The 143,513-nt window shown below is 47.1% G+C and overlaps 1 protein-coding gene and 3 long non-coding RNA genes across 27 annotated transcripts; 2 read left to right on the forward strand and 2 right to left on the reverse strand.

The window, feature by feature from the left end:
• Positions 1-8,722: 8,722 nt before the first annotated feature.
• Positions 8,723-17,743, reverse strand: LOC129489878 (uncharacterized). Of its 10 annotated transcripts, none has more exons than XR_010113525.1 (7): positions 17,581-17,743; positions 16,313-16,393; positions 14,848-14,969; positions 14,054-14,223; positions 13,855-13,962; positions 12,068-12,298; positions 9,726-9,836 (listed from the first exon to the last, which is right to left on the reverse strand). It is a non-coding gene; the product is annotated as an uncharacterized lncRNA (long non-coding RNA). The 10 variants fall into 10 exon arrangements; XR_010113526.1 differs by having other exon boundaries at positions 14,050-14,223; XR_010113531.1 differs by lacking the exons at positions 9,726-9,836; positions 13,855-13,962 and adding an exon at positions 8,723-8,870 and having other exon boundaries at positions 12,175-12,298.
• A 6,365-nt stretch (positions 17,744-24,108) lies between these two features.
• LOC129489884 (uncharacterized) lies at positions 24,109-34,723 on the forward strand. Of its 2 annotated transcripts, none has more exons than XR_010113538.1 (3): positions 24,109-24,301; positions 28,679-28,826; positions 34,520-34,723. It is a non-coding gene; the product is annotated as an uncharacterized lncRNA (long non-coding RNA). The 2 variants fall into 2 exon arrangements; XR_008660111.2 differs by lacking the exon at positions 34,520-34,723 and adding an exon at positions 29,535-29,816.
• A 2,157-nt stretch (positions 34,724-36,880) lies between these two features.
• On the reverse strand, positions 36,881-84,657 carry ZNF736 (zinc finger protein 736). Of its 9 annotated transcripts, none has more exons than XM_055293046.2 (7): positions 84,087-84,657; positions 83,330-83,494; positions 77,812-78,092; positions 75,874-75,956; positions 55,246-55,372; positions 54,648-54,743; positions 36,881-43,611 (listed from the first exon to the last, which is right to left on the reverse strand). In XM_055293046.2, the coding sequence occupies exons 4-7, from the start codon at positions 75,910-75,912 to the stop codon at positions 42,581-42,583; spliced, it is 1,293 nt and encodes a 430-aa protein (XP_055149021.1). In that variant the 5' UTR covers positions 75,913-75,956; positions 77,812-78,092; positions 83,330-83,494; positions 84,087-84,657; the 3' UTR covers positions 36,881-42,580. The 9 variants fall into 9 exon arrangements, with proteins under 9 accessions (XP_055149021.1, XP_055149019.1, XP_063464984.1 ...); XM_055293044.2 differs by having other exon boundaries at positions 36,881-43,635; positions 84,273-84,655; XM_063608914.1 differs by having other exon boundaries at positions 36,881-43,635; positions 77,812-77,967; positions 84,087-84,655.
• LOC129489882 (uncharacterized) lies at positions 84,236-97,375 on the forward strand. Of its 6 annotated transcripts, XR_010113534.1 has the most exons (5): positions 91,999-92,122; positions 92,226-92,341; positions 94,932-95,024; positions 96,216-96,291; positions 97,166-97,375. It is a non-coding gene; the product is annotated as an uncharacterized lncRNA (long non-coding RNA). The 6 variants fall into 6 exon arrangements; XR_008660109.1 differs by lacking the exons at positions 91,999-92,122; positions 92,226-92,341 and adding an exon at positions 84,236-84,301; XR_008660107.2 differs by lacking the exons at positions 91,999-92,122; positions 92,226-92,341 and adding an exon at positions 91,101-91,194 and having other exon boundaries at positions 97,166-97,374.
• Positions 97,376-143,513: the final 46,138 nt, after the last annotated feature.

The following is a 143,513-nucleotide window of genomic DNA, read 5'->3' on the forward strand; positions in this document are numbered from 1 at the left end:
CCTGGCAAAAGAGTACCATCACCTGTGAGCATGGCATAGCAATACGTCACTATCCAGGTGAGCAGGACACAAGTAGGAGACCTGCACCACCTAGGTAATAGGCCCAGAGATATGTCACAATGCCCTCCTTTGGGCATGGCCCTGGAAAGAGAGTACCATCACCTGTGTGCCTGGCCTAGCAATATGTCACTATCACCACCCATATGCAGGGCCCATTCCAGAGAGGAGAGTCATGTCAATTAAGTGGTGGACACAGTGACATATCACAGTAATTTCTGTGGTCATGGTGCATGCAAGAATGTAACATCACCGGGGTGCTTGATCCAGATATACGTCACAATCCTTACTGAGAGCAGGCTCCAGGCAGAGTAGTCACATCACAAGAGGTTAGCCCAGATAGATATCACAGTTCCATATATGGGCTGGAAACAATCTGGAGAGTCAAATCACACAGGTGCTTGGCAAAGATATATATCACAATCACACTGGCAGAGAATTCCAGGGATGAGATTTACAATGCCACATATGTCTTGTTTTCATGTGTGAGAGTTGGCTTCATGTATGTGAGACAGTGACAGTTCTTACGTCAGCTGGGTGTGCATACAAGACTCAGAATTTCACTTGTGTGCTGGGCCATGTTATGACACTCTCTGTACAACACAGGTCTTTATATAACATGTGTGAGTATTGTAATCTTCTGTGACCTTTATACTAGAAGGAGATCGAGGACATTACTAATGTCCCTAAACCTAGTCATGAGAGTAAAAATTTCTCTTATTGGCTGGGTCCACATATGAGAGTCACTATCATGCCTGTGAGCTGTACCTAGGTATATGTCACAATCCCTTCTGTGGTTTTGACAGGCAGCACAGCCACATCACCTAAATGCTTTTCCAGAAATATTCCAATAGTCTCCTTGTAGGCAGTGTCCTGAGAGAAAAGTCACCAAACTTGGGGACTAGGCCCAGCTCTATGGCACAATGCCCCTTTTGGGCACTGTCCAGGCAGAAGAGTAGAGTCATATCACACAAATGATGGGCCTAGAGATATTTCACAATGTCTCCTGTAAACACCACCCAGGCAAAAGGGTCGTATTGTTTGGTTGCAGTGCTGAGAAATGCTACAATGCTGACTGAAGGCAGGGTCCAGGCAAAAGGCAGGGACATGTAACCTAGATAATGGGTCCAGAGATGTGTCACAATCCCTTCTGAGGACATTGCTAAGACAGGAGAGTCAAACTATCAAAGTGCTTGGCCCAGGTATATGTCAAAATCTGTCAAATTTATGCTTTGATTCAGCAAATTCGAAACACTTTTTTTTGTAGAAATTATGAAGTTATGTATTGTGAAAACACTTTGTGATGTCCTGTTTTATATCACAGAATTGAACTTCATTTTAATGAAACATGTTCCAAATGCTCTTTCTGTAGAAACTGTGATGTGACCTTTCTGGACTTACTGAGCTTTTATAGGAATATACCAATATCTAGCCCTTAATAATAGAAACAAACTATCTGTGAAAACGCTTTGTAATGTGTGGTTTTATATCACAAAAGGGAAACTCTGTTTTGATTCAACAAGTTCTAAACACACTTTTCCTGGAATCTAGAAAGTAAAGTTTCTAAAGCTATTGAGCCTTTATTAGAAAATATAAATATTCAGCCCTAAAAACTAAAAAAAAAAAAAAACTATCTGTAAAAATGCTTTCTGATATGTGGTTTTCTATCACAGAATTTAAACTGTGTTTTGATGAAAAAGGTTCCAAACACTTTTTTTGTAGAATCTAAAAAGGGGCATTCCAAACTTTGAGTCCCTATAAGAAAACATGAATATCCAGTCCTAAAACTTAGAAACAAGCTATCTGTAAAAATGTTTTGTGATGTGCTGTTTTATTTCACATGATTAAACCCACATTTTGATGAAACAAGTGCAAAACAATCTTTTTGTGGAATCTTAGTAGTGACATTTCCAAACTTATTTAGCCTTTATGAGAAAATTCAAATATTCAGCCCTAAAAACTATGAACAATGTTATCTGTGAAAATGCTTAGGGATTTGCTGTTGTATATCACAGAACTGATCCTGCATTTTGATAAAACAGTGTTCAAAACACTCTTTTTGTAGAGTCTAAAAAGTTACATTTCTGAGCCTACTGGGCCCTTATAAGAATATGCAAATATTCAGTCCCAAGAACTACAAAAAACCATCTGTGAAAATGCTTTGTCGTGTGCTGTTTTCTATCACAGAATAGCACATGCGTTCTCATTCAACAAGTTACAAACACTCTTCTTGTAAAATCTGAGAAGTGACATTTCTTACCCCATTGAGCCCTTATGGGAAAATATTAATATCTAGCCATAAAAACTAGAAATAAGCAATCTGTGAAAATGCTTTGTGATGTGCTGTTTTATATCACAGAATACAACCTGTGTTTTGATTCAACAAGTTCAAAACACTCTTTTGTAGACGCTAAGAAGTGTTATTTCTGAAGCCTTTGAGCCCCTATAAGAAAATACAAAAATCATGCCTTAAAAACTAGAAACAGGCCGGGTGCAGTGGCTCACGTCTGTAATCCCAGCACTTTGGGAGGCTGAGGCAGGTGGATCACGAGGTCAGGAGATCGAGACCGTACTGGCTAACATGGTGAAACTCCATCTCTACTAAAAATACAAAAAATTAGCTGGACATGGTGGCAGGCGCCTGTAATCCCAGCTGCTTGGGAGGCTGAGGCAAGAGAATGTTATGAACCCAGGAGGTGGAGCTTGCAGTGAGCTGAGATCATGCCACTGCACTCCAGCCTGGGCGACAGAATGAGACTCCATCTCAAAAAAAAAAAAAAAAAAAAAAACTAGAAACAAACTATCTGTGAGAATGATTTGTGATATGCTGTTTTATATCATTGAATTGAATCAGCGTTTCTACGAATAGGTTTCAAATGCTCTTTTTTTTAAAATGTAAGAAGTGACATTACTGAACTATTGAACTCTTATAGGAGCATAAGAATATCCAGTCCTAAAAACTAAAACTAGAAACAAGCTTCTGTAAAAACGCTTTGTGATGAGCTGTTTTATATCACAGAATGGAAGCTTTGTTTTGATTCAACAAGTTCAAAACACTCTATGTGGAATCTAAGTAGTGCTATTTGTGAATTAAGACCTAACAAGAAAGTAAAAATATCCACCCAAAATACTAGAAACAAGTTATTTGTGAAAATGTTTTGTGTTGTGCCTTTTTATATTACAGCATTGAAACTGTGTTTTGATTCAGCAAGTTTCAGTCTATTTGTAGGATCTAAAAAGTTGTGTTTCTGAACCTATTGAGCATTATGAAAAAATACAAATATCCAGTCCTAAAAAATAGAAACAAGCTGCACATAAAAATGCCTTGTAATGTGCTGTTTTACATCACAGAAAATAACCTGTGTTTTTATTCAACGAGTTCAAAATACTCTTTTGTAGAATCTAAGAGGTGACATCTCAGAACCTATTGAACCCCTATAAGAAAATTAGAATATCAAGCCCTAAAACCTAGGAACAAGCTATTTGTAAAAATGCTTTTGATGTACTGTTTTATGTCCCCAAGTTGAATCAGTGTTTTAATGAAATAGGTTCCAAACACTCTTTTTTTTAGAATTGAAAGAGTGACATTACTGAGCCTACTTAGCTCTTATAGGAACATAAGAAGATCCAGTCCTAAAAAATGGGAACAAGATATCTGTAAAAACGCTTTGTGATGTGCTGTTTTATATGACAGAATGGAGCCTGTATTTTGGTTCAACAAGCTTGAAACATTCTTTTTGTAGAATCTAAGTGGTACCATTTCCAAACTTAATAAGACCTTATTAAAAAGTACAAATATACACATGAAAAACTAGAAACAAGCTATCTGTGAAAACATTTTGTGATCTGCTGTTCTATCTCACAGATTGACATGCATTTTGATGAAACACATTTGAAACACTCTTTTTGGGGATTCTAGGAATTGACATGTCTGAGTCTATTGAGCACTTATAGGAACATAAAAATACCCAACCCTGAAAACTAGAAACAAGCTATCTGTGAAAACGCTTTATAATGTGCTGTTCTATATCACAAAATGAAACCTGTGTTTTTATTCAACAAGGATGAAACACCCTTTTTATGGAATCTAAAAGAGACGTTTCCAAACTATTGAGTCCTTATAAGAAAATATGAATTTCCAGTCCTAAAAACTAGAAACAATCTATCCGTAAAAATACTTTGTAACATGCTGTTCTGCATCACAGAATTGAACCTGCATTTTCGTGAAACAGGTTACAAAACACTCTTTGTGTAGATGCCAACAAGTGACATTTCCAAGCCTATTGAGCCCTTATAGAAACATATGAATACCCAGCCCTAAAAACTTGAAACAACCTACTTGTGAAAATACTTTGTGATGTGCTGTTTTATATCACGAAATTGAAGCTGCATCTTGATTAAATAGGTTGCAAACACTCTTTTTGTAGAATCCAAGCAGTGACATTTCCAAGACTAATGAGCACTTCTAGGACCATACAAATATCCAGTTTTATAAACTAGAAACAAGATATCTGTGAAAATGCTTTGTGATGTGCTATTTTATATCCAAGAATTCAACCCGCATTTTGATGAAACAGGTTCCAAATAATCTTTTTGTAGAATCTAAGAAGTGACATTTCCCTGCCTAGTGAGCCCTTATAAAAACGTACAAATAGCGTCTTAAAAATTAGAAACAAGCTATCTGTGAAAACGCTTTGTGATGTGCTGTTTTATATCACAGAATTGAACCTGTGTTTTAATGAAACAGGTTCCAAGCAAAAATTACATAGAATCTAAAAGTGACATTTCCTTGCCTATTGAGTTTTTATGAGAACATACTAATATCCAGCTCTACAAACTAGAAAAAAGCATTTTGTGATGTGCTCTTTTTTAACACAGAATTGAACGTGCATTTTGATGAAACAGTTTCCAAACACTCTTTTTGTAGATGCTAAAAAGTGACATTTCCAAGCCCAATGAGCCTTATAGGAACATATGAATATTCAGTCCTAAAATCTAGAAACAACCTATTTGTGAAAACCTTTTGTGATTTGCTGTTTTATATCACCAAATGGATCCTCCATTTTGATAAAACATGTTCCAAACACTCTCTTTGCACGATCAAAGAAGTGACATTTCCAAGCCTATTAAGCCCTTATAGGAACAAGTGAATATTCAGTCCTAAAAACTAGAAAAAAAGCTATTTGTGAAAATGCCTTGTGATGTGCTGTTTTATATTTCAGAAGTGAACCTGCATTTTGATGAAACAAGTTCCAAACACTCTTTTGGTAGAAATTAAAAATGGCATTGCTGAGCCTATTGAGCCCTTATAGGAACATACAAATATCCAGTCCTAAAAACTAGAAACAATCTATCTGTGAAAACGCTTTCTGATGTGCTATTTTATAGCACAGCATCAAATTTGTGTTTTGACAAAATAGGTTCCAGTCTTTCTGTAGAATCTTAGAAGTGACATTACTGAGCCTATTGAGCCCCTGTAGTAATATATTAATATCCAGTTCTATAAACTAGAAACAAGCTATATGTAAAAATGCTTTGTGATGTGGTATTTTTTATCACAGAATGGAACCTGTGTTTTGATTCAACAAGTTCAAAACACTCTTTTTGTGAAATCTAAGAAGTGACGGCTCCAAACCTATTTCTTCCTATTGGAAGAAAATAGGTATATCCAGCTTTAAAAACTAGAAACAAGCTATCTGTGAGAACACTGTGTGATGTGCTGCATTATGTCACAGATTGGAACCTGTGTTTTGATTCAACAAGTTTGAAAGTCTTTTTGTAGAATCTAATATGTGATGTTACTAAATCTATTGAGCCTTTATAAGAAAATACAAATATCCAGCCCTAAAAAGCAGAAACAAGCTATCTGTGAAAACGCTTGTGTTCTGCTGTTTTGTTTCAAAGAATGTAACCTTGTTTTTATTCAATAAGTTTGAAACACTTTTTTGTAGAATCTATGAAGTGATGATTAGGAACCTATTGAGCTCACATAATAAAATACAAATATCCAGCCCTAAAAACTAGAATCAAGCTATCCGTGAATATGCTTTGTGATGTGCTGTTTTATATCACAGAATTCAATCCACATTCTGATAAAACAGATTTTAAACGCTTTTTTGTAGAATCTAAAAAGTGACAGTTCTGAGCCTATTGAGCTTTTATAAGAAAATATGAGTATCTAGCAATATAAACCAGAAACAATCTATCTGTGAAATCTTTCTGTGATGTGCTATTTTTTTTTCACAGAATGGAACCCGTGTTTTGATACAAGTTAGAAACACTATATTTGTAGAACCTAAAAAGTAATTTTCTGAGCCTATTCAGGTTTTATAAGAAAGTAGGAATATCCAGCACTAAATACTAGAGACAAGCTATCTGTAAAAAAGTTTTGTTATTTGCTATTTTACACCACAGAATTGAACTTGCATTTTGATGAAACAGGTTCCAAACATTCTTTTTGTAGAATTCAAAATAACAATTTTGAGCCTATTGAGCCTTTATAGGAACATATGAATATCCAATCCTAAAAGCTAGAAACATGCTATCTGTGAAGACACTTTGTGATGTGCTGTTTTATATCACAGAATGGAATCTATGTTTCGATTCAACAAGTTTAGAACTCTCTTTTTGTAGAATCTAAAAAATGACATTTCTGAACCTGTTGAACCCTTATAAGAAAATACAAATATCTAGCAGTAAAAACTAGAAACAAGCTATCTGTGAAAATACTTTGGGATGTGCTGTTTTTTATTACTAAATTGAACGTGTATTTTGATGAAACATGTTCCAAACATTCTTTTTGTAGAAACTGAGAAGTGACCCTTTTAAAGCTAATTTAGCCCTTATAGTAACATATGAATATCCTGCCCTTAAAATTAGAAACAAGCTCTATATGAAAACACATTGTGATATGCTGTTTTGTACTACAGAATGGAACCTGTGATTTGATTCCACAAGTTCAAAACACTCTTTTTGTAGAATCTAAGAAGAGACATAGATGAGCTTATTGAGCTTTTATACAAAGATACAAATATCCAGTCCAAAAAACTAGAAACAAGCTGTGAGAATGCTTTGTGATGTGCTGTTTTATATCACAGAATGGAAACTATGTTTTGATTAAATAAGTTTGAAACACTTTTTTGTAGAATCTAGGATGTGACATTTCTGAATCTATTGAGCCCTTACAAGAAAATACAAATATCCAGCCCTAAAAACTAGAAAATAGCTATCTGTGAAGATGCTTTGTGTTTTGCTGTTTTTTCTTTTTTATCACAGAATGGAACCTGTGTTTTGATTCAACAAGATTGAAACACTCTTTTTGTAGAATCTAAAAAGTGACATTTCTAAACCTATTGAGCCCTTATAAGAAAATACAAATACACAGTCCTAAAAACTAGAAACAAGCTCTCTGTGAAAACTCTTTGTGATGTGCTGTTTTATATGACAGAATTGAACCTGAATTTTGATAAAACAGGTCCCAGACACTCTTCTTGTAGAATCTAAGAAGGAACATTTCCTAGCCTATTAATTTGGTACAGGAACTTATGAATATCCAGTCCTAAAAACTAGAAAGAAGCTATCTGTGAAAATGTTTTGTAATGTGCTATTTTATATCACAGAATAGAACCTGTGTTTTGATTCAATAAGGTCAAAATATGATTTTTGTAGAATCTAAGAAGTGACATTTCTGACCTATTGAGCCCTGATAAGAAAATATGAACATCCAGGCCTAAAAACTAGTAACAAGCCATCTGTGAAAGTGCTTTGTGATATGCTGTATTAAGCCACAGGATTGAACCTGCATTTTGATAAAACAGGTTCCAAATGCTTTCTTTGTAGAATCTAAAAAGTGACATATTTAAGTGTATTGAGTCCTTATAGCAACATACAAAAATCCAGCCCTGAAAACTAGAAACAAGCTATGTGTGAAAACACTTTGTTATTTCCTATTTTATATAACACAATTGTACCTGTTTTGATTCAACAAGTTCGAAACACTCTTTTTATAGATTCTAAAAAGTTATGTTTCTGAACCTATTGAGCCCTTATAAAAAATATGAATATCTAGCCCTAAAACCCAAACATTCTATCTATAAAAATGTTTTGTGATGTGCTGTTTTATATCACAGAATTAAACCTGCATTTTGATGAAAGAGGTTTCAAACACTTCTTTTGTAGAATCTAAGTGACATTTCAAAGCCTATTGAACCTTTACAGAGACGTATGAATATCCAGCTCTAAGAGTGAGTAATAATCTATTTGTGAAAATGCTTTGGGATATGCTATTTTATATTACAGAATGGAACCTGTTTTGATTCAACAAGTTTGTAACAGGCTTATTGTAGAATCTAAGAATTGATGTTTCTGAACCTATTGAACTTTTGCATGAAAATAGAAATAACCAGCCCTAAAAACTAGAGATAAGCTATTTGTAAAAACACTTTGTGATGTATTGTTTATATCACAGAATTGAACGTGCGTTTTGATGAAACAAGTTCCAAACACTCTTTTTGTAGAATTTAAGAAGTGGCATATCTGAGCCCATTGAGCTTTCATGGGTACATACAAATATCCAGTCCTAAAAGCTAGAAACAAATATCTGAGTAAATGCTTTGTGATGTGCGACCTTATATCAAAGAAAACACTCGTGTTTTGATTCAACAAGTTCAAAACACTTTTTTATAGTATTTAACAAGTTCACAACTAACTCAGTCAAAATGGAGCATCTGGGAGGCAGGGGATCGCTCTTGTCTGACTCTTCTTGATCCTTGTCTGACTCCTCCCATGGGAGACAGGGTTCTTCGAGAGCCTTTCTTGCAGAAGGCTTGATATGAAAAAGCCAACACATGAAAAATTATATGTTGAGAGAGTCCAAGTGTCATGGAATCATCTGCATCAGCACTGAAAGATTCCGTAATGTGGGGAGGAAGGCTTCTTAACTCACATCTATAGTAGTCCTCTACCTGCTGCCACAGCTCTTGCATGTCTTAAATCATTTTCCTATGATTTTGAATCACTTTCATCAGATAATGCGCCATTTTCAGTGTGATTTTAAATAATCTGTAATGTTCCTGTTATCCCCATAACTGTACCCTATGTAAATCTATACATAGAAAACATTTTTCACGTGGTTATATAAGTACAGTATGATCAAAAGTGTTGCTATAATGATTCCTCCTGCTTTACTTAATGGTTTCTGAGTTGACAATTTTCTTACCTATTCTCAGTATGTACCTAATTCATCCTTCACTTGTCATCTTTTATCATAAAGCTCTATTCTCCTTGTATTAATATCTTTGCCATATTTCACAGGGCAGAAAAAGCTGGGCTTCTCAACAGGCACAGTCAGTTTGAAGAATGTGGCTGATCCTACAGCAACGTGCTTTTCTAAGGATGACAAAAACTCACACAATCCCTAGAAAGGCTGGTATGAACCTAGATTCCACACAGTCTGACCTGCAATGGGGTCAAGAGATGCTTCACTACTTCACACGTTTTGGTCACTGGTAAATCTTAAGGTACGTTGTTCTCTCTTGTGTGAATTCTCTCTTTAGATATGTCTTCTGACCATTTGTTTCTATTCCTGTGTTAACTGGGTCTAAACATTGTACAAAGGTTGAAAAAAAACACTCCAATGGAAGTTTCCCAAGAGGCTGGTGTTCAATTTCTGAACTCACATGTAGATGTGTATTTTTTCCATAATCAATTTTACATTTTCCCCTGCCTCTGACAGCTGTCTCTTCTTTTCTGCTCACTCACGTTCTTTCATTCTCAGCTTCCTGAGTTGAGAAGGGAAATACATGCACATGATTCACTAGCCCATGTGGGATTCTCTCTTCCCTTCTGACGTCTGAAGGTCATGATTCAAAGGTCATTTGCCAACCTTCCCATAAGTGAAGCAACTGATCCTCACAACTGGAGGAAGAATTGACACCTCCCATTGAGGGACAAAGAAAAATCACACTCTGGCCTGCTAGGAAGTCACCTGTTATTACCAGCTCATCTTAATAGGTCTATAGTCCTATTCTTTAGTAAGTAAGGGCTATTACAAGCTTCTATGAGATGCACTATGTCTGCTTCTGGGGTCAGCCTTGTGCTTGACACAGCAAAAGCTCATTTTAGTTTAGTGTGGAAAACCAGACCTCACCAACTCATCAAAACTAACTCCATCAGGATGGAGTAGGGATTGCTACTCATCTTTTTATTTTTTTTATTTTTTTTTATTATTATACTTTAGGTTTTAGGGTACATGTGCACAATGTGCAGGTTTGTTACATATGTATCCACGTGCCATGTTGTTTTGCTGCACCCATTAACTCGTCATTTAGCATTAGGTATATCTCCTAATGCTGTCCCTCCCCCCTCCCCCCACCCCACAACAGTCCCTGGAGTGTGATGTTCCCCTTCCCGTGTCCATGAGTTCTCATTGTTCCTACTCATCTTACTCCTCCTGTGGCAGACCTGATTCTCCATCAGAGGCTAATGCCAGAATCCTGACAGTCTTAGAGTGATCCTTCCGGAACATGGTGTCATTAACACTGCAGTTCACTACTGTACATTTCCATAATTGAGGGATGGAACTCTTATCATTGACTTTAAAGATCCTTATTGACAGATAAGGCTAATTTGAGTGCTGGACATATATACTGAATTAGAAATCATCTAAATGGCTCCTTAGTCAGAGTGTTATGTCCTGAAAATTGGTGACAACTGCATATCATCCACCCTGGTGTTGATGATATGGTTCAGTTCATATGACTTTAACAAGGTTCAGTTCATAGAGAGTGAGGGCAGAAAAAGAAAATGGCCTAAAAAGGTAGGTTTGCTGTGTTGCCTTCACACTACTTGATTCATGGATCTGACTCTAAGGATCTCACTTGGTACTTGATTTCATGTGAAGGACATGTAAAATTCCAATAACTCTAGGAAACAGAAACAAGAACACTTCAAAGAGAAAGCTAATACACTTGTTTCTGATCACCTAGGCCATCCTTCAACACATGTTGCCTGGAGTGACCTCAAGCAAGGAGTGTGTTGTGAGGTGCTAAAGCTGAAATGGGAGCAGGGCCCTGTCCTCACCCTAAATGAGGTCATAGTTTAGTGCAAGTGAAAAGCTAGTGGGGACATCACTACTCCTGCTGTGCCCTTGGAAACTAGAAACACAAAACCTGAGTCTGGAAGGAATCTAAGGAAGGATTCTGCTCTTGAGTAGACACGAGTGCATCTGAAGTTTCTGATCTCCTGTGAGAACAATGGGAAACACCAGACAGTATACAAAGCCCATAATTTAATTCATCAAATTGCTAACAGAGAAGTAAATGGACATGAGGCTGAGATGAAGAAGAAGAAAACTCAGGAAGAAGGTCAGTCTCACATTTGGAGCCCATTTCCCTGAGTTTCATCATTGGATTCTGAAAGGGACTACTGAGATGCAAAGAAGCAGAGCAGCTTTTGCACACATGCATGGGATTAGATGAAAAAGAAGTGGATTGAGGGTCTGCCAATGAATGTGACCCCTACTGAAGTCCTCTGGCTTTGGCTGGAACCCAGGAGTCACACACCAGCAATAGAGGTGGACAGGAAATACTTTGGCCTTTGTAGGGGCTGAGCCTGCACTGATGACCTCAATTGCTGAGTATATAGAGGGCTGACTATATAAAGGGCATCCAGGTGTGCTAGGAACCCTGACCATACCCCAGAAGTAGACTCCCATCTTTTGTGCAGCAAGATAAAATGCTAGTAGGCTTCAATTCATTGCTAAAGATTATTAGTCAGCATCCTACAATTAATTTAAATAGACTATTCACATGGCAGGAAAATACAATGTAATATGACAAAAGCTAAGACTGTGATAATGAATCCAAAGGTGACCCAAGCATTAAATTGAACAATGCCAGTACCAGTACCTCTTCTTCCCCCTGAAAAATTACAAACGAGAATGTAGGAAGGAAAAGAAAATATGAGGATTGAACTAATAAAGCATGAAGAAAAAACTCAATTTTATACTCACTGAATTTGCCACAAATATTGCAGAAAATATTCTCAAGGACATTGCAGTTGTCTACTTTCATTGGGACATGGTTCATACAACAGTATTTGTGTCAATGAATATCTTACTCTTTCTTGGCAGTCTTTCTTTTTCTGTAGATTTTGTAATTGCCGAGCTTCATCGCCACCTTTTGGACTTCAGCTTTTATAGATCTCCATGAAGTAAAGACGGCTTTCAGGTCAATTTTCATTCCTGGAAAAGATAACCCCTTTTCTTTGTATGCATGCAAGTGGACCTGAATCCTTGGTTCAGGTAGGAAGAGAAGAAGGTGAGAAATCTGAGGGCAAAATCTGTTTTTTCCCTTTCCAGGGCAAACTCATTTTCATGCTATGGGGACTCTGACAGATAGCATATCTTCCTGGCTAAGGCTATTGGACCTCCAGGCTTTCCACTGTTAATCCATGGATTCATCATTTACATTTCATGACTTTAAGAAAGACTTGAGAGAAGATATTTAGCAAATAATAATTGAGCAATGACATGAATATACTTCAAATAACTGAACTGTAGACTTCAACATGGTTAGATGGTAATTATCATGTTATGAATATTTTACCACAGGTTAAAATGTTTCACAATTTGAAAAAGAAGTAATTACCTTCAGTTTTCTGAGTTCTACAATTTGTAACATTTCACCCTCTGCTTTTTCCTGATCTGCAGCAGAGCATCTTTCTTCTGTTTCTGCTCTGTTCAAAGTCCACTTTCCCTTCCCTGACACCAGCTTCACTGAGGCTGGTTTTAACCTAACAAAACATTCTCACCAACTAATGAATTCTCACAAGGAATTCCGTATAGATACTCTATGATCTTAATCTCTTAAGACATGAAATATTTGTTTTCATCATAGCCAAGATGCAATGCAAATCCTGTCACAGATGTGGTTTATATACCTCTGAAATTCCTGAGGTATTTATTGAAATAGCATCTTTCAAGTTCTTTGTAGAAATTTTTTTTCTGATTTTTGCACCTAGAATAGAAACAAAAACTGTACTAGGATTTTGATAGAAACAACAGGTGATCTAAAAAGATGAAAGAGCAACCACATCTATCCCACAGCCACTGCTTGGTTTCATGGGAAAAGTAGCTGGCCCAGTTCAGAGCTAGGAGAAATGTCAAACACATGAAGAAATCAGAGGTGATGAAACATTGTGAGTCACCCACAACCTCCCTGCTTAGGAGATGATGCAGAAGTGTGCATCATGAGATGCATGAGAAGGTGCAAAGATGTCCAAGTCAAACAACTCAACTGAACTTTTCTTAATGGAATATTTAAAAAGTGGTTCAATAAAAAACTTTCTCCAATTTACATTGAAAATTCTCTGTTCAAGACTAAGCAGGGTAGGCACTGTTTAATGTGCCTAGATACCTTCCAAACTTATATATTTTCTGTTTTCTACATATCTTGAAGGGCAGTGCTGAATGATGTGTAATTATCTGGGTTGTAAAACTAAAACATACTTCCTATTTCTTTGAATATAAGAAATTATTGTGGTATTAGCATTTTTTATAGATCATTGCTCAGAAGAAGGTTCAGCCCCCAGACACCCAGACACTTTTACTACAATGAATAGCAAGTGAAAATGTAGAGCTCAGTTTACCCAATAAATAAAAGGCTCAAAAGCTAAATTATGGCACAACTTAGCAGCCAAATTCTTATCAAGTACAGACTTTTGACATACTGATCTCTCTCCAGTTGCAACCGACAACATGCACTTTGAATGATGTCATTTGAAATGACCACTTATTACCCTGTCCAGACACACTTATTTGTTATTTGGAGGGTTTTCTCTTCCTCGTGAGATGCAGTGCAGTTCTTTTTTTCACCTTCCTGCAGTTTGTCGCCCCTTCCCTACAATCTTAGAGGAATTTTGTGTCAGGACAATTGTTTATTCCTTGAGCTCTTTCATTTCCCCTAAAAATCATGTGGTGCTCCTCTAAATTACCTACATCTCCATCTCTCTCTCCCTTGAGAAGAGGGTGCTCTTTAATCGTCAAGAATCTGGCTCTTCTTGCAGTCTCATTTTTTGGCTGGCTCCCATGTTTATGTCTGTTAATAAGGTTGTATGTTTTTCTTCTTCTGTTAAGCTGTCTGTTGTCAGTTTATTTCTGCAGTGAACCTTTAGAGAGGAGAGCAGAAGCTTTCCTTCCACCCACACAATAGAACTATAAGGCAGAAAAGTTTAGAAATAATTTTCTATTTAAGTGGTGAAACTTCATACTTTATTTCTAATAAAGAACACAATGGTAAAAAAAAAAACTTATGGCCGGGCGTGGTGGCTCACGCTTGTAATCCCAGCACTTTGGGAGGCCGAGGAGGGCAGATCACGAGATCAGGAGATCGAGACCACGGTGAAACCCCGTCTCTACTAAAAAATACAAAAAATTAGCCGGGCGTGGTGGCGGGCGCCTGCGGTCCCAGCTACTCAGAGAGGCTGAGGCAGGAGAATGGCGTGAACCCGGGAGGCGGAGCTTGCAGTGAGCCGAGATCGCGCCACCGCACTCCAGCCTGGGCGACAGAGCGAGACTCCGTCTCAAAAAATAAACAAAAAACAAACAAACAAACAAAAACTTATTTTTGACTGAAAGCTCTGTTGACATTCTATCAAATGAACATCAAACTATTTAATTTTCATAATGTTAATGGCAGAGTTTTTATAATTCTTATGCTAATAAATCTTTTCCCTTTTTATTTTGTAAAACACAATATCCATAATGATAATGGCTTCTGATAAGATTCTTACATAGATTCCTCAGGATTTAGCTGTATGTTCTTGAAAACATCTTAATTTTAAATATTTTTTTCAAGATGGTGAATTAAACAGAGACAGCCATTCAACAGGTAGGACCATGCATATGCTGAGTCCTAAATGGAAAGAGTTGAATTAGAAATCCACGCAACAATGGGAATAATTTCAGAAACATTGTGTTGAGCAGAATAAGGCAGACACAAAAGAGTACCTATGGCATGGCCTGCATCTATATACGTGAAATTCTAGATTAAGTAAAATTAACCTATGATGAGAAAGGGATTGGCTGGTAAGAGGGAGAGTTTACTTTCTGGGGTGACATAATACTGTAGATCTTGAAAGGGGGTGGGAGTGTGCTGGTTTCAAAGTTAGTAAACTCACACTTAAGATTTGTATATTTTCTTCTATGTCACTCTTCCGTAGAAGAAAATTTTATTAAAAAATACTGAATTCAGTTAATGTTAGTCTTGCTAAACCATTCAGTGTGAAGTATGTTGATATCTCCAATTTAGTTGGAAATACATCTAAAATAAGATGAGGTGATGAGTGGATGGAGGAATGGAAAGATGTGTAGATATGCATTAAGTCATGTTCATTAAAATGTTAACAAATCAATGCTGTATGTATGAACATTTTTATAATAAAATGTTGACGGTAATTGCAGAAATCACTTGTCTCATGTCAGTGATTTTTCCTTTCAACAAGAGTTCCAAAATAATTATTATTTATGTTCTATATGTTTGAACAATTTTAAACACAATATCAATTGGATGTTTTCCCTGTCAATTGATCATGGAATTGCAAAATGCAAGGATACACAGAGAAATCTTGCAAAGGTGCTGCTGTCTAGGTTTTGGTTTTCAGGACAAAGACCAAATGGAAAAATTAAGCCTCATGTCTCTTTCTAAGGTAGAGGATAGACACAGTGTCACATGACTATACAAAGGAATTTTACTTAGTAATGAAAAAGAACAAACCATTAATATTTAAAATGTTATGGATCAATGTGAAAATGATTCTTCTGACTTTACAGAATCCAGAACAACAAAAATACCTGTCCTGCATGATTCCATTACATGAAGTGGCAGCTCAGGGGAAGAATAATAGAATGGAGGGAGAAGGACAGATGAATTAGAAAGGGGGAGGAGAAAACTTTGGAGGGGGAGGAGAAAACTTTGGAGAGGGAGGAATGTGTTTATTATCTTGAATCTGGAATGTGGTGATGCTTTCATTGCTGTATCCTTGTGTAAAAGTCAGCAAATTGTATTCTTTAAAAAGATGCTATTTACTATACAGGACATTACAAAACTTAAACTGTAGGAAGGAAATCTGATATCCAAACTATTAGTTTTTATTTATCTGACAAAAACATTGCAAATATTTTTAAAAAAATAATTACAGAACTTTACACAGAAATTTATAATTCAATTTAAAATGGAGATAAAAAATACAAACTTACAATGGTCAGGAAGCCAAGGTCTTTTAAATATTTAGAATTTTGTCATACATTTTGTGTAATATATCCAAAAATAGGCCAGCACTGTTTGGAAAAATAAGAAAAATATAAGAAAAAATCTTAAAGTTATAGATAAAATTATTACATAAAGATATGTTTATATATACACAAAACTGACAGTGGACAGCTGCTGTAATAATACCTGGGCTATATTCCAACAACAATAATCAGATTGTTGTTTAGCAGAAGTTTCTAAAAACACTAACCTATAAAAATTAATGTTTACTTGCTGCTGAAACAGGGGACTTTATGTCAGATTTTCAAAGTCCATAAATATTATCATAAAATAGTCTTCTTGGAATTATGATTAATACTGTGAGAATTGAAGTTAGTCAAAAACACAATACCAGGTCACCAATCAGAAAAGTTCACCTTCATATGTTAGAGCATTGCACCCAAAGCAATCAGTAGCAACTTGAAAATCCATATGGAAAGCAATACAAACTTTCTGGAATGAATGGCCAGCACCAAAAAAGGCACAGATATTATTTTACAAACACCAGATTTACAAGTATTGGGAGAGAAAATAAATTCAAAATGTAATTTAGACCAATCCACACACCAAGACTCAGTTTTGTGCATATAAAACCTCTCTATAAAGCAGCCTCTGAGTTCTGTAGCACTTTTGTCTTTAGCCTCACAGAGGAGGTGAGTAAAGCCTGGGCTCCTGGGAGAAATGCACTTTCTGTACCCTCTGTCTGAAAGGAAGCAGGAGCTCTGAACACAATTGTTAAAGATGTGAATCAGATGCACATGAAAAACAAGCGCCATCATGAGGTGGTGAAAGTCACAATCTTAACCTTTGGCTGGGCCCTGTTATGAAACTCTCTGTACCACCCAAAAAGTTCATACAATACACATTCATGTTTTAAACTATGTGAGCTTTGTACAAATATGCAACTCAGAACCTTACTTATTGCCCTAAGCCTAGCTATGAGAGGCAAATATCTCTTATTGTTTGAATCTCAGTATAAGCTTAATTGTCAAGCCTGAGAACTGAAGCGCAGTATATGTCATAATCCCATTTGTGGGCAAAAACTAGGCAGGGGGGTAATATCCTTTAGGTGCTGTGCCAACGAACATGTTACAATGCCCTCTCTAGGCAGGCCTTAGGAAGAAGGGTAACATTAACTTGGGGCTGGACCTAGCAATAGGACACAATTCCACATGTGGAAAAAACCCAGCCAAGAGATAAAAGACAAAACACCTACAGAATGGGCCCAAGATACGTCAAAATACCATCTGTGGCTCCAGCACATGCAGGAGAGTCACATCATCAGGGTGCTGGGACCAGCAATATGTCGTAATTCCCTTTTTATGCAGGACCCAGGCAGAAGAGTGACATCATCTGCATGCTGGGCCCAGCAGTATGTTAAAATTCCCTTTTTGTGGGCATGGTTCAGGAAAGAGGAGAGTCAGATTACTTAAGTGCTGGACTCAGCAATATGCCACAATCCCCCCATTGTAAAGGCCCAGGCAGAAGAAAGTCACATCACTTAGGTCATGGGCTCAGAGATATGTCCCAATGTCCCTAATAGGCAGGGCTCAGGCAGAAAAGGAAAATCATATCACCTAGGTGCTTCTCAAGGTGTATATCACAATGTAACATGTGGGCAGAAACCAGGCAGAAGAGCCACATCACCTGGGTGCTGGGTCTTCAATATGTCACAAGCTACCTTAGGACAAGAACCAGGCAAAAGAGTTACATCACCTAAGTGCAGGTTCCACCCTTATGTCACAATGCTCCATGTGGACAGGGCCCAAGCAGGGTGTCACATCACCTAGGTAACATGCTCAGAGATATGTCACAATACCTTCCTTGGGGAATGGCCCAGGCAAAAGAGTACCATCACCTCTCTGCCTGACCTACACATATGTCATTATTCTCCCTGTGTGCAGGGCTTATTCAAGAGAGGAGAGTTACATCACCTAAGTGGTGGACACAGTGATATGTCACAGTGATTTCTGTCATCATGGTGCAGGCAAAAATATAACATCACCTGGGTGCTGGATCCAATGATATGTCACAATATTTACTGAGAGAAGGGGCCAGCAAGAAAAGTTACATCACGTAGAGTTCGGCCCAGGTAAATATCACAATCCCATATGTGGGCTGGAACTAGTCTGGAGACTCAAATTACACAAGCACTTGGCAAAAACTTATATGACAATCACACTGGCAGAAAATTTCAGGAGTGAGATTTACTATACCATACATGTCCTGTTTTTATGTATGACAGTTGGCTTCATTTATGTGACAGAGTGACAGTCTTTACTGTCAGCTGGGTGTGCACATGAGACTCAAAATTTCGCCTGTGTGCTGGGCTTTGTTATGACGCTCTCTATATAATCCAAAAGCTTTGTAAAATATGTGTGGGTGTTGTAGGCTTCTGTGAAATTTTTAGCAGAAAAAGATCCAGGACATCACTCCTGTCCCTAAACTTAGTTATGAGAGTCAAAATTTTCCTACTGGCTGGGTCCACATATGAGAGTCGTTATCATGCCTGTGAGCTGTGCCTAGGTATATGTCACAATCCACTCCGTGGTTTTGAGACAGAGAGAACAGCCACATCACCTAAATGCTGGGCCAGAAAAATTCCACTATTACCCTTGTAGGCAACGCCTTGGCAGAAAATTCACATAACTTGAGTGCTAGGCCCAGCTCTGTGGCACAATGCCTCTTGTGGGCAGTGTCTAGGCAGGGGAGGGGATTCATATCACCTAAATGATGGCCCCAGAGGTATGTCACAATGCTTTGTGTGGACAGGGTTCAGACAAGAGTCATATAATTTGGAAGCCGTGCTTGAAAATGCTACAATCTCCACAGGAAGCAGGGTTCAGGCAGGAGAGGAGAATCGTGTAACCTAGATGCTGGGTATAAAGGTATGCTACAATCCCCCCTGAGGACACTGTTAAGACAGGAGAGTCAAATCACTAAGGACCCTGACCCTGGTATATATCAAAATCTCATGTGTGAGCTAGACCTAGGAAGGGTTATTAAATCACTCAGGAGCTGGGCAAAGGTATATGTCACAAAAACACCAGTGGAAAGGTCCAGAGAGTCACCATTCTGCACATGTCCTGGCTTCAGGTATAAGAGGACTGGTCTCAGGTATATGGCACATTATCACCTGTGGGCAGGGAGAAGGTAGAAAAACCACATTGCCTGGGTGGGTGTGGGTCCAGTGAGATGTCACAATCCTCTTTATCCAGGAACCTGTCCCGATAGTCACGTAGGTTCTTTTCTATTTTCCCTAAGCATCAGCTGGTTTGAGAAATAAAGGGACAGAGTACAAAAGAGAGAAATTTTAAAGCTGGGTGTCCGGGGGAGACATCACATGTTGGTAGGTTCCATGATGCCCCACAAGCCGCAAAACCAGCAAGTTTTTATTAGGGACTTTCAAAAGAGGAAGGAGTATATGAATAGGGTGTGGGTCACAGACATCAAGTACTTCACAAGGTAATAGAATATCACAAGGCAAATGGAGGCAGGGCAAGATCACAGGACCACAGGACCGGGGCAAAAGTAAAATTGCTAATGAAGTTTCGGGCACCATTGTCATTGATAACATCTTATCAGGAGACAGGGTTTTGAGAGCAAGTGGTCTGACCAAAATTTATTAGGCAGGAATTTCTTCTTCCTAATAAGCCTGGGAGTGCTATGGGAGACTGGGGTCTATTTCACCCCTACAGTCTACAGACCATAAAAGACGGCCATGCCCTGGGGGCCATCTATAGACCTACCCCCAGGCGTGTATTCTCTTTCCCAGGGATGTTCCTTGCTGAGAAAAAGAATTCAGCGATATTTCTCCCATTTGCTTTTGTAAGAAGATAAATATGGCTCTGTTCCACCTGGCTCACCAGCGGTCAGAGTTTAAGGTTGTCTCTCTTATTCCCTGAACAATTGCTGTTATCCTGTCCTTTTTTTAAGGTGCCCAGATTTCATATTGTTCAAACACACATGCTCTACAATTTGTGCAGTTAATGCAATTATCACAGGGTCTTGAGGTGACATACATCCTCCTCAGCTGACAGGATTAAGAGATTAAAGTAAAGACAGGCATAGGAAATCACAAGGGTATTGATTGGGAAGTGATAAGCATCCATGAAATCTTCACAATTTAGAGATTGCAGTAAAGACAGGCATAAGAAATTACAAAAGTATTAATTTGGGGAATTAATAAATGTCCATGAAATCTTTACAATCCATGTTCTTCTGCCATGGCTTCAGCTGGTCCCTCTGTTTGGGGTCCCTGACTTCCCACAACATCTCTTTATGGGCAGGAACCTGCCCATAGTTTTAAATTGCTTAGGTGCTTGTTCCATGTATCACACAATTTCGTCTGTGGTCTGAGTTTAGGAAGGAGAGTCAAATCACTCAGGGGCTGGGCAAAGTTATATGTCCCAGTCACACAGTCGGAAAGGTTAAGAAATAAGTTCCTGCCCATGAAGAGTCACATCACCTGGATACTGGTTTCAGTGATATATCTAAGTCCCCCGTTTGCACAGGGCTTAGGCAAGAGAGAGGACTCACTTCACCTAGGCAATTGGCCTAGATATATGTCACAATGGCTCTTATGTGCAGTACCAAGGCAGAAGAGTGACCTCTCATTGGTGCTGGGCTGAGCAATATGTCAAAATCTCCCCTATGGTCAAGGCCCAGGCAACAGAGGAGAAACATCACCCAGGTGCTGAGCCAAGTGATATGCTACAAAGCTTCCTGTTGGCAGAGCTCAAAAAGGAGAGTCATGTCACCTGGGTGCAGTACCCAGTTATGGGTCATAATGCACCACAAGTGCAGGGACAAGGCAGTAGAAGGGAGTCACATCACTTATGTGATGGATCTAGATATAAGCCACAATGCTCTTTGAAGGCAGGGTTCAGGCACAAAATTCACATCACCTGGGTGCTGGTCCCAGTGATATGTAAAATTTCTCTTTGTAAGTAGAACCTAAGAAGGAGTTTTATATTGCTTAGGTGCTTGTTCCACGTATCACACAATTTCACCTGTGGTCTGGGTTTAGGAAGGAGAGTCAAATCACTCAGGTACTGGGCAAGGTTATATGTCGCAGTCACACGCTTGGAAAGGTTAAGAAATAAGTTACACAGTCCCACACAGGTCTTGGCTTCGGGTATGAGAGTCAACACCTCCTATGAGTTTGGTAGAAGTACAGCAGTCACAGTCTCAACAATGGGAAAGATCCGTGTGTAAGAGCCTCAATCCTAGTTGAAGATTGTGTTCCAGTAGAAGAGTCACAGCCTCACAGGTGTGCTGAATCATAGTTCAAATGTCACAAAACCTACTGTGGATCAGACCTATGTATGAAAGTAACAATTTCAACCTTCAACTGCTTTTTATGTGTGAGATTTAGTACCTCACTTATAGGCTCTGTTTATGTGTGAGAATGACAATCGTGTCAGCTGGATGTGCATCCAAGAGTCACAATCTCACCTGGTTGCTGTTCCCTGTTATGACACTCTTTGTACCACTCAGGCTTTATATAATATGCCTGTGTCATAATCCTCTGTGAACTTTATACAAGTGGAAGAACCAGGATTTTACCCTTGGCCATAAGATTGGCTATGAGAGTCAAAATATCTCTACTGGCTGGGTCCAGGTATAAGAGTTATTATTGTGCATGTGAGCTGAACCCAGGTATATGGCACAATTTCTCCTGTGGACAGGGACAAGGCAGAAGAGTCACATCACCTGGGTAAAGTCTCAAGTAGTATGTCACCAATCCTATTATAGAAAGGGTTTAAGAAAAAGAGAGGAGTCACACTACCTAGTTGCTGGTCTCATAAATATGTAATAATCCCCTCTCTTGGCAGAGTCCAGAATAGAAAGGAGACACATACAACCCCGGGCACAAGCTGGAGAGACACATCATCTAGCTGATAGGCTCAGAGATATATGATAATATCCCCTGTTGACAGGGCCCAGGCAGAAGAGTCACATTACTATGATTCTGACCCAGTGATATGTAACAATGCACCCATGGAAAGGAATTTGAGGAATAAAGTCTCAACACCTGGGTACTAGGCCCAGTGATATGACACAATCTCATCATCTTTGAGGGTTGACACCTTTAACTTTTAGCTGAGTGTCTATATTAGAGGCACAATCTCACGCATGTTCTGGGCCAATATATAACCCTCTCTATGACATCTGAGGGCTTTATAAAACCTGCATGAGAGTTGCAAACCTCTCTGAGGCCCACATGCTCGTATGGACTCACAATTTTACATATTGCCCTAAACCCAGGTTTGATAGTCAACATCTCTCCTTTAGGCAGGGTTAAGGGAGAAGACCCATTATTATGCCTGTGGGCTGGGTCCAGAAATGTGTCACCATCCCACCTGTGGCCAGATCCACATAGAAAAGTCACAATTCCAACTTTGTGCTGTATTCCATTGTTAGACTCAGGACCTCAAGAGTGGGCACTGTAAACGTGGGATGGTGACAACTTTTAATTTCACCTGGGTGTGTAATTGACAGTCCCAATCTGAACTTTCTGCTGGACCCTGCTAAGAAACTCTCTACCACCAAAGAGTTTATACAATATAAGTTAGTGTTGTAAGCTTCTGTGACCTTGGTACAAATATGCAACCCAGGACCTTACCTACTGCCCTAAGAGTAATGATGAGAGGCAAAATATCTTCTATTTGCTGAATCCCAATATAAGTTTGATCACCATGCCTGTGAACTGAAGTAAGGTATATGTCATAATCCCACTTGTGGGCAAAAACTAGGCAGGAGGGTAACATCACTTAGGTGCTGTGCCAAGCAACATGTCACAATGCTTTCTCTAGGCAGGGTACAGGAAATTGGACCACATTAACTGGGTGCTGGACCCAGCAATATGACACCATCTCATGTGGAAAAACCCAGCCAAGTTATAAGAGCCAAAACACCTACATAATGGGCCCAAGATATGTCAAAATACATTCGGTGGCTCCAGCACAGGCAGGAGAGTCATATCATAAGAATGCTCAGCCAAGAAATATGCAATATGCCATAATTTCCTCTTTTTGCAGAACCCAGGCAGAAGAGTAACATCATCTCGATGCTGGGCCCTGCAATAGGTCAAAATTCCTTTTTTGTGGGTGTGGTTCAGGAAAAAGAGGAGAGTAACATATTCTGAGTGCTGGGCTCAGCACTGTGTCAAAATCCTCCTATTGTGAAGGCTGAGGCAGAAAAAGAAGGTCACATCATCTAGGTCATGGGCTCAGAGATATGTCCCAATGTCCCCAGCAGGCAGGGCTCAGACAGACGAGGAGAGTTATATCGCATAGGTGCTTCCCTAGGAATATGTCACAATGTAACATGTGGACAGAGACCAGGCAGAAGAGCCACATCACTTGGGTGCTGGGTCCTGAGACAGGTCACAAGGCTCTCTTAGGACAGCACCCAGCCAAGAGAGTGACATCACCTGGGTACGGGTTCTCTGCTCATGCCACAATACTCCATGTGGGTAGGGTCCAAGGAGGGAGTCACTTCACCTAGATGATAGGCCCAGAGATATGTCACAATGTCCTCCATGAAGCATAGCCCTGGTAAAAGAGTACCATCACCTGTGTGCCTGGCCTAGAAATATGTCACTCTTCAGATTGGCAGGGCCCAAGCAAGGAGAGTCATATAACCTAGGTGATATGCCCAGACATATGTCACAATGCCCTGCTTTGGGCATGGCTCTGGCAAAAGAGTACTCTCACTTGTGTGCCTGGCCTTGCAATATGTCACTATCCTTCCTTTGTGCAGGGCCCATTCCAGAGAGGAGAGTTACATAACCTATGAGGTGGACACATACCCTAAACCCAGGTATGACAGTCAACATCTCTCCTATAGGCTGGCTTCAGGGATGAGAACATTATTATGCCTGTGAGCTGGGTCCAGAAATGAGTCACCATCCCAACTGTGACCAGAATCACGTAAGAAAGTCACAATTCCAACTTTGTGCTGTCTTCATTTGTTAGACTCAGGACCTCAACAATAGGCTTTGTAAATGTAGGATGGTAACAACTTTTACTTTCACCTGAGTGTGTAGTCAAGAGTCACCATCTTAACTTTTTGCTGGGCCCTGTTATGAAACTCTCTGTACCACCCAAAAAGTTTTTATGATATAATGTTGTAAACTTCTGTGAGCTTTGTACAAATATGCAATGAAGGACCTTACCTATTGACATAAACCTAGTGGCGGGGGCAAAATATCTCCTATTGGCTGAATCCCAGTACAAGCTTTATAATCATGCTTTTGAACTGAAGCAAGGTATATGTCATAATCCCATTTGTGGGCAAAAAAAAAAAAAAAACTAGGCAGAATGTTAACATCACTTAGGTGCTTTGCCAAGGAATATGTCACAATGCTCTCTCTAGGTAGGGCCTAGGAAAGAGGCTCACATTAACTGATGGCTGGAGCCAGCAATATGATACAACCACACGTGGAAGAAACCCAGCAAAGTGATGAGAGCCAAAACACCCACAAAATGGGCCAATGATATGCCAAAACACCTTCTGTGGCTCTGGCACAGGCAGGAGAGTCACATCATTAGGGGGCTGGGGCCAAGCAATATGCCATAATTCCCTCTTTATGCATGGCCTCTTTATGCAGAAGAGTAACATCAACTGGGTGCTGGGCTCTGAAATATGGCAAAAGTCCTGTTCATGGGCATTGTTCAGCAACAAGACAAGAGTCACAATACCGAAGTGCTGGGCTTATCAACATGTCACAATCTTCCCGTTGTAAAGGCCCAGACAGAAGAAGAGAGTCTCATCACTTAGGTTAGGGGCTCAGAGATATGGTCCAATGTCACCAGTAGGCAGGGCTCAGGCAGAAGAAGACAGTCATATCATGTAGGTGCTTCTTTAAGTATATGTCACAATTTAATATGTGGGCAGAACCCAGGCTGAAGAGCCACATCACCTGGTCCTGGATTGAGAGATATTCACAAGTCCCCTTTAGAAAAGGACCCAAGCAAGAGAGTTCCATCACCTAGGTGCAGGTTCCACGCTTATGTCACAATGCTCGATGTGGGCAGGGCCAAGAAGGAAGTCACATCGCCTAGGTGATAGGCCCAGAGATATGTCACAAAGCCTTCCTTAAAGCATGGCCCTGGCAAAAGAGTATCATCACCTTTTTGCCTAGCCTAGCAATATGTCACTATTCAAGTGGCAGGTCCCAAGAAGAAGAGCCACATCATCTACATGATAGGCCTCTGATATGTCAAAATGTTCTCTTTTGGGCATGGCCTTGGCAAAAGAGTATCATCACCTGTATGCCTGGCCTAGGAATATGTCACTATCCTGCCCTGTGTGCAGGGCCCGTTCCAGAGAGGAGAGTTACATCTTCTAAGTGATGGACACAGAGATATGTCATGATGATGTCTGGGCATGGTGCACCTGGGTGCTGGATCCAGTGATGTCACAATTCTTACTGAGAACAGGGCCCAGGCAGAAGAGTTCTTTAACACTTCAAGGTTGGCCCAGGTAGATATCAAAATCCCATATGTAGGCTGGAACCAGTCTGAAGAGTGAAATCTCACAGGTGCTTGGCAAAGATTTATATCACATGAAGTTTATATCAAATGATTATCATGATGAAATAAAATTTTAGGGATTAGGTTTACAGTAACACACACATTCTGTTTTCATGTAGGACAGTTGCCTTCATCTGTCTGTGATGGTGAAAGTCCTTACTGTCAGCTGGGTGTGCATATGAGACTCACAATTTTCTCCATGTGCTAGGCCCTGTTATGACACTCTATACAACCCAAGGGTGTTATAAAATATGCGTGTGTTATAATCTTCCGTGACCTTTTTACCAGAAGGAGACCGTTTACATCACTCATGTCCCTAAACCTAGTTATAAGAGTCAAAATTTCTCCTATTGGCTGGGTCCACATATGAGTCATTATCATGCCTGTTAGCTGCACCTAGGTATGTGTCACCATCCCCTCTGTAGTTATTAAACAGGCAGGACAACCACATCATCTAAATCCTAAGCCAGAAATATTCCAATATTCTCTTTGTAGGCAGGGCCCTAACAGAAAAGTCACAAAACTTGGGTGCTAGGCCCAGCTCTATGGCATCATGCCCCTTGTGGAGAACATCCAGGCAGGAGAGGAGAGTCATATCACCTAAATGATGGGCCCAGAGATATGTCGCAATAACTCCTGTTAAAAGGGCCCAGGTGAGAGGGTCATGTCATTTGGATGCAGTGCTTAGAAATGCTACACTCTTCGCTGGAAGCAGGGTTCAGGCAGGAGAGGAGAGTCACATAACCTAGATGATGGGTCCAGAGATACGTGACGGTCCCTTCTGAGGACACTGTTAAGATATAAGAGTCAAATCACCAAGGTTCTTGGCCCAGGTATACATCAATATGTCATCGGTGGGCTATAACTAGGCAGGATTATTAAATCACTCAGGAGTTGGGCACAGGTATATGTCACAATAACACCTGTGGAAATGTTCAGGGATGAGAGTCACCATCCTGCACAAGTCCTGGCTCTAGGTACAAGAGTCGTTATTAGGCCTTTGATCTGGTCTCTGGTATATGGCACAATGTTACCTGTGGGCAGAGAGATGAAAGGAAAGTCACATCAGCTGAGTGGGTGCTGTTCCAGTGAAATGCCACAATCCTCCTTGTGGGCAGGACTCTGGAAGAAGAGTCACATCACCTGTATGCTGGTTTCACTGATACATCTAAATCCCCCCTGTGGGCAGGGCTTAGGCAGGAGAGGAGTCAAACTTCACCTTGGCAATTGGCCTGGATAGATGTCACAATGGCCCTTACGTGCAGAACAAAGACAGGAGAGTGACCTCACCTTGGTGCTGGGTTCAGCAATATGTCATAATCTCTCTGGTGGTCAGGGCCAAGGCAAGAGAGAAGAAACTTCACCTAGGTGCTGAGCCTAGTGATATGTTACAAAGCTTCCTATTGACAGAACCCCAACCCCCCCTGCCCACCAAAAAACAGTCACATCACATGGGTGCAGTACCCAGTTATGTGTCAGTTCATTGTAGATTCTGGATATTAGCCCTTTGTCAGATGAGTAGGTTGTGAAAATTTTCTCCCATTTTGTAGGTTGCCTGTTCACTCTGATGGTAGTGCACATGTACCCTAAAACTTAAAGTATAATAATAACAATAATAAAAAGAAAAAAAAAAGAAAGTCCTATCTAAAATTTCTTGTGGAACAAGAGTTCCATCGAAACCAATGTAAAAGACCTAGGTAAAAATAATTATTCTTGCTGCACTTTATGCAAATAATCAGGCCAAGTATAAGACTAAAGTTTATTTCACAGATAACTCAGTCCTATCATGATTTGTTTTTAACAGAAAAGAGGACTGGATAAAGATTATGTTTCAAAACTTATTATACATTTGTCATTAAATTCTAAACTCATTAGTTTTGAGTTTTTGCCTACATTTTAGACCAACCCTGCTTATTCCTGGGAACCAACTAGTGATCTTCAACTGCAGCTCAGAAGAAACAAAAAGGGATGGGTAATGTAAAAATCTGGATTAATATTCTACTTCTGGGCAATTATTCTGCAAATCCTGCAGAGTGATGGGAATAAATAGGGTGCCCATCCCGATCTCAGCAAGCATAACTATAGCCACTAGTTATCTGGGTGTGTCAAAAGACATTCTTTTCCCTCCCTTGTGGAAAGAGGACTCAATTCCACAGCTTCATCTTAGCATTCAGCTCATGATAAGGAGTCTATGCAATCCCCTGAGACATATTTTTGTCCCAACCTCAATTCCAAGCTTCAAGTTGAAGTCCTAGGAAAGAATACTGGATCTGAGAAATCCACAGGCAGATGATAATGGAGGTTAAAAAGCACAGTGCAGGTGAGCATGACTAATTCCAGCTGATTAAGCCAAGCCTCCCATTTCATAGATAAAGATCATGCTAGGATCTCTGGAATGAGGTCTAGTGAACTCCAGAACCACTGACAGCAGGGGAGATAGGGTAAGAGCAAATATTTCCACCCCTCTAGGCCTCCCTGTTAACCAGGTTTAAAGCTGCTTGGACACCGATGGGTGGCACCCTGTCACAATCACTGGGACTCGGGGATACAAGGATGGAAGGCGAAAAGAGAACATTCTTTCTTCTATCTGTCAACATACCCTAGGTATTTGCTAGGACAAAAAAGGAACCAGAAACACCTGCTCCTCTCTTTCTAGATGAGTAGCCATTCATTCATCTTCAGTCTATACCCTTTTCGAATGCATCCTGAACCCTTGGGACTCCTTTAAAAACATGCTTTTTTCCTTTTATCTCCTCTGTCTTCTCTTTACAGATAGGTAATCATGTCTTCATACTATGGGATGGTCCCCTCAGATGCATCCTCCAAGCTTGGAAGAATTAATTTCCCAAACCTTAGACTGGGTGGCTTAGGATTGGACTCAAGACAAAAGAACCCAGAAGCCTGATATGCTGGCAAAAGGGTAAAAGTTTTTTTTTTTTTTTCTTTTTTTCCCCAGTCGGGCTTTTGGTCTCCCTCTCCCTATGCAAACTGGTAAAAGACCTTGGAATTTTTGAGTTGTCCTTGCCACCTTCCCCTTGTTTCGTTTTAATACATGTTTTTTAATAACCCAGTTTGATTCTTCCCACCTTCAGGCTACCAAACTTCAAACAGTCACACAACCAGAGCCTTGGACAATGGCCCCTTTCACAGGGAACGCTAAGATAGGCCTCTTAGGGAGATCTGACTGCCATTTTTCTGAAACAGTGCCCCCTGTCAGCAGGAAGCAGTTAAAAGTAATTTTTGTCCTCATCTTTATTTTGATTCTAACAGCAGTTAGATGTACTTCTTTAGAGAGGGACATAACAGTTAGAAAACAGCCAAGGGTCCTGGGTGAAACCCCGTCTTCAAGCCTAAAACAGCCTGAAGGCTAAAAAAATCAGACTGCTGGTCTCAGATGAAGCCTGCCTTTTTCTAACTGATTCTCTCAAATAATGTCCACCTGCACACTGGGGGAAGGGAGTGGAGCCATGGAAATTTTACCCCTTGTGCAGGGAGGAGCCTGGCCTCTTCAGTTTCTGTGTGATGGTCTGGTGTTCACCAGTCTAGGAGGTGGGGGCCTGTAAACAGGACTCTGACTTTTTTTTTCTTCCGGTTTTTAACCCAATCAACTGTACTTCTCATCCTTCAGAGTGTCCCTGAGCCTAATCTTTCCTAGTCATGTGACAAGAACCCATTTTTGCTGAAGGAAAGTTCTGCAACATGAGGATTTGGAACCCTCATTTAAGATAAGCTTAGTATATGCATGTGGGTCTCTTTCTGGCTTCTGTTTCAACATTTTTCTGTCTTTATGCCAACACCACAGTATTTTGATTACTGTAAATTTGCAATATATTTTTAAACAAAAAAAGAATAATGCCTCTGAGTTTATTATTTATTTCCAGGCTGTTCGGCTACTTGTGGTTTTTTTGAGTGTTTATAGAAATTATAGGGCAATATTTTGGTGGCTCACTCCTGTGATCCCAGAACTTTGGGAAGCCAAGGCAAGTGGGTTGCTTGAGCCCAGGAGTTTGAGACCAGCTTGGGCAATATGGTGAAACCCCGTCTCTACAAAAAATACAAAAACTTGCTGAGCCTGGTGGCATGCACCTGCAGTCCCAGTTACTTGTAAGGCTGAGGTGAGAAAATCAATTGAGCTTGAGAGGTCAAGGCTACACTGAGCCATGATTATGACACTGCACTGCAGCCTGGGTGACACAACTAAATATTGACTCAAACATTCTAGAATATTTTAGTACTTCTGCAAAAAGTACCATTGGTTTTTTTTGAAAGAGATCTCATTGATTTGTAGATCATTTCGAATACCATTAACGTCTGAAGAAATCTGCATGTTCTAACTCTTGAAAAATAGTATGCTAAAGAATTTGTCGAGTTTTCATATATATGCAGGCATGCTAGTTTTCTTTTGGCTTTTAACTTCCAGTTATATTTCATTGTAGTCACAAATAATACTTTTTATGATTACCATTTGTTTATGCTAAAACTTGCATTCCAGCTTAGAAGTTTGCCTATCTTAGAATACGTGCCATATGCAATTAGAAATATTATGTATTATGCTATTGTCGGGTGAAATGTTTTGTAGATTATTCCCAGGTCTTATTTTTAACTTTTTATTTCTCTCTGCATTTGCCTTTATCTTTATTTTCTCTTTTTTATTTACTTTCTTTTCTATTAATTTTATTTCTATTTTTTCTCATTACATTCTCTTAATTTCAAATTTTCTAGAATTTTTCATTTGTAATGTTTTAATTTCTTGTATCTTTTATTTCCATTCATATCCCCTCATATTACTTTTCTCCATGTTTTTCTCATTCTTAAAATTTTCTTATTTTATTGCAAATTATTCCATTTGCTCACTTCTCTTGTTTTTATTGTATTTTATCTTCATCTTCATTTTATTTTCACTGATCTTAATTACATTTGTTTTTCTTTATTTCAGTTTGTCCTTACTATTTTTCATTTAAATTTATTTTTAAATTTTATTTTCTTTCTCTTGATTTGTTTCACTTTATTTTTCTGTATTTTGCTTTGTAAAACAGAAGGGATGAGCTATTTTAGATTGACCTAGCCATAGTGGTCAAGACTCATTTGCTGAGGCTCTCTGGCAGCCACCCTACCCCAGGAGTCTCCAACCCAGGGTACAGTCAGGTCCTCCTAGCGAGATTGCTAAGATCCCTCAGCAGATCTTTCATTGCTACAGGCCCATCTAGCATTCAGTGTCATGGGCCATTTCTGCTGCTTTCTGAAGCCCCCTGTAAGCCTTAGTGTTGCTAGGCCAAGACCCTGACTGCCTCTTTGTGTCCCAGTGGATACTCCACACATAATCCAGGGCACTGACTTCTTTCCCAGGAGAGGGCCACACCCACTCCACTGCACCAGGGCATGTCTGGACCATATGTGTGTCTTTTCTTTGTTATAATTTTTTTGTTTTTTGAGATGGAGTCTTGCTCTGTCACCCAGGGTGGAGTGCAGTGATGTGATCTCAGCTCACTGCAAACTGCAATCTGTGCCTCCCAGGTTCAAGTGATTCTCCTGCCTCAGCCTCCCAAGTAGCTGGGATTACAGGTGTCTGCCACCACAACCAGCTAATTTTTTTTCTTTTTTGTATTTTTAGTAGAGACAGGGTTTCACCATGTTGGCCAGGCTAGTTTCAAACTCCTGACCTCAGGTGATCCACCTGCCTCAGCCTCCAAAAAAAGTGCTGGGATTACATGTGTCAGCCACTATGCCCAGTTGAGAAAAAAAATTTTTTTATCTTGACATATAACAGACTTATTATAAAAACGTCAGCTTTATTGGTAGATATACATGCAAATATATGCAAAAATGCTAATCATGTGAGATGAACATTTCTACATTTAATGATTTCATAGAGTTGCTATTTTACCCTTTCCTGTCTTTATATGTTTAATGGGAAAATCCTCAGTGAAGACTCCTCAGTATGACAGACAAAATGTTGTGCAATCTAATCACTGATAGATGCAGTGAAAAGTAACTTCTGGTTTTCATTTGGAGCTCTCACAGCTAGGATTAAAAACTCTTGGTTGTAAACTCACATGATGAGGAGTTATAGTATGCTGTCCTCTTCTGCACATTTGTCTGCAGTCATAATTTTTTCAACTTGCCAAGGGAGAAAGGGAAATTCTTTCCCTCAGACCTACTCATCTCCCTTTCATAGGTTTTCAGGTTGTGTACTGTCCAGATTGCTTAGAAGCTCATGATCACAGAGGTCGTTATTTGTCAAGAGAAAGCTTTGTTGCAGGATTAAGTGAAGGTGTTTACCACTCAGGGCCTATGGTTCCTCCAGAGGCAGGATGAACTTAAAAATCATTCCTGAATCCAGAAAGGAATGACAGAAGTTGGGGGCTGCCCACAGGAGAAAGAAAAATGCCCCCTTTTGCTTTCCAAGTGGTCACTGCTTATTCTGGTATTAATCATGCTTCTGACCACGATGTGTTTCTTAGTCATCTTTCTTGGTATTCCACTGATTGTGCATCTAAGGAAAAGAGGCCTGGATGAGAGTGGTAAAGAGAACAACTGCATCCTTATATAGCTGATGCCTTGGTGAGCTTTGAAGCACACTGAGCAGAGTCTGAAATCCTTCCTTACTATGGGGTAAGTTGTGTCAAATTCGACTCCCATGGAAATGGCACCAGGTTCAAGATGTCAAAGAAGAGACTCAGAACCAGTGAATGAGATATGGAGTTTTACTGGGGACTTACATAGAGAGAAGGTCCAGTGTCAGTGGGCTTAGCAGGATAACCATGCCCACTTGCAAAAAGCATGCAGTTTGTATAGCATTTTTATTTAGCACTTTTTTTCTGAATAACCTTTCACCTATCAGACTTCCTTTAGCAGAAAAGGAATGGCCTCAATCTCGTGTGGCCTGTGTTCCACGCCACAGGATGGGACAGACCAGGGGCTCAGATGTTCCTCATAGATAAAAAAATAATCTCCAGATTGGCCCCTACTAAATTTTTTAGCTTAAAACTCTGAACATTCAGAAGCATTTTTTTATACATGGTCAGTCTCCAGGTATGCCCAAGTCAAGTTAACACTGTCAGTTGCATCCATCATACAGGCTGGTTCAGGCAGTAGAGGTTCTTCTTCCTGAGACTCTAGATTCAAAAAAGTTTTTGCTTTTTCTTGAATCATTGGGTTGACAGTTTACTAAAAGGCCTGATGTGTGTGCACATTGCTGCTACAGTTGTCTAAGTTAATGAGATGTCTTCACAGTTGGTAGGGCCTGTTCCTGTTACAGGTGTGACTGGGTGTGTACAAGCTGCTGGGGTGCCTCTTCTCCACTTTCATTGGACAATGACATTCTGGGGCCCCAGTTCCACTATTTTCCAAGGTGGGACATGCTGAACCAGACCCTGGAATTGTGGTTCAAGGTGACCAGGCTGAGGCTGCTCTTTAAAAGGCAGTACTGCCAGGTCTGTGTCTTATTTTCCTTGTCATTCTAATGTATCTTTTGGCATGGTGACCAGAAAAGAGTCTGTGACAGCCCTCCTGCTAGGGTTGGTACTATTTATACATGACTCTTAAGTGTCAAGGTAGGTTGAGAGATCTCTCTTCCTGGCACAGCCTGAGTAGGCTAGAACACCGTGACCCTTAATGCTTGGTTCATACAGTCTTCAGAGGAATTTCAAAAACCATAGGATGTGGGGGGCAGAGAAAGAGCTGGTACAAATGACAAGTTGCAGGTGAAATAACTGGAGCCAGGAAGAGAATGGGACCTGCTTGGGACAGTACACACACTGCCTGGGTACAGCTGAACAGTCAAGCCAGTTCTCTGATTTGGGCCTTGTGCAGTGGGATTAACAGGCCCACTTCCGCTCTGGCCTGGATGCTGAACACTTTGGTTCTAGACCAAATGTGAATTCTGGACTCAGGAATTCCAGTTGGGTTTCACAGGCCAGTGGAGTGAGGAGGCCCAGGTGGGCCCACAAAAGTGGTTGTGGGTAGGCTTACCACACATGACTGGTTGCTTCTATGCCTATACTCACAAGAAAGAGAGATCTTCTTCCTCAAAGGCAAGCCCAGGGAGATCTGAGGCTCATGGGAGCAAATGAAGAAAACAGGTGATGCCTTAGCCCAGTGCTTTTGCCCCTCCTGGCTTGTGGCTTTGGGGGCTCAAATTGCTCATCAGAAAAAAAGGCAATGAAAGCCTCTCAGTGTCCCTTTTACCAGGACACTGCACAGTGCTCACTCTGCAGCCCTAGGTACAGCCTGTGCTTCAAAAAGCTGGGGGATCTCTGGGCTGAGTTCAGGGCCGAGAGGGTTCTCCCCCTCAGGGACTCCTCCTGTCTACCCCTCTGTGCCCACCTGACAGCTCACCATGTCTGCTGTATGCTACCCTTATTGCATGCTCTTTCCAAGCCCATGTCTCCCTGGGTTGGCTTGGGGCACATGCCCACTGAAGCCCAGGTGGCCTGACCATCCTTCCTCCAATGTACAGCCTCAGGCAGGTGCCACCCAGGTTTTCTCCTAGAATGTGATCTCAGGGGATCGCAGTAGCATATTCTGCTCTAACTTATTGACTAGTTAATCAGTAAGTCACTTAATGTGCCAAGATGGGTGTGGGCCTTGACACTCTTGATCTCCTTCCTCTAGTGGGGCTGCACTGGGGGTTGCCATCCTGATTTCTTGGTGGAAAATGCTAGCAGGCGAGGCAGGACTCAATGGCCAGGGACAGGACAGAGCACCGTGGCTGGCCTCACCCAGGGCCCTCTGAGGCTCCTGCATGCAGGAGGGCTCCACGGAGCCCCAGACCCCTTTTCTAGGATGGTGCCCACAGCCCCTTCCTGGACCTTCAAGAAGGGCCTACTCTTTCTGCAACCTGTACCTACTGGTCTCTAGAAGGTGGGCATTCATTTATCTTTGTGGACATGGCCTTCTGCTTCATTTCCATAAGAAATGCCTAGGGAATCCTGGGCCTGTGCCAGAGGTTCTCTAAGTGTCAAAGTCAGTAAGAGTCTCAAGAATATAATAGTACTTTCTGCACATTACTATCTCAGGGTTACTTTTGCCCAAAAATGTGTAAAAACAAATATTAAGATTTTTATCCTTTACATTATCTTAATTAGGTCATCATACAAACCTTTTATTCTCCTCCTAATCATTGAGTTTTTGTTTTCTTCTTTGTTCAAATCGTTATCTGCTTTAGAGGAAAAAACTTAAAAAAAAAAATGCTACACAAATACTAACAGCTAACAGCAATTTATTTAAAATGTAATTAGATTTCTTAAATAAGTAAATAATTTAAGTAAACTTAGTTTATATTACTTGTATAAATTATTTTACATCTCACTCTCAATCTTAAAAAAAAATTTAGCTAGGTATGCAATTCAAAATTGATAGATTTTTTTAAAAATAGGCAACTTAAAAACATTTTATTGGACAAGATGGGTAATATTAATTCTCAAATATTTTATCTTAGAAATCAACACACTTGACAATTGATATTCATAGTATCTATGAAAGTGACATTCTGAATGTGCTTTTATACTTGCCAAAAACTTAAGGGAAAAAAATCTATTCTGGCCTTCAGTAGTAAAACTTAAAGAAATAACATTAAATTTACTGGCCAAATTACCCACAAAAACTGAAATAGATTCATTTACTTGTTCTTTATCTTTCAGCATCTGATAATGAACAGATTTTAAGATGTTCAGAATCTACTTCAGTATAGTAATAAGGCCAAACAGCTCTTGTGAAAGAATCATTAAAATACACAGAACAAACCTATCATTTATATTACTTTAAAAAATCACCCAATTCATAGTCCAAAAGAATACCAACCTTACTGGATTTTACTACTGGCAGAAAGTGGGTTTTCTCAGGACCTGATGCAGCATAACCACTCTATATATCATCCAATTGCCCCCAGATTAATCCAGAACTGAAGGCTGATCCTGCCAGGTCCTAAGAAGACAGTCTTGACACACACATAATTTTCATTTAGGCTTGTTTCCCACTTCTACCTCCCAGTAATGTCTGTCAGAACTACACTTCTGACAGCCCAGGAAAGCAGGGCAGAAATAAAATCTCCTTGGGTTATAACATACATTTGGTTTTGTTCTTCCATCACACAGCTTTTCTATCCTCGGAGACAATAAGTTGAGGATGTGCTGTGTTAAGATCTAAAATCGAGGACAGGTGTGGTGGCTCACCCATGTATTCCCAGCACTTTGGAAGGCTGAGATGGGTGGATCATGAGGTCAGGAGATCAAGACCATCCTGGCTAACATGGTGAAACCCCATCTCTACTAAAAATACAAAAAATTAGCTGGGCCTGGTGATGGGCACCAGTAGTCTCAGCTATTTGGGAGGGTGAGGCAGGAGAATTGCTTGAACCTGGGAGGCGGAGGTTGCAGTGAGCTGAGATCACGCCACTAAACACCAGCTTGGGTGACAGAGCGAGACTCCATCTCAAAAAGAGAAAAAAAAAAAAAATCTAGAATTAAATCTACTTGAAATGGCTTGATAGTTCTAAGACAGAATATAGAGGAGGAAGACTACAACCATATTTTATATTTTGTTAATCTATATGAAAAGAGTTAGGGCATTTTAGGTTTCAATACCTGTGGTGCATACTCTTAACGTGTCAGCAATTCCAGGTTTGACTGCATAGAATTGGCCTCTACCTCCCCCAGTAGATGTTTAAATGTAGAAACATAATCTGAAAATTTTACAAGGTTTTCACTTAGTTTTGCTAAAATGTCCATCTCTTCATCTTGTTTCAATTGTAAGAGTCAATTGTGCGGCATGGATACAATTATGCTCTCTTCATATGCAGAATTAATGTCATTTTTTTTACTATAGATATTTTCCATTTTTCACCTGAGACCACAGGCTAATTTCAAAAAGAATATTTACTTCTAATTATGTAGCTTCTATTACATAGCTAGTATTGTCTTTGTTTACTTCATGTATATGCTAAAAAGACCTCATGAATTATGAAACATTCAACTGTTTACTTAAATTGGCCCAATAAATTTAATAAACTCAATTATGTCAATTTTATAAAGTAAAATGAACAATAAAAATTGGAATAGCATTCTCTAATTGAAACAAAATATAAAATATACTAAATAACATACAATACACGCACTATGAAATTACTCACATGAAAATTATTTTGTGAACACCATTAAATTTTATCAAAGTCACTTTTATAATCTCTGAGGGGATTATACAAAGAATGTTTTATGAAATTAGATGAAAATTACATATTATGTCTATGGTGAGCAACAGACAAACAGACAAACAACAAAAAAAGAGAATTTGCACAAGATGATTCTAAGCCAGGAGCAATAACATTTTAGATAAATCAATTTAATACACAGCAGAGGAAACAGATTTGCTTTCAAAATCTTTGAAGTTTCTGGTTTGCTGGTAAGTGATCAACACTTGTAAAATTATGTTTCATTCTAATATTTTTCTTTTCTTCTCAAAGTAGGTACACAACCATAAACACATAAGATTACTTTCTCTATAAATCTGTTACATCTAAAGTTTATTTTACAGTTATATATCTATACATTTAAATCCATGTAAACCAAAACTAAAGGTCTGTATGTTTAGCAGACCAGAGAAGTCATATGTTCAACAGAAAAAAAGTAGGATAAAATTTTGTAAATAGTTGTTCAGAATTCAGAAACATATAGCTCCAATTATAATCTTGGTTATAACCATCATAATAACCTGTAGTTACAAGAAAACAAAAATGTAAGTTGTAGAAACCATATTCTCTAAATTATTTTAAGTTAAAGACCACTGACAAAGGGATCACTAGAGATGTTAGTCCACCGTCACCCAATAGTATATTGTTACCTACAACCTTGGGTTAAGATGGGATAAATTAACATCAATGGCAAGATACACATTCAATGTAAAATAGCCTTAACACAATAACAACAATTTTGGTTTATTAAAACAAATTAAGTTCACACATTGCCATTAAAAAAGCATTTTGAAATTCACTGTATTTTAATTACCTTAATTTGCAAATGGTAAGGCAATTTCCTTCTAAAATTCAAATTGTTTCTCTTACTAAGCAGATTATTATCCTGATCACTTACCACACTCCTATCATCCTGTCATTTACGATACTGCTGTAAACTAACTACTAAGTGGCCTTTCCACTTAGAATTTCTTCATGTATCTTAGATTTCAGTTTATGTAATCTTCCATGGAAAAGTATATAAATCTGTCCATCTAATATAGAAGAACCTCTCATAACTCTGGTGCAGCAACCATTGACCATGTTCTTTCACATAAATTCTAGAAATGAAGACACAGCATCAAATGTAAGAGTTAAATTACATCAAAATTTGCTTTTGAAAAATACTGAATCCTTTTAATATAAAAAAGTAGGTTCCTTTTAGAGAAAAGTGACCGAGATTGCTGATTAGAAGCAGCTAGACTGTGTAGTTCTCATAGACAGTAATGCAAGGTATACATAAATACAGCACCTGCAACTGAAACATCCAGGTACTTGCATTGAGAATAATCAAAGAAACAACTTATGGAGAATGGAGTAAAGCAAGGCAGGACAATGGGCCACTGGGGAAGAACATGGAGCCAAGGGAACCTCCCCACCCAGTAAAGCAGTGAGTGCATGTGTGACCCTAGAAACCCATGATTCTCCTACAGATCTCTGCAACCTTCAGGTGAGGAGATACCCTCATGAACCCACTTCACCAAGGCCTTCAGTTTAACACACAGAACTACATGGAGTCTCAGCAGAGCAGCCACTCAGGCCTGTGCAGATTCAAGAGCCTTAGATACTGGCTTTCCAGAAAAAGTAGCTGCAACTCGAGCAAAGCAGGTTACACCCCTGAACATACCCATAGGAAAGAGGCAGAATCCAGGGGGCTGATAGTGATGGTCTGTGGGACTCACTTCAACAATGCCTCACACGGTAAGACCTACTGGCTTAGAGTCCAGCCAACCATTGGTAGCAGCACTGCACCTCCCTGGGATGGAGCTACCAGAAAGAGGAGTGGGCCACCATCTTTGCTGCTTGGGCAACTCAGCCATTCCAGCCTTCAGGCTTTGAAGAGCCCAAGCTGACCGGGGTGCAGAAAGGATCTCCTAGCACAGTACAGGTGCTCTAAAAAGACATGGACAGACTGCCTGTTAAAGCAGGTCCCCCGTTTCCTTCCTTCTCACTGGAAAGTGCTTCCCAATGAGGGTCTCCAGCTACCACCACCAGCGCTGTTTGGTTGATGGAGTTTTGAAACCCCTTTGGGATACAGTTCCTAGAGGGAGGAGTGAGCTGCCATTTTTGCTGTTTGTGTGAGTTAGCTGTTTCAGCCTTCTGGCTTTGGAGAATCCAAATAAACTGGGGGTGGAAGTGGTACCTCTGAACAGCAGAGCTGTCCTACAAAAATATGGCTAGACTGCTTTCTTAAGTGGGTCCCCAATCATGTTTTCCTCACTGGGTAAGACCTTCAACAGGGGCTTCCAGCTACCTCCTACAGGTGCTTTTGGGCTGGAAACAGGTCTATACCTACCTGGGATGGCACTCCCAGAGAAAAGGGCATGCTGCCATTGTTGCTGTTTTGCAGCATTCAGTGGTGGTAACTTCCAGTACTGGAAAATCTGAGGTGAGTAGAAACTGCAGTGGACACCCAGCATACTGCAGCAGCCCTTCAGAAGTGGTCAGACTGTTACGTGAGTGCCTGTTCTCATATATTCTCACGAGGCAGGTTCGCCAGGCCTAGGCCACTAGCCAATCATTGCCAGAGCTATTGAGCCAGTAGCAACTTAGCAACTCCCTGGACAGAGCATCCAGGGGCCTCTGCAGTACAACTGTCCTTGCTACCTACCCTCAGACTAATAAAAAATCCAAAACCCTAAGTGCCTTACTCACACCTCAAACTGCAGTTTACTCAAGGAGAGGAAGCCAGCCCATTGTCCATGGGTCCCACAAACTACCCACTGCTCCTCACCAGACAGTAAAATCCTAACTTAGCCAAAAGTAGAGATCCTCCATCCTGGGCTGGCTGCACTGAGTAATTGCTGACCTACAGCTCTCTGAGATGCAGCCCCCAGAAGACAAGAAAAGAGATGAGGCAGCAAGCCAGCTCATGTGGTGGCCAGAGGGTTTGGTGCAAGAGCATCTGCAGTAAAGTGTGGCCAGTGATGGCCATTTCTCTAGGCTCAACTTTCTCCCATAAGAGACTTTAGCCCTAGGGGAACTGTTGGGCCTAATTTCTGCAGGATGGTCTTGCAAATCAGAAGAAGCTGGTCCAACTGAGCACTCCTTGGTCTGCTGGCCTCTCCCAGGGACCCAGTCTGGCCACAGCTGCTTACGGGGCAGTCTCAGGTACCCTGGAAGCTCATACCAGAGCATCTGCACTGGAGGGACATGCCTGACTCATGAAGAGCTCCAGCAAGGCAGCCCCTATGACTGCACCAGCCCACATTTCTTCCCCGTACTGCAGCTTCCTGCGATACCATGGCAACTCCCCATATTTCTTTGCTGGCACATGTCTGCAAAGGCACGTTTGGCTTTGCTTGCCCCACGAGCAAATGGGAATGCAATATGCCCCGCCACCCCCAGCAACTGCCATTGTAGATGAAACTTTGGTGGGCAGAGAGCCAGAAAACTCCACCCCTGCCTTTGTGCTAACACTGTGCAGAGAACAGGGTATCCTCCCACACTCTGAACAATCACTCCTTCTTGGGGGGCACAGAGAAGGCATCAAAACCTTTACTGGCTAGTATCCTGCCCCAAGCCAACACCACCTTTAGTGCAACAGCACGCAGTCTCCAACAGGTATCCCCCACTCCCCTCCCAGCTGCTTTGCTCCTGCCACTGAGGTGAATACCCAAAGACAGGCAGAAACCCCAAATTTACTAGCACTCTGCTCCAGCTATAGCACCTTAGTCCCACAGAATCGCAAACTCCAAATCTCAAGGAGCCAGAGAACACAGCTGGGGCTCAAAACAAGTCCCCCAGAGTTAGAGTATGCAGACTCTGGGTTGTGAGCTGAGCACTGCCCGTCCACCACCACCACCAAACAAAACAAAACAAAAAACCTCCCAGGAACAAAGCCTGTTGGCTGCATCCATCTTATACCACAATCAAATACTCAAGACCATCAAATAGAATTAAAAAAAAAAAAAAAAGTCCATTCAAAGGTCAGCAACCTCAAAGATATACCCACAAAGATAAGACAAAATCAGTGCAAAGATAAAAACACAAAAAGCCAGAGTGGACTTCTTTCATCCGAATGACCAAATTACGTTTCCAGCAAGGCCTAAGATGACAGAAGTAGAATTCAGAATATGGGTAGAAATAAACTTCACTGAGTTACAAAAGTAAGTTGCAACCCAATGAAAGGAAGGAAAAAAAAATTGCAGGAACTGATGGAAAAAACAGCCAGTCTGGAGAAAAAATGTGGCCGACCTGATAGAACTGAAAAACACAATACAAAACCTTTATAATGTAATCACAAATATTAACAGCAGAATAGGCCAAGCAGAGGAAAGAATCTCAGAGCTTCAAGACTGGCTTTCTGAAATCAGACAGACAAGAATAGTGAAAAAAGAATAAAGAGGAATGAACAAAACCTCTAAGAAATATGGGATTATGTAAAGAAACCAAATCTATGATGCAAGAGATTGCCTGAAAGTGATGGGAAGAATGAAAACAACTTGAAATACATATTTCAGGATAACATCCATGAGAACTTCCCCAACCTAGAGAGGCCAACATTCAAATGCAGGAAATGTGGAGAACCCCAGTAAGATACCCCACGAGAAGGTCATCCTCAAGACACATAATCATGAGATTCTCCAAGGTCAAAATGAAAGAAAAAATATGTTAAAGGCAGCTAGAGAGAAAGGCCAGGTCACTTCTAAAAAGAAGCTCATGAGAAAAACAACGAATCTTTCAGCTGAAATCCTACAAGTCAAAAGAGATTAGGGGCCAATATTCAACATTCTTAAAAAAAGAATTCCAACACAGAATTTCATATCTGACCAAGGAAAGCTTCAGAAGCAAAAAATATATATGATCCTATTCAGATAAGCAAATGCTGAGAAAATCTGTTACTATAGGATCTGTCTTAAAAGAGCTTCTGAAAAAAGCATTAAATAAGAAAAAGACTTACCAGTCACTACAAAAGCACACTAAAGTATACAAACTGCGGACACTATAAAGCAACCACAGAAACAAATGTGCAAAATAGCCAGCTAAGATCCTAATAACAGAATCCAATCCACACATATGAATACTAACCTTAAATGTAAATGGGCTAAATACCCAAATTAAAACACAGATGGCAAGCTGAAAAAAGAATCAAGATCTAATGGTATGCTTTAATCGAGACACCCATCTCAAATAAGCTCAAAATAAAGGGAAAAAGAAAAGCCTACCAAGCAAATAGAAAACAAGAAGCAGGAGTTGCAATCCCAGTTTCTGACAAAACAGACTTGAAATTAACATAGATTAAAAAAAAAAAGAAGGGCATTACATAATAGCAAAGGGCTATATATGCACCCAACATATAAGCAACCAGATTATAAAGTAAGTTCTTAGAGACCCTCTAAGATGATAAATGTTCTTCCACTGTCATTACATTTATACTGCATTTGTTCAGTATTAAATTTCAGATATTGAACACAGTATGAGGACTTGGTAAAGACTTTTCCACATTTTTAACACTCGTGGAGCTTCTCTCTAGTATGAATTCTCTTATGTCTGATGAGGTGTGAGAACCAGCTCGATGCTTTGCCACATTCTTCACATTTGTAGGGTTTCTCTCCAGTGTGAATTCTCTTATGATTAGTCAGGTCTGAGAAGCACTTAAAAGTTTTGCCACATTCTTCACATTTGTAAGGTCTCTCTTCCATATGAATTCTCTTGTGGTTAAAAAGGGTTGACGAGCGGGTAAAGGCTTTGCCACATTCTTCACAGATGTAAGGTTTCTCTCCAGTATGAATTCTCTTATGTTTACTAAGGGCCGAGAACCACTTAAAAGCTTTTCCACATTCATTACATTTGTAGGGTTTGTCTCCAGTATGAATTATCTTATGTTTAGCAAGGTCTGAGAACCACCTATAGGCTTTGTTACATTCTTCACATTTGTAGGGTTTCTCTCCAGTATGAATTCTCTTATGATTAGTAAGGTCTGAGAAGCACTTAAAGGCTTTGCCACATTCTTCACATTTGTAGGGTCTGTCTCCAGTATGATTTCTCTTGTGCTTCATAAGGGTTGAGGAGCAGGTAAAAGTTTTGCCACATCCTTCACATTTGTAAGGTTTCTCTCCAGTATGAACTCTCTTATGTTCAGTAAGGTTTGAAAACTTTTTAAAGGCTTTGCCACATTCTTCACATTTGTAGCATCTCTCTGCAGTATGAATTTTCTTATGTCTAGTAAAATCTGAGAACCTACAGTCTTTGACACATTCTTCACATTTGTAGCATTTCTCTCTGCTAAAAATGTCTTTTTGTTCAGTGAAGATTGAGCACAACTGAAAAGCTCTGCCACATTTATTACATTGACAGGTTTTGCTATGGGTAGTTGACAAACATTGATGAAGGCCATTATAACTGCTTTTCTGCCCCTTGCAATTACCCACACTTTGGTTGTCTTTCTTTAAATGTAAATTATTAAGGTCACAGCTTCTATATTTTCTCAGAATCACTTTTCGAAATGCATCTTTTATGTCATGCTCCGGCAATATCTCTGCAGTAAAATGAAAAGAGCCAGCTGGAGAAAAAAAATAAAATTCTCCCTCATTAGACTCAGGTGAATATACTTCACAAATACATAATTATACAAAGCGCATTAACAAAATGACAATAAAATACCCCAGGCTCTATATTCTTATAGACATACAAACCTAACAGAAATATACTGACCAAAATGCCTTTGCAAGAAGTCTAAGATCCAGTTAAGCATTTGTGGCACACCAAGTGAGCAAAATGCCAAGAACCACATAGAAATGTAATAAAAGTATTTCATATTTACCCACCACAGCCATTCTTCATCCTATGATGACTCTAACTATAGACTCCAAACTCCTGTCTTCCCCCTCCAAAAATAAATAAAATAGTGGCACATGTGTCCATGCTTCTGGCTTATTGAGATCTTACCAAAGACTAATTTCTATATTCCATGACAGTGTTGAAAGGAAAGGTGGTATACATTGACAGTCTCGGAGAGCTGAGACCAAAGGTAAATGACTGTTAAAAGAGAAGAAAGACTTCAGTATCATAGACAGACAATGGGTATAGCAAGTGACTAAGGGATCTCAATAAGAAACATAGTGAATGGCCATGAGTGGTGGCTCACACTTGTAATCCCAGCACTTTGGGAGGATGAGGCAGGTGGACCACCTGAGGTCAGATGTTCAAGACCAGACAAGCCAACATGGTGAAACCTTGTCTCAACTAAAAATACAAAAACTAGCAGGGTGTGGTGGCAGATGCCTGTAATCCCAGCTACTTGAGAGGCTAAGGCAGAAGAAAGGAGAATCGCTTGAACTCAGGAGGTGGGGGTTGCAATGAGCCAAGCTCGTAACATTGCACTCCAGTCTGGGCAACAAGAGTAACACTCAAAAACAAAACATGAGGAATATTTTTTAACTAAAAAACACACAAGCTCAGAGAAAACATTCACAGAACAGGCTTGAGAGACTCCAAGAATCTCTAGCCTAAAAAATTGGTATCATATTTGCTCAGACAAAAGTCACTTAATACAGATTTTGACATGTGGCTTTTTATTATAAAAATTGCAACATTACAACATATACAAAACATCAAGATAATATGGCTCAAAGATAAAAATGAATATCCAGAAATCAATTAAAAAAAGAAGATGTAAAAATTACGTGAGACAATTTGAATTAAAGTCTCGATCTATTTTTTAAAAGAAAAAAATAAATTACCCTAGAAAATCAAAATTACATCTCAATGATGCTCAATTAGTAAAATGGAAGTTAAAAAAATGAAATAACAAAAATGAAACCAACAAAAAGATAAAAAGCACAGAAAGAAATAAAAATTGTGTAGTAGAACTACAAAAAAAGACTAATATGCACATCAACATTAGTAAAAAATATAAGAAAATCAAGAAGCTCAGCAAATTTCAACTAAGATTAACACAAAGAGATTTCTAATAAGACATAACATAAGCAATGTTTTAAAAGTCGCAGACAAGAAGAGAATCTGGGATTCAGGAAGAAGAAAGAGACGTGTTATTTATATGCATGCTTCTGCAAGATTACGAGTAAATTTAACAACATAAATCTTTCAGGCAAGAAGGGAGTAGGATGACATAGTTAAAGCACTGGAAAAAAAAAAAGTCTAGGCAAGAATACTATATCCAGCAAAGGTATCCTTCAAAATGAAAAAAAAATCTAACTATATCATGATATATATCAAGATCTATATCAAGATCTAACTATATCATGTCTTCAAGAGATTCACTTTAGATCCAATAAAAAAAAGACTGAAAATGGCAGGATGAAAAATAGATTTTATGCAAGTGTTAACCAAATGAGAGGAGAAGAAGCAACAATTAAGTTGAAAACTGTCATATTTCACATAATTTACTTTAAGTCAAAATTGACAAGAGACAAAGTAGGACATTCAATTATAGTAAGAGGGTTCATTCACTAAGAACCTATAAATACAAGACAGTTTTCCCAAACACATAAAATACACATTGACAGAATTGAAGCAAAAATAGACAGCAATATAATAATGGAAGGATACATTAACATCCTACTTTCACTAATAAATAAAGCAAGACAGAATATCAATGAGGGAACAAAAAACTTGAATGCACTATAAAATAATTACACCTAACAAATGTATACAGACAGCAGAATACACATTTTTTTCAATAGCTCATGAAACATTTTCCTAGATGGATGACCTGTGGCACCACAAAAGTCTTAACAATTTCTTTAATTGAAATTTTATGGACAATTATTTATGGTCCAAATGGAATGATCTGAACTAGTTAGAAATCAGTTAACAGAAGAAAAGCTGAAAAATTCAAAAAGCATAAAAATTAAACAACACACCTTCTTTTTTTAAGATGGAGTATTGCTCTGTCACCAGACTGGAGTGCAGTGGCACGATCTCGGCTCACTGCAACCTCCCCCTCCTGGGTTCATGTGATTCCCCTGCCTCAGCCTCCCCTCCCAAGTAGCTGGGACTACAGGCACGCACCACCAAGCCCAGCTAATTTTTTGTATTTTAGTAGAGACAAGGTTTCACCATGTTGGCCAGGATGGTCTCGATCTCCTTACCTTATGATGTGCCCAACTTGGCCTCCCAAAGTGCTGGGATGACAGGCATGAGCCACCGCACCCAACAAACACACTTTTGAGCATGCTCTTTTTCAAGGGTTGGAAGACATAATATTGTGAAGATGTCCATGCTGCTTAAAGTGACCCACACATTGAACACACCCACCCCTTTTTCAATTTTAAATTTTACTTTTCCTGGCCGGGCATGGTGGCTCACGCCTGTAATCCCAGCACTTTGGGAGGCCAAGGCAGACAGATCATGAGATCAGGAGATCGAGACCATCCTGGCTAACATAGTGAAACCCCGTCTCCACTAAAAAAAAAAAAAATTAGCCAGGTGCAGTGGTGAGCACCTGTAGTCCCAGCTACTCCAGAGGCTGAGGCAGAAGAATGGTGTGAACCCGGGAGGCAGAGCTTGCAGTGAGCCGAGATCATACCACTGCACTCCAGCCTGGGCGACAGAACGAGACTCCATCTCAAAAAAAATAAATATATAAAAAATAAAATAAATTTTACTTTTCCAAAAAGAAAAAAACCCCACAAAATTACGTAAGGTCTCAAGGGAACATGAAAAGCCTGACAATCTTTAAAAAGAAGAAAAATATTGGAAGCATTATGCTTAACAATTTCCAAACACAAAACAAACCTACAGCAATCAAAGCACTTTGGTACTGGTATAAAGGTAGAACACCAAAGTAATGAAACACAATGCAGCACAGATATAAACTCTTTAATATATGGTCAAGTGAGTTATTTGTACACCATATTGAAGCATTATCCACAAAAGCCAATAGGTAAAAGCAATTTAAACTTCCCTTACCAAATGAATTGATAAATATAATTTAAAATACAAAAAAGGGAATATTAATCAGCTTTTTAACAGCAGGAAATCTTCTAATATTTATTATAAAGACAAATTTTGAAGACCACATGCTAAATTAGTAAGCCAGCCACACACAAAAAAATACTGTATGAATCTACTTACATGGAATATCTAAAATAGTTACATCCTTAAAAACAGAAAATAGAATGATGTTTGTAAAGGGCCAGACAATGGGAAAAATGAGTAGTGGATTCATGTGTATAGCATATTTCTTTTACAAAAATAAAATGTTCTAAAGATATGTTGTTAAAAATGTCAATATACTTAACAAAGCTGAACTATATACCTGAAAATATTAAAGAGTATACATTTTTTATTTTTTAGACAGAGTTTTGGTCTTGAAGCCCAGGCTGGAGTGCAGTGGTGCCGTCTCGGCTCACTGCAACCTCTGCCTCCCAGGTTCAAGTGATTCTTTTGCCTCAGCATCTGCAGGAGCTGGGATTACAGGTGCACACCACCACACCTGGCTAATTTTATACTTTTACTAGAGACGGGGTTTTGCCATGTTGGCCAGGCTGGTCTTGAACTTCTGACCTCAGGTGATCTGCCCGCCTTCGCCTCCCAAAGTGAAGGGATTACAGGTGTGAGCCACCATGCTCGGCCCTTGTATTTCTTACAATTAAGAATAAAACAATCATTGCCTACTAACAACAACAACAAAAAGCAAATATACAAGTCATAAAATAGGGGTAATATTTACACAGGCAAACACAGAAATAATTATATTGGCAACATATGTATGATTGATTAATATCTGACTTTTGTCCAAATGTTTTAATGTGTACAGAGTTGAATTATTGTCATACAAAATTATGATACATAAATAAAAACTAAAAACACAATTAATTAATGTGACATAGCCTACTGTAAAACATAAGCCACTAAAATATAAAATGGTGGAACAAAATTTAACAAAAAAATTAACCAAAAAATATTGAATCAACATAGTGTACTACTAAACAATAATTATTCTAGATAGCCATGCATTTTAACTGTGACTGCACATATTTTGGTATTTTGTTTAATTTCAACTTTTCCTATAGGTTCAGAGGCCACATGTCTAGGTTTGTTACATGGGTATATTATGTATTGCTAAGGTTTGGAATAGCTGCTACTACTACTCAGGTAGGTAGCACAGTACCCCATAGGTAGCTTTTCAGGCCTTGTCTCTTTCCTCCCTTCCTCCTCTAGTGGTCCCCAGTGTCTATTGTTTTCATTTTTATATCCATGTATACCCAATATTTAGCTCTCACTTATAAGTAAGAACATGCAGTATTTGTCTTTCTGGGTTTTTTTTTCCATTAATTTACTTAAGTTAATGGCTTTCAGCTGCATCAGTGTTGCTACAAAGAACATAATTTTTTTTGGCTGTGTCGTATTTCAATGTGTATATAGGTACCACATATTCTTTATCCAGTCCACCACTGGTGGGCAACTAGATTGATTTCATGTCATTGCTGTTGAAGACAATAAAGTTTGAATCACTAGTATACAGTGAAAGCAGTAACATTTTATAGAAAATGCATTATAATCATTCATAAAAAGCTTTGATGAGAAAATATGAATAGGCACTTAAATAATACTAGACATACTTATTATGTCATTAATGTATAGCTGCTATTTTTGCAAAAAATGTAAAGGCAAGGCGACCTTTGGAAGCAAAGCATTACATACTAAATAATATAAACAACATAAATACAGTACAATATGGTATAAAATAAAATAATTAGAAATAAATTTATACAATCACATAGACAAAGTTTGAGAAAAGTTGATGAAAATGCTAGTAACTTTTTGTATGCAGTAAACTTAAACATATAAATCAAAGATTATATGGTGTGCCTATTATCTAGTTCACTTTTTATATAACATGTATTTGAGCACATTACTTCAGAACTTGTGAAATTACAGGCATAGTTGTTAAACACAAATCAGAAAGAAAAACATATATATAAGACACAGCCCTAGTAGTCTTCATAGTAAAGATAAAATTATAAAGTAATAGTTATTAAGAAATAGGTAACAATTTGGAATTTATTATGTGCTGGACAGTGTTCTAAGTAACCTATGGTATTAGTGTTTTTAGGAATTCTGTCAGGTGAGTAGATAAAATCAACTATTCCACAGTAGAGGCATTTGTCATATAGAATTTAAATTTCTAAGTTTAGTTCCTGCTAAGAAAAATATACTTTTGAAGTAAAATAGATGTTTAGATTTTCTTGTACTTAATCAGATGCTTTGTGCTCTGATAAAAGTTCTCACTTTCATTTTCTGTATGATCAACTGACTGGAAATTATAAAGCAGAAACATGTAACATCTGTCCCGGGCCTCTCTCAAATCTCTTAACCAAATCTCCCTACTCCTCTCACAGATGTCTAACATAACTATGCACAGATTTTTAAAAACCAGCTCCAAAAATTTGGACAAATTTTCCAGATCCCTCAAAGCAATAGAAGAGCAGTTAGATTATTTAGATCCTTACAGCATAAAAAGGAGTTGTCTCTCACTGTGAATGCACCAGCAGATTAAATGGATAGAAGCCTTAAAGAATTCAAAAGCTTAATAAGCATACATCAAAAAATTGTCCTCCATGACAGTAAGAGGCTTTTCAAGAATAGCCTCCCAATCCACATTTTAAACTCTTGTTTTCTCCTTCACTTTTGGACCTTTCATATGTGTTATCCGCTAAATCATTCATACCTATCTGAGTGTATGGCTATTCTTTCCACTCATTTCACATTCCAGTCCAGTAATACTTTCTATGCTGCAGAAGGTAACCAGGTCTAGCTTAAAGACTTCCAACACAACTGTTCTTTCCTTCAACAGCAATTGGTCTAAGTAAAACACAATCAACTCCCAGTACTATCCTCAGGAGAAATCTAAAACAATGGGTCTGTTTAAAGTTCTGATTAATAGAGTCTGTCTCCCTTAATATGAAAATGATGGAGTAATGAGAATTATAGTTTGTATCTGCTAGAAGGTGAATGTTGTTATAATACTAGAGGAACTGCCATGCCACAGTCATCTAAGGAAGCAAAAGATTATAGAATCTGACAAGAAAATGAGGAAAAATCTCTTTAACTTAGAAATTACACACAAAAGTCCAAAGACATAACTGAGAACATGTTTGTGAAGCACTAAAAAATCTATAGCCTGGCTCATTGCTACAGCCATTCTTTAAGCAAGTCTTTAAATATAGATTAGATGGCTGTTTTTAAGTTTTCAAATTTCATAAAAGGATCACATAACATAAAAAAAAGACAGAAAACATACCCCACTTGAAGAAATAAATTTCCAAAACTCAATCCTTAAGAAAAGATCTTTGCATTATCTGACAAAGATGTCAAAATAATGATACTAAGTATGCTCAATAACAAAAATAGAACAAAGATTTTAAAAAAAGAACCCAGTAGAAATTGTGGCAGAAAAATAATTGTTGAAAAATTTTGTAGAGTCACAACAGAATTAATGATCAGAAAACAAAAATCAGAAAACTAAAGACATATTATTTATAAACATTGAGTCATGAAAAAAATAAAACAAAAAAAGTTGAAAAACATCAACATGGAATATGTAACTTATTAGATATGATTAAGGAGACCAATGTATTCATGAAAGGAGTCTTTGAAGAAGAATGCAGGGGAAAAGTCATAGAGAGGTTATTTGAAGAAAAAAGGGACTCACTAAGAACTTCCTAAATTTCAAAGTGATGAAAAAAAATGCTACCAACCAGGGATACTTAATCTGGGAGAAATTTACTTTAAAAATAAGACAAAAATAAAGACTTTCTAATATGAACCAAAGGTAAGGGTATTCATTACCCCTAGAAGAGTCTTATAAGAACTACTACATGGAGTCCATTACGTTGACAGACATGGTGGTTCACACCTGTAATCCTAGCAACTTTGTAGGCTGAGGCAGAAGAAGAATCATTTTAGGCTGGGAGTTTGAGACCAGCCTGGGTGATATAGTGAGACTCCTTCTCAAAGAAGAGACCTTGATAATAATTTTGTTTTTCAGGGACAGGGTTTTAAAACCTGCTAGAACTAAAGATTGATTGGAGTCATTTTGAAAAGGCAGGTCCTCATATAGGTGGCAAACTTGAAAACCCTTGGTCTTTGGCTACAGGTCAAGAAATGGTTCAACTATTTTGACTTAAAATTCTGTAGTGACTCCATAACCATCTCTAGCTCCTTCCAGCCGTAGCCTAGGAGTGGTTCTGCATATCCAGAGACCCAGGGAAAGATGCCTATTTGTGGTTATAGCAGTAGGTCTGCAGACCTTGGCCTTTACTGTGCTCTCTGAAACAGTTCAGTGACTCAGTTTCAGCACTGAGAGTCACAGTCTGTGGCAAGATCTGCCAACCTAAGTATTCAAAGAGTTACTTGGGGAAATCTTGCCACATACTCAGTAAGAAACACACATCAGGCACACCATATACCAGCCGTACTGCAGAACACTGCCCTAGTGCTGGCCCTACAGATCAAAGTCCTAAAGGCAATTCAGTCTGCCAAGAAGTAAGACAGGATTAACAACTACCCAGGCTCCTGGTAACAAACCCACTAAAGGCAAACTCCACAACAGACCAAGAAGCAGTCATGCAACCCACGTATAACCCCTCTCCACTGCATACCCAAAAAGATTCTATCAGCTAATTGACCCAAGAGAAGATTTGTACCTGCTGAGAGCAGTCTATAAAATTGGAAAATTTAGATTCAATAAATGCCCTATTAAAATTTTAGTAAAATTTTTCAAAGTAATAGAAAATTCAATCTTAAAATTTATATGGAATTACAAGAAACGCTGAATATCCAAAGCAGTTTTGAGGATTAAAAACAAAGCTAGAGGCATTATACTTTCTGATTTTAAACTACATCTGAAGACTACTGTCATAAAAACAGGATGATGTGTGCATAAAAATGCACACCGACATCAGTGGAGCAGAATGGAGAGCCCAGAAACAAATCCATCCATGTAAGATCAACTCATCTTTGACACTGAGCCACTGAGAATGCATAATGCAGAAAGTACAGTCTCTTCCACACTTGGGACTGGGAAAAGGGAATACCCACAAGTAAAAGAATAAAATTAGACCACTTTTCTTATAATATTTAAAAATTAACTAAATATAAAATAAGGACTCTAATGCTAATGACATAAATTCTTAATAATCCTAAAAGAAAACATATGAAGAAACCTTGATATTGGTCTTGAAGTGAATTTTTGGATACGACAGCAAAAGTACAGCAATAAAAGCAAATATAAACAAATTAAACTTCATCAAACTAAAACACTTCTGTAGAACCAAGAAAAAATAGAATAAGAAAACCATATCTGGTAAGTGGTTAGTATCAAAAATATATAAGAAACTCATGCAAATAAAAGGCAACAACTATAATAGTAATAATAACAAAATTTAAAAATAAGCCAAGGACTAAATAAATGTTTACAAATGAAAACATACAGTTGGGCAACAGGTATATAGAAAGGTGCTCAATGTCACCAATCCAGCAGATGCAAATTAAATTCATTGTGAGATATTACTTTATACCTGTTAGGACTGCTAATATCAAGAAGAAGATGTATAACAAGCGTTGACAAGAATATATTAAAGAAAAGATGCTGTACAATTTTGGTGACGTGCAATTTTTTTAGAGACATTATGAAAGCTAGTGTGTAGGTTCCTTTGAAATTTTTTTAATAGTACTACTTACTATACAATTCAGCTATCTCATTTCTGCATATACAATAAATTTACTATCTCAAAGCAATACCTGCACCTCCATGTTCATTGAAACATTTTTCACAATTGTCAAGATATGAAAGCAATCTAAAGTGTTTGTGGAAACTGACTGTACAAAAAAAAAACATGGTATATATACAAAATAGAATATTATTCAGCCATAAAAAATAACAAAACTCTGCCATTTCTACAACATGGATGGACCTAGATGACGTTATGCCAAGTGAAACAGCACAGAAACAGAAAAATACTGTATGATCTCACTTCTATGGAGAATATAATAAGGTTGGACTCCTAGAAGAAGAGAGTATAGAGGTGAGTGCTAGGCCCTGGAGGTGGAGAAAGTAGAGTATGTTGTTCAAATGGTACAAATTTTCAGTTAAAAGGCAAACAAGTTATGGTAACCTAAGGTACAGCTTTATGACTACCGAAAGTAATACTGTTACGTATGCTGAAAATTTGCTGAGAGATCTTAATTGTTCTCACTACAAAAAAGGTAACTTGTAAGGTCATAAATGTGTTTGTTCATTAATTTGATTGTATTAATCATTTCTTTATGTATACACATATAAAATCAATACATTGTATACAATACATAGGTATTCAATTATTATTTGTGAAAAAATTCGTGTTACTGGGATTATATGTGTGTCATACACATGCATATATAGATGTGTTTATATATATACATATGAATGACACAATCACAGTAAGCTTTATACTAAATAAAATCACAAAATGATGTTATTTAAAATAAAGTTAAAATTGAGAGTTTAATATGGACTCAGCAGGCCGGGCGCAGTGGCTCATACCTGTAATCCCAGCACTTTGGGAGGCCAGGGCAGGCAGATCACCTGAGGTTGGGAGTTCGAGACCAGCCTGACCAATATGGAGAAACCCCGTCTCTACTAAAAATACAAAATTAGCCGGGTGTGGTGGCACATGCCTGTAATCCCAGCTACTAGGGAGGCTGAGGCAGAAGAATCGCTTGAACCTGGGAGGTGGAGGTTGCAGGGAGCCGAGATCGCACCATTGCACTCCAGCTTGGGCAACAAGAGAAAAACTCTGTCTCAAAAAACAAAACAAAACAAAACAAAAAATACTCGGCAATGTTTTAAGCTCCCCAATGACAGAGTATATTTAATAAACATATGAAGTAGATACACTGAACTATATTACATACAGTTGAGGAATTTGGCCATATTTCCCAACATTTGTTTATATGAAAAGAACAACATTTGAAGTAACACAATTTTAGAGTTTGTTTCATTTAGGGAGATGCTTAGTGTTTTGATATAATTACTGAGCATAAATTTCTGTAAAATCACATTTGAAGACTCCATAGAATAGAAAATTATAAAGCAGGAAGTATACATCTTTTTGTGGTGTTCCTGGGATTTCTGATCCAAATTGTAATATCACCAAAATTTATATATTTAGACATTATCCAAAAACAGAACTTAAAAAATGGTTTAATATAGTTTCTCAAAAATACAGATATTGCTGTTTCCCCAAAGCAATGGAAAAGCAGCCAAATCACACATTTTCTGTCAAGCCATGAAAGACTTTCATTATTGCTGTAAACTAAAAACAAAACAAAACAAAACACACACACACACACACACACATTACTGAAGGGGAAGTACAGTGCTTGGAAAATTCACAAGAATGGGACAAAAAATGTCCCTATGTTAAAGCAAGAGAAAGAAATGAAGGTTTCTCAGAAACCATTTCCACTGGAGCAGAGCTTCTGGAAGCATGTTTAAAGGTCTGGCTTCCTCCTTGACATTGGAAACTGCCATTTGTGTCATTTGCTTCATTCACTCCCACCTACCTGGGTGTTTGGCTACTGCCTCCTGTCTCTTCACTTTCCAGGGCTCTTTTCTTTGCTCCAGACAGGTCATCAAGTCTGGCTTAAAGATAGCAAGACCTGTTTTATTAGAAAAAAATAACATGACTCTTGCTAGGATAATCCGATTACCAATCTAGTACTGTGCTCAGTAGAGAAGAGAGAACATTATAGAAGACTCTAGAAAATTAATTTCAATATACTGTTTCCTAACAGAAACTTTAGAATATTTAGAAAGTATTTTAAATTTGTGGTTCTTAGCTCTATTACCCAGTAATACTGAATCAAAAATCAGCTGTGAAAATTGCATTTTTAGGTGTGGGTAACAATATTTTATGCTACTAAATTTCTGATATTACCACTAATTTAGACTTAAGTATACAGATGAGCTCAAAAAAGGGAAAGATTAACGTTAAGATGAAACATCTTGAAAATTATATTTTCTACCTCAACAGATACCCAATTTTTTCTTTTTGAAGCAGGATTCTGAAACTCATTTATGCAAAGCAGAACCTCCAAAAGAACCAGAAGAAAATAAAATATTTAATGTAGAATATGAGTTGTATATTGAAGTTATTCTCACCCAAGGAGACCAGGTTTCCATAGTTCTCTAACATCACATCCCTATACAAACGCTGCTGAGCAGAGTCCAGGCATTCCCACTCTTCTGGGGAGAATTCTATGGCCACATCCCTGAATGTCAACACTCCCTGGAAAACAAAACATATTTACCAAGTGACCATAGAAAGAATTCTTGATTTGACATCAGGTAAAATGACAGTAAAGAGAGCTGGTTCTGACTGATGTGAGTTACTGGAGTTATCCAATAGGATACTTTCTAGCACAGAAATATTCTCTAGTGTATTTTTAACTCTGAGAAAAGATGGCATAAGATCATGAAACCAGTGTATGTGCAATACTTTTCTTGATGATACAGTATAAAATAAAGGACATTAACACAGGCATGTACATTTCTTAATGCTGTATTTACATAATACAAGAAAAGTTGTCTATAGCTCCCATATGGAAACTTCATGGTGAGTTAAAAGCATACTTCTCAAATCTTATTGTGTACAGCAATGAACAGGAGATCTTGTTAAAACCTAGATTTTGACTCTGAAGATCTAGGGTAAAGCTGGAGTTTCCAAATTTGTAAGAAGTTTGCCAGTGGTATCGTTGCTTCTGGCCCAAGGAGAATATTTTGTCAAAAATTCAGTAAGCGGCACAGCCTAGGTTTTTTTGACCAATAAAGAAAGATGAGAGTCTTCATTTTCCATAGCAAACGATATGCAAAGAGAAGGTAGGAAGAAAGAAGAGCTGTCAGATTAAACATGGCTTAATCTTGTTTTTGCACATCACTTGATAAAACTCCCCAAGGTACCTATTAATAGAGAAAAATAATTAACTGCAGAGTGAAAAGTATCTGTCAGAGAGCATATTTACCAAGTAAATAAATTAAGATCAACTATATTAAAAGAAATTTGTATCAGGTGCTGATTAACAAAGAAGGATACAAGACTACTGTGCTATTATTAACATTAACACAAAAAAGGAACAACTTAATCTGAGTCTAGTCATGAGGAAACAATCAGTTTTAAGCAAAATGTAAGCTACAAATATCTCCCATGTTCTGTAAGCTCTAAGTTTTGGTTAAACTGTTTTTTTTTTTTTAAACTTTAAGTTCTGGGATACATGTGCAGAATGTGCAGGTTTGTTATGTAGGTATACATGTGTCATGGTGGATTGCTGCACATATCAACCCACCATCTAGGTTTTAAGCCCCACATGCATTAGGTATTTGTCCTAATGCTCTCCCTCCCATTGCTCCCATCTGCTGACAGGCCCTGGTGTGTGAGGTTTCCCTCCCTGTGTCCATGTGTTCTCACTGTTCAAATCCTACTTATGAGTGAGAACATGCGGTGTTTGGTTTTCTGTTCCTGTGTTAGTTTGTTTGCTGAGAATGATGGTTCCAGCTTCATCCACGTCCCGGCAAAGGACATGAACTCATTCCTTTTTATGGCTGCATAGTATTCCATGGTGTATATGTGCCATATTTTCTTTATCCAGTCTATCATTGATGGGCATTTGGGTTGGTTGCAAGTCTTTGCTATTGTAAATAGTGCTGTAGTAAACATACGTGTGCATGTGTCTTTATAGTAGAATGATTTATAATCCTTTGTGCATATACCCAGTAATGAGATAGCTGGGTCAAATGGTATTTCTGGTTCTAGATCCTTGAGGAATCACCACACTGTCTTCCACAATGGTTGAACTAATTTACACTCCCACCAACAGTGTAAAAGCATTCCTATTTCTCCACATCCTCGCCAGTATCTGTTTCCTGACTTTTTAATGCTCGCCATTCTAACTGGTGTGAGATAGTATCTCATTGTGGTTTTGATTTGCATTCCTCTAATGACCAGTGATGATGAACTTTTATGTTTGTTGGCTGCATAAATGTCTTCTTCTGAGAAGTGTCTGTTCACATCCCTTGGCCACTTTTTGATGGGGTTGCTTTTTTCTTGTAAATTTGTTTAAGTTCCTTGTAGATTCTGGGTATTTGCCCTTTGTCAGATGGATAGATTGCAAAAATTTTTTCCCATTCTGTAGGCTGCCTGTTCACTCTGATGACAGTTTCTTTTGCTACGCAGAAGCTCTTTGGTTTAATTAGATCCCATTTGTCAATTTTGGCTTTTGTTGCCATTGCTTTTGGTGTTTTAGTCATGAAGTCTTTGCCCACGCCTATGTCCTAAACGGTACTACCTAGGTTTTCTTCTAGGGTTTTCATGGTTTTAGGTTTTACATTTAAGTCTTTAATCCATCTTGAGTTAATTTTTGTATAAGGTGTAAGGAAGGGGGGTCCAGTTTCTGTTTTCTGCATATGGCTAGCCGGTTTTCCAAGTACCATTTATTAAATAGGGAATCCATTCCCCATTGCTTATTTTTGTCAGGTTTGTCAAAGATAAGATGGTTGTATATGTGTGATGTTATTTCTGAGGCCTCTGTTCTGTTACATTGGTCTATATATCTGTTTTGGTACCAGTACCATGCTGTTTTGGTTACTGTAGCCTTGTAGTATAGTTTGAAGTCAGGTAGTGTGATGCCTCCAGCTTTGTTCTTTTTGCTTACAACTGTGTTGACTATATGGGCTCTTTTTTGGTTCCATATGAAATTTAAAGTATTTTTTCTAATTCTGTGAAGAAAATCAATAGTAGCGTGATGGGAACAGCATCGAATCTATAAATTACTTTGGGTAGTATTGCCATTTTCATGATATGGATTCTTCCTATCCATGAGCATGGATTTTTTTTTTTCCATTTGTTTGTGTCCTCTTTTATTTCCTTGCTTTAGCATCCTAGAGAGAAGTCTCTTCTATTTTTTATTCAGAACTTTCTGAGTTATCCTGGGCAATAAAGACCATTCTCATTAAATGTGCATTTTTCTAAGCAGTTTTGTATAGATTTAATGGAAGCTAAACAGTACATGGTCTCCTTCTTCACTGATAACCAAAGACCTGATCCCATCTCAAACAGGAATCTTGGGCCTCCACACCCTTCCATGTTGGACAGCCACAAAAGAAACATTTGTAATGTTGCAGGTATAAATTCATGGTGACAATTTTTTCATGGCTTATTAAAAGCTGGGATGTAGGGAATAAGGAGAAGGCTCTGGTATATAAGGAAAATGTATTTCTCAGAGCCCCTTGACTATCATGAGAATAAAAAGTGAAAAAGGAGTTAAACTGATAAGGCAAAACATCACAAGTAGCGTGTTGCATGAAGTCAGGGACCCTGAATGGAGGGAACAACTGGAGCTGCGGCAGAGGAACATGAATTGTGAAAATTTCATGGACATTTATCAGTTCCCAAATAATACTTTTGTAATTTCTTATGCCTGTCTTTAATCTCTTAATCTGTTATCTTCGTAAGCTGAGGATGTACGTCACCTCAGGACCACTGTGATAATTGTGTTAACTGTACAAATTGATTGTAAAACATGTGTGTTTAAACAATATGAAATCCTTGCACCTTGAAGAAGAACAGAACAACAGCAATTTTTAGGGAACAAGGGAAGACAACCATAAGGTCTGAGTGCCTGCGGGGTCAGGCAAAAAAAGCCATATTTTTCTTCTTGCAGAGAGCCTATAAACGGGCATGCAAGTAGGAGAGATATCGCTAAATTCTTTTCCTAGCAAGGAATATTAATATTAATACCCTGGGAAAGGAATGCACTCCTGGGGGGAGGTCTATAAATGGCAGCTCTGGGAGTGTCTGTCTTGTGTGGTTGAGATAAGGACTGAGATACACCCTGGTTTCCTGCAGTACCCTCAGGCTTATTAGGGTGGGGAAAAACTCTGCCCCGGTAAATTTGTGGTCAGACCGGTTCTCTGCTCTTGAAACCTGTTTTCTGTTGTTTAAGATGTTTATCAAGACAATATGTGCACAGCTGAACCCAGACCCTTATCGGTTCTGTTTTGCCTTTTGTCCTGTTGCGTCAGAAGCATGTGATCTTTGTCCTGCTTTTTGCCCTTCGAAGCATGTGATCTTTGTACCTACTCCCTATTTTACACTCCCTCCCTTTTTGAAACCCTTAATAAAAACTTGCTAGTCTGAGACTCAGGTGGGTATCACAGTCCTACCGATATGTGATGTCACCCCTGGTGGCCCAGCTGTAAAATTCCTCTTTTTGTACTCTTTCTCTTTATTTCTCAGCCGGCCGACACTTACGGAAAATAGAAAGAACCTATGTTGAAATACTGGGGGCAGGTTCCCCCGATAGTAGAGAAGTAAACATTTGCAAGTTCTACACACATGATATTTCAGAAGAAAAAGTGGACAGTCTCTGACCTGAGACACATTCACCTCAGAATAAGCCATTTCTTTCTTTTTCTCCTTCTCTGTGATCCCTTTCCAGTGTGATTATCTGCACAAATTACACCTGTTTCTTGAGAATATGCCTTTGAAGTATGAGCAAAACTCCTTCCCCTGAAACCACCACACCCACAGGCAGAAGGACCTAGAATTGCAGATAAAGTCTGCCTTTGTCCTTTATCACAGGAGAGGTTCAGAACCAGGAAAGTCCTACATAAAAACCAAAATGTGAGTTTCCCCTTTCCAACACTCAGTTGCCTTTCTCTGCCACAGATGCCAGAAATTTCTACTGCAGTAATGGGAATATGGGCCACACTGACCTGCCCCTACCAAATCCAAGCAGAGCAGTCTCTATGATCTTCATTTGGAACTAAAGCTAAACTCACCTCTCGTGAATGTATCTGAAAGCACTCGTGATTGATCCTGGGCTCACCTTAGCCTTACTAGCCTCACATGTGGCACTTAATTCAAACAACATGGCTGCAGGGGAAGTGGAGCAAGATGACTAAATAGCACCCTCCAGCAATCATCCCCCAGATAAAACACCAAATAGAATGACCATCCAAATAAGAAGCATCTTCATAAGAGCAAAAAACTCTGGGGAGTGCTCACAGGACCTAGTTTTAGCATCAAATCAAAGAGGCATTGAAGAGGGTAAAAAAGAAAGCCATTAATTGCCAACAGCAGCCCTCCTCCATTCCCTGGCAGTGCAGCTCGGCAGAGAGAGAAAATCTGCACTCTCCCTTACAGAAGGGAGAGTGCGGTGATTGTGAGACTGTGCAGTAAAACTCAGTGCTGCCTGTCATAGCAGAAAGCAGCATGGGGCAGAATTCAGCCAGAGCCTACAGACGGAGCACTCGGACTAGCCCTAGTCAGAGAGGAATTGTCCATTTCAGTAATCAAAACCTGAGTTTCAGGTAGCCCCACCACCATGGGCTAAAGCACTCTGGGGTTCTAAATAAACTTGAAAGGCAGTCTAAGCCACTGGGACTGCAACTCCTGGGCAAATCCTGGTGCTTTGCTAGGCTCAGAGCCAGAAAACTTGAAGTGCATGTGACCTTGTGAGATGCCAACTGGGATGGCCAAGAAAGTGCCTGCATTACCCTTACCCTAGGCACAGGCAGTGCAGTTCACAGCTCAAGGAGAAAATCTTTCTTTCTACTTGAGGAAAGAGAGAAGAGTTAAAAAAAACTTTGTCCTGCAACTGGGACATCATCTCAGCCACAGTAGAATATGGCACCAGAAAAAGCCCTGAGGCCCCTATTCTAGGACTTAGTTCCTGAGTGACAGTTCTAGACATACCCTGGGCCAGAAGAGAACACACTGCCTTGAAGGGAAGGTATCAGTTTTGGCAGGATTCATCACCTGCTGAGTAAAGAGCCCTTGGGCCTTGAATAAACATCAGCAGTAGCCAGTAAGCAGTAACTTGCTGCAGCCCTTCGGCTGGTGAGACCCAGTGCAGTGCAATCCAAGCTGCCGCAGCCATGTGGAGAGACTCCTGCTTGAGGAAAAGAGAGGGAAGAAGAAGAGACTTTGTCTTGAAGCTTGATTACCAGCTCAGCCATAGTGGGGTAGCCGTAAGAAGATAGCTCCTGAGGTCTCTGATTTCAGGCCTTGGCTCCTGGATGACATTTCTGGAACGACCCTAGGTCAGAAAAAAACCCACTTCCCGGCCGGGCGCGGTGGCTCACGCCTGTAATCCCAGCACTTTGGGAGTCCGAGGCGGGCGGATCACAAGGTCAGGAGATGGAGACCAACCTGGCTAACATGGTGAAACCCCGTCTCCACTAAAAAATACAAAAAAATTAGCCGACGCGGTGGTGGACGCCTGTAGTCCCAGCTACTTGGGAGGCTGAGGCAGGAGAATGGCGGGTACCCGGGAGGCAGAGCTTGCAGTGAGCCAAGATTGCTCCACTGCACTCCAACCCGGGCTACAGAGCGAGACTCCGTCTCAAAAACAAAACAAAACAAAAAAACCCCACTTCCCTGAAGCAAAAGAAGCAGGCTTGGCAGAGTTCACCACAAGCTGACCGAAGACCCCTTAGGTCTTGAGTGGATATCAGCAGTAGCCTAGCAGTACTTGTTGTGGACTCTGGGTGGTGGTGGCCATGGGGAGTGGCTTCTTATGCTTGATAAAGGAGAAAAAAGAGTAGGAAGGATGTTGTCTCATGGCCTCGGTGCCAGCTAAGCCACAGCAGAATAGGGCACCAAATAAATTCCTAAGGTTTCTGACTCCATGTTCTTGCTACCAAAGGCATTTTGCTACCCCCAGCCCAGAGCTCACTGTCCTGAAGGAAAGGACATGAGCCTGGCTGGATTCACCACCTACCGAAGAGAACTTGGGTCTTGAGTGAACATCTGCAGTAGCTAGGTAGTGGTCACTGTGGGCCTTATGTGAGAGCCAGTCCTGTGCTAGCTTGGGGTCTGACTTAGTGTAGTCCTAGTGATGGTGGCCACAGGAGTGCTTGTGTTACACCCACCTCAGCTCCAGGCAGCTTAGCATGGAGAGAGAGAGAAATTCCATTCATTTGGCAGAATGTAAAAAAATAGAAAGAGTCTGCCTGGTAACCCAGAGAATCTCCTGGATCTTACCTATGACCACCAAAGTGGTACCTCTACAAGTCTGCAAGCATCACAGTGTTATTTAGGTTGGGGTGCCCCCTAATGCAGATATGACTGCAATGATCAAAGACTTAGATTACAACACTCAATTCCCTTTGAATACTTGGAAAGCCTTTCTAAGAAGGACAGGTATTAAAAAGCCCAGAATGCAAAAACTAAAATAAGTACCTAACTCATTAATGCCCAGACTTCAATGAACATCCACAAAAATTAAGACTATTCAGGAAAACACAACCTCATTAAATGAGCTAAATAAGGCACTAGTGTGCAAATCCTGAGACAGAGATATGTAACCTTTCAGACAGGAAATTCAAAAAAGCTCAGCAAAATTCAAAATAACAAAAAAAAAAAAAGAAGAAATTCAGAATCTGATCCAATAAACTTGATAAATTGATTAAAATCATTTTGAAGAATCTAGCAAAAATTCTGGTGCCGAAAATTCAAAAGACATTGAAGAATGCATTAGTCTCTCAACAGCAGAACTGATCAAACAGAAGAATTAGTGAGTTTGAACACAGGTTATTTGAAAAGATACAGTGAGATGAGACCAAAAAAAAAAAAAAAAAAAAGACTCAAGAGGGCAACTCTAAGAAATATGGCCTCAAAGAGGAGGTAGAGAAAAAGTTCTGGGTAGAAAGTTTATTCAAAGGGATAACTAGAACTTCCCATACCTAAAAAAAAAGTATTAATATTCAAGTACAAGAAGGTTATAGAATACCAAGCACAATTCACTTAAATATGACTGCCTGAAGTTTTTTTTTTTTTTTTTTTTAGACAGAGTCTTGCTCTGTCACCCAGGCTGGAGTGCAGTTGCACAATCTCGGCTCACTGCAAGCTCCACCTCCCAGGTTCACGCCATTCTCCTGCCTCAGCCTCCCAAGTAGCTGGGACTACAGGCACCCACCACCACGCTTGGCTTATTTTTTGTATTTTTTAAGTAGAGACAGGGTTTCACCGTGTTAGCCAGGATGGTCTCAATATCCTGACTTCGTGATCCACGCGCCTCAGACTCCCAAAGTGCTGGGATTACAGGCGTGAGCCATCGTGCCCGGCCGACTACCTGAAGATCTTTAATAAAACTCTCAAAGGTCAAAGATAAAGGATTCTAAAAGCAGCAAGAGAAAAGAAACAAATAACATTCAAACAAGCACCAATATGTTTGACAGTGGACTCTTCAGTGGAAATCTTACAGGCCAGGAGATGGAAATCTTACAGGCCAGAACTTTTATCCTAGAATAATACATCCAGCAAAAATATTCTTCTACCATAAAAAAAAAAAAAACTGACAAACAAGCTGAGAGATTTTATTAACACCCCCAGACCTGGCCCACAAAAAATGCTAAAGGCAGTTCTTCAATCTAAATGAATAGGACATTAATGAGCAATAAGAAAACATGTGGTACAAAACTCACTGGCAATATGAAGGACACAGACAAAGACAAAATTTCTAGTACTATAAATGTGGTGTGTAAACTATTCATATTTTGAGAAGACTAAAAGATTAGTCTATAACTACTTGTAATTATGAAAAGTAATAACTCTTTCTCTACCTCCTTAAGGCCATAACTCACATTTCTAGTTTTGAGGCAGTTATAGTTATTAAAAATACTAACCACAACAAGTTTAAGACATAGACAGTATAAGATATAAATACAAACAATAAAATGTTAAAAAGTTGGGAGATAAACTGTAGTTATTAGTTTTCTCTTTGCTTTCTTGTTTGTTCATTTTTACAATATATGTTAAGTTGCCATCAGTTTAAAATAATCGGTTATGTTACCTGCAAGCCTCATGGTAACCTCAAATAAAAAACCTGTAATAGACACACATAGATAAAATCAAAAAATTAAAACGTACCACTAGAAAAAATCGTCTTTACTAAAAGAAAGACAGGATGAATGGGAGAGCAAAAAGGAGAGAAAAGACCACAAAACAGCAAGAAAGCAGGTAACAGAATGGCAGGTGTAAGTCTTTGTTTATTAATAACAACACTGAATATAAATTAACTCCCCAATCAAAAGACACAAATTGACCAAATGAGTTAAAACAAACAAACAAATAAAAAAAACCAAGACCCGACAATTTGTTTCTTACAAGACACACACTTCACATAAGACACAGAAAGACTGAAAATAAAGGGATAGAAAAAGATATTTCACGCAAATGGAAACCAAAAAAGAGGAGGAATAGCTATGTTAAACAAAACAGACTTTAAGACAAAAACTATAAAAACAGACAACAAAAGTTATTATAATAAAGTGGCCAATTCAGCAAGAGAATACAACAACTGCAAATTTATATGCACCTAACATTGGAGAACTCAGACATATGAAGCAAATATTAGAGCTAAAGAGAGATCAACCCTAATACGACAGAGACTTTCAACAGTAGACAGATCATCCAGATAGCAAAATCAACAAATAAACATTGAACTTAATCTGCACTATGAACCAAATAGACCTAATAGAAATTTACAAAGCATTTCATCAAAAAGCTACAGAATACAAATGCTACACTTTAGCTCCTGGATTATTCTCAAGGATGGACCATAAGCTAGGTCACAAAATAACTCTTAAAATAATCTCCCCCCAAATAAGATTATATCAAGTATTTTCTCTGATGATAACAGAATAAAACTAGTTATCACTAACAGAAAAAACTTTGGAAACTATACAAAACACAGAGAAATTAAAATATGCTCCTGAATGACTAGTAGGCCAATAAGGAATTTAAGAAAAAAATTTAAAATGTTCTTGAAACAAATGAAAATGAAAACATAACAAAACTATGAATACAATGAAAGAAGTACTAAGAAGGTTTATAGCAGTAAGTGCCTACATCAAAAAAAGTTAAAAAAAATCTCCAAATAAACTATTGATGTATCATACAGAACTAGAAAAGAGCAAACCAAACCCAAAATTAGAAGGAAAAAATAAAAACTATAGCAGAAATAAATGAATATAAAAACAAAAATTCAAAAGAAACATAATGAAAAGTTAGTTTTTTGAAAAGATAAAATTTACAAAACATTAGCCCATTGGCTAAAGATTTGGGATTCAGGGTCCCATGGTGTTTGAATTACTTTCAGGTCTGAAGGTGCCAAGTGCATTGAAAGATGGGGCTGGAATGGCTGATTGCTGTGCTGTGAAGCTATTTTTCTACAAATCTGGCTGAAGTGCTCTGGAAGGGACTGTGTATTAAAAATAGGCAGATAAATATTCTGCCTGCAGATTTTGGGGCAAGCCAAAGAGAGAAAAGCCTCTCTGAACTAAAGCCTTGTGTGTACCTCCTGTGTTTATATCCTGTCTGGTAATTCTGTACAGTGTTCGGAAAACATAATTAAAAACAAAATTATCTCCAACTTCAGAGACACTCTAAAATGGTAGAAGAGAAAGAAAATTGTTTTTTTACATAATTAAACCACAATGTGATATCCATCATAGGCAATCTGCTGAGGTTACAAAAGCAGAAATAAAAATCACCATATTTAGTCTTTAAGTAGAAGACTTAACGGCATAATTTGTCATATATAGTTCATCCTAAATTAATCGGGTAATTGAGAAGCCTATATGTGTATTGGGTATATTCAATGAAAATTTAAATTGGCTATATTCAAAAGCAAAATAAGCTTTCCTTGGCTTCATAATATTTTATGAAGTTACCTACTGTAGGACAGAAAGGTAATCCATTTACATTTCAATGCAATGGTTTCCAGGTCCTAGAGAAAGACATTTCTAAGTTAAAAAGGCTGACAATGTCCTATTTAACTATTTAAATGATGTACATATATTTAATAGAGATACAAAATAAATTTACATATAAAATTTTTCTAAAATTATTTTTTAAAAGGAGAGCAAAATGTCTTTTTTATCTTCAAGTTTGGCAATTTAAGTCTGGTATGTCTAATTTTTATTTGCCCTTACAACAGCCAAGTCTCAGACCATGACCTTGAACTCATGGACATCTGATTTCCAGTAGGCATTTGAATCAGGCACCCGAGGAGTGGCATTGGGTATAATTTGTTCATATGAAAGAGGGTTTAGTCAGGAAGTAAAGGCAGAAGAAAGATGCTATGAAGGACTGTTAATCTGAAATAATCTGAATAATCAATAAAGCCTCAAAATCCAATTTTAGAGTTTATTCAAGTGAAAAGCTAGAAATAGTCATCCAGGAGACAAAAACGCTAGTGAAATAAGTTGAGTGCTTCATAGGTGAAAGTTAAGTTCTTATTTCTACAGGCAAAAAACAAATTTAACAAGACTACAACAGTTTCTATACAAGGCCAGCTTAAGATTTACAAAAAATTAATTGGTTACAGTATTTTTCCAACTTTTTTTTTTTACAACTGGTTTTTCTTTCCTTTTCAACCTAAGCGTGTATTTAACATTTCATCTTAAGACAATGCAATAGCCATAGGTAAGAGGGAGGTTAATCTATAACGAAAGTCAATAGTGAAGGGGAAAGAGGTCTTCCATAGGGCACTTTGGCCATTTACAACACCTGACAAAAGAATGCAGATGTAGAAGTAGGTGTAATCCATAAACAGAAAAACAAAGTTACAGCTGCCTTGTTACTGCTGCCTGTCATATTACCCAGATTTTGTACTTACATTCCTTTAAGGCCCAGAATAATTTAGAGTATCAAACAGCTTAAATTTTGAATTATTTAGTTTCATAGGACCTATGGGCAGGGGAAAGTCCAGAGTTAGTGGAAAGACTAATTTGTGCTACAGATAGTGGCTCAGAAAGGGTTAGGCTCTGGCTTATTTCTGTGTCTATGCAGGTAAATGAGACTATGATCAGGTGACTCAGAAGCCCAGTTGACTGGATGGAGCAGGTTGTTGCCACAGATTTAGCGTCTGAGGACAGGGATAAGTCTAAAGTCCTCTAGGCACTTGTATCTGGCTGAAAACTCTGGGAGCAAAGAAAATGTGGATGCAATTTGTAAGCATGGAGATTTGTCCCAAGAGGGTTGTGAGCACATTATTATATAGTGTGCATGTGTCCAGGGGGGCAAAATCACATACTGGTAGCTAAATGGGAGAAGGAGTCTGCCCTCATAACTCACTTCCTATGTGTCCTCAGTTCCTGTTGACCTTGGGAGAAACGTGGTATCACAGAACAATTTACAGTGACAGTCTGTGTGCAATAGAGCAGAACCTCCCTTTTCTGAGACACCTGGAGTCTCCCTTCAGCCCAGGGCCTGCCTGACACATGCTGAGTGATTCACAGGCACGGACATGTCCTTGGCTCCTCTTATGTTATTTGTTGTAGATGATTGACTCAAGTGTCAAAAACATGAGCAAAACAACTCCATTTCCTTTTGAGTAACCCAGGGCATATTGTCAGAAATTATTATAGCATGAGCATGAAGGTATTTTTATCCCAGCTTTGTTGGAAAATGAACAAATTAAAACAAATTAGCAACAATGGATATGTGGTAGGAACAGATGGAAGCCTTTGACAATTATGCCATGAATCCATATTTTATAATATCTAAGTAATAAAGCAGAATATAACTGCATTAAGAGATAAGATTATGTTTTCAAATAGTTTGTATGTGTTTACTATGAATTTTTGTGCCGCAAATATCCCCTGCTTTTAGGTATTTATTTTTTTACTTTTTTAAAAAAATCAACTTTTAAGTTCCGGGGTACATATGCAGGATGTGCAGGTTTGTTACACAGGTAAATGTGTGTCATGGTACTTTGCTGCACAGATCAACCCATCATCCAGGTATTAAGCTCAGCACCCATTAGCTGTTCTTCCTGATGCTTTCTCTCCCCGTGACAGGCCCCAGGGTGTGTTGTTCCCCCAATGTGTCCATGTATCTCATCATTCAGTTTCCACTTATTAGTATGAGAGCAAGCAGCATTTGGTTTTCTGTTCCTGTGTTAAGTTTGCTGAGAATAGCGGCTTCCAGCTCCATCAACGTCCCTGTCAAGGACATGATCTTTTTCCTTCTTATGCCTGCAGAGTATTCCATGGTATATATCTACCACATTTTCTTTATCCAGTCTACTGTTGAAAGCAATGTAGGTTAATTCCATGTCTTTGCTATTGTGAATAGTATTCTTTTTGTTTGTTTTACTTTTAAAAACAATATACTGCTTAAGGTTAATTGAAAAAATACATTTTTTGAAATATACTTTGAGAGTACGGAACCTATTGAAATATAATCACAAGTGTTTCGTGCTCAACAAGCAACTTTAGCTTAATATTTGTTATGAATATTTTTTGACTGTGTTTCAAAATTTCTTATCTGGTATTTTAAAAAAATGTTTATTATTTCAAATGAGTGCCCATAATATGGTAAAGATACAAGAGATTTCAAATAAAAAAGAACTCACAGAATTTATGTTTCGAGGAAAATGTCACAGCTGTAATTGGTTAGAATTTACATAAAGGCAGATGTCTTTATACAAACACATAAGACAGAAAAGCAGAGCAAAACTGTGGTTTGCACCAGGCAAGATAAGGAAAAAAAGAAGGAGCTAAAGAAGGGAATCCTGATAAACAGTGTAGTTAAAGACTGTTAAGTTTAGGTGGCCCTAGAAAGGCCTTACTAAGAATTAGGAGGTTTTAGTAATTAAGTAATAGAGAGTGACTAAGTAGTTTTGTAAAGAGTAAACAGAAAGACATACATTTTTTATAGAATTAAAATGTTGATGGTCCTACTAGACTATTATCTAATCTATTCCAATAATTGACATATTCTTATTACTGTTATCTCAGTTAATTACACTAATAAATATTTTAATTTTCAAGTCAGGATATTACTTCTGTCTCTTAACATACTCAACAATAAATAATCTGTTATTATTATTATTTCTGTTTCACAGACAAGAGCTGTGAGACACAAAGAGGCTGTGTAACTTATAAAAGTTGACTTTTTAATTGTGGGAATAAGTTTCAGGTCCTTTTTAAAGCGAACTTTCTTCTCTATTAGATGTCTTTTGTCACATTCTCAGCTGTAATTTTAGAAATGTCTGTATCTTTACTCCTGCTCACACTGTATTTTGATGTCACGAGTTACTATCTTAACACTTCTTAGAACAGTGCTTGGCATATTGTACATAGCATTATCAAACATGATTCCCAAAGGAAAAAAATAAAAACATAATTTCTATTTGTAGATGATATACTATACCTAGAAACTCAAGAGATTCAACAAATACCAAGATTTAGCATAGTGGCAGCATAAAAAATAAACCTGTTTATAAAATAAATATAAAAATTGATGTTCTATCATATTGAGATACCACTTGACACACATGAGAATGGCTATTATACGAAAAACAACAGCATAATCCCTAAAAGAACAAGCAGTAAAAAGAAGAGGGAGAAATTAGAATGATGTTTAACTCCTGGTGCAAATGTAAAATGGTGTAGCCACTATAAAAAACAATGTGGACATTTCTTAAAAAAAAAAAAAAAACACATAAAATGTACCTTCTTCTATGTTTAGAACATAGAATTATATGATCCAGCTATTTCATTGCTAAATTCATAGACTGTAGTTCAACAACATATAGCTTATCACTAATCAATGTTATTTCTGCAAACTAACGAGAATTCCTGACAATGGCCAACTACTTATTCTGCTTCTTACTTTATAAACCGTATTAAAAAGGCCAAAGTTCGTATCTTGGGTAACATGCATCTGAGTCTTCCAGGCAGCTGTCCTCACCTTGGCTGAAGTAAATTCTTTTTTTTTTTTTGAGACGGAGTCTCACTCTGTTGCCCTGGCTGGAGTGCAGTGGCACAATCTCGGCTCACTGCAAGCTCCGTCTCCTGGGTTCATGCCATTCTCCTGCCTCAGCCTCCCGAGTAGCTGGGACTACAGGCGCCCACCACCACGCCTGGCTAATTTTTTGTATTTTTAGTAGTGATGGGGTTTCATCGTGTTAGCCAGGATGGTCTCGATCTCCTGACCTCGTGATCCGCCCACCTCGGCCTCCCAAAGTGCTGGGATTACAGGCATGAGCCACCGCGCCCAGCAGTAAATTCTTTAAAATTTTATTTTTTTGCCCCTGCTTCTTCCTTTAGATTGATATTTCTGGTGCTGTAAGCAGGATTCAGAGGGACACCAACCATTCAACATCCCTCTTGAACTCAGAAACTAGCCAATGAGAACTCCTTGTATTCTTCCAGCTCCCAGTACATCATTGAGTGTAAGGGGTGAGTCCTCCTGAATTCAGATCTCCCTACTATTTCGTGAGGTCAAGACTTTGCTTGAGCTGTTCTTTTCAACCCTCACTTTCTAGAAAAAAGATTTCCATTTTTGGCTAAAGTCAGGAGATTTTAATTTCAATATTCTTAACTGCTTTCTCTGCTTCTGTCTCAAGACAGAAAATCTGGGTTATAATACTGGCAGTCTAGCCCTGGTGGTTTTACTTCTTTTGTTCTAAAATTAGGTAACATGCTTTAAAAAACACAGCTGTTTTAGCCTGGGCGACAGAGTGAGACTCCGTCTCAAAAAAAAAAAAACAAAAAAAAACCACACACAGCTGTTTTCTATTGCTTCTAATTTGAACTTGACTTTTTGGGACCTTCAAATCAAAAGGTGCATGGGAGTGAATTCTCTCATCCCAAAGAGAAAAGGCAATTTCTTTAACTGACTCATTTGGGTGCTCTAGGCAACTAGACACTTTGTAGAGGTGTTAGGATGATTTTCAATGCTGTGTACCAGTTTCACAGGGTCTTCCCAAAAGAAAAACACCTGCAGAGACTTTTAACTAAGCTGGAAGGTAAACATAAGCATTGCTCACCCAGCATTATAATCAGCAACTCTCAGTTGACACCTTGAGGAGTGATGCTCATACACAGCACACTTAGACCTGGTACACTGTTCTGGCCATGATCACCTTTGAAAAGTTTCTAAATTATGGAAAACTGATCATCAAAATCATTCTTTTCCTTCTAGGTAACATCCCTTAGAAACATAAGCTGAACTTATGTATAATACCTATAGAGCTTCATCTTGCAAATGCCTGGGTAAATGGACCGACATGACTTCAGATGACCCCAAAATGCAATGACAAAAATGAAGGTCTTATGACATTTCTAAATTAATATATTTCCATGCACAATTGGAAATGGCAGGTTTTAGAATGAAATTTAATGAAAAGCCTTCTTTCTGTTTTGCCTGGCTACATTCTAATAAGAGATTTCAAAGTACATTTTAAGAGGGCTCTTTCACTTCCTCAAAAGAAAACCTTTTAAATGTTCAAACTGCCTGTTTGATTGCTGCAGAATTTACAATACATACTTTAACTTTTTCGAGTCTTTTCTTGGACTCTCGGAGATGTAAATCTTACCATGTATTTGAAATGTTAACATTCAGAGAATTAGCAAAACAGCATTCTAGCTGAGATCAAATTGGAAAAAAAAAAATTGAAGATTTTTTAGACCAAACCTCAAAATTTTATTTCTCAATGAATTATCTCTAGCTTAGGCAAAATATATTACATACATAATAATTAATTACTAATGTATTTGTTTTTATTATTTGATTTTTGCTCTTGACCTTCTGGAGTCCACATTTGTAAACTTGTCTACTCCCATAGACAGCTTTCCTTCTCCTGTTTTACCAACCATTTCTTAAAATCTTGTGTCTGGCCTTTGTGGGTAGATGGTAAGCTGAGAAGCTGAGATACTAAAAAATGTGGCCTGAAAATATAGATTGCAACCCATCTGCAGTAAACTGTTCTTAGGAGAAGTTTTGATTACAGAAGAGCTACAATTTTTTTGTTATTTCTCTGAAGTTTTAAAGTCATACAGGATTTCTTGGATTTGGCCTCATGAATGTTTGTGTTGGTTTTTAGTCACGAGTTCAGGTATGCCTTTAACTTAAAATTTCAGTTTATATTTAGAGTGTAATAGAAACTTTTGTTGTTTTGTTTGTTTAGTCTTCTCTCTGGAACTAAATAAAACCATATACTGTGGTTTGGAAAAAAGAAAACTATTTACTGAAAAATTTCAAAGAGAAACGGCTTTGAATAGTGATTACCCTAGGCCTCCAGTAAACAAAAATGCCCCATCTCCAAAATTCTTGATGTAAATTCTTGATGAAAGAAAAAGACAAGTAAAGAAATGTTTTTGTCTGAGCATAGTGGCTCACACTTGCAATCCCAGCACTTGGGAGGCAGAGGCAGGCAGATCACGAGGTCAGGAGTTCGAGACCAGCCTGGCCAACATGGTGAAACCCCGTCTCTACTAAAAATACAAAAAATTAGCCAGGCATGGTGGCAGGCACCTGTAATCCCAGCTACTTGGGAGGCTGAGGCAGGAGAATTGCTTGAACCCGGGAGGCGGAGGTTGCAGTGAGCCGAGACCACTTGACTCCACTCCAGCCTGGGCAACAGAGCAAGACTCTGTCTCAAAAAAAAAAAAGGAAGAAATGTTTTCTATTTACCTGGGTAAAATCTAATTTTAAAAAATTTAAAAGCTCTACAGTCAAAAGTCCATTTATTTAAAATTGACAGGCATATATATATATACACATATATACACACACACACACATACATACATACACATATTTTATATATATACACACACACAACATACATATATATACATATTTGAGGCCTATGGTTTTCCCATATAAGGTCTTTAGTGAACTGAATTTCTCTCTCCCTAAACTAGCATCTCTATGTGCCTGTTTCTTCTCTTGCCGACATGACTTTTGCCAAGGATAATGTAAAACTTTACTGGCCTTTTGGAAAACAAAATCTTCTCAAACTGTCTCCTCTGGAATTAATTCTTCCATTTACTTCTATCTGTCTCATGTTCCACTTAAAACCTTTTTTCCCTATAGAGGACAACTAAAGGAAACTTCTAGCAGCCTGAGACCCCTTGAAGAGCACAGATAAAGCACCACAGGCTTCTCTTTTTTGGCAGGGTACCTCTGTTTTTCCTCATGGAGCCCCCACAGTTGTGGGTAAACAGGTTCTTTTGAGGTCTGAAGCTCTACTCCCTTTTACAATGAACTCCTTCTCTAGGGCTTTTAGATACAAACATAAGTAAGTTATATGTTGTGTCTACATGTATATATGTCTATAAATGTCTTTGTGTATTATCTACATGGTACTGAATTAACTTAAAGATAACTGCTCATGAATTAAAAAAATAAGCCCAATATTTTTAAGAATATGTGAATTGAGTAAATCTTTTGGTAAACATGACTAGTTTAATATTGTTAGTTTAATTAAAAAAAAGTCTTTTGACTTCTCAGCAAAATATGTATATATTTAAGTTTATTGCTTTTATGATATTTGCCCAACACAGTAATATAAAAATGGATAAGAGGAAGTTTAACTTTAGATGAGTAGATTAGTCTGTTTCATGAGATTTTACAAAAATAATTGTTAAGAATAAATAAAACATGTAAATGGGACAAAAGTTTATAAGCTTACAATACTAATTGTTTTGTAATGTGTTTAGTTTAAACAGTTTCTCAAATCTTTACGGAAACTATACTCGTAGACTGTTGCTAAGCTATATTAAATGATGGCTATTCATTAAACATCTAAGTTATCTCCAAGTAAGACAAAATGCTAAGATATTAATTTTTAAATATAAGTTTAAGCTAAATATTTTTGGTTTCTTCACAGAAACAAAAGATATTTAGATCTGTTGTATGTTCTATTCCACATTAAAAATGTTTCCATTTAAAATCCTATGTTTCTAAAAATTATAAAATATATATTTATAAAATTTTAGTACATGACTAATAGTTAAAATTGCTTACTTCTCAGGCTTTCACTATAAATAAGATTATTCGAAGTTAAAATTCTGCCTAAGATTAATAACTAAAACTATTGTTAAGGAGGGAAACAACTTTACATACACTGTACAAAGAAAATGTGTTTCTTGATGAAAAAAATATTTTAGAAACAGACGTGAGGATGTGGCTTTTCTTAAAGAAAAGGCAATTTTGCTGAGTTTAGAGGTTATTTAAAAAATACATAAAATCGAGAGAAAAAAGATAAAGAAAATGAGGTAAACTTAATGGATATAGAAAGCTGGAGAAAGAAAGAGGAAAATAAAATTTTAAGGGGTTATAAAAGGTTTATAGAAATCTTGTATGGTCAAAGCTGATTGAGATTGAATACATCTGTTTATAATGCTTTTCTAAAATTAGCTTTAATATTAATAATATAAAAATAAAATTTGATTTTCTATTTTTATGAAGAAGATTTACTCCAAATTTGTTGGAAGGAACCATATTAGATTTTCTTGGCCAGTACCTGTGCCACTAAATTGAAGGGTAATGTCTTTTAAAATATCTGGTCACTGATCTCTCTATACATAGAACCCAGCACTGGACAAATTCTCTAAACTTTTCCACAGGCATGGCCACCAATCTGTTTTAGATTAGGATTCTATTTGAAAAAAATCTGCTAATTATCTGCCTGGCTTTCAAAAAACAGCTTCATTTTACTGGAAAAAATGTTTTTGCCTTGGTGAGGTGTCACCTCCCATGAACATATGATCAAAAATATTTTTATAAGCTTAGAAAAAATTACTGATAAAACTGTTACATCCACTGCAGCTCAAAAAAAAGCTACTGATTCACTGACTACGATTATACTAGACAATCATATTGCTTTAGGTTATATATATTACCTGAGCAAAGATATGTATGTATGGTGGGAAATATCTTTTTATTGTGTACACATAAATACTTCCTACGAAGTAGAAATTTTTTTAAAAAATGAGTTGGCCACTGTCACAAATCCTCCACCCTGCACAAGACAGAAACTGATGTTTTCATGAATGTTTTGTAATTTACGTGTTAATCTACCACACTTTCTTGTAGAAATGTATTTATTTTTCTGCAGGCATCATAAGAGAGACATTTCCTCTGTCTTTTCCCAGGTAGCATTCCCAAAGCTAAGCCCTGGGATTCTGTTTGAAATCATGCTTAATAGAACAGACCTCAGAATCTTACTACACTCACTGTGCGAAATATAAAAGGTAAATGAGAATTTTCAACCAATGGAATATAAACTATTTTTTTCTAAAATCTACCTCTTTTCTCTTAGAAAACATTTTTTTTTAAATCTTTCAAGCTCTAATGATAAAATCCATTATACAATTAATGAAAAACTGAAGTTGAAATAACTGAACATATATATTGAAGGTGACAAAACACGGGGTGAAGTAGTGCTGACTGGAACACAGATGTATTAGACTCATGTGTCAATCACTTGAGATTCTCCCACCCCCATTCTGCCCACTAACGTACATGATCATCACTCTCCCAAAAGACACTGCACTTGCCCCCTGTGTGGCAGATGTGTATTTTGCTTTGCAAATTTATACACTCCCTCACTAGGGTGGATCTTTCCTGTACTTTGAGACAGTTATTCTCCTTCACAAGCCTGAGAGAAACCAGAGGGCAAGATGCATTTGTGCCTTTTCCCCTCAATACCAGCACCTGATTGGTTGACCACCAATGTGTCTGCAAGAAATGAAAACTAGGATTGAGGGGAAAAAAATCTTAATGTTAAAGCAGTTAGCTTTTTAGAGGAAGGGTGTATCAGGAAACTGCTCTCAGCACGAGGGCATCCAGCTGCTCCCCTGAGAGGCTCCACCCAATACTTCAGGCTCTTCTCTGAAAGGAGATGACCCAGGGGCTAATGTTTGCTAGACACTCCAAGAGACATGGTCCTTGTGGGTATCTGGGATCATCTCCACAAAGTTGTAATACCTGGACCAGGAAAATACAGGAGAGTGGCTGAGGACACATCACCCTGCAAAGGATCCAAAGACATTCTGGGAAGGCGCACGTGCCTAGAGAAGATGAGAGGAGACGCGCAGTGTCAGGTGATTACTCTTTGCTTTTCTGTCCTGTGAAATATGCACAAACAGACTAACATATTAAAAAGAGCCACCTACGGCTCTGTTAAACAAAAATAAACAAAATGCCACATCCGTTTTAAAATTAAATAAAGAACTGATAGTTCCTAATGTGATTTGGAGAGGGATAGTTGGCATTTGGGAATGTGGGAAAGAAATTGGAAATTTAGAATTTTATACGGTCCCTAGAACAGTTCGGCTGGGAGAACAGTTTTAGATTTGAGACCCTGCTTGCCAAACATTTGAAAAATGCAGAGAAAACCAACGACCCTGTGGAGCATTAAAATAATTAAATAGCTAGCAATTAGGCTGAAGTGGCCATGGTGCCCTGGGATTCTGCCTAAGGAAACCTAACTACGTCGAAGGAATTTCTGGTAAATTACTAACTTTGAGAAAAAGTAACAACAACAACAACAAAACAACTTAGGCTTAACCAACCACAAGCTGCCAATAAAAAGCTCTAATTACATAACCAGGACATTTCCACCGGAGGGCTGCAAATACAATACGTAACTGTAACCAATCAAATATTGAATCTGGTTTGCTTCCTCATACCTCTTAAAAAAAAAAAAAAGCCTTTTGTTCCAAGACCCTCCTTTGAGCCCCCAAACAAATCATAGCTGGGTGTTCTCTGATTCATAAATTGCTGTTTGTGCAAATAAACTATTTGTATTAATCGCTTCTGGCATTACTATAAATACCTCAGACTGGGTAATTTATAAGAGGATTAATTGGCTCATGGTTCCACAGGCTGTATAGAAAGCATAACACCAGCGTTTGCTTCTGGGGAGGCCCCACCCAGAAAGCTTAAAATCATGGACGAAGGTGAAGCAAGAGCTTGAAAAGGAGGCAAGGTGGGGTGCTGTACACTTTTAAATGATGAACTTCAGGGAACTCACTCACTATTGAGAGGACAATGCCAAGAGGAATGGTGCTAAACTATTCATGAGAAATCCGCGCTCATAATCCTTCCACCAGGCCCCACCTCCAACATGGGGGATTACATTTAAATAGGAGATTTGAGCTGGAAAACACATCCAAACTATATCCTAAAGTTGCCTCAATTTAGGCTAGGGTGGTGGCTCATGCATGTAATCCCGGCACTTTAGGAGGCCCGAGGCGGGCGGATCACCTGAGACCTGAGCTCAGGGAGTTCGAGACCAGCCTGAGCAACATGGCAAAAGCCCGTCTCTACAAAAACAAACAATCAAAACAAAACAGGCGTGGTGGCGCACCCCTCTAGTCCTAGCTACTTGGGGGCCTGGGGTGAGAGGATCATCTGAGCCCAGGAGGTGGAGGCTGCAGTGAGCCGAAATGCACTTTAGCCTGGGCAACAGAGTGAGACACTGTCTCAAAAATAAATAAATAAATAAAGGGCCACAATTTTATTTTTAAAAGGAGAAAGGAGGGACTAGGGACCCCACGGCCCACTACTTCTTCCACGGAGGAACTCCAGACCCTAAATGAGGATTCCCATCTTATGACACTTCCATCATTCCCACACAATCTGGAGGACGGAGACTCGAGGTTGCGGCACAGAGCTGCCCAGAAAGGGCTCTGAGCTGGGGAGAAATTCGAGTTTATGGACAAAACAAGACGTAGGGTTTTGGCTGCTGGCTCAGCCCCTAATCTGCGATGGAGGGAAATGAGGATTGAGCTGTGGCCGCGGGGACTTGGGGATGCAGACTCCAGAGCGACCGCGAGAAGGCCCAGATACCACCGCAGCCGGTTCCGGCCGGATTCAAACAGCCTCTTCCCCATTCTCGGGACACCCACTCCACGCACTCACCATTTCCCAGCCTCCAGATGTTCCGCCGTCCTCCCTATGGATCTCCCAGTACTTGCAGGTCACAGGATAACAGAAGCTATGGTAGAGTCACCGAGGAACTCCAAGAACGGAGGAGATGTAACAGTGGAGACGCGAACTGGGATCACAGCCCGGAAGCTAGGAGACAAAGGCCCCGCCATATTGAAGAGGCCGCCTCTTCCTCTGTAGCTGCGCACCTGATTGGACAGCTTCACGCTAGCGCCAGTGATTGGCTAGGGCTCCAGGCCCCACCCATTTCAACCCTAAGTGACAGAAGATGTAATCAGACACTGGGCTGAATGAGGCAAGAGTGATAGGTTTTTGCCTGCAGCATATTCAGGCGAGTCCTCCCTGTGCTGGGGGCCTGGCCCTGCCTGAGAGACATTTGTATTTAACCTTGCATATATATCACTTTCTGATTATATTTACGTGTGTGTGTATATATTACATTCTGAATTACAGTTATGTGTATGCTGCAGACCCTGTCTCAGCATCCTGTCTTTCCCTTTAGCTGCAGGAGATGAAAGTCCTCCAGGAGATGCAGCTGTACTAGCTGGTTGCAGACAGTTATCACCTTCAGTCTGTGAAGTAATTTTGGGTCTGCTTCCAATTAATGGAGTGTCTCAGTGAGACTGAGTGGTGAGGGCCTAGCAGATTGGTTAGAGGTGCCACTCACCCAGACCTCCCAAAACACGTGTCTCTTTCCCACCAAAGCTGAGCCTGCCTGAGGACCTAAACAAGCATAGAGAACCAAGATGGGACCCTAGTCAGGGATAGTGCTGGGCTGTGGGGTAAAGTCAGCTAGGTCAGGGCCTCCAGGTGCGGGGAGGAGCCGGCCTCTTCTGTAGGGCCCCGGGCAAGTCACTGCCCTCTTTGGGCCTCTGTTTTCTTATCCAAAAAATGTAGGGATGATGAGCCTCACAGGGTAATGATGAGCTTCAAAGGAGAAAAGAAATTTGAGAGTGCTTGTGCCTGGCTCTTCCTGAGAGAGATGATGATGATAACAATGGTAACGACTACATATAACTTGAGTCCTCACGAGACCCAGTGAGGTAGGTGTGGTTCCCATCACACTTTCAAGTTGAGAAACAGTCTCAGGGAGGCCTGGCTGCATGCCCAAGGTTCCACACACAGTGAGTGTTGCAGCAGGGAGTGAATCTAGAATCAGAGCTTACTGCAGGTGGCAGGAGCACTGGACCAGCTTACTCACACCAGTTATCCAGGGTACCAGGTCAGTGTAACTGGGCATAACTGGGTGAAGGGAGCCTAATATCACCGACCTTGTCCTTGACCCTGGCAGGTGAAGACACCCAAGTTGGCCACCCTAGAGAAGAAACCACAGAGAGCCCGGATGAGGCTAAAGCAGCAAAAAGGCAGTGTCCCTGTGATGGGGAGGAGCTCCGGGGAGTCAGAGGGAAGAGCTCCTCCCTCCCAGCTGGAGGCCTCCACATCAAAAGAGTAAGGGGCCTTTCTCCCTCAGCCCTTCCCTCCTGTGGCAACAGTCCCTGAAATGCCTCTATAAGAGAAATCAGAGTAAAGGCCTGGAAGAGCTGGGCTGAGTGGATTTGGGAAATGGTGGCGCTAGGGACCACATAACATTGTGACTTGTTAAAATCTCACCACAGAGTTAACAAGGGAACATGGGGGTGCTTCATGTTTTTGGAGGCCAGCTAGGAGGAGGGGAGAGAGTTGGGGAGAGGCAGCTGCGAATCTTTGGCCTTTTCAAGTAAAAGATGTGGATAGGAGAGTCCAGGAGACAGGGGCTTATGAGATTTCAGGAACAGGCCTTGAATGGACACCCAAAAGTGAGTACTCATCCCCATCACCACCCGATAGCACAGGGTGTTGCTGACTTTCACCTCCCCACTCTCTCCCAATGTTGCCCCAGCTGCTCACCTTCCTTTTCTTTCTGGGTGTTATATTTCCCTAGAAGTCAGCCAATGTTCATCAGAAAGGCCTCTTGGACCCTGACTAGGTCCCCTCCCCACACATACTGCATTATTGCCAGGGCCACCAGGGTCAGGGGATGTGCACAAAGCAGGACTTGGGTCTGCATCAGGTTCTGGGGTTCAAAGGGGACAATGGGAGCTGAGGCTCAGGGACCTCCCACCCCAACTGTCTTTGATGACAGACATAAAAACTGAGGGCTCCCATTAAAAAAAGTGCTCAGCCAGGCCAGGCACGGTGGCTCACACCTGTAATCCCAGCACTTTGGGAGGCTGAGGCAGGTGGATCACCAAGGTCAGGAGTTCGAGACCAGCCTGGCCAAGATGGCGAAACCCCGTCTCTTACTAAAAGTACAAAAATTAGCTAGGCATGGTGGTGGGCACCTGTAATCCCAGCTACTAGGGAGGCTGAGGCAGAGAATTGCTTGAACCTGGGAGGCAGAGTTTGCAGTGAGCCAAGATCACGCCACTGCACTCCAGCCTGGGCGACAGAGGAGGCTCCATCTCAAAAAAAACAAAAACAAAACAAAACAAAAAAACAAAAAAAACAAAAGTGCTCAGCCACATACGAGCTGCCTGCCCTTGGAGAGGCCTAAGTTTACTGTCCTTCTGTTGGCACCATCTGAGGGAGAGTCTGAGTCCAGCTCAGGCAAAACCTCACTGGGCTTTGCCAGCAGGCACCTCTGCAGCTTCACCACTCTGGGAACAGAGACTGATGGCTGATGTGGAATCTTCAACATTCATAGGGAAGAGGGGCCTGATGCCTCACTCACAGAGGCAGCCGTGAGGCTCTCATGAGAGGAAGTTTGCCAAGTGCTGAGATCTAAGGGTGTAGTCCTGGATTCTCTTCTCCCAAGCCTCAGGATTCTGGTTCCAGCCCTGCCCATCCCAGGCTCACTCCCATCCATATAATCCTTTCTGGCAGGGTCTGCCATCACCAAATAACTGGAAAATGTGCCCAGGATGGAGGCAACACCCTGTGCCGTCAGGTGGTGATGGGGATGACTACTCACTTTTGGGTGTCCATTCAAGGCCTGTCCCCTGAAATCTCATAATCCCTTGTCTCCTGGATCCTCCTATCCACATCTTCCACTTGTCCCTCCCTTTAGCTGCAGGAGATCAAAGTTCTCCAGGAGATGCAGCTGCTTCAGCTGTCTGTAGACAATTACCACCTTCAGCCTGTGGAGCAATTTTGGGTCTGCCTCCAGTTAATGGAGTGGCTCAGTGAGACTGAGAGGTGAGGGTCCAGCAGATCAGCACAGGTTACGGAGAATATTTATTTTGGGTCAGCTGCCAAGATCCTGTGGCCATGGCACCCTGCTGCATGGTGACCCCTGGGGCCCAGCACTCCAGCTGGGCAGGCACTGGGAAGGAGACTAGGGGTGTGGCTCTTACATAGAGGCCTCACATCTGCCTCTATGACTTGTAGCTACAACCTGTCCTGCTAGCTGGATCGCTTATCCCAGTAGGCCAGCAACTCCTTAAGGCCATGGAGAACATGCCATGATGAATCTTAGGAGACACTGACTGCCTGGACCAGCAGGAGCGAAGTGCCTTAGGGCTCAGTGACATTTGGGCTAGGCATGGGATCCAGGTGTCAGACAGCTACACTGGGCCCCCAGCTTCACCACTGACCAGCCCTGTGACTGGGGCAGAGGGCTCACTGCTATGGTACTTGAGGCCCCATTGTCATAAATATAACGCACACTGCCAATTCCTTTTTCTCATTTATCTGTTTATTTATAATCAACAGGTACTACTGATCTCTGTTGGTGTTTTTATTGAAAATTAATAAGCATGTGGTACATTTTTTATCATTCTTCCTCATGATTTCTTTACTATATGATTCTTCTCATGTGTGGTACTTAAGAGTAGTTAAATTCACAGACACACAAAGTAGGAGAGTGTTTCCCAGGGGCTACAGGGAGAACAAGGAGTTGTTGTTTAATGGGTACAGTTTCAGTTTCAAAAAATTTTGAAACTTTTTATATATGGAAATGATGGTAGCAAAATAATGAGTGTACTCAATTCATCTCAACTGAAACCTTTAAAATGGTTAAAATAGTTAATTTTATGTGTATTTTAACATAATGTATAAAATTATTTTAAATTTTTATATTATTTTTTAAGAGACAGAGTCTTGCTCTGTTACCCAGATGGGAGTGCCGGAGTGCAATTATCGTTTCCTGCAGCCTTGAACTCATGGGCTCAACTGATCTTTCTGCCTCAGCCTTCTGAGTAGCTGGAATAACAGGCACATGCCACTGTGCCTGGCTAATTTTTAATTTTTTTGTAGAGAGAGGGTCTCACTCTATTGCCCAGGCTGGTCTAAAATTCCCAGCCACAAGTGATCCTCCCACCTTAACCTCCTAAAATATTTTAGGCTGAGCATGTTGGCTCATGCCTGTAATCTCAGTGCTTACATATCTACAAATATGATGTACAAAAGAAAGTATATGTAAAAGTATACACACTATATAATATCATTTATGTAAAATCCAAAAAGAATATAAAATTGAGGTTTTGGTTTTCAGTAATAGTGGAGTAGTTTGTTGAACACTACTCTTACAAATAATGGTAAAATCTGGATACAATGTCATATATTGTTATATAGAAACACACATCTATATATCATACATAGGATATATGTGGGGATAAGAAGTGAATGATAATTTTAGCTGTGCCCACTGAAAGGGAGACAGGTATTTGAATTTGAATCCACCAAATTAACTCCCTCTTCAAAAATTAACAACGCTCTTCAAAGAAATACAACAGGATCCAGAGTCTCTGTAAGCATTATTTATAGTTTTTAAAATACAATTTTAAAATTTAAGAGACATGAGAAGAAACACAAAAATGTTATGCATACACAAGATAAAACATAGGCATTAGAAGCTATCCCCAAAATGTCCAAGATGTTGTTATCAGCAGTCAAGTATTTGAGAGCAGCCATTAAAACTATACTCATGGGGTGAAGAAAAACATTCTCATAATGAATGAATACATGTGGAATCTCAGCAGAGAAATGCACATTATTAAAAAGAACCAAATAGAAAGATAATGAAATTTTTAAATAGTACTTTTAGGTTGATTCATAGTTTAGAAAAAGAACAATAGAAATTACTCAATTTGAAAAAAAGAGTAAAAAAAGTTTGAAGAAAATGAACAGAGTCTTACCAATCTGTGGGCAGATTGTGTCCCAGAAAGAGTGAAGGGACCGAAAAATTAAATGGGGTGCAAAAGTAACAATTAATAGCTGAAAACTTGCAAAAATTGGTCAAAACCCCACATTTTATATCCAAGCAGTCAACAAATTCCAAAAAGAAAATCCAACTAAAATCATACAAAGGCCATATTGTGATTTAAGAAACTGGCCAGACAGGGCTTCCAATTGACTTTCTAAAATTTCTAATTTTTACTAATTATAATGATGGAAAATAGGTTATCCTTGAGAGATTTATCTAGGAGAAAGTCTCACATATCACACAGAGATGACTAAGGGTTATTAAAGGCAGATGACTTTCTAGCCTTGTTTTAGAGTTTTAATTTCTTACCTTGGAAATAAATTTGTTTCTTACAAATCTTGTAGTAAAAGTGATTCTCCAGAAAGATGTGCCCAGGATATTCTCTCCTGCTGCATCCTCCCTGCACAGAATTGAAGCTGTGCGTACTTCAATTTCAGAAACGTACAGTATGAATTACTTAGTTAATCTGAAAAACTAAAAGAAAAACATGAATTAAGATAATTACTGTTATGTTCCTTCAGCAAATTACTAAAAGTGGTTCCAGAGAGATATTTAAAAATGAATATTAAAAGTGTTTTTAAGGGAGCCCTATTCAGGGCAAAAAGACATTGTACGTTACCTCAGTACACAAACTTTCCTAATGTTTTGGGAAGGACCTAGGGTCCTGTTTTGTCCTTTTGGCCCGTGTTAACACTAGGACACCTGATTCCTGGGAACCAGCCTGTGTGGGAGTCACAGAGTGGTGGATGTGGCTCCCAAAGTGGCTTAAAGGGGTCCCTTCTCTGTGCAGTTGAGTATTCTGATTGTATGAAGGAGTCAGTCCTTTCCCCTGTGACGTTTTCTCCTCTTTATTACAGTGGCAGGCGCATCCCTGCGAGAGGTCTGACCCAGGTGTGTAGGCCAAGCAGCCAGCCTGGAAATCCAATGGGGTGTTCTTGGGGTACAGAGGAGGATCTGTGACAGTCCAGAGAGACAGAAAGGAAAAGGTGGCTTTGAAGAGGTAAGTGCAAAGATACCAGAGATAGGGTATTGTCATTTTAGGCAGTTAATTGACGGTTTCACTTACCAGGGAGCTCCCATCATGGGCTCCCAAAACGCCTGACAACTGCTAGCCCAGCGGGCCATTAGTTCCACCTTTACGGAGGGGCTGCACTATGCATCTCTGAAAGCCGCGTGGGACAGAGGAAGGGGCAGGGATGAGGGAAAGGACGGGGTGAGGGCAGGAAGGGAGGGTAAACCTAACCACGGCAACCTTGAGCAGGCTGGAAGAGGCTTCTTCAGGTAGGGGTGACGTCACAATCACAGGTTGAGATCAGCTGCACGCTGGCTCCCCGCAGGCAGGCGAGATTTGGGAACAGGCAGGATCCTCTTCGCATGGGAGAACAGTTCTAGACGCGCAGAGGGGCGGAGTCCAAACGGGTGCCATCACCGTACATCCTGGGAGCTGTAGTCTCTTAACCGCTCGTAGCCCGTTGGTGGCAAGGCGACAGTATTACAATCCCAGCATGCGCAAGTCTGGAGGCGGTGCGAAGCCCTGGGGACACGGCGGTGCGCGCCTCGCTAGACATGCTGAGAGTTGTAGTCTCTTAACCGCTCGCAGTCCCTAGGTTGCAGGACTGCAGGACTACAATCCCGGCATGCTCCGGGCTCGGAGTTTGGGCATAGCCTTAGAAAGAGAGGCAGGGCGGCAGGGCCCGGTGGTTTTCGTCTGTAATCCCAGCTCTCTGGGAACCCGACGCGGGCGGATCACGAGGTCAGGAAATCGAGACTATCCTGGCTAACACGGTGAAACCCCGTCTCTACTAAAAATACAAAAAATTAGCCGCGCGTGGTGGCGGGCGCCTGTAGTCCCAAACTACTCGGGAGGCTGAGGCAGGAGGATCTCTTGAACCCCGGAGGCGGAGCTTGCAGTGAGCCGAGATCGCGCCACTGCACTCCAGCCTGGGCGACAGAGGGAGACTCCGTCTCAAAAAAAAAAAAAAGAAAAGAAGAAGAAGAAAGAGAGGCAGGGCGCTGCGCACCTCGCCGGGCGTGCGGAGACGATGTAGTCTCTTAACGACTCCCGGCTCTTTGGTCGCCTGGCTGCAGGACTACAATTCCAGCAGGCACCGGGCTCAGTGGGAGGGGCAGGGTGGTGTGGACCCGGCAAAGCAGTGCTGCCCGCTCAACCCCTGCTGCCCCCTCACCCCCTGCTGCCCCCTCTCCATGGGGAGTGAGTTTGGAGAGAGATATGAGGGATAAATCTGGGCTTTTGCCCAAATCTGGCAGGTCCCACCTCCGGCTGAGTAGCTCGGTTTCCTCTCTTTATCCTTACCCGCTGGTCTTTCCATGGCATCGCGCCTCCTCCAGCCCATGGAGCCGCCTGCTTTCCTAAACTACTACAGAAACTGGCCTGATGTCTGTGTGAGACATTGTACATTGTGTCACCCGCCTCTGCTTACTCCAGGCAGAGCGCCAGTTCAGCAGCATTTGGGAGAAACTTGCTGCCTGGGCCTCCCGTATACAACTTCAACTTTGCAGTGGGTAACATGGGCTGTGGTTTGGTGAAAATGTCAACCTCACTGACCCCTTTTTCGTGGAAGTGGAAGTCGAGACATGAGGGAGAATAATTATTGGCTTACCCGGGATCTGCTAAAAGCAGAGGAGAAAGCCCCAATGTTTCCAGGCAGGTGTCTGGTGGGTCATTTTCACCAACCCATTTAAGGGGCTAGGCTTCCAAAAATCAACCTAAAGGTGATGATTGTTTTGATATTTTACACATGTAATCATGGCCTCATCTCACCTTAGACCTGACTGGCCAGTGTCTCAAAGACATAGATGGTGACCAGCTCTCTCTGGAACAGTTGGCACTCCAGCTTTGTGGGAGCAACTTTCAAGGTGTAGATCATTTGGAAGGCATTTGAACCTGTGAGGTTTAACATCTCTGCTTTGGATGGAACACTCATGACCTTCTGCAGTCAGGGATGTAACTGAACTTGCTGGGACTGATCTGTTGAAATGTTCTGTCTAGATAGTGGAGTCATCCAGGAGCACTTCTGCTTCCATGTAGCCTCTTAATAATTGATGTCCCTAAAATACTAAGTACTCAGAAACAGTTACTTTTGGCGGGGCACGGTGGCTCACACCTGTAATCCCAGCACTTTGGGAGGCCAAGGCGGGTGGATCACCTGAGGCCAGGAGTTTGAGACCAGCCTGGCCAACATGGTGAAACCCCATCTCTACTAAAAATACAAAAATTAGCTGGGCATGGTAGTGTGTGCCTGTAATCTCAGCTACATGGGAGGATGAGGCAGGAGGTGGAGGTTGCAGTGATCTGAGATTGCGCCACTGCACTCCAGCCTGGGTGACAGAGCAAGACTCCATCTCAGAAAAAAAGAGAAAGTTACTTTCAGAAAGTTGGTACCAGCTTTCTTGTTTTTATATCTAATCTATAATAATCCGGGTGTTAATCTACAGGAAAGTAATAGTGCATTCATGTCACACATTCCAATAGTTTTTCATTTGTGTTTTGTGAATGTGGTACACTATCAAAAAAATGATAAAACATGATTGTGATCATGGAAATCTATTACTGTACTTGTGAAACTTGTGAAGAATTTACCACTTCAGGATTAATTACACCTGGATTCATCACTGCCTTTGTAAAGAAAGGAAGAGAAACCATGTGTCATCTATGCAGGTGGCAAGATGAGGAAGTAGAGGGAGATGACAGCACAATACTAGGGCTCTAGTCTTTTTTTTTTTTCTTTGAGATGGAGTCTCATTCTGTCACCCAGGTTGGAGTGAAGTGGTGCAATCTCAGCTCACTGCAAACTCCGCCTCCCGGGTTCATGCAATTTTCCTGCCTCAGCCTCCCAAGTAGCTGGGTTTGCAGGCATTTGCCATCATGCCCAGCTAATTTTTGTGTATTTAGTAGAGACAAGGCTTCATGATGTTGGCCAGGCTGGTCTCAAACTCCTGACCTCAGGTGATCCACCCTCCTCAGCCTCCCAACCTGCTGGGGTCACAGGCGTGAGCCACCACGCCAGCCGGGTGCTGCTCTTTTTAAAAGTAAGGTCCTTAGTGACAGTCTGTGTGGTAAAGTGCTTGCATCCCTCCCCTATCCCTCAGTATTCTCACCCTACTCCCTGTTCCCTCTTTAGGTAAGGGTGTCTGATTACCCTTGCTCAAAAGTGTTGAAAGGGAATGTTGTAATGTGAACCTATGCATCATTTTAAAATGAGGATTAACGGAGAGGAGTCTTGGGACCTGTGTTTAGATGCACTGCTGTTTGGTGTGTGGCTGCAAAGACACTGTGCTGTCAGCCATCTCACGGCAGCTGTCTGAGAAGATTGGTCCTGATGCAGCCACAGCTGCTGTGCACGGAGCAGGAGCTCCTTGCAATTTGGTGTCTTCTGGTTAGATTTTGTGGCTCCTCTGCTCTCCCATTCCTGGTACTATCTGCCGGGTTGCCTGGTTTGTTCCACTTTTTTCCTGTTAACCTGTTGTGCAACTGTATTTCACAGGGTCTTTAGGGATTCTACCCTTACTAGACTAGTCACTGGACATTGGCCAGGTACTTATCTTGCTGGAGCCCCCATGCTCATTCTCTCCAGTGGAGCTGTGAAGAATTCAACTTACTTGTCAGTCTTCTCATTCGGATATTGCTGGACTATTTATGAATCTGGGAATCATGTCTTTGGTCTCATCGACATTATCTCTTTTATGTATTTTGAGGTCTGATACCTTTTTGTTTTGTTTTGTTTGACACAGAGTCTTGCTCTGTTGCCCAGGCTGGAGTGCAGTGGCAGGATCTCGGCTCACTGCAACCTCTGCCTCCTGGGTTCAAGTGATTCTCCTACCTCAGCCTCCTGGAGTGTCTAAGACTACAGGTGCCCACCACTACCATGCCCAGCTAATTTTTGTATTTTTAGTAGAGACAGAGTTTCCCCATTTTGGCCAGGCTGGTCTCGAACTCCTGACCTCAGGTGATCCGTCTGTCTCGGCCTCCCAAAGTGCTGGGATCACAGGCATGAGCCACTGCACCTGGCCACTGATACTATTTTATTAATAATGTGGACACTTGCAGTAACCACCATTTTTAAATATTAGTGAATTTAGGTTGGGCGCGGTGGCTCACGCCTGTGCCACTTTACTCCAGCCTAGGCGACAGAGCGAGATTCTGTCTCAAAAAAAAAAAAAAAAAAAAAGAATTTAACTCTGGCAACAGTTTGATGAAGTAGGCATAGATCCCCATTTTACAGGTTAGAAAACTGACACCCAGAGGTTGAGTCATTCCATTAACACCACACAAGTTTTTGGAGCATTTCAAATCTTAACCTAGAAATCTTTCTCTAGGATATTTAAGCATATCTCATATTCTACTTTGTTTCTCACTGCCAGAGTCCCGAAGGGTACAGATCTCATTCTCACTCCATTTTCTTCTTGTCGATACAAAACTGGCAAAAAATAGCCTCATGGGGAGGGAGGAAAGTAGTTGGAGCTGGGCCTTCCCTTTTCTATTTCTTACCTTGATAATTGTTAGTTTTTTTGAGTGAGCTGGAGAAGTGACGGAGCCTGGCCAGTCCTCACCTTTAAAGTTTATTATGTAAAGCTAATCCACTTACTTTTTGCAGGTGTGATTATTCTATTCTTTTTTTTTTTTTTTTGAGACAGGTGGCGTCCTGCTCTTTTCACCCATGCTGGAGTGTGATGGTGTAATCTTGGCTTATTGCAACCTCTGCCTCCTGGGTTCAAGAGATTCTCCTACTTCAGCCACCTGAGTAGCTGGGATTACAGGCATCTGTCATCATACCCGGCCAACTTTTTGTATTTTTAGTAGAGATAGAGTTTCACCATGTTGGCCAGACTGGTCTCAAACCCCTGACCTCAGGTGATCCCCCCGCCTAAGCCTCCCAAAGTGCTGGGATTACAGGCATGAGCCACAGCGCCCAGACTTACCCTAATTATTTTTCTGGGTTTTCTCTTATAAGTTCCTGCTGTGCATTAAAATACAATGCAAATATTGATGAAAATAAAACTTTTGCCCTCCTAATAAATGGTAAAACACTCTTTTTTTTTTTTTTGACGGAGTATCCCTCTTGTTGCGCAGGCTGGAGTGCAATGGCGCGACCTCGGCTCACTGCAACCTCCGCCTCCTGGGTTTAAGCAATTCTCCTCCCTCAGTCTCTCGAGTAGCTGGGACTACAGGAACGTACCACCATGCCCAGCTAATTTTTGTATTTTTTCTAGAGACAGGGTTTTGCTATGTTGGCCAGGCTGGTCTTGAGCTCCTGACCTCAGGTGATCCGCCTGCTTCAGCCTCCCAAATTGCTGGGATTATAGGCTTGTTTGGACTGAGTTCCAGATCTGGGCTATCATGGAACATAACAGGGACCCTTCATGGGGACAGCAAGAAGGTTCACTGACCTAATTCAGAGGAAGGAGGAGCCTGGCCTTCAAAATTACTATGACCATCAGAATGCCCTAGGAGATCAAAGAAATAATGGAGTGGGTGTGAGACCTTTTACAAATGTGTGCACTCAAGCAGTGCAGAGACAAACCTCCCGGTGGGTAATCAGAGTTCAGACCCCACTTCTACCCTCAAAGAAGTCTCATTTGGATTTTTGGCTGCTGTCAAAGACCTGCCGGTTAGGATTCCAAGCCTCTTTTTTGAGTCGTAGCTCTTGTAGTAGACAGAATTTCTAAAATGGTTCCCCAAAGATGTCCAAATCTCGGGAACTTCTGAATATGATGGGATTTCAGTCCCATGATTGTGTTATGTTTCAAGATAGGAAGATTATCCAGGTCAGCCTGGCCTAACTATGCAGGCCTTTGAGAGCACAGAGCTTTCTCTAAGTCAGAGATTCAAAGTAGGAGGGAAATGCGATGTGCTTTTGCTGACTTGGAAGATGGAGAAGGCAATTTGAGAAAAATGTGGGGAAACATCTACTTACAGAGAGTGGGTCCTAGCTAGCAGCGAGCAAGGGAACAAGGATCCCAGTCCTACAACCATGAGGAATTGGAAATTGGCAACAATCAGAATGGGTTTAGAAATGGGTTCTTCCCAGCACCTCTAGATGAGAGCCCAGACTGTTTGATACTCTGAGTTTAGCGTTTTGAAAACTAAAGCAGAGAGCCCAATGGAGCCTGCCGTACTCTGAACCATAAGTTCTACAGAACCATGAGCTAATAAATGGGTGTGTTCTTAGCCACTAATTTTGTGGTGACCTGTTACGGAGCAATAGAAGACTAATATGCCTCTCATGCCCTGTGCAGGGTTGACCTCAGCAGCACCTTCTAGGTCTAGGGGACTCATGTAATATATTCTTTTTTTTTTTTTCCTGAGACAGTCTTGCTCTGTCACCCAGGCTAGAGTTCAGTGGTATGACCTTAGCTCACTGCAACCTCCGCCTCCCAGGTTCAAGCGATTCTCCTGCCTCAGCCTCTTGAGTAGCTGGGATTACAGGTGCACACCACCACGCCTGGCTAATTTTTGTATTTTTAGTAGAGACAGGGTTTTACCATATTGGCCAGGCTGGTCTCGAACTCCTGACCTTAAGCGATCTGCCCATCTCGGCCTCCCAAAGTGCTGGGATTACAGGCGTGAGCCACCACACCCAGTCTTTGACTCTGTTTCTTGGGTCCTGCCTTTAAGAGGTGTTGTGACATACCTTTGGGTTAATCACTTAGGAATGTGACTTCTGTTCCCTAGGACCTGTCTACAAGCAACATTGTAACATATTTCTGAGCCCATCACATGGATAACGTGACCCTTCTCTTTTTGTCCTGCCCCAAGTGAAGATTGTGACATGTCACCAGGCCCTTTGTCTAGGCAATATGACTCTTCTCTCCTGTCTGGGCCCTGATTACAAGGGGGATTGTGACAATCACTGGGCCCATCACATAGATAATATGACTTTCTCTTCCTGCCTGGGCCTTTTCTACAGAAAACATTAAGACATCACTGGGCCAAGCACCCACATGATGTCACTTGCCTGCCTGCATTCTGCCTACGGTGGGTATTGTGACATATCCCTGGCACAGAACCAAGGTAATGTGACTCACCTACCTGGTTCCTGCCCACTGATGGGATTGTGACATATACCTAGGCCCAGCTCACAGGCATGATGATAACTGTCATACGTGGACCCAGCCAATAAGAGAGATTTTTGCTCTTAGGCTTATTACAACAGGTATGCTTCTGGGTATTCTACATATAGAGAGGTCACAGACTGTTAGGATGCTCATGCATATTTTATAAAGACCTTGGGTGGTACAAAGATGTTGTAACAGGCCAGTGCACATGTGAAATTGTGACTCCCATAGGCATCCCCAGCCAATAATTAAGATTTTCACCCTCAATGCATGCATTCAGCCCACTCTTGAGGTTCTCAATCTCACACCTGGTAGCAGTCAAAATTTGGAATTGTGACTCTCATATGGGGATTTGATTGACAGGTAAAATTATAACTTTTTTTTTTTTTTGAGACGGAGTCTCTCTGTCGCTCAGGCTGGAGTGCAGCGGCACGATCTCAGCACACTGCAACCTCCACCTCCCGAGTTCAAGCGATTCTCCTGCCTCAGCTCTTGGACAAAACTTCAGCACTCCTGCTAGAGTGTGTCTGCCCTACTGAGACACTGTGCACAGGTGGAGTTGAGGCTCTTATGTATGGATCCTGTCCACCGTTGAGATTGTGAATTGCATGCGTAGACTCAACTCACAGGAGGTGTTGACTCACAAACCTCCAGATGGGACATGTGCAAGATTAGAAATTTTATTTCTGGATCTTTTTGCAAGTGCGATTGTGACATCTACCTTTGCCTAGCACCTGACCGCCTTTACTTTTTTGCCTGGGCCCAGCCTATAGTTGAAATTGTGACATATACTTGGGCTACATAGATGATATGTTGCTCCTGCCTGGGCCCTGCCTTCAGGAGAAATTGTTACATATCTCTGGGCCAATCACCTGGTGATGTGACTCTCCCTTTCTTTCTAGGCCCAGCTTACAGAAGGCATTGTGACAGATCTCTGGGCTCATTACCTAGGAGATGTGACTCTACACTCCAGGTTGGGCCGAGCCCCACTGAAGATTGTGACATATTACTGAGCCCATAAACTAGGTGACATGACTGTGCTCCCCGGCCTAAGGCATAATTAAAGGGGACGTTGAGACATATTGCTGTGCCCAGCACCTATGTGATGTGACCCTCCTTTACTGCCCAGGCTGTGCCTAAAAGAAATTGTTACATATCGTGGAGCCAAGATCCCAGTTGATTTAACTTTCCTCCTGGGCCCTGCTGACATGGGAAATATTGGCATATTCCTTGCCTAGCACTCAGGTGATGTGAACTTCTGCCTGGTCCCTGCTCATATGTGAGATTGTGACATATACCAAAGCCCAACTCACAGGCATAATGATGACTCTCTTACCTGGACCAAGACAATAGAAAATATTTTGACTCTTCTAAATAGGCTTATGGAAATAGACAATTTACTGGGTCTTTTACTTGTAGAAAGATCAGAGATTACAACACTCATGCATATTTTATAAAGTTCCTGAGTGGCACAGAGAGTGTCATAACAGGGCTGAGCACACAGGTGGGATGGTGACTCTCATGGGCACAGCCAACAGTCAGGATTGTCACTTTGCCATATGGACACAGCGCAGTCACTGGTAAGCTTCTGAATCTTATGCTCAGAGACAGTCAAAAGTTGGAACTGTGACTCTTATATGTGAATCTGTTCCACAAAAAAAGATGATGACTCTCAAATATTCAGCACACGTGTGAAGCTGTTACTATTCTACCAGGAAAAAGTCTGCAGGGGTCTTGGGGCTCTCATGCAGGAATCCGGGTCACCACTGAGATTCTGACTTGCAAACTTGTACCCAACTCACAAGTGTTTACTCCCATACCTGGTGTTGGGACCAATGTGAGATTGTGAATCTAATCTCTGGACATTCCTACAGGTGTGATTGTTCATATACCTTTGCCCAGCTTGTGAGATTTGATTATTTTGCCTGGATAAAACCAACAAATGAGATGGTGACATATATTTGGGCGATACACCTTGGCGATATTACTCTCCTGTCTTGGCCCTTTTCTTAGGGGAAATTTGGACATATCTCCGGACCTATCACCTAGGTTATGTTACCATCTTTTTCTGCCTGAACCTTGTCCATAGGGGAAATTGTGATATATTTTTAGACCCATCCCCTAGGTGACGTGATTCTTCCCTTCTGCCTGGGTCCTGCTTCCAGTAAGGATTGTAACATATAGCTGGATCCTGCACCCAAATGATGTTACCCTCCTGCCTGGGCCATGCCGACAGTGGGAATTGTGACATGTTTCTGGGCCCAATATATAAGTGATGTGACTATCACTTTATGTCCACAGAAGGCGTTGTAACGTATCACTGAGCCCAGCACTCAGGTGATGTGGCTTTCCTCCATGGCACTGCACACAAGAAGAATGTTGACATATTCCTGGCCCAGAATTCAGGTGATGTAACTCTTGCCTGATCCACACCCAGAGGTGAAATTGTTACATATACCCAGGCCCAGTTAGCAGACATGATAATGACTCTCATACGTAGATCCAGCCAAAACAACAGATTTTTTACTCTCCTGGCTAGAGTTAGGGGCACAGGTAAGGTTCTGGGTTTTCTTATAAAAGGTCACAGGAGATTATGACACAAATATTTTATAAAGCCCTTGGGTGGTATGAGCTGTGTCATAACACGGTCCAACACGCAGGTGAGATTGTGACTCCCATAGGTGCACCCAGCCGACAATGGGATTGTCACCCTTAAACCTAGACACAGCCCACTGGTGAGGTTATAAATCTCACATATGGATGCAGACCACAGTTGGAATCATGACTGTCATATGTGGATTTGGCCACAGGTCGAAGGGAAGTCATTTCTTGACTAACTCACAGGCACAGTGTTGTCTCTTACACTGGAACCAAGCTAATAGAAGAGACGTTGACTCTCATTGTTATGCTTGGGAAAATGGGGATGGTTCTGGGATTTCTACTTGTACAAAGGTCACAAAAAATCACAACACATACAACATAAAAATCACATACAGCATAATGCCCTGTGGTGGTACAGAGTGTGTCAACACAGCCCAATACAAAGTTGAGACTTATACTCACAGCCAGCTGACAGTAAGAATTGTCACCTGCACACATGGGCAGATCCCACTAGTGACATCCTGACTTTGCCTTGTGGACACAGTTCACAGTTGAAATTGTGACTGTCATATATGGATCTGACCACAGGTAAGATTGTGACTCATTTCTGGACCCAGCTCACTAATATAGTGATGACTCTCATACCTGGACCCAGACAAGATAAATTATGTTGACTTCTGCCTGGGCTTAGGGTAACGGGTAAGATCTTGGATTCATAAAAACAAAGTTCTCAGAGCAGAATTCCACTCTCAAGCATGTTGTGGGATGACCTCAGATGGTACAAAGAGTGTCATAACAGAGCCAAAAACATAGAGGAAACTGTGAATCTCGTATGCATACCCAGCCAACAATAAGGATGGTCACTCTCCCATATAGACACAGCTCACTGTTGAGGTTCTGAATCTCACACTCAGAGGCAATGAAAAGTTGAAAGTTTGACTCACATACATGCATCTCGTCAACAGGTAGGATAGTGACTCTGAGACCAAGATTCAGCACCCTAGTGAGGCTGTGCCTGTCTTATGGGGACTCTGTTTGCAGGTGGAGATGGAGCTCTCATGCACGGATCCTGTCCAGTGTTAAGACTCTGTCTCATGTATTTGGATGCAACTCACCAGAGGTGTTGACTCTCAGACCTAAAGCTGGGAAATATATAGAATTGTGAATTTTATTCCTGAACCTTCCCACAGGTGTGATTGTGGCATATGGGCACAGCATCTAATTTATTTTACAGTTTGTTTGAACTCAGCCAACTGTTGGGACTGTGACATATACCTGGACCAAGTTCCTAGGTGATGTAACTCTCCAGCCTGGGACTTACCACACGGTACGTTGTGACATATCTTTGGACTTATCACCTGTGTGATGTGACTCTACTGTCTTGTCTTGTCTTGGCCTCCACTGGGGATTGTGACATATTTCTTCTGTGCCCAGTACCTAAGTTATGTGACTCTTCTTTCCTGCTTGTGCATTTAGAAGTGATTGTGACATATTGCTGGGCCAAGAACCTAGGTGATGTCACTCTCCTGCCTTTTGGCCCTGCCTTCAGGGGAAATTGTGACATGACTCTGGGTTTATTACCTAGATGATGTGACTCTCATGTGCTACGTGGGCAAGCCCAAAGGGGTCATTGTGACATATCTCTGGGCACATCAAAGAAATGGTGTAATTTTTCTCTCATGCCAGGACTCTAGTCTCAGTAGGGATTGTAACATATCACTGGGCCCATAACCTATGTAATGTGATTCTAGTATCCTGCTTGGGCCCTGCTTACAGGAAAGATTGTGACATATGGCTGGGCCCATCACCTAGTTAATGTGACTCTCCTTTTCTTCCTGTGCCCTGCCCTCAGTGGAGATTGTGACAAATTTCTGGGCCAATCAGCTGTGCAATATGACTCTGCTCTTTCCTGGGCCCTGCTATCAAGGAGCATTGTGACATATCGCCAGGCTCAGCACCTAGGTGATGTGACTCTTCTTGCTGCCTGGGCCCTACTTACAGAAGGGATTTTGATGTATTGCTGAACCAAGAATTCAGATGATGTGACTCTCCTGCCTGTGCCCTGTCTACAGTGGGCATTGTGACATATCATTGGGTCTAGCACCCAGGTGATGTGAATCTCCTGCCTTGTTCCTGCCCACAGGTGAAATTGTGGCATATACCTGGGTCCAGATCACAGGCACAATGATGACTCCCTTACCTGGACACAGCCAGTGGGAGATATTTTGACTTTTGTAGCCAGGCTTAGGGCCACAAGTAATGTCCTGGGTGTCTTACTTGTATAAAATTTACAGAACATTACAACACTCAGGACTATCATAGGAAGCCCTAGAGTGATACAGAGTGTTTATAACAGGGCCTAGCTAACAGCTGAGATTGTGACTCTTGTATGCAGACCCAGCCGACAGGCTCTTCATTCTTACATATAAATAGAGCCTACGAATGAGGCACCTAATCTCACACATAAAAACAGTTGCAAGTTGGATTTTTTACTCCCATATGTGGATCTGGTTTCCAGGTGGTTTGGTGACTCTGGAACCATGATTCAGCAGACCTGTGAGGCTGTGAGTTCCCTATCAGAACACAATCTGCAGGTGAGATTGGGGCTGTTGTGCATGGATTTGTGCATTGTTGAGACTGTAACTCCTTTACTTGAACCCCACTCACAGGAGGGGTTGCCTCTCATACACGAAGCCAGGACTCATATGAAACTGTGAAACTTATTTCTATACATCCCCAAGTGTGTGATTGGGAAATATACCTTTGCCCAGAACCTGAGTGATTTGACTCTTTCCTAGGCCCAGCCCACAGATAAAATTGTGACATACACCTGGACCACCCACCTAAGTAATGTGAAACTCCTTCCTGGGCTCTGCCCGTCAAGGGCATTTTTACATTTCACTGCGACCAGCATCCACCCAGGTGCTGTGACTCCCCTGCCTGCTCCCTGCCTACAAAGAGCATTGTGACTTATTTCTGGGTTCATTATGTAGGTGACGTGACTTCATTCTACTGCCTTGGCTCTGCGCTTAGCGTGCACTGTGACATTTAGCTGGGTACTGCACCCAGGTAATGTGAGTCTCCTGACTGAGTTCTTCCTACAGGAAGCATTGGAACAGATCACTTAGCCCAGCACCTAGGTGATGGGATTCCCCTCTCTTGCCTGGTTCCTGCCCACTGGAGAGATTGTGACCCATTGCTGAGCACGGCAGCAAGGTGATGTCACTCTCCTGCCTTGGCCGTGCCCATGAGGGCCACTGTGACACATGTCTAGGCTAATCACTTAGGTGAAGTGAGTCTGCTTTCCTGCCTAAGCTCTGCCTACAGGGGGGATTTTGATATGTCACTGGGCCCAGCAGCCAGGTGATGCGACTCTTCTGCCAGGGTCCTGCCTACAAGGGGGATTGTGACATATCTCTGGACCAGCGCCCAAGTGATATGTCTTTTCTGGCTTCTCCCTCCCCACAGGTTGTATTGTGTCATATACCTGGGACCAAATTACAAGCACAATGATGAATCTTTTACCTGGAGTCAAGACATGGGCAGGATGATGGAACTTATCACTGGACCTTTCCACAGCGTTATTGTGACATATGCCTTTGTCCAACATGTGGTGATTTGACTCTCCAGACTGGGCCGAGTTCACAAATAAAATTGTGCCATATACTTGGGCCAAGAACCTAATAGGTGTGACTCTTGTGCCTGGGCCCTGCTCTCAGAAAGATAGTGATATTACACTGCACCCAGCACCTAAGATATGTGATACTCCTCTTCTACATGGGGCCTGCCTACAGCAAGACTTCTGACATATCAATGGGTTCAGCACTCAGGTGATGTGACTGTCATTTTTCTTCCTGGGCCCTGCCCACATGGATAATTGTGACGTATCACTGGCCCCAACTATCAGGTGATGTGACTCTTTTGTCTGGGACCTGTCAACAAAGGGCATTGTGACGTACTTCTTTCTTTCCCCCCCAGACACAGTCTTGCTCTGTCACCCAGGCTGGAGTGCAGTGGTGTGATCTCAGCTCCCTGCAACCTCTGTCTTCCAGGTTCAAGTGATTCTCCTGCCTCAGCTTCGTAAGTTGCTGGGACTACAGGCATGCGCCACCATGCCTGGCTAATTTTTTTGTATTTTTAGTAGAGACGGGATTTTACTATGTTGGCCAGGCTGGTCTCAAACTCCAGGCCTCAAATGATCCACCCACCTTGACCTCCCAAAGGTGCTGGGATTACAGGCATAAGCCAGAGCTCCTGGCGTGACATATTTCTAAGCTCAGCACCGAAGTGCTGTGACTCTCCTGACTGAGCCCTCCCCACGAGGAGAATTGTGACATATCCCTGGGCCCAGTCCCTTAGGCCACGTGACCCTCCTTTTTTACGTAGGCCCAGCCCACAAAAGTAATTGTGACATATCGCTGGGCCCAGCATCCAAGAGATGTTATTTTTCTGCCTAGGCCCTGCCAACAGAAATACTTTTTTCATATTCCTGCTTCAGCACCAGGTGATGTAACATGTTTCCTGGTTCACACCCACAGGTGTGATTTTGACATATACCTTTTCCTAGCACCTGAGCGATTTGCCACTTTAGTCTGGGCTAATCCCATAAATAGAATTGTGACATATACCTGGCACAGGCACCTAGGTGACGTAACTCTTGCCTTGGTGCTGTCCTCAGAGGGGATTGTAATATATCACTGGGCCCAGCACCCGGTGATGTGGCTCATGTCATTTTCCCTGGGCCCTGCCCCAGTGGAGATTGTAAGTATCCTTGGGCCCTGCATCCATGTGAAGTGACCTGGGCCCTACCCACAAAGGCAATGTGACATCTCTGGGCCCATCCCTTAGGTGGTGTAATTCTCCTTTTGTGCCCAAGTGCTGCCTTCAGGAGGGATTGTGACATATGCCTGGACCAAGCGCCTGGATGATGTGACACTCGTGCATGAGCCCTGCCCTAAGGGGATATTTTTACATGTTGCTGAACTCAGCATCTAGGCGATGTGACTCTACTCTCCTGTGTGGACCCTGCCCACAGGGGGCATTGAATCATTTCACTCGGCTCAGCACCAAGAAGTTGTTACTCTGCTACTGGGACCTCTCCCACAGGGGACACCTAGATGATGTGATTTTTCTTCATGGGTCCTGCCCAGAGTTCAAACTGTGACATATATCTGGGCCCAAAACACAGGTTAAGGTAATAACTCTCATACCTGGACCAAGACAATAGAGATTTTGACTCCTGTAGCTAGGCTTAGAACAATGGGTACATATTCCTGACCCAGCTCCCAGGTGATATGACCCTCCTACCTGGTTAGTGCTCACAGGTGGGATTGTTACCTATGTTTGGACTCAGCTCACAGGCGTGGTGGTGACTCTCATACCTGGACCTAGCCAACAAAAAAAAATATTGACTCTTGTACCTCAAAATAGAAAATCAGGTAAGATCATGGGTCCATACCAGAATGAAGTTCTCAGAGCTGATTGCAACTTTCATGCATATCATATAAAGCTCTCCAGTGGTACGGAGAGTGTCGTAACAGAGCCCAGCACACAGCTATGATTGTGACCCTCATATGTACACCCAGCTGACAGTAAGGATTGTCAGTCTACCATGTGAACACAGCACACTGTTGAGGTTCTGAATCTCACAACCGGAGACAGTCAAAAGTTGGAACTGTGATCCTCGTATGTGAATGCAGTCCACAGGTTGGATGGTGACTCTGATACCAGGATTAAACACACCTAATAGGCTGTGATTTTTCTACCAAGACATAGTGTGCAGGTATGATTGGGGTTCTCATGCACAAATAAAGTCCAATGTTAAGATTGTGACTCATGTATTTGAACCCAACTCACAGGAGATGTTGACTCTCATACCTGGGGCTGAGATGTGCTGGATTGTGAATCTCATGTTTGGATTTTACAGAAGGTGTGATTGTGACATATGCCTTTGTCTAACATCTGAGTAATGTGACTCTCATGTGTGGGCCCAGCACACATGAGATGGGATTGTTACATACACCTGGGCCAAGCACTTAGGCGATGTGACTCTCCTGCCAGGGCGAGCCCTGTAGTAAGGAGGATTTTAACATATTGCTGTACTCAGCACCTAGGTGATGTGATTTTTCTTCCTGGTACCTGCCCAAAGTTCAAATTGTGACATACATCTGGGCCCAAAACACAGGTAAGGTAATAACTCTCATATCTGGACTAAGATAATAGAGAGATTTTGCCTCTTGTAGATAAGCTTAGAACAATGGGTATGCCCAGGGTCTCCTACTTGTACAAAGTACACAGAAGACTATGACACTAAAAGATACCATATAAAGCCCTCAGGCTATACACAGAGTGTCATAACTGGACCCAACACGGAGATAAGTTTACTCCTCTCCTATGCACACCCAGCTGACAGGATTGTCACCCTCACACATGGACAGAGACCAATGGTGAGATCCTGAATCTCACTTGTAGGCACAGTTTACAGTTGGAATTGTACCTATTATATGTAGATCCAGCCACAGATAAGATGATGACTCATTTCTGAACCTAGCTTACAGGCAAGGTGATAACTTTCATACTTGAACCCAGCCAATAAGAGAAGTATCGACTCTTGTGCCTGGGCTTAATTAAGCCCATGGGTAGTATCATGGGATTATACCACCACTAAAGTTTCAGAGCAGGCTGAAACTCTCACACATACCCTATTAAGCTTTCTGTGGTAAAAAGAGTGTAATAACAGGGCCTAGCACACAGGTGAGATTGTTACCCTTGTATGTATACCCAGCCAACAGTAAGAACTTACACCCTCTCACATAAACACAGCCCACTGAATTTTACATCTGAAGGAAGTTGAAAGGTGACATTGTGACTCTTCTGTGTGGATCTGGTCCACAGTTAGGAGGGTGACTCTCAAACTAAGATTCAGCACAACTGTGAGCATATGGCTACCCTACTGAGACACTGTTCACAGATGGAGTTGAGGCTCTCATTCACGGATCCTGTCCACCATTGAGATTCTGTCTCACATACTTGGACAAAACTCACAGAAGGTGTTGACTCTTATACCTGAACCCTGAAAATGTGTGGGATTATGAATCTTATTCACAGGGCTTCCTGCAGGTGTAACATATACTTTTGCCCAGCAGCTGATTGATTTTTCTGTCCTGTGGAAGCCTAGCCAACAACTGGAGTTGAGATTACGAAATATACCTGAACCAGGCCCCTAGGTGATGTGAGTCTCTGACCTGGGCTCAGCCCACAGGGGACATTGTGACATGTCTCTGGGCCCATCACTTAAGTGATGTGACTCTACTTTTTTGCTTATGTTCTGCCTCCATTAAGGATTTTGACATGCCACTGAGCTCACCAGTTTGTGATATGGCTCTCTATTGGTTGTGCCCTGCTAACCAAAACAATTGTGACATATAGCTGAGCCAAGCACCTAGGTAATGTGACTCTCTTTTGCTACCTGTGCCCTTTCTACATAAAGGATTATAATGCCATTGGGCCAGGGCCAGGCACAGTGGCTCACGCCTGTAATCTCAGCACTTTGGGAGGCTGAGGTGGGCGGATCACAAGGTCAGGAGATTGAGACCATCCTGGCTAACATGGTGAAAACCTGTCTCTACTAAAAATACAAAAAATTAGCCGGGCATGGTGGCAGGCACATATGGTCCCAGTTACTCAGGCGGCTGAGGCAGGAGAATGGCATGAATCCGGGAGGTGGAGTTTGCAGTGAGCTGAGATCGAGTTGCTGCACTCCAGCCTGGGTGACAGAGCCAGACTCCGTCTCAAAAAAAAAAAAAAAAAAAATGCCACTGGGCCAAGCACCCAGGTAATGTGACTCTCCTGCCTGTAGCCTGCCTACACAGGGCATTGTGCCCTATCACTGAGCCTAGCACCTAGGTGATGTAACTCCTTTTTATGGACTGTCAACAGAAAGAATTGTGACATATCAATGGCCCGTCACCCAAGTGATATGACTTTCTTTCTTTTCACACACAGGTAGAATTGTGACTTCTACTTAGGCCCAGCACACAGAAATTATAATGTCTCTCAGATGTAGAACCAGCCAATTGGTGAGATTTTGACTGTCATAGATAGGTTTAGGGCAAATGATAAGGTCCTGAATCGCCTACTTGTAAAAAGGTTACAGAAGGTTCCTATACACACACATATATTATGAAGTCCTTGGCTGGTACAGACAGTGTCATAATACAAACTAGAACACAGGTGAAATTGTGACTTTCATAGGCACACCCAGCAGAAGATTAGGATTGTCACTGTCATACATGGACAGAGCCTACTGGTAAGCTCCTGAATCTCACATGCTGATTAAGTCCACAGTTGGAATTGTGACTGTTTTTTTTTTTTTTTTTTTTTTTTTTTTTTATTATACTTTAGGGTTTTAGGGTACATGTGCACAATGTGCAGGTTTGTTACATATGTATCCATGTGCCATGTTGATTTCCTGCACCCATTAATTTGTCATTTAGCATTAGGTGTATCTCCTAATGCTGTCCCTCCCCCCTCCCCCCACCCCACAACAGTCCCCGGAGCGTGATGTTCCCCTTCCTGTGTCCATGAGTTCTCATTGTTCAATTCCCACCTATGAGTGAGAACATGCGGTGTTTGGTTTTTTGTCCTTGCGATAGTTTACTGAGAATGATGTTTTCCAGTTTCATCCATGTCCCTACAAAGGACACGAACTCATCATTTTTTATGGCTGCATAGTATTCCATGGTGTATATGTGCCACATTTTCTTAATCCAGTCTATCGTTTTTGGACATTTGGGTTGGTTCCAACTCTTTGCTATTGTGAATAGTGCCGCAATAAACATACGTGTGCATGTGTCTTTATAGCAGCATGATTTATAGTCCTTTGGGTATATACCCAGTAATGGGATGGCTGGGTCAAATGGTATTTCTAGTTCTAGATCCCTGAGGAATCGCCACACTGACTTCCACAATGGTTGAACTAGTTTACAGTCCCACCAACAGTGTAAAAGTGTTCCTATTTCTCCACATCCTCTCCAGCACCTGTTGTTTCCTGATTTTTTAATGATGGCCATTCTAACTGGTGTGAGATGGTATCTCACTGTGGTTTTGATTTGCATTTCTCTGATGGCCAGTGATGAGGAGCATTTCTTCATGTGTTTTTTGGCTGCATAAATGTCTTCTTTTGAGAAGTGTCTGTTCATGTCCTCTGCCCACTTTTTGATGGGGTTGTTTGTTTTTTTCTTGTAAATTTGTTTGAGTTCATTGTAGATTCTGGATATTAGCCCTTTGTCAGATGAGTAGGTTGCAAAATTTTTCTCCCATTGTGTAGGTTGCCTGTTCACTCTGATGATAGTTTCTTTTGCTGTGCAGAAGCTCTTTAGTTTAATGAGATCCCATTTGTCGATTTTGGCTTTTGTTGCCATTGCTTTTGGTGTTTTAGACAGGAATTGTGACTGTTACATGTAAATCTGGCCACAGGTGGGATGGTGACTCATTTCTGGTCCCAGCTCATAGGCATGGTAAGGACTGTAATACCAAGACCCAGCCAACAGAAGAGATGTTTACTTCAGTAACTAGGCTTAGGGCAGCAGGTAGTGTCCTGGGTTTCTTACTTGTACAAAAGTCACAGAGCCTTACAACATGCAAGCATATTATACAATGCCCTCAGGAGGTATAGAGAATTTCATAACAGCGCCCAGCACACAGATGAAACTGTGACTCTTGTTTTTACACTCAGCTGATGGTAAGGATTATTACCCTTCCACATGGACACAGCCCATTGTTGAGGTTCTGAATCTCACAACTGGAGGCAATTGAAAGTTGGATGTGTGATTCTTATACATGGATCCAGATCACAGGTGAGATGATGACTTCTGAATCAAGATCAAACACCCTTGTGAGGCTGTGTCATTCCCCAGCACATAACTGATTTTACATTTCTGCATGGGTTCAGACTAAATGTGGGATTGTGACATATACCTAGGCCAAGCACATAGGTGATGGGACTCTCCTGCCTGGGCCAATCTCTCAGAGGTGATTTAGAAATATCTTATGCACCCATCACCTAGGTAATGTGACTCTTCTCTCCTGCCTGGGCTCAGCCCACAAGAGGCATTGTGACATACTACTGGGTTCATCACCTAGGTGACATGACTCTCCTCTTCTGCCTGGGCCCCACCCCCATTTGGAATTTGGACATATCCCTGGGCCTATCACCTAGGTGATATGAATCTCCTCTTTTGCCTTGGACCTGCTTACATGGGGAATTGAGGCAAATTACTGGGCCCAGCACCTAGAAGATGTTACTGTCTTTTTGCCTGGATCTTGCCTACAGAAGGGATTGTGACAAATCAGTGGGCCAAGTATCCAGGTAATCTGGCTTTTCTGTCTTAGCAGTGCCTATATATAGTTGGGATTGTGACATATACCTGGGCCAAACATCTGGTAATGCAACTCTTCTTTCTGAGACCTTTTCTCACAGAACATCATGATATATCTCTATGCTCATCGCCTAAGTCATGCGAGTCTCCTCTTTTTCCTGGGCTCTGTTCACAGGGTAATTTGTGACATACTGCTGGACCCAGCACCCAGATCATTTGACTCTCCTGCCTTGGTCCTGCCCACAAAGGGCATTGTGACATATGAGTGGGCTCAGCAGCCAGATGATGTGACCTTCCTGACAGGACTCTTCCAACAGAAGGGACATTGACCTACTCAGGCTCAGTATTCAGGTGATGTGGCTTTCCATCCTAGTCCCTGCTTGCAGGTGGTATTGTGACATATATCTGGATCCAGTTCATAGGCATGCTGATGACTATCATACATGGATGCAACCAATAGAAAAGATTTTGACTCTTCTAGCTGGATTTATGACAATGTATAATGTCTTCAGTCTCCAGCTTCTGGTAAGATCACAAAGTATGAGGAAGCTTGTGCATATTCTATAATGCCCTTTAGTAGTACAGAGCATGTCATTCCAGAGCCCAGCACATAGCCAACAGTTAAAATTGTCAATCTCACACACGGACAGGGCCCACAGTTAAGGTCCTGAATGTCACTAATAAACACAGTTTACAGTTGGAATTTTGACTGTCATATGTGGATCTGGCCACAGGTAAAATGGTGACTTATTGCTGGACCTAGCCCACAGGCATGGTAATGACTCATATCTAAACCAGTCAACAGAAGAGATGTTGAATCTCATCCCTAGACTTGGAGAAATGAGTAAGATCATGGGTTCATATAGGCACAAAGGTTTCAGAGTGCATCGCAAGTCTTACACATATATACAGCTGCACATGATGCAAAGAGTAATATAACAAGGTCCAGTACACAGTTGAGATTTTGACTCTCATATGCATATACTGCCAACAGTAAAGAATGTCACACTCCGACATAGACACAGCCAACTGTTGAGGTTCTGAATTTCACACCCAAAGGCAGTCAGAAGTTGGTATTGTTACTCTTATATGTGAATCTAGCCTTCAGGCGAGACGATGAGTCTTTGACCAAGATTCAGCACCTATGTTAGGCTCTAACTCTCCTAATAGGTGCTGTCTGAGGTTTGGCTGTCATGCATGGATTCAAGTTGCTGTTGAAATTGTGACATGCAGCTGGGCATGGTGGCTCATGCCTGTAATCCCAGCACTTTGGGAGGCCAAGGCAGGTGGATCACCTGAGGTCAGGAGTTCAAGACCAGCCTGGCCAACATGGCAAAGCCTTGTCTCTACTAAAAATGCAAAAATTATCTGGGTGTGGTGGCACACACCTGTAATCCCAGCTGCTTGGGAGCCTGAGGCAGGAGAATCACTTGAACCCAGGAGGCAGTGGTTGCAGTGAGCCGAGATCATGCCACTGCACTCCACCCTGGGCAACATGAGTGCAACTCTGTCTCCAAAAAAAAAAAAAATATTAAAATAAATAAATAATTACAAAAAGGAAAGAAAAGAAAAGAAATTGTGATTTGCATTCTTGGACACATGAGGTTTGTAAAAGTTCATGAGGTGTGTACTTTTATACCTGGACCCAGAACATGTTCAGGAATGTAAATTCCATTCCTAGACCTTCTCACAGGAATGATTGTGACATAATAACTTTGCCCAGCCAGAACTTGACTGATTAGACTATGCAGCCTTAATAAAGCCCACAGTTTGAATTGTGACATATGCTTAAGCCAATAGCCTTGGTACAGTGACCCTCCTGCCTAATCCCTTCTTGCAGGTGGCATTGTGATATACCTCTGGTCTCATTTCCAGAGGTGTGATTGTCATCTCCTGCCTGGGCCCTGTTCACAAGCGGATTGTGACATATTGCTGAGGCCAGCACTTCTGTGATGTAAACCTTCAGCCAGGGTTCTGCCCACAGGGGGTATTGTGACACATCACTGGTCCCAGCACCATAGTGATGTGAATTTCCTACCAGCACTCAACTCACAGGGGGCATACTAATATACTGCTGGCTCAGTATTCAGATGATGTGACTCTCCTGCCTGGTTCTGCCCACAGGTGGGATTCTGGCATATACCTAGGTTCAGATCACAGGAATAATAATGACTGTCATATGACAGCCCAGCCAATAGAAGAGTTCTGACTCTCATGGCTGAGCTTAGAACAATCAGTAAGGTTCTGGGTCTCCTAATCGTATCACAATTACAGAGGATTATGACACTCATAAATATTCTATAAAATATTTGCGTCATATCAGAGCTCATTACAGAGGTAAAATTGTGCCTCTCATATGAGGCACACTATCCAACAATTTGGATTGTCACTCACACATGGACAAAGCCCACTGGTGAGGTCCTGAATCTCACATGTACAAACAGTCCACAATTGAATTTGGGACTGTCATATGTGGATCTGGCCATAGGGTCAGAAGGTGACTCATTTCTGGACCCAGCTCATAGGCATAACAATGACTCTCATACCTGGTCCCAGTTAATAGAAGAGATGTTGACTCTTGTATCTAGGCTTAGGGCAATGGATAAGGTCCTGGATTTCCTACTTTTACAGAGGTCTCAGAGAATTACAACACTCATGCATATTGTGTAATGCCCTCAGGTGGTATCAAAAGTGTCAAAACAGGGCTCCTGTCAAAATTGAGATTGTGACTCATGCGTACACAGGCCACAGTTTGGATGGTAACTATTAAATGTGAACGATCTACTCATGAGGTCCTGGATGTCACTCACAGAAACAGTCACAGTTGGAATTGTGACTGTCATATATGGATCCATCCACGAGTGGGATGGTGACAAATTTCTGGACCCAGCTTACAGGCATACTGATGACTCTTATACCTGGACCCAACAAATAAGAGAAATGTTGACTCTCATACCTGAACTTGGGGCAATATGTAGGATAATGAGTTTATACCAGTATGAAGGTCTCAGAGCAGGTTTTCATTCTCACTCATAAAAAATAGAAAGCTCTTGAGTAGAACAGAGGATGTCACACAAAGGCCCAGCACACAGGTGATGTTGTGATTCTTCTGTGCGCACACAACATACAGTGAGGAATGTCATCATTCCATATGGACACAGCCCATTGTTGAGGTTCTGAGTATCACTCCTACATCCATTGAAAGTTGAATCTGTTACATGGAGGCAGTTCACAGGTAGAACGGTGATTTTATACCAAAACTCAACACGCCTGTGAGGCTGTGCCTCTCCTAATGAGATAGTGTTTGCAGGTGAGGCTGAAGCTCTTATGCATGAATTCTGTCCACAATTGAGATTGTAACTTGTGTACTTAAATACAATTCACAAAAGGTGTTTTCTCTTATACCTTGAGCCAGGAAATATGTGGGACTGGGAATCTCATCCCTGGACCTTACTGCAGGTGTGACTCTGACATATAATTTTTTCCCAGCACCTGATTGACTTTACCATCTTGCCTGAGCTCAGGCAACAGTTGGGATTGTGATATACCTGGTCCAAACACCTAGGTGATGTGACTGTCCTGCCTGGGCCCTGCCCACAAGAGGCATTGTAAGGTATCTCTGAGACCATCCCCTAGGTGATGAGACTCTACTTTCCTGACTACCCCTTTCTCCAGTAAGATTTGTGACATATAATCTGGGCATGTTATCTAGGTGATATGACTCTCCTCTCATGACTGGGCCCTGTTAACAGGGTGGATTGTGACACATTACTTGGCCCAGCACCTAGGTGATGTGACTCCCCTTTCCTGCATGGGCCTTGCCTACACAAAGGATTGTGATATATTGCTAAGCTAAGCACCAAGGTGATGTGGCTCTTGACTGGGTTCTTCCTAAGTGGGCATTGTGACATATTACTAAGCCTAGCATAAAGGTGATATGGCTTTCCTGCATGGGTCCTATTGACATTTCCCTGGCCCAGCATTCAGATGATGCGACTTTCCTCCCTGATTCTGCCCACAGGTGGGATTATGACCTATATCGAGGCCCAGGCAACAGTCATGATGATGTCTTTCTTACATGGACCCAGCCAATAGGAGAAATTTGGACTTTAATAGCTAGGCTTAGGGCAACAACTAAAAGCTTTGGTCTAGTAATTATAAAAAGGTCACAAAAGATTATGACACTCACATGTATTTTATAAAGCCATTGGGGTGTATAGAGAGTGATAAACAGGGCTCAGCACACAGGGGCGATTGTGACTCTCGTAGACACATGTAGCCAACAATCAGAATTGTCACCTTCACACGTGGACAGAGCGCTCTGGTGAGATTCTGAATCTCACACATGGATGCAGTCCAGAGTTGGGATTGTGACTGTCATGTGTGGATCTGGCCTCAGGCTGCATGGTGAGTAATTTCTAGATCCAGCTTACAAGCATGGTGTTGACTCTCATGCTTAGACCAAGCCAATCAGACAGATACTGACTCACAGCTAGACTTAGGACCATGGGTAAGGTCCTGCTTTTCCTACCTGTACGGAGGTCACAGAGGACTATGAATCCCTAACATATGGTATAACTGGTATAATTCCCTCAGGTGGTACAGGCAGAGTATGTCAAAACAGGGCCCAGCACAGAGTTAAGATTGTTAATCTCATATACACATCTAGTCAAAAATTAAGATTGTCACCCTCACACACAGACAATGATCACTGCTGAGGTCCTAAATCTCTTGTGGATGCAGTTCACAGTTGATATTGTGATGGTCATATATGGATCTGCACAAAAGTGGGATAGTGACTCATTTCTGGACCCCTCTCACAGGCACAGTGATAAATCTCATTCCTAGGCACAGCAAATAGGACTGATGTTGACTCTCCTCTCTGGGCTTAAAGTAATCAGTAAGATCATGTGTCCACATAAGCATGCAAATCTCAGAGAGTATTGTGACTCTTGTGCATACCTTATAATGCCCTCAGGTACTACAGAGGACATTATAAAAGGGCACAAAACACAGGTGAAATTGTTAGTCTCATATGCACAACCAGCCAACAGTATGGTCACTTTCCAAATGAACACAGTGCACTGTTAAGGTTCTGAATCTCACACTTAGAGGCAGTCAAAGTTGGCATTGTTACTATCATACATGGATTCCACACACCTCTTGGACCAAGATTCAGCACGCCTGTGATATTTTGACTTTTTTAGTGGAACACTGTCTGCAGGTGGAGTTGTGGCTCTCAAACATGGATCCAGTCCACTGTTGAGGTTGTTACTTGCCTTTTGGGTGGAACTCGCAGGAGGTATTGACTCTGATCCTGAAGTTGGGCATGTGAGAGATTGTAAATTGTATCTCTGGACACTTTCACACGTGTGATTGTGACATATACCTTCGCTCAGTATCTGACTGATTTTCCTCTTTGCCTAGGCTGCACCTACAGTTTAGATTGTAAAGTATACTTAGGTTGAGCGCCTAGATAATGTGAATTTCCTGCTTGGGCTCTGCCCTCCTGGGATATTGTGAGATATCTCTGGGCCAATCACCTAGGCGATGTGACTTTCCCTTTCTGCCTGGGCCAGTCCACAGGGGTTACCATGAAATATCCTTTGGCCCATCACCTATGTTATGTGACTCTTTTTTGCCTTGAATCTGTTTACAGGAGAAATGGTTACATATCACTGGACCCATCACCTAGATGGTGTGACCGTCTTCTACCTGGAACATGTTTACACGGTGGATTGTGACATGTTGCTTTTCCTAGCACCCAGGAGATGTGACTTTTATTGTCAGGACCCTGCCCTTAGTAAAAATATTGACATATCGCTGGGCCACCACCTAGTTGATGCGACTCTCCCTCCTAGTCTTTGCCCACAGGGGGGATGGTCATACATTTGGCCCAGCTCACAGGTATGATGAAGACTCGCATATGTGAACCCAGCCAATAGAAGAAATTTTAACTCTTCTAGCTAGGCTTAGAAAAACAGGCAATGATCTGGGACTTCTACATGTAGAAAGATCACACAATACTTCACACTCATGGATATTCTATAAAGTCTTTGGGTGATATAAAGAGTGTCATATCAGCATCTAGCACAGAAGTAAAATTGTGACTCTTATAGGCACACCCAGTGGACAATTAAAATTGTCTCCTTCACACATTGACAAAACTTACTGGTGAGGTCCTGACTCTCATATGAGGACACAATACACAGTTAGAATATTGACCATCCAATGTGGATCTGGCCAAAGGTCAGATGGTGGATCATATCTGGACCCAGCTTACAGGCCCAGTGATGACTCTTACACCTGGACCCCACCAATAAGAGAGGTGTTGACTCTCTTTCATAGCTGGGATTAGGCCAAAAAACAAAGTTCTGGGTTTTCTACTTTAAAAAATATCACAGGTGATTACCACACACATGCATATTCTGTAAAGCCCTCAGATGGTACAGAGAGTGTCATCATAGGGACCAGCACAGCACTGAGGTTGTGACTATTGTATGCACACTCAGCTGACTGTTAAAATTGTCACCTTTACATAGGAGAGAGCAAAATAGTGAGTTCCTGAATCTCACTGACAGACACAGTCCACAGTTGGATCATGTCTGTCACATGTGGATTGAGCCACAGGAGGAATGTTGACTGATTTCTGTAACCAGATAACAGGAACAAAAATGACTCTCCTACCAGGACCCAAAAATAAGAGAGATGTTTACTCTCATGCCTGGGCTTAGGGCAATGGGTGAGATCCTACATTTGGTATTGTAAGAAACACCTGGGCAAGCAGAAAGGTCTCAAAGCAGATTGTGAGTCTCACATGTGCCATATAAAACACTCAGGTGGTACAGCAAGTGTCATAACAGAAACCAGCAAACAGGTCAGATTCTGACTCTCATATGCACACCTGACTGACAATAAGGATTGTCATCCTCCCACCTGAACACAGCCTCCTTACAGTGTCCTGAATCTCACACTCAGAGGCAGTCAAAAGTTGGAATTGTGACTCTCATATGTGAATGCAGTCCACAGGTAGGATGGTGACTCTCACACCAAGGTTCACTGTTGCGGGAAGTCAGGGACCCCAAATAGAGGGACTGGCTGAAGCCATGGCAGAAGAACATAAATTGTGAAGATTTCATGGACATTTATTAGTTCCCCAAATTAATACTTTTATAATTTCTTACACCTGTCTTTACTGCAATCTCTGAACATAAATTGTGAAGATTTAATGGACACTCATCACTTCCCCAATCAATACTCTCATGATTTCCAAGCCTGTCTTTACTTTAATCTCTTAATCCTGTCCTCTTTGTAAGCTGAGGATGAATGTCACCTCAGGACCCTGTGATAATTGCATTAACTGCACAAATTGTCTAAACAATATGAAATCTGGGCACCTTGAAAAAAGAACAGGATAGTAGCAATGTTTAGGGAACAAGGGAGATAACCTTAAGCTCTGGCTGCCTGTGGGCTGGGTGGAACAGAGCCATATTTCTCTTCTTTCAAAAGCAAATAGGAGAAATATTGCTGAATTCTTTTTCTCAGCAAGGAACATCCCTGAGAAAGAGAATGCATCCCTAAGGGGAGGCCTCTGAAATGGCTGCTTTGGAGATGGCTGTCTTTTACAGTTGTAGCGGAGGGATGAAATAAGCCCTGGTCTCCCGTAGCACTCCCAGGCTTATTAGGATGAGGAAATTCCCACCTAATAAATTTTGGTCAGACTGGTTGTCTGGTTTCAAACCCTATCTCCTGATAAGATGTTATCATGACAATGTGTGCCCGAAACTTCATTAGCAATTTTAATTTCACCACGGTCCTGTGTTTCTGTGATCTCATCCTGCCTCCATTTGCCTTGTGATATTTTATTACCTTGTGAAGCATGTGATCTCTGTGACCCACACCCTATTCATACACTCCCTCCCCTTTCAAAAATCATAATAAAAACTTGCTGGTTTTGCGGCTTGGGGGGCATCATGGAACCTGCCGACATGTGATGTCTCCCCCGGACACCCAGCTTTAAAATTTCTCTCTTTGTACTCTTTCCCTTTATTTCTCAGACCGGCCAGCACTTAGGGAAAATAGAAAAGGACCCACATGAAATATCGGGGGTGAATTTCACCCAATATCTGGTGCCCACGTGGTCTTTCTTTTTTCCTAAGTGCATGTGGGAACCTGATTCCCTTTGGTAGGTGTGGAGAAACATCATTGGTTTGGTCCACCTATACACGTGTTCGACTCCCTGACAACCAGTGAGTAGTCTGTGTATGGTCCGGGTTAACTATGGGTCATGCTACTTTTTATTAACAATTGTACTTCATTCCATTTATATCACCCTTCTTCACTGTTTCAATGCTTTCTGCACTTCATATCAGTGAAAAACAGGCCAGCTGGTGCCAGGAAATGGGTGTTTTGCTTAGTGCTACTTTAAGAGTAATGATGAAGAGCAGTTGTCTGAATCATTCCCATGTGGCAAACACTGTGATTTGGCCTAAAGTACACATATTTATTATTTTCCTCTAAATGTACTAACGAAATAAAATTCTTAGCTAAGAAAGGCTTGATCTCATTCAAATATGTTTAATGAAATTTGGTTGACATTTCAGTGTCTCTGACTTAAATGGAATATTGAAAATTTCCATGAATCCAAATAGAGTGTTATACATGAACAATCTTTTGCTAAAAGCCTTTCTGAGGCAGAGTAAGATTCATAAAATTTCTTTATAATATAGAAGAAATGTGGTTAACTGTGTTCCCAGTATCAACTCTGAACACTGAGCATTCTCAGTTCTCAGTATTCACCCTGAGTCATTCAGGAAAAACTGGTATCTCTGTAAGGTGACAGAAAAAGGTGCTTGGGGGAGGGTCACATTATTGCACATAAATGCTTTCTACATGCACCTATTAGGATATTAATCTAATTGGTCTATAATTTGCATGGCTAGATTGTTACTGAATGTAATCATACTACTTTGTTTTTTGTAGCTAATGACATCCGTTACTTTTTTTATGAGATGGAGTCTTGCTCTGTCGCCCAGGCTGGAGTGCAGTGGCGCAATCTTGACTCACTGCAAGCTCCGCCTCCAGGGTTCACGCCATTCTCCTGCCTCAGCCTCTCCGAGTAGCTGGGACTACAGGCGCCCGCCACCACGCCCAGCTAATTTTTTGTATTTTTAGTAGAGACGGGGTTTCACCGTGGTCTTGATCTCCTGACCTCATGATCCACCCGCCTCGGCCTCCCAAAGTGCTGGGATTACAAGCGTGAGCCACCGCGCCCAGTAACATCCATTACCTTTAAGTTTCATACAATAACTTGCTCAGCTGAGACATGAACCTTTGTTAATTTACCCTCAATTGAGGGACTAGATTTGCAATTTCCAATCTTTCACTGTTAAAGCAAATCAGAGAAGAGTAGTGTGGGTATGAGCATGCATTTTCTTGCCTAACTGTCAAAAATCTTCTCATATTGCCTTGGACACTCTAGGTAGCCACCTAAAAAATATTCCCTCCTAATTTTTTAGCCAGGATATTAGATTTTAAAAGGTCAAGGACTTAATAATTGGGCAAAGCAAAAATCTTGTCTTTGCTTCTTGACCATTTCAAACAACATGGCAATTATGCCAAACCATTGAAAGATGTGGTTCTGATGACTCATTTTATTTCAAATGTTTTCTCTAATTGTTAGTCTCATTGTGTTAATCTAAAAGAGAAACGATCTACATCACAATTTGTGCATTCAAGAAATATGTTAAGATGTTCAGCTTCCTTCCTTCCTTCCTTCCTTCCTTCCTTCCTTCCTTCCTTCCTTCCTTCCTTTCTTTCTTTTTTCTTTCTTTCTTTCTTTCCCCTCTCTGGCCCAGGCTACAATCTACTCGGCTTGCTGCTGCCCGCGCCGCGGACTGCCTGGGACTGTCGGCGCCCGCCACCGCTGCCTGCCTTTTCTCCTTTGGATGCAGGCACGCGTTCGACATCTTGGCCACGCTGGTCGCCAGCTCCTCACGCCGAGTGCTTTGCCCGCCTCAGCCTCCCGAGGTACTGCGACTACAGACGGAGTCTCGCTCACCCAGTGCTCGGTGTTGCACGGGCTGGAGGGCAGTGGCGTGGTCTGGCCTCGCGGCAGCCTCTACCCCCCGGCCGCCTGCCTTGGCCTGCCAGGGTGCTGGGATTGCAGCCCCTGCCCGGCCGCGGCCCCATCTGGAAGGTGGGGAGTGCCTCTGCCCGGCCGCCCCGTCTGGGAGGTGAGGAGCACCTCTGCCCGGCCGCCCCGTCTGGGAAGTGAGGAGCGCCTCTGCCTGGCCACCCACCGTCTGGGAAGTGAGGAGCGCCTCTGCCCGGCCACCCACCGTCTGGGAAGTGAGGAGCGATTCTGCCCGGCCACCCACCGTCTGGGAAGTGAGGAGCGCCTCAGCCCGTCCACCCACCGTCTGGAAAGTGAGGAGCGCCTCTGCCCGGACACCCACCGTCTGGGAAGTGAGGAGCGCCTCTGCCCGGACACCCACCGTCTGGGAAGTGAGGAGCGCCTCTGCCCGGCCACCCACCGTCTGGGAAGTGAGGAGCGCCTCTGCCCGGCCACCCACCGTCTGGGAAGTGAGGAGCGCATCTGCCCGGCCACCCACCGTCTGGGAAGTGAGGAGCGCCTCTGCCCGGCCACCCACCGTCTGGGAAGTGAGGAGCGCCTCTGCCCGGCCACCCACCGTCTGCGAAGTGAGGAGCGCCTCTGCCCGGCCACCCACCGTCTGCGAAGTGAGGAGCGCCTCTGCCCGGCCGCCCCGTCTGGGAAGTGAGGAGCGCCTCTGCCCGGCCACCCATCATCTGGGAAGTGAGGAGCGCCTCTGCCCGGCCACCCATCGTCTGGGAAGTGAGGAGCGCCTCGGCCTGGCCGCCCTGTCTGGGAAGTGAGGAGCGCCTCTGCCCGGCCGCCCCGTCTGGGAAGTGAGGAGGGCCTCTGCCCGGCCACCAATCGTCTGGGAAGTGAGGAGCGCCTCTGCCCGGCCTCCCATCGTCTGGGAGGTGAGGAGCGCCTCTGCCCGGCCGCCCCATCCGGGAGGAAGTGAGGAGCACCTCTGCCAGGCCGCCCCAGCCGGGAAGAAGTGAGGAGCGCCTCTGCTCGGCCGCCCTGCCCGGGAAGAAGTGAGGAGCGCCTCTGCCCGGCCGCCCCGTCCGGGAAGAAGTGAGGAGCGCCTCTGCCCGGCCGCCCCGTCCGGGAAGAAGTGAGGAGCGCCTCTGACCGGCCGCTCCCGTCCGGGAAGAAGTGAGGAGCGCCTCTGCCCGGCCGCACCGTCTGGGAAGTGAGGAGCGCCTCTGCCCGGCCACCAATCGTCTGGGAAGTGAGGAGCGCCTCTGCCCGGCCTCCCATCGTCTGGGAGGTGAGGAGCGCCTCTGCCCGGCCACACACCGTCTGGGAAGTGAGGAGCGCCTCTGCCCGGCCACCCACCGTCTGGGAGGTGAGGAGCGCCTCTGCCCGGCCACCCACCATCTGGGAGGGGAGGAGTGCCTCTGCCCGGCCTCCCATCGTCTGGGAGGTGAGGAGCGCCTCTGCCCGGCCACCCACCGTCTGGGAGGTGAGGAGCACCTCTGCCCGGCCACCCACCGTCTGCGAAGTGAGGAGCGCCTCTGCCCAGCCGCCCCGTCTGGGAAGGGAGGAGCGCCTCTGCCCGGCCACCCATCATCTGGGAAGTGAGGAGCGCCTCTGCCCAGCCACCCATCGTCTGGGAAGTGAGGTGCGCCTCGGCCTGGCCGCCCTGTCTGGGAAGTGAGGAGCGCCTCTGCCCGGCCGCCCCATCTGGGAAGTGAGGAGCGCCTCTGCCCGGCCACCAATCGTCTGGGAAGTGAGGAGCGCCTCTGCCCGGCCTCCCATCGTCGGGGAGGTGAGGAGCGCCTCTGCCCGGCTGCCCCATCCGGGAGGAAGTGAGGAGCGCCTCTGCCCGGCCGCCCCAGCCGGGAAGAAGTGAGGAGCGCCTCTGCTCGGCCGCCCTGCCCGGGAAGAAGTGAGGAGCGCCTCTGCCCGGCCGCCCCGTCCGGGAAGAAGTGAGGAGCGCCTCTGCCCGGCCGCCCCGTCCGGGAAGAAGTGAGGAGCGCCTCTACCCGGCCGCCCCGTCTGGGAAGTGAGGAGCGCCTCTGCCCGGCCGCCCCGTCCGGGAAGAAGTGAGGAGCGCCTCTGCCCGGCCACCCCGTCTGGGAAGTGAGGAGCGCCTCTGCCCGGCCACCAATCGTCTGGGAAGTGAGGAGCGCCTCTGCCCGGCCTCCCATCGTCTGGGAAGTGAGGAGCGCCTCTGCCCGGCCGCCCCATCCGGGAGGAAGTGAGGAGCGCCTCTGCCCGGCCGCCCCGGCCGGGAAGAAGTGAGGAGCACCTCTGCACAGCCGCCCTGCCCGGGAAGAAGTGAGGAGCGCCTCTGCCCAGCCGCCCCGTCCGGGAAGAAGTGAGGAGCGCCTCTGCCCGGCCGCCCCATCCGGGAAGAAGTGAGGAGCGCCTCTGCCCGGCCGCCCCCGTCCGGGAAGAAGTGAGGAGCGCCTCTGCCCGGCCGCCCCGTCTGGGAAGTGAGGAGCGCCTCTGCCCGGCTGCCCCGTCCGGGAAGAAATGAGGAGCACCTCTGCCCGGGCGCCCCATCCGGGAAGAAGTGAGGAGCGCCTCTGCCCGGCCGCCCCATCCGGAAAGAAGTGAGGAGTGCCTCTGCCCGGCCACCCACCGTCTGGGAAGTGAGGAGCACCTCTGCCCGGCCACCCACCGTCTGGGAAGTGAGGAGCACCTCTGCCCGGCCGCCCCATCTGGGAACTGAGGAGCGCCTCTGCCCGGCAGCCCCATCCGGGAAGAAGTGAGGAGCGCCTCTGCCAGGCCCCCCGTCTGGGAAGTGAGGAGCGCCTCTGCACGGCCGCCCCGTCCAGGAAGAAGTGAGGAGCGCCTCTGCCCGGCCGCCCCATCTGGGACGTGAGGAGCGCCTCTGCCCAGCCGCCCCGTCCGGGAAGAAATGAGGAGCGCCTCTGCCCGGGTGCCCCATCTGGGAAGAAGTGAGGAGTGCCTCTGCCCGGGTGCCCCATCTGGGAAGAAGTGAGGAGTGCCTCTGCCCGGCCGCCCCATCCGGGGAGAGGTGAGCAGCACCTCTCCCCGGCCACCCATCGTCTGGGAAGTGAGGAGCGCCTCTGCCCAGCCACCCATTGTCTGAGAAGTGAGGAGCGCCTCTGCCTGGCCGCCCCGTCTGGGAAGTGAGGAGCGCCTCTGCCCGGCCACCCACCGTCTGGGAAGTGAGGAGCGCCTCTGCCCGGCCACCCACCGTCTGGGAAGTGAGGAGCGCCTCTGCCCGGCCACCCACCGTCTGGGAAGTGAGGAGCGCCTCTGCCCGGCCACCCACAGTCTGGGAAGTGAGGAGCACCTCTGCCCGGCCACCCACCGTCTGGGAAGTGAGGAGCGCCTCTGCCCGGCCGCCCCGTCTGGGAAGTGAGGAGTGCCTCTGCCCGGCCGCCCCGTCTGGGAAGTGAGGAGCGCCTCGGCCCGGCCACCAATCGTCTGGGAAGTGAGGAGCGCCTCTGCCCGGCCTCCCATCTTCTGGGAGGTGAGGAGCGCCTCTGCCCGGCCGCCCCGTCCGGGAGGAAGTGAGGAGCGCCTCTGCCCGGCCGCCCCGTCCGGGAAGAAGTGAGGAGCGCCTCTGCCCGGCCGCCCCGTCCGGGAAGAAGTGAGGAGCGCCTCTGCCCGGCCGCCCCGTCCGGGAGGAAGTGAGCAGCGCCTCTGCCCGGCCGCCCCGTCCGGGAGGAAGTGAGGAGCGCCTCTGCCCGGCCGCCCCGTCCGGGAAGAAGTGAGGAGCGCCTCTGCCCGGCCGCCCCGTCCGGGAGGAAGTGAGGAGCGCCTCTGCCCGGCCGCCCCGTCCGGGAGGAAGTGAGGAGCGCCTCTGCCCGGCCGCCCCGTCCGGGAGGAAGTGAGGAGCGCCTCTGCCCGGCCGCCCCGTCCGGGAGGAAGTGAGGAGCGCCTCTGCCCGGCCGCCCCGTCCGGGAGGAAGTGAGGAGCGCCTCTGCCCGGCCGCCCCGTCTGGGAAGTGAGGAGCGCCTCTTCCCGGCCGCCCCGTCCGGGAAGAAGGGAGGAGCGCCTCTGCCCGGCCGCCGCATCCGGGAAGAAGTGAGGAGCGCCTCTGCCCGGCCGCCCCATCTGGGAAGTGAGGAGCGCCTCTGCCCGGCCACCCCGTCCGAGAAGAAATGAGGAACGCCTCTGCCCAGCCACCCACCGTCTGGGAAGTGAGGAGCGCCTCTGCCCGGCCACCCACTGTCTGGGAAGTGAGGAGCGCCTCTGCCCGGCCACCCACCGTCTGGGAGGTAAGGAGCGCCTCTGCCCGGCCACCCCGTCTGGGAAGTGAGGAGCGCCTCTGCCCGGCTGCCCCGTCCGGGAAGAAATGAGGAGCGCCTCTGCCCGGGCGCCCCATCCGGGAAGAAGTGAGCAGCGCCTCTGCCCGGCCGCCCCATCCGGAAAGAAGTGAGGAGCGCCTCTGCCCGGCCGCCCTGTCTAGGAAGTGAGGAGCGCCTATGCCCGGCCACCAATCGTCTGGGAAGTGAGGAGCGCCTCTGCCCGTCCGCCCATCGTCTGGGAAGTGAGGAGCGCCTCTGCCCGGCCGCCCCATCTGGGAGGAAGTGAGGAGCGCCTCTGCCCGGCCACCCCGTCCGAGAAGAAATGAGGAACGCCTCTGCCCAGCCACCCACCGTCTGGGAAGTGAGGAGCGCCTCTTCCCGGCCACCCACTGTCTGGGAAGTGAGGAGCGCCTCTGCCCGGCCACCCACCGTCTGGGACGTGAGGAGCGCCTCTGCGCGGCCACCCACCGTCTGGGAGGTAAGGAGCGCCTCTGCCCGGCCACCCCGTCTGGGAAGTGAGGAGCGCCTCTGCCCGGCTGCCCCGTCCGGGAAGAAATGAGGAGCGCCTCTGCCCGGGCGCCCCATCCGGGAAGAAGTGAGGAGCGCCTCTGCCCGGCCGCCCCATCCGGAAAGAAGTGAGGAGCACCTCTGCCCGGCCACCCACCGTCTGGGAAGTGAGGAGCGCCTCTGCCCGGCCGCCCCGTCTGGGAAGTGAGGAGTGCCTCTGCCCGGCCGCCCCGTCTGGGAAGTGAGGAGCGCCTCGGCCCGGCCACCAATCGTCTGGGAAGTGAGGAGCGCCTCTGCCCGGCCTCCCATCTTCTGGGAGGTGAGGAGCGCCTCTGCCCGGCCGCCCCGTCCGGGAGGAAGTGAGGAGCGCCTCTGCCCGGCCGCCCCGTCCGGGAAGAAGTGAGGAGCGCCTCTGCCCGGCCGCCCCGTCCGGGAAGAAGTGAGGAGCGCCTCTGCCCGGCCGCCCCGTCCGGGAGGAAGTGAGGAGCGCCTCTGCCCGGCCGCCCCGTCCGGGAGGAAGTGAGGAGCGCCTCTGCCCGGCCGCCCCGTCCGGGAAGAAGTGAGGAGCGCCTCTGCCCGGCCGCCCCGTCCGGGAGGAAGTGAGGAGCGCCTCTGCCCGGCCGCCCCGTCCGGGAGGAAGTGAGGAGCGCCTCTGCCCGGCCGCCCCGTCCGGGAGGAAGTGAGGAGCGCCTCTGCCCGGCCGCCCCGTCCGGGAGGAAGTGAGGAGCGCCTCTGCCCGGCCGCCCCGTCCGGGAGGAAGTGAGGAGCGCCTCTGCCCGGCCGCCCCGTCTGGGAAGTGAGGAGCGCCTCTTCCCGGCCGCCCCGTCCGGGAAGAAGGGAGGAGCGCCTCTGCCCGGCCGCCGCATCCGGGAAGAAGTGAGGAGCGCCTCTGCCCGGCCGCCCCATCTGGGAAGTGAGGAGCGCCTCTGCCCGGCCACCCCGTCCGAGAAGAAATGAGGAACGCCTCTGCCCAGCCACCCACCGTCTGGGAAGTGAGGAGCGCCTCTGCCCGGCCACCCACTGTCTGGGAAGTGAGGAGCGCCTCTGCCCGGTCACCCACCGTCTGGGAGGTAAGGAGCGCCTCTGCCCGGCCACCCCGTCTGGGAAGTGAGGAGCGCCTCTGCCCGGCTGCCCCGTCCGGGAAGAAATGAGGAGCGCCTCTGCCCGGGCGCCCCATCCGGGAAGAAGTGAGCAGCGCCTCGGCCCGGCCGCCCCATCCGGAAAGAAGTGAGGAGCGCCTCTGCCCGGCCGCCCTGTCTAGGAAGTGAGGAGCGCCTCTGCCCGGCCACCAATCGTCTGGGAAGTGAGGAGCGCCTCTGCCCGTCCTCCCATCGTCTGGGAAGTGAGGAGCGCCTCTGCCCGGCCGCCCCATCTGGGAGGAAGTGAGGAGCGCCTCTGCCCGGCCACCCCGTCCGAGAAGAAATGAGGAACGCCTCTGCCCAGCCACCCACCGTCTGGGAAGTGAGGAGCGCCTCTTCCCGGCCACCCACTGTCTGGGAAGTGAGGAGCGCCTCTGCCCGGCCACCCACCGTCTGGGACGTGAGGAGCGCCTCTGCGCGGCCACCCACCGTCTGGGAGGTAAGGAGCGCCTCTGCCCGGCCACCCCGTCTGGGAAGTGAGGAGCGCCTCTGCCCGGCTGCCCCGTCCGGGAAGAAATGAGGAGCGCCTCTGCCCGGGCGCCCCATCCGGGAAGAAGTGAGGAGCGCCTCTGCCCGGCCGCCCCATCCGGAAAGAAGTGAGGAGCGCCTCTGCCCGGCCGCCCTGTCTAGGAAGTGAGGAGCGCCTCTGCCCGGCCACCAATCGTCTGGGAAGTGAGGAGCGCCTCTGCCCGTCCTCCCATCGTCTGGGAAGTGAGGAGCGCCTCTGCCCGGCCGCCCCATCTGGGAGGAAGTGAGGAGCGCCTCTGCCCGGCTGCCCCGGCCGGGAAGAAGTGAGGAGCACCTCTGCACGGCCGCCCTGCCCGGGAAGAAGTGAGGAGCGCCTGTGCCCGGCCGCCCCGTCCGGGAAGAAGTGAGGAGCGCCTCTGCCCGGCCGCCCCATCCGGGAAGAAGTGAGGAGCGCCTCTGCCCGGCCGCCCCCGTCCGGGAAGAAGTGAGGAGCGCCTCTGCGCGGCCGCCCCGTCTGGGAAGTGAGGAGCGCCTCTGCCCGGCTGCCCCGTCCGGGAAGAAATGAGGAGCGCCTCTGCCCGGGCGCCCCATCCGGGAAGAAGTGAGGAGCGCCTCTGCCCGGCCGCCCCATCCGGAAAGAAGTGAGGAGCGCCTCTGCCCGGCCACCCACCGTCTGGGAAGTGAGGAGCGCCTCTGCCCGGCCACCCACCGTCTGGGAAGTGAGGAGCGCCTCTGCCCGGCCACCCACCGTCTGGGAAGTGAGGAGCGCCTCTGCCCGGCCACCCACCGTCTGGGAAGTGAGGAGCGCCTCTGCCCGGCCACCCACCGTCTGGGAAGTGAGGAGCGCCTCTGCCCGGCCACCCACCGTCTGCGAAGTGAGGAGCGCCTCTGCCCGGCCACCCACCGTCTGGGAAGTGAGGAGCGCCTCTGACCGGCCACCCACCGTCTGCGAAGTGAGGAGCGCCTCTGCCCGGCCACCCACCGTCTGCGAAGTGAGGAGCGCCTCTGCCCGGCCGCCCCGTCTGGGAATTGAGGAGCGCCTCTGCCCGGCCACCCATCATCTGGGAAGTGAGGAGCGCCTCTGCCCGGCCACCCATCGTCTGGGAAGTGAGGAGCGCCTCGGCCTGGCCGCCCTGTCTGGGAAGTGAGGAGCGCCTCTGCCAGGCCACCAATCGTCTGGGAAGTGAGGAGCGCCTCTGCCCGGCCTCCCATCGTCTGGGAGGTGAGGAGCGCCTCTGCCCGGCCGCCCCATCCGGGAGGAAGTGAGGAGTGCCTCTGCCCGGCCGCCCCAGCCGGGAAGAAGTGAGGAGCGCCTCTGCTCGGCCGCCCTGCCCGGGAAGAAGTGAGGAGCGCCTCTGCCCGGCCGCCACGTCTGGGAAGAAGTGAGGAGCGCCTCTGCCCGGCCGCCACGTCCGGGAAGAAGTGAGGAGCGCCTCTGACCGGCCGCCCCCGTCCGGGAAGAAGTGAGGAGCGCCTCTGCCCGGCCGCCCCATCTGGGAAGTGAGGAGCGCCTCTGCCCGGCCACCAATCATCTGGGAAGTGAGGAGCGACTCTGCCCGGCCTCCCATCGTCTGGGAGGTGAGGAGCGCCTCTGCCCGGCCACCCACCGTCTGGGAAGTGAGGAGCGCCTCTGCCCGGCCACCCACCGTCTGGGAGGTGAGGAGCGCCTCTGCCCGGCCACCCCCCATCTGGGAGGGGAGGAGTGCCTCTGCCCGGCCTCCCACCGTCTGGGAGGTGAGGAGCACCTCTGCCCGGCCACCCACCGTCTGGGAGGTGAGGAGCGCCTCTGCCCGGCCACCCACCGTCTGCGAAGTGAGGAGCGCCTCTGCCCGGCCACCCACCGTCTGTGAAGTCAGGAGCGCCTCTGCCCAGCTGCCCCGTCTGGGAAATGAGGAGCGCCTCTGCCCGGCCACCCATCATCTGGGAAGTGAGGAGCGCCTCTGCCCGGCCACCCATCGTCTGGGAAGTGAGGAGCGCCTCGGCCTGGCCGCCCTGTCTGGGAAGTGAGGAGCGCCTCTGCCCGGCCTCCCATCGTCTGGGAGGTGAGGAGCGTCTCTGCCCGGCCGCCCCATTAGGGAGGAAGTGAGGAGCGCCTCTGCCCGGCTGCCCCGGCCGGGAAGAAGTGAGGAGCGCCTCTGCTCGGCCGCTCTGCACGGGAAGAAGTGAGGAGCGCCTCTGCCCGGCCGCCCCGTCCGGGAAGAAGTGAGGAGCGCCTCTGCCCGGCCGCCCCGTCCGGGAAGAAGTGAGGAGCGCCTCTGCCCGGCCGCCCCGTCCGGGAAGTGAGGAGCGCCTCTGCCCGGCCACCAATCGTCTGGGAAGTGAGGAGCGCCTCTGCCCGGCCGCCCCATCTGGGAGGAAGTGAGGAGCGCCTCTGCCCGGCCGCCCCGGCCGGGAAGAAGTGAGGAGCACCTCTGCACGGCCGCCCCGCCCGGGAAGAAGTGAGGAGCGCCTCTGCCCGGCCGCCCCGTCCGGGAAGAAGTGAGGAGCGCCTCTGCCCGGCCGCCCCCGTCCGGGAAGAAGTGAGGAGCGCCTCTGCCCGGCCGCCCCGTCTGGGAAGTGAGGAGCGCCTCTGCCCGGCTGCCCCGTCCAGGAAGAAATGAGGAGCGCCTCTGCCCGGGCGCCCCATCCGGGAAGAAGTGAGGCGCGCCTCTGCCCGGCCGCCCCATCCGGAAAGAAGTGAGGAGTGCCTCTGCCCGGCCACCCACCGTCTGGGAAGTGAGGAGCGCCTCTGCCCGGCCACCCACCGTCTGGGAAGTGAGGAGCACCTCTGCCCGGCCGCCCCATCAGGGAACTGAGGAGCGCCTCTGCCCGGCCGCCACATCCGGGAAGAAGTGAGGAGCGCCTCTGCCCGGCCGCCCCGTCTGGGAAGTGAGGAGCGCCTCTGCCCGGCCACCAATCATCTGGGTAATGAGGAGCGCCTCTGCCCGGCCTCCCATCGTCTGGGAGGTGAGGAGCGCCTCTGCCCGGCCACCCACCGTCTGGGAAGTGAGGAGCGCCTCTGCCCGGCCACCCACCGTCTGGGAGGTGAGGAGCGCCTCTGCCCGGCCACCCACCATCTGGGAGGGGAGGTGTGCCTCTGCCCGGCCTCCCATCGTCTGGGAGGTGAGGAGCGCCTCTGCCCGGCCACCCACCGTCTGGGAGGTGAGGAGCACCTCTGCCCGGCCACCCACCGTCTGCGAAGTGAGGAGCGCCTCTGCCCGGCCACCCACCGTCTGCGAAGTGAGGAGCGCCTCTGCCCAGCCGCCCCGTCTGGGAAGTGAGGAGCGCCTCTGCCCGGCCACCCATCATCTGGGAAGTGAGGAGCGCCTCTGCCCAGCCTCCCATCGTCTGGGAAGTGAGGAGCGCCTCGGCCTGGCCGCCCTGTCTGGGAAGTGAGGAGCGCCTCTGCCCGGCCGCCACATCTGGGAAGTGAGGAGCGCCTCTGCCCGGCCACCAATCGTCTGTGAAGTGAGGAGCGCCTCTACCCGGCCTCCCATCGTCGGGGAGGTGAGGAGCGCCTCTGCCCGGCCGCCCCATCCGGGAGGAAGTGAGGAGCGCCTCTGCCCGGCCGCCCCGGCCGGGAAGAAGTGAGGAGCGCCTCTGCTCGGCCGCCCTGCCCGGGAAGAATTGAGGAGCGCCTCTGCCCGGCCGCCCCGTCCGGGAAGAAGTGAGGAGCGCCTCTGCCCGGCCCCCCCGTCCGGGAAGAAGTGAGGAGCGCCTCTACCCGGCCGCCCCGTCTGGGAAGTGAGGAGCGCCTCTGCCCGGCCGCCCCGTCCGGGAAGAAGTGAGGAGCGCCTCTGCCCGGCCACCCCGTCTGGGAAGTGAGGAGCGCCTCTGCCCGGCCACCAATCGTCTGGGAAGTGAGGAGCGCCTCTGCCCGGCCTCCCATCGTCTGGGAAGTGAGGAGCGCCTCTGCCCGGCCGCCCCATCCGGGAGGAAGTGAGGAGCACCTCTGCCCGGCCGCCCCGGCCGGGAAGAAGTGAGGAGCACCTCTGCACAGCCGCCCTGCCCGGGAAGAAGTGAGGAGCGCCTCTGCCCGGCCGCCCCGTCCGGGAAGAAGTGAGGAGCGCCTCTGCCCGGCCGCCCCCGTCCGGGAAGAAGTGAGGAGCGCCTCTGCCCCGCCGCCCCCGTCCGGGAAGAAGTGAGGAGCGCCTCTGCCCGGCCGCCCCGTCTGGGAAGTGAGGAGCGCCTCTGCCCGGCTGCCCCGTCCGGGAAGAAATGAGGAGCGCCTCTGCCCGGGCGCCCCATCCGGGAAGAAGTGAGGAGCGCCTCTGCCCGGCCGCCCCATCCGGAAAGAAGTGAGGAGTCCCTCTGCCCGGCCACCCACCGTCTGGGAAGTGAGGAGCGCCTCTGCCCGGCCACCCACCGTCTGGGAAGTGAGGAGCACCTCTGCCCGGCCGCCCCATCTGGGAACTGAGGAGCGCCTCTGCCCGGCCGCCCCATCCGGGAAGAAGTGAGGAGCGCCTCTGCCAGGCCCCCCGTCTGGGAAGTGAGGAGCGCCTCTGCCCGGCCGCCCCGTCCGGGAAGAAGTGAGGAGCGCTTCTGCCCGGCCGCCCCATCTGGGACGTGAGGAGCGCCTCTGCCCAGCCGCCCCGTCCGGGAAGAAATGAGGAGCGCCTCTGCCCGGGTGCCCCATCTGGGAAGAAGTGAGGAGTGCCTCTGCCCGGCCGCCCCATCCGGGGAGAGGTGAGCAGCACCTCTCCCCGGCCACCCATCGTCTGGGAAGTGAGGAGCGCCTCTGCCCGGCCACCCATTGTCTGAGAAGTGAGGAGCGCCTCTGCCTGGCCGCCCCGTCTGGGAAGTGAGGAGCGCCTCTGCCCGGCTACCCAACGTCTGGGAAGTGAGGAGCGCCTCTGCCCGGCCACCCACCGTCTGGGAAGTGAGGAGCGCCTCTGCCCGGCCACCCACCGTCTGGGAAGTGAGGAGCGCCTCTGCCCGGCCACCCACCGTCTGGGAAGTGAGGAGCGCCTCTGCCCGGCCGCCCCGTCTGGGAAGTGAGGAGTGCCTCTGCCCGGCCGCCCCGTCTGGGAAGTGAGGAGCGCCTCGGCCCGGCCACCAATCGTCTGGGAAGTGAGGAGCGCCTCTGCCCGGCCTCCCATCTTCTGGGAGGTGAGGAGCGCCTCTGCCCGGCCGCCCCGTCCGGGAGGAAGTGAGGAGCGCCTCTGCCCGGCCGCCCCGTCCGGGAAGAAGTGAGGAGCGCCTCTGCCCGGCCGCCCCGTCCGGGAAGAAGTGAGGAGCGCCTCTGCCCGGCCGCCCCGTCCGGGAGGAAGTGAGGAGCGCCTCTGCCCGGCCGCCCCGTCCGGGAGGAAGTGAGGAGCGCCTCTGCCCGGCCGCCCCGTCCGGGAGGAACTGAGGAGCGCCTCTGCCCGGCCGCCCCGTCCGGGAGGAAGTGAGGAGCGCCTCTGCCCGGCCGCCCCGTCCGGGAGGAAGTGAGGAGCGCCTCTGCCCGGCCACCCCGTCTGGGAAGTGAGGAGCGCCTCTTCCCGGCCGCCCCGTCCGGGAAGAAGGGAGGAGCGCCTCTGCCCGGCCGCCGCATCCGGGAAGAAGTGAGGAGCGCCTCTGCCCGGCCGCCCCATCTGGGAAGTGAGGAGCGCCTCTGCCCGGCCACCCCGTCCGAGAAGAAATGAGGAACGCCTCTGCCCAGCCACCCACCGTCTGGGAAGTGAGGAGCGCCTCTGCCCAGCCGCCCCGTCCGGGAAGAAGTGAGGAGCGCCTCTGACCGGCCGTCCCCGTCCGGGAAGAAGTGAGGAGCGCCTCTGCCCGGCCGCCCCATCTGGGAAGTGAGGAGCGCCTCTGCCCGGCTGCCCCGTCCGGGAAGAAATGAGGAGCGCCTCTGCCCGGGCGCCCCATCCGGGAAGAAGTGAGGAGCGCCTCTGCCCGGCCGCCCCATCCGGAAAGAAGTGAGGAGTCCCTCTGCCCGGCCACCCACCGTCTGGGAAGTGAGGAGCGCCTCTGCCCGGCCACCCCCCGTCTGGGAAGTGAGGAGCACCTCTGCCCGGCCGCCCCATCTGGGAACTGAGGAGCGCCTCTGCCCGGCCGCCCCATCCGGGAAGAAGTGAGGAGCGCCTCTGCCCGGCAGCCCCGTCCGGGAAGAAGTGAGGAGCGCCTCTGCCCGGCCGCCCCGTCCGGGAAGAAGTGAGGAGCGCCTCTGCCCGGCCGCCCCGTCCGGGAGGAAGTGAGGAGCGCCTCTGCCCGGCCGCCCCGTCCGGGAGGAAGTGAGGAGCGCCTCTGCCCGGCCGCCCCGTCCGGGAGGAAGTGAGGAGCGCCTCTGCCCGGCCGCCCCGTCTGGGAAGTGAGGAGCGCCTCTTCCCGGCCGCCCCGTCCGGGAAGAAGGGAGGAGCGCCTCTGCCCGGCCGCGGCATCCGGGAAGAAGTGAGGAGCGCCTCTGCCCGGCCGCCCCATCTGGGAAGTGAGGAGCGCCTCTGCCCGGCCACCCCGTCCGAGAAGAAATGAGGAACGCCTCTGCCCAGCCACCCACCGTCTGGGAAATGAGGAGCGCCTCTGCCCAGCCGCCCCGTCCGGGAAGAAGTGAGGAGCGCCTCTGACCGGCCGCCCCCGTCCGGGAAGAAGTGAGGAGCGCCTCTGCCCGGCCGCCCCGTCTGGGAAGTGAGGAGCGCCTCTGCCCGGCCACCAATCGTCTGGGAAGTGAGGAGCGACTCTGCCCGGCCTCCCATCGTCTGGGAGGTGAGGAGCGCCTCTGCCCGGCCACCCACCGTCTGGGAAGTGAGGAGCGCCTCTGCCAGGCCACCCACCGTCTGGGAGGTGAGGAGCGCCTCTGCCCGGCCACCCACCATCTGGGAGGGGAGGAGTGCCTCTGCCCGGCCTCCCATCGTCTGGGAGGTGAGGAGCACCTCTGCCCGGCCACCCACGGTCTGGGAGGTGAGGAGCGCCTCTGCCCGGCCACCCACTGTCTGCGAAGTGAGGAGCGCCTCTGCCCGGCCACCCACCGTCTGCGAAGTGAGGAGCGCCTCTGCCCAGCTACCCCGTCTGGGAAGTGAGGAGCGCCTCTGCCCGGCCACCCATCATCTGGGAAGTGAGGAGCGCCTCTGCCCGGCCACCCATCGTCTGGGAAGTGAGGAGCACCTCGGCCTGGCCGCCCTGTCTGGGAAGTGAGGAGCGCCTCTGCCCGGCCTCCCATCGTCTGGGAGGTGAGGAGCGTCTCTGCCCGGCCGCCCCATCCGGGAGGAAGTGAGGAGCGCCTCTGCCCGGCTGCCCCGGCCGGGAAGAAGTGAGGAGCGCCTCTGCTCGGCCGCCCTGCCCGGGAAGAAGTGAGGAGCGCCTCTGCCGGCCGCCCCGTCCGGGAAGAAGTGAGGAGCGCCTCTGCCCGGCCGCCCCGTCCGGGAAGAAGTGAGGAGCGCCTCTGCCAGGCCGCCCTGTCTGGGAAGTGAGGAGCGCCTCTGCCCGGCCACCAATCGTCTGGGAAGTGAGGAGCGCCTCTGCCCGGCCTCCCATCGTCTGGGAAGTGAGGAGCGCCTCTGCCCGGCCGCCCCATCTGGGAGGAAGTGAGGAGCGTCTCTGCCCGGCCGCCCCGGCCGGGAAGAAGTGAGGAGCACCTCTGCACGGCCGCCCAGCCCGGGAAGAAGTGAGGAGCACCTCTGCCCGGCCGCCCCGTCCGGGAAGAAGTGAGGAGCGCCTCTGCCCGGCCGCCCCGTCCGGGAAGAAGTGAGGAGCGCCTCTGCCCGGCCGCCCCATCCGGGAAGAAGTGAGGAGCGCCTCTGCCTGGCCGCCCCCGTCCGGGAAGAAGTGAGGAGCGCCTCTGCCCGGCCGCCCCGTCTGGGAAGTGAGGAGCGCCTCTGCCCGGCTGCCCCGTCCGGGAAGAAATGAGGAGCGCCTCTGCCCGGGCGCCCCATCCGGGAAGAAGTGAGGAGCGCCTCTGCCCGGCTACCCCATCCGGAAAGAAGTGAGGAGTCCCTCTGCCCGGCCACCCACCGTCTGGGAAGTGAGGAGCACCTCTGCCCGGCCGCCCCATCCGGGAAGAAGTGAGGAGAGCCTCTGCCCAGCCGCCCCATCCGGGAAGAAGTGAGGAGCGCCTCTGCCCGGCCGCCCCATCTGGGACGTGAGGAGCGCCTCTGCCCAGCCGCCCCGTCCGGGAAGAAATGAGGAGCGCCTCTGCCTGGCCGCCCCGTCCGGGAGGAAGTGAGGAGCGCCTCTGCCCGGCCGCCCCGTCCGGGAGGAAGTGAGGAGCGCCTCTGCCCGGCCGCCCCATCCAGGAAGAAGGGAGGAGCGCCTCTGCCCGGCCGCCGCATCCGGGAAGAAGTGAGGAGCGCCTCTGCCCGGCCGCCCCATCTGGGAAGTGAGGAGCGCCTCTGCCCGGCCACCCCGTCCGAGAAGAAATGAGGAACGCCTCTGCCCAGCCACCCACCGTCTGGGAAGTGAGGAGCGCCTCTGTCCGGCCACCCACCGTCTGGGAAGTGAGGAGCGCCTCTGCCCGGCCACCCACCGTCTGGGAAGTGAGGAGCGCCTCTGCCCGGCCACCCACCGTCTGCGAACTGAGGAGCGCCTCTGCCCGGCCGCCCCGTCTGGGAAGTGAGGAGCGCCTCTGCCCGGCCACCCATCATCTGGGAAATGAGGAGCGCCTCTGCCCGGCCACCCACCGTCTGCGAAGTGAGGAGCGCCTCTGCCCAGCTGCCCCGTCTGGGAAGTGAGGAGCGCCTCTGCCCGGCCACCCATCATCTGGGAAGTGAGGAGCGCCTCTGCCCGGCCACCCATCGTCTGGGAAGTGAGGAGCGCCTCGGCCTGGCCGCCCTGTCTGGGAAGTGAGGAGCGCCTCTGCCCGGCCTCCCATCGTCTGGGAGGTGAGGAGCGTCTCTGCCCGGCCGCCCCATCCGGGAGGAAGTGAGGAGCGCCTCTGCCCGGCTGCCCCAGCCGGGAAGAAGTGAGGAGCGCCTCTGCTCGGCCGCCCTGCCCGGGAAGAAGTGAGGAGCGCCTCTGCCCGGCCGCCCTGTCCGGGAAGAAGTGAGGAGCGCCTCTGCCCGGCCGCCCCGTCCGGGAAGAAGTGTGGAGCGCCTCTGCCCGGCCGCCCTATCTGGGAAGTGAGGAGCGCCTCTGCCCGGCCACCAATCGTCTGGGAAGTGAGGAGCGCCTCTGCCCGGCCTCCCATCGTCTGGGAAGTGAGGAGCGCCTCTGCCCGGCCGCCCCATCTGGGAGGAAGTGAGGAGCGCCTCTGCCCGGCCGCCCCGGCCGGGAAGAAGTGAGGAGCACCTCTGCACGGCCGCCCTGCCCGGGAAGAAGTGAGGAGCGCCTCTGCCCGGCCGCCCCGTCCGGGAAGAAGTGAGGAGCGCCTCTGCCCGGCCGCCCCATCCGGGAAGAAGTGAGGAGCGCCTCTGCCCGGCCGCCCCCGTCCGGGAAGAAGTGAGGAGCGCCTCTGCCCGGCCGCCCCGTCTGGGAAGTGAGGAGCGCCTCTGCCCGGCTGCCCCGTCCGGGAAGAAATGAGGAGCGCCTCTGCCCGGGCGCCCCATCCGGGAAGAAGTGAGGAGCGCCTCTGCCCGGCCACCCCATCCGGAAAGAAGTGAGGAGTGCCTCTGCCCGGCCACCCACCGTCTGGGAAGTGAGGAGCGCCTCTGCCCGGCCACCCACCGTCTGGGAAGTGAGGAGCACCTCTGCCCAGCCGCCCCATCTGGGAACTGAGGAGCGCCTATGCCCGGCCGCCCCATCCGGGAAGAAGTGAGGAGCGCCTCTGCCCGGCCACCCCGTCCGGGAAGAAGTGAGGAGCGCCTCTGCCAGGCCCCCTGTCTGGGAAGTGAGGAGCGCCTCTGCCCAGCCGCACCGTCCGGGAAGAAGTGAGGAGCGCCTCTGCCCGGCCGCCCCATCTGGGATGTGAGGAGCGCCTCTGCCCAGCCGCCCCGTCCGGGAAGAAATGAGGAGCGCCTCTGCCTGGCCGCCCCGTCCGGGAGGAAGTGAGGAGGGCCTCTGCCCGGCCGCCCCGTCCGGGAGGAAGTGAGGAGCGCCTCTGCCCGGCCGCCCCGTCCGGGAGGAAGTGAGGAGCGCCTCTGCCCGGCCGCCCCGTCCGGGAGGAAGTGAGGAGCGCCTCTGCCCGGCCGCCCCGTCTGGGAAGTGAGGAGCGCCTCTGCCCGGCCACCCCGTCCGAGAAGAAATGAGGAACACCTCTGCCCAGCCACCCACCGTCTGCGAAGTGAGGAGCGCCTCTGCCCAGCCGCCCCGTCCGGGAAGAAGTGAGGAGCGCCTCTGACCGGCCGCCCCCGGCCGGGAAGAAGTGAGGAGCGCCTCTGCCCGGCCGCCCCGTCTCGGAAGTGAGGAGCGCCTCTGCCCGGCTGCCCCGTCCGGGAAGAAATGAGGAGCGCCTCTGCCCGGGCGCCCCATCCGGGAAGAAGTGAGGAGCGCCTCTGCCCGGCCGCCCCATCCGGAAAGAAGTGAGGAGTCCCTCTGCCCGGCCACCCACCGTCTGGGAAGTGAGGAGCGCCTCTGCCCGGACACCCCCCGTCTGGGAAGTGAGGAGCACCTCTGCCCGGCCGCCCCATCTGGGAACTGAGGAGCGCCTCTGCCCGGCCGCCCCATCCGGGAAGAAGTGAGGAGCGCCTCTGCCCGGCAGCCCCGTCCGGGAAGAAGTGAGGAGCGCCTCTGCCCGGCCGCCCCGTCCGGGAAGAAGTGAGGAGCGCCTCTGTCCGGCCGCCCCGTCCGGGAGGAAGTGAGGAGCGCCTCTGCCCGGCCGCCCCGTCCGGGAGGAAGTGAGGAGCGCCTCTGCCCGGCCGCCCCGTCCGGGAGGAAGTGAGGAGCGCCTCTGCCCGGCCGCCCCGTCTGGGAAGTGAGGAGCGCCTCTTCCCGGCCGCCCCGTCCGGGAAGAAGGGAGGAGCGCCTCTGCCCGGCCGCCGCATCCGGGAAGAAGTGAGGAGCGCCTCTGCCCGGCCGCCCCATCTGGGAAGTGAGGAGCGCCTCTGCCCGGCCACCCCGTCCGAGAAGAAATGAGGAACGCCTCTGCCCAGCCACCCACCGTCTGGGAAGTGAGGAGCGCCTCTGCCCAGCCGCCCCGTACGGGAAGAAGTGAGGAGCGCCTCTGACCGGCCGCCCCCGTCCGGGAAGAAGTGAGGAGCGCCTCTGCCCGGCCGCACCGTCTGGGAAGTGAGGAGCGCCTCTGCCCGGCCACCAATCGTCTGGGAAGTGAGGAGCGACTCTGCCCGGCCTCCCATCGTCTGGGAGGTGAGGAGTGCCTCTGCCCGGCCACCCACCGTCTGGGAAGTGAGGAGCGCCTCTGCCAGGCCACCCACCGTCTGGGAGGTGAGGAGCGCCTCTGCCCGGCCACCCACCATCTGGGAGGGGAGGAGTGCCTCTGCCCGGCCTCCCATCGTCTGGGAGGTGAGGAGCACCTCTGCCCGGCCACCCACGGTCTGGGAGGTGAGGAGCGCCTCTGCCCGGCCACCCACAGTCTGCGAAGTGAGGAGCGCCTCTGCCCGGCCACCCACCGTCTGCGAAGTGAGGAGCGCCTCTGCCCAGCTGCCCCGTCTGGGAAGTGAGGAGCGCCTCTGCCCGGCCACCCATCATCTGGGAAGTGAGGAGCGCCTCTGCCCGGCCACCCATCGTCTGGGAAGTGAGGAGCACCGCGGCCTGGCCGCCCTGTCTGGGAAGTGAGGAGCGCCTCTGCCCGGCCTCCCATCGTCTGGGAGGTGAGGAGCGTCTCTGCCCGGCCGCCCCATCCGGGAGGAAGTGAGGAGCGCCTCTGCCCGGCTGCCCCGGCCGGGAAGAAGTGAGGAGCGCCTCTGCTCGGCCGCCCTGCCCGGGAAGAAGTGAGGAGCGCCTCTGCCGGCCGCCCCGTCCGGGAAGAAGTGAGGAGCGCCTCTGCCCGGCCGCCCCGTCCGGGAAGAAGTGAGGAGCGCCTCTGCCCGGCCGCCCCGTCTGGGAAGTGAGGAGCGCCTCTGCCCGGCCACCAATCGTCTGGGAAGTGAGGAGCGCCTCTGCCCGGCCTCCCATCGTCTGGGAAGTGAGGAGCGCCTCTGCCCGGCCGCCCCATCTGGGAGGAAGTGAGGAGCGCCTCTGCCCGGCCGCCCCGGCCGGGAAGAAGTGAGGAGCACCTCTGCACGGCCGCCCAGCCCGGGAAGAAGTGAGGAGCGCCTCTGCCCGGCCGCCCCGTCCGGGAAGAAGTGAGGAGCGCCTCTGCCCGGCCGCCCCGTCTGGGAAGTGAGGAGCGCCTCTGCCCGGCTGCCCCGTCCGGGAAGAAATGAGGAGCGCCTCTGCCCGGGCGCCCCATCCGGGAAGAAGTGAGGAGCGCCTCTGCCCGGCCGCCGCATCCGGGAAGAAGTGAGGAGCGCCTCTGCCCGGCCGCCCCATCTGGGAAGTGAGGAGCGCCTCTGCCCGGCCACCCCGTCCGAGAAGAAATGAGGAACGCCTCTGCCCAGCCACCCACCGTCTGGGAAGTGAGGAGCGCCTCTGCCCAGCCGCCCCGTCCGGGAAGAAGTGAGGAGCGCCTCTGACCGGCCGCCCCCGTCCGGGAAGAAGTGAGGAGCGCCTCTGCCCGGCCGCACCGTCTGGGAAGTGAGGAGCGCCTCTGCCCGGCCACCAATCGTCTGGGAAGTGAGGAGCGACTCTGCCCGGCCTCCCATCGTCTGGGAGGTGAGGAGCGCCTCTGCCCGGCCACCCACCGTCTGGGAAGTGAGGAGCGCCTCTGCCCGGCCACCCACAGTCTGGGAAGTGAGGAGCCCCTCTGCCCGGCCACCCACCGTCTGGGAAGTGAGGAGCGCCTCTGCCCGGCCACCCACCGTCTGGGAAGTGAGGAGCCCCTCTGCCCGGCCACCCACCGTCTGGGAAGTGAGGAGCGCCTCTGCCCGGCCACCCACCGTCTGGGAAGTGAGGAGCACCTCTGCCCGGCCGCCCCATCTGGGAACTGAGGAGCGCCTCTGCCCGGCCGCCCCATCCGGGAAGAAGTGAGGAGCGCCTCTGCCAGGCCCCCCGTCTGGGAAGTGAGGAGCGCCTCTGCCCGGCCGCCCCGTCCGGGAAGAAGTGAGGAGCGCCTCGGCCCGGCCACCAATCGTCTGGGAAGTGAGGAGCGCCTCTGCCCGGCCTCCCATCTTCTGGGAGGTGAGGAGCGCCTCTGCCCGGCCGCCCCGTCCGGGAAGAAGTGAGGAGCGCCTCTGCCCGGCCGCCCCGTCCGGGAAGAAGTGAGGAGCGCCTCTGCCCGGCCGCCCCGTCCGGGAGGAAGTGAGGAGGGCCTCTGCCCGGCCGCCCCGTCCGGGAGGAAGTGAGGAGCGCCTCTGCCCGGCCGCCCCGTCCGGGAGGAAGTGAGGAGCGCCTCTGCCCGGCCGCCCCGTCCGGGAGGAAGTGAGGAGTGCCTCTGCCCGGCCGCCCCGTCTGGGAAGTGAGGAGCGCCTCTGCCCGGCCACCCCGTCCGAGAAGAAATGAGGAACACCTCTGCCCAGCCACCCACCGTCTGGGAAGTGAGGAGCGCCTCTGCCCAGCCGCCCCGTCCGGGAAGAAGTGAGGAGCGCCTCTGACCGGCCGCCCCCGTCCGGGAAGAAGTGAGGAGCGCCTCTGCCCGGCCGCCCCGTCTGGGAAGTGAGGAGCGCCTCTGCCCGGCTGCCCCGTCCGGGAAGAAATGAGGAGCGCCTCTGCCCGGGCGCCCCATCCGGGAAGAAGTGAGGAGCGCCTCTGCCCGGCCGCCCCATCCGGAAAGAAGTGAGGAGTCCCTCTGCCCGGCCACCCACCGTCTGGGAAGTGAGGAGCGCCTCTGCCCGGACACCCCCCGTCTGGGAAGTGAGGAGCACCTCTGCCCGGCCGCCCCATCTGGGAACTGAGGAGCGCCTCTGCCCGGCCGCCCCATCCGGGAAGAAGTGAGGAGCGCCTCTGCCCGGCAGCCCCGTCCGGGAAGAAGTGAGGAGCGCCTCTGCCCGGCCGCCCCGTCCGGGAAGAAGTGAGGAGCGCCTCTGTCCGGCCGCCCCGTCCGGGAGGAAGTGAGGAGCGCCTCTGCCCGGCCGCCCCGTCCGGGAGGAAGTGAGGAGCGCCTCTGCCCGGCCGCCCCGTCCGGGAGGAAGTGAGGAGCGCCTCTGCCCGGCCGCCCCGTCTGGGAAGTGAGGAGCGCCTCTTCCCGGCCGCCCCGTCCGGGAAGAAGGGAGGAGCGCCTCTGCCCGGCCGCCGCATCCAGGAAGAAGTGAGGAGCGCCTCTGCCCGGCCGCCCCATCTGGGAAGTGAGGAGCGCCTCTGCCCGGCCACCCCGTCCGAGAAGAAATGAGGAACGCCTCTGCCCAGCCACCCACCGTCTGGGAAGTGAGGAGCGCCTCTGCCCAGCCGCCCCGTACGGGAAGAAGTGAGGAGCGCCTCTGACCGGCCGCCCCCGTCCGGGAAGAAGTGAGGAGCGCCTCTGCCCGGCCGCACCGTCTGGGAAGTGAGGAGCGCCTCTGCCCGGCCACCAATCGTCTGGGAAGTGAGGAGCGACTCTGCCCGGCCTCCCATCGTCTGGGAGGTGAGGAGTGCCTCTGCCCGGCCACCCACCGTCTGGGAAGTGAGGAGCGCCTCTGCCAGGCCACCCACCGTCTGGGAGGTGAGGAGCGCCTCTGCCCGGCCACCCACCATCTGGGAGGGGAGGAGTGCCTCTGCCCGGCCTCCCATCGTCTGGGAGGTGAGGAGCACCTCTGCCCGGCCACCCACGGTCTGGGAGGTGAGGAGCGCCTCTGCCCGGCCACCCACTGTCTGCGAAGTGAGGAGCGCCTCTGCCCGGCCACCCACCGTCTGCGAAGTGAGGAGCGCCTCTGCCCAGCTGCCCCGTCTGGGAAGTGAGGAGCGCCTCTGCCCGGCCACCCATCATCTGGGAAGTGAGGAGCGCCTCTGCCCGGCCACCCATCGTCTGGGAAGTGAGGAGCACCTCGGCCTGGCCGCCCTGTCTGGGAAGTGAGGAGCGCCTCTGCCCGGCCTCCCATCGTCTGGGAGGTGAGGAGCGTCTCTGCCCGGCCGCCCCATCCGGGAGGAAGTGAGGAGCGCCTCTGCCCGGCTGCCCCGGCCGGGAAGAAGTGAGGAGCGCCTCTGCTCGGCCGTCCTGCCCGGGAAGAAGTGAGGAGCGCCTCTGCCGGCCGCCCCGTCCGGGAAAAAGTGAGGAGCGCCTCTGCCCGGCCGCCCCGTCCGGGAAGAAGTGAGGAGCGCCTCTGCCCGGCCGCCCCGTCTGGGAAGTGAGGAGCGCCTCTGCCCGGCCACCAATCGTCTGGGAAGTGAGGAGCGCCTCTGCCCGGCCTCCCATCGTCTGGGAAGTGAGGAGCGCCTCTGCCCGGCCGCCCCATCTGGGAGGAAGTGAGGAGCGCCTCTGCCCGGCCGCCCCGGCCGGGAAGAAGTGAGGAGCACCTCTGCACGGCCGCCCAGCCCGGGAAGAAGTGAGGAGCGCCTCTGCCCGGCCGCCCCGTCCGGGAAGAAGTGAGGAGCGCCTCTGCCCGGCCGCCCCGTCTGGGAAGTGAGGAGCGCCTCTGCCCGGCTGCCCCGTCCGGGAAGAAATGAGGAGCGCCTCTGCCCGGGCGCCCCATCCGGGAAGAAGTGAGGAGCGCCTCTGCCCGGCCGCCCCATCCGGAAAGAAGTGAGGAGTCCCTCTGCCCGGCCACCCACCGTCTGGGAAGTGAGGAGCGCCTCTGCCCGGCCACCCCCCGTCTGGGAAGTGAGGAGCACCTCTGCCCGGCCGCCCCATCTGGGAACTGAGGAGCGCCTCTGCCCGGCCGCCCCATCCGGGAAGAAGTGAGGAGCGCCTCTGCCCGGCCGCCCCATCCGGGAAGAAGTGAGGAGCGCCTCTGCCAGGCCCCCCGTCTGGGAAGTGAGGAGAGCCTCTGCCCAGCCGCCCCGTCCGGGAAGAAGTGAGGAGCGCCTCTGCCCGGCCGCCCCATCTGGGACGTGAGGAGCGCCTCTGCCCAGCCGCCCCGTCCGGGAAGAAATGAGGAGCGCCTCTGCCTGACCGCCCCGTCCGGGAGGAAGTGAGGAGCGCCTCTGCCCGGCCGCCCCGTCCGGGAGGAAGTGAGGAGCGCCTCTGCCCGGCCGCCCCATCCAGGAAGAAGTGAGGAGCGCCTCTGCCCGGCCGCCCCATCCGGGAAGAAGTGAGGAGCGCCTCTGCCCGGCCGCCCCATCTGGGAAGTGAGGAGCGCCTCTGCCCGGCCACCCCGTCCGAGAAGAAATGAGGAACGCCTCTGCCCAGCCACCCACCGTCTGGGAAGTGAGGAGCGCCTCTGCCCGGCCACCCACCGTCTGGGAAGTGAGGAGCGCCTCTGCCCGGCCACCCACCGTCTGGGAAGTGAGGAGCTCCTCTGCCCGGCCACCCACCGTCTGCGAAGTGAGGAGCGCCTCTGCCCGGCCGCCCCGTCTGGGAAGTGAGGAGCGCCTCTGCCCGGCCACCCATCATCTGGGAAATGAGGAGCGCCTCTGCCCGGCCACCCATCGTCTGGGAAGTGAGGAGCGCCTCGGCCTGGCCGCCCCGTCTGGGAAGTGAGGAGCGCCTCTGCCCGGCCGCCTCATCTGGGAAGTGAGGAGCGCCTCTGCCCGGCCACCAATCGTCTGGGAAGTGAGGAGCGCCTCTGCCCGGCCACCCACCGTCTGCGAAGTGAGGAGCGCCTCTGCCCAGCTGCCCCGTCTGGGAAGTGAGGAGCGCCTCTGCCCGGCCACCCATCATCTGGGAAGTGAGGAGCGCCTCTGCCCGGCCACCCATCGTCTGGGAAGTGAGGAGCGCCTCGGCCTGGCCGCCCTGTCTGGGAAGTGAGGAGCGCCTCTGCCCGGCCTCCCATCGTCTGGGAGGTGAGGAGCGTCTCTGCCCGGCCGCCCCATCCGGGAGGAAGTGAGGAGCGCCTCTGCCCGGCTGCCCCGGCCGGGAAGAAGTGAGGAGCGCCTCTGCTCGGCCGCCCTGCCCGGGAAGAAGTGAGGAGCGCCTCTGCCCGGCCGCCCTGTCCGGGAAGAAGTGAGGAGCGCCTCTGCCCGGCCGCCCCGTCCGGGAAGAAGTGTGGAGCGCCTCTGCCCGGCCGCCCCATCTGGGAAGTGAGGAGCGCCTCTGCCCGGCCACCAATCGTCTGGGAAGTGAGGAGCGCCTCTGCCCGGCCTCCCATCGTCTGGGAAGTGAGGAGCGCCTCTGCCCGGCCGCCCCATCTGGGAGGAAGTGAGGAGCGCCTCTGCCCGGCCGCCCCGGCCGGGAAGAAGTGAGGAGCACCTCTGCACGGCCGCCCTGCCCGGGAAGAAGTGAGGAGCGCCTCTGCCCGGCCGCCCCGTCCGGGAAGAAGTGAGGAGCGCCTCTGCCCGGCCGCCCCATCCGGGAAGAAGTGAGGAGCGCCTCTGCCCGGCCGCCCCCGTCCGGGAAGAAGTGAGGAGCGCCTCTGCCCGGCCGCCCCGTCTGGGAAGTGAGGCGCGCCTCTGCCCGGCTGCCCCGTCCGGGAAGAAATGAGGAGCGCCTCTGCCCGGGCGCCCCATCCGGGAAGAAGTGAGGAGCGCCTCTGCCCGGCCACCCCATCCGGAAAGAAGTGAGGAGTGCCTCTGCCCGGCCACCCACCGTCTGGGAAGTGAGGAGCGCCTCTGCCCGGCCACCCACCGTCTGGGAAGTGAGGAGCACCTCTGCCCAGCCGCCCCATCTGGGAACTGAGGAGCGCCTATGCCCGGCCGCCCCATCCGGGAAGAAGTGAGGAGCGCCTCTGCCCGGCCACCCCATCCGGGAAGAAGTGAGGAGCGCCTCTGCCCAGCCGCACCGTCCGGGAAGAAGTGAGGAGCGCCTCTGCCCGGCCGCCCCATCTGGGACGTGAGGAGCGCCTCTGCCCAGCCGCCCCGTCCGGGAAGAAATGAGGAGCGCCTCTGCCTGGCCGCCCCGTCCGGGAGGAAGTGAGGAGCGCCTCTGCCCGGCCGCCCCGTCCGGGAGGAAGTGAGGAGCGCCTCTGCCCGGCCGCCCCGTCCAGGAAGAAGGGAGGAGCGCCTCTGCCCGGCCGCCGCATCCGGGAAGAAGTGAGGAGCGCCTCTGCCCGGCCGCCCCATCTGGGAAGTGAGGAGCGCCTCTGCCCGGCCTCCCCGTCCGAGAAGAAATGAGGAACGCCTCTGCCCAGCCACCCACCGTCTGGGAAGTGAGGAGCGCCTCTGCTCGGCCACCCACCGTCTGGGAAGTGAGGAGCGCCTCTGCCCGGCCACCCACCGTCTGGGAAGTGAGGAGCGCCTCTGCCCGGCCACCCACCGTCTGGGAGGTGAGGAGCGCCTCTGCCCGGCCACCCACCGTCTGGGAGGTGAGGAGCGCCTCTGCCCGGCCACCCACCGTCTGGGAGGTGAGGAGCGCCTCTGCCCCGCCTCCCTTCATCTGGGAGGTGAGGAGCGCCACTGCCCGGCTGCCCCGTCCGGGAGGAAGTGAGGAGTGCCTCTGCCCGGCCGCCCCGTCCGGGAAGAAGTGAGGAGCGCCTCTGCCCGGCCGCCCCGTCTGGGAAGAAGTGAGGAGCGCCTCTGCCCGGCCGCCCCGACCGGGAAGAAGTGAGGAGCGCCTCGGCCCGGCCGCCCCTTGCGGGAAGAAGTGAGGAGCGTCTCTTCCCGGCCGCCCCCGTCCGGGAAGAAGTGAGGAGCGCCTCTGCCCGGCCGCCCCGTCTGGGAAGTGAGGAGCGCCTCTGCCCGGCCGCCCCGTCCGGGAAGAAACGAGGAGCGCCTCTTCCCGGGCGCCCCGTCCGGGACGAAGTGAGGAGCGCCTCTGCCCGGCCGCCCCGTCCGGGAAGAAGTGAGGAGCACCTCTGCCTGGCCACCCATCGTCTAGGAAGTGAGGTGCGCCTCTGCCCGGCCACCCACCGTCTGGGAAGTGAGGAGCGCCTCTGCCCGGCCGACCCGTCTGGGAAGTGAGGAGCGCCTCTGCCCGGCCGCCCCATCTGGGACGTGAGGAGCGCCTCTGCCCAGCCGCCCCGTCCGGGAAGAAATGAAAAGCGCCTCTGCCCGGGCGCCCCATCTGGGAAGAAGTGAGGAGTGCCTCTGCCCGGCCGCCCCATCCGGGAAGAAGTGAGGAGCACCTCTCCCCGGCCACCCATCGTCTGGGAAGTGAGGAGCGCCTCTGCCCGGCCACCCATTGTCTGGGAACTGAGGAGCGCCTCTGCCCGGCCGCCACGTCTGGGAAGTGAGGAGAGCCTCTGCCCGGCCACCCACCGTCTGGGAAGTGAGGAGCGCCTCTGCCCGGCCGCCCCGTCTGGGAAGTGAGGAGTGCCTCTGCCCGGCCGCCCCGTCTGGGAAGTGAGGAGCGCCTCTGCCCGGCCACCAATCGTCTGGGAAGTGAGGAGCGCCTCTGCCCGGCCTCCCATCTTCTGGGAGGTGAGGAGCGCCTCTGCCCGGCCGCCCCATCCGGGAGGAAGTGAGGAGCGCCTCTGCCCGGCCGCCCCATCTGGGACGTGAGGAGCGCCTCTGCCCAGCCGCCCCGTCCGGGAAGAAATGAGGAGCGCCTCTGCCCGGCCGCCCCGACCGGGAGGAAGTGAGGAGCGCCTCTGCCCGGCCGCCCCGTCCGGGAGGAAGTGAGGAGCGCCTCTGCCCGGCCGCCCCGTCCAGGAAGAAGGGAGGAGCGCCTCTGCCCAGCCGCCGCATCCGGGAAGAAGTGAGGAGCGCCTCTGCCCGGCCGCCCCATCTGGGAAGTGAGGAGCGCCTCTGCCCGGCCACCCCGTCCGAGAAGAAATGAGGAACGCCTCTGCCCAGCCACCCACCGTCTGGGAAGTGAGGAGCGCCTCTGCCCGGCCACCCACCGTCTGGGAAGTGAGGAGCGCCTCTGCCCGGCCACCCACCGTCTGGGAAGTGAGGAGCGCCTCTGCCCGGCCACCCACCGTCTGCGAAGTGAGGAGCACCTCTGCCCGGCCGCCCCGTCTGGGAAGTGAGGAGCGCCTCTGCCCGGCCACCCATCATCTGGGAAATGAGGAGCGCCTCTGCCCGGCCACCCATCGTCTGGGAAGTGAGGAGCGCCTCGGCCTGGCCGCCACGTCTGGGAAGTGAGGAGCGCCTCTGCCCGGCCACCCACCGTCTGGGAAGTGAGGAGCGCCTCTGCCCGGCCACCAATCGTCTGGGAAGTGAGGAGCGCCTCTGCCCGGCCACCCACCGTCTGGGAAGTGAGGAGCGCCTCTGCCCGGCCACCCACCGTCTGGGAAGTGAGGAGCGCCTCTGCCCGGCCACCCACCGTCTGGGAAGTGAGGAGCGCCTCTGCCCGGCCGCCCCGTCTGGGAAGTGAGGAGTGCCTCTGCCCGGCCGCCCCGTCTGGGAAGTGAGGAGCGCCTCGGCCCGGCCACCAATCGTCTGGGAAGTGAGGAGCGCCTCTGCCCGGCCTCCCATCTTCTGGGAGGTGAGGAGCGCCTCTGCCCGGCCGCCCCATCCTGGAGGAAGTGAGGAGCGCCTCTGCCCGGCCGCCCCGTCCGGGAAGAAGTGAGGAGCGCCTCTGCCCGGCCGCCCCGTCCGGGAAGAAGTGAGGAGCGCCTCTGCCCGGCCGCCCCGTCCGGGAGGAAGTGAGGAGCACCTCTGCCCGGCCGCCCCATCCGGGGGGAAGTGAGGAGCGCCTCTGTCCGGCCGCCCCGTCCGGGAGGAATTGAGGAGCGCCTCTGCCCGGCCGCCCCGTCCGGGAGGAAGTGAGGAGCGCCTCTGCCCGGCCGCCGCATCCGGGAAGAAGTGAGGAGCGCCTCTGCCCGGCCGCCCCATCTGGGAAGTGAGGAGCGCCTCTGCCCGGCCACCCCGTCCGAGAAGAAATGAGGAACGCCTCTGCCCAGCCACCCACCGTCTGGGAAGTGAGGAGCGCCTCTGCCCAGCCGCCCCGTCCGGGAAGAAGTGAGGAGCGCCTCTGACCGGCCGCCCCCGTCCGGGAAGAAGTGAGGAGCGCCTCTGCCCGGCCGCACCGTCTGGGAAGTGAGGAGCGCCTCTGCCCGGCCACCAATCGTCTGGGAAGTGAGGAGCGACTCTGCCCGGCCTCCCATCGTCTGGGAGGTGAGGAGCGCCTCTGCCCGGCCACCCACCGTCTGGGAAGTGAGGAGCGCCTCTGCCCGGCCACCCACCGTCTGGGAGGTGAGGAGCGCCTCTGCCCGGCCACCCACCATCTGGGAGGGGAGGAGTGCCTCTGCCCGGCCTCCCATCGTCTGGGAGGTGAGGAGCACCTCTGCCCGGCCACCCACGGTCTGGGAGGTGAGGAGCGCCTCTGCCCGGCCACCCACTGTCTGCGAAGTGAGGAGCGCCTCTGCCCAGCTGCCCCGTCTGGGAAGTGAGGAGCGCCTCTGCCCGGCCACCCATCATCTGGGAAGTGAGGAGCGCCTCTGCCCGGCCACCCATCGTCTGGGAAGTGAGGAGCGCCTCGGCCTGGCCGCCCTGTCTAGGAAGTGAGGAGCGCCTCTGCCCGGCCTCCCATCGTCTGGGAGGTGAGGAGCGTCTCTGCCCAGCCGCCCCATCCGGGAGGAAGTGAGGAGCGCCTCTGCCCGGCTGCCCCGGCCGGGAAGAAGTGAGGAGCGCCTCTGCTCGGCCGCCCTGCCCGGGAAGAAGTGAGGAGCGCCTCTGCCCGGCCGCCCCGTCTGGGAAGTGAGGAGCGCCTCTGCCCGGCTGCCCCGTCCGGGAAGAAATGAGGAGCGCCTCTGCCCGGGCGCCCCATCCGGGAAGAAGTGAGGAGCGCCTCTGCCCGGCCGCCCCATCCGGAAAGAAGTGAGGAGTGCCTCTGCCCGGCCACCCACCGTCTGGGAAGTGAGGAGCGCCTCTGCCCGGCCACCCACCGTCTTGGAAGTGAGGAGCACCTCTGCCCGGCCGCCCCATCTGGGAACTGAGCAGCGCCTCTGCCCGGCCGCCCCATCCGGGAAGAAGTGAGGAGCGCCTCTGCCCGGCAGCCCCGTCCGGGAAGAAGTGAGGAGCGCCTCTGCCAGGCCCCCCGTCTGGGAAGTGAGGAGCGCCTCTGCCCAGCCGCCCCGTCCGGGAAGAAGTGAGGAGCGCCTCTGCCCGGCCACCCCATCTGGGACGTGAGGAGCGCCTCTGCCCAGCCGCCCCGTCCGGGAAGAAATGAGGAGCGCCTCTTCCTGGCCGCCCCGTCCGGGAGGAAGTGAGGAGTGCCTCTGCCCGGCCGCCCCGTCCGGGAGGAAGTGAGGAGTGCCTCTGCCCGGCCGCCCCGTCCGGGAAGAAGTGAGGAGCGCCTCTGCCCGGCCGCCCCGTCTGGGAAGTGAGGAGCGCCTCTTCCCGGCCGCCCCGTCTAGGAAGAAGGGAGGAGCGCCTCTGCCCGGCCGCCGCATCCGGGAAGAAGTGAGGAGCGCCTCTGCCCGGCCGCCCCATCTGGGAAGTGAGGAGCGCCTCTGCCCGGCCACCCCGTCCGAGAAGAAATGAGGAACGCCTCTGCCCAGCCACCCACCGTCTGGGAAGTGAGGAGCGCCTCTGCCCGGCCACCCACCGTCTGGGAAGTGAGGAGCGCCTCTGCCCGGCCACCCACCGTCTGGGAGGTGAGGAGCGCCTGTGCCCGGCCACCCATCGTCTGGAAAGTGAGGAGCGCCTCTGCCCGGCTGCCCCATCTGGGAAGTGTGGAGTGCCTCTGCCCGGCCACCCATCGTCTGGGATGTGAGGAGCGCCTCTGCCCCGCCACCCATTGTCTGGGAAGTGGGGAGCGCCTCTGCCTGACCAGCCATCGTCTGGGAAGTGAGGAGCGCCTCTGCCCGGCCACCTATCGTCTGGGAAGAAGTCAGGATCGTCTCTGCCTGGTCGCCCCGTCTGGGAAGTGAGGAGCTCCTCTGCCCGGCCGCCCCGTGTCTGGGTAGAAGTGAGGAGCTCCTCTGCCTGGCCGCTCCGTCTGGGAGGTCTACCACGGAGGCCAGAAGCAATGTGGGGGCTGGACGTGGTGACTCACGCCTGTGGTCCCGGCACTCTGGGGGGCGAGGCGGGTTGATCACTTCGGGCTAGGAGTTCGAGACCAGTCTGGCCAACTTGGCGAAACATGAAGAATACAACAGACAAACCAACCAACCAACTCAATGACAACAAAACAGGTCTACCCTGGAGTCATACTCTAATTTTTTCTATTTTCCTCCCTTTCTGATCCTTTATCCCACTTTCTTTTTCTTCCTCTTCCTTCTCCCTCTTCTTTGTCAAATAGAGGATTGAGTTATTATCACTGATCCATATAAAGTCCCTCTC

This window comes from Symphalangus syndactylus, chromosome 9 (genome assembly GCF_028878055.3).
Source record: "Symphalangus syndactylus isolate Jambi chromosome 9, NHGRI_mSymSyn1-v2.1_pri, whole genome shotgun sequence".
NCBI classification, from domain to species: domain Eukaryota; kingdom Metazoa; phylum Chordata; class Mammalia; order Primates; family Hylobatidae; genus Symphalangus; species Symphalangus syndactylus.

Excerpts from the sequence above, each read along its gene's own strand:
- ZNF736 (XM_055293044.2), bottom strand. The coding sequence starts at position 75,912 with ATGTGTCCTCAGCCACTCTCCTGTATTTTCCTGGTCCAG. Across the intron at positions 55,373-75,873 it reads CCTGTATTTTCCTGGTCCAG|GGAGTGTTGACATTCAGGGA; the intron begins GTATTACAACTT and ends TTTGTTTTCCAG. Across the intron at positions 43,636-54,647 it reads GGCAGTAGCCAAACACCCAG|CTGGCTCTTTTCATTTTACT; the intron begins GTAGGTGGGAGT and ends TTTTTTCTCCAG.